Source organism: Solanum dulcamara, chromosome 7 (genome assembly GCF_947179165.1).
Source record: "Solanum dulcamara chromosome 7, daSolDulc1.2, whole genome shotgun sequence".
In the NCBI taxonomy this organism is placed as follows: domain Eukaryota; kingdom Viridiplantae; phylum Streptophyta; class Magnoliopsida; order Solanales; family Solanaceae; genus Solanum; species Solanum dulcamara.
Window position 1 is genome coordinate 78,597,311 of NC_077243.1, and position 144,179 is coordinate 78,741,489.

A 144,179-nucleotide genomic window follows, 5' to 3' on the forward strand; every position below is an offset into this window, starting at 1 on the left:
CAAACACTTTGATTTTTTTTAAAATAATTTTTTCTCAAAATAAATGTATGGCCTCCCAACAATGATGCCAAACAGGTTCATAATATGGACTAAAAGAAGTGCAATATATTCACTAGTCGTTTGGTGTAAGGTATAATAATCTCAAAATAAAATGCATAATTATTTTATCCTACATTTGATTTGAAGGTATTAGATAATCTTTAAGTTATTTATTTCACAATTTATATCATACTGATAAAATAAGTTATCACATATATATAATCAAATAATTTATCTCAAAATATTTTTTTATGAAGTAACTTATTCCCGATCAAATGACCCCTCAATATGATTTTACAAATAAAATTGAGAGAAAATAAGATATAAACAAACTTTACGGTTGCCTCTTCTTGTTAAAAAAGGCTATTTTGGATACAACAAGTCAATAACAACAAAAACATACTCAAATAAATTTTATAAATAAAATTTGAGAAAAATAAAATATACGCAAATTTTATGACTATCTCGTGAAATTAAGAAAAACTATATTCAAAAAATGCAAGGCCTATTCTCGATACATTCTCCTTAAAACAAATGTAGCTTCCCACTTTTACCCTTCTTTTTTCCGTTTCACAGTTCCTCAATCCACTTAGATCTGAAGTTGTTTTCACTGTAAGTAGTAGAACAATTCCTCCACCTCCCCAATGGCTCACAGAGTTGTATGGAGAAGAAGAGACAGAAGGGATAACTGAGTTTTAGCCGAAATTTTGGGTATACGTCGTCGTTTTACTGGAATTGATAAATGATGACGTGTCTATTGCACGTGGCGGAAGATTCTAGAACGCATCTATAGTCGGTTTGGGTATATAAAAGGTAGAATAGGTAATGCAATTTTGAATTAGGGTTTCTCTTTGTTCTTATCTTTCTTTTTTCCTTGTCAGCCACAATTGTTTTCCTTCCTTTTCATAGACCTGAAAAGAAAAAGTTCATTCCTTTGAACAGATCTAAAGGTATACAATTTGGGATTCTTCTTTCATCTTCTTGTTAATTGGTTTATTGATATTTCAAAGGTAATTTTATCCATTGAAGTTGAGTAGATAACTTTTAATATTATTTTAAAGGCGGATTTAAAATTTAAATTTTATGAATTTAATTTTAAATTTTTTAAGATTAACTTTATTATATTTTTAAAATTATGAATTTATATATACTATTTGTTGTAATTTAAGTGTTTTTTTATTCATAGATTTATGTTTATGTTGAAAATATTGAATTCAGATGAATTCGATATAATACAAAATTTCATTTAAGGATTCTTCTCCATATTCCTCTTAACTGTTTTTTTTGATTTTTCACCTGATGTTTGATATTTATATTAATATTTATTTATTTTAAATTTATGTTGGATAGGGTCTCATTTAGGATAACACTTTTTATTAAAGATATTTTTTCATATTCAGAACTCGAATTCAAAATTTTTGGTAATGTAAGAGTTACCCGATTCACTACACCACATCCTTTAGTAATGTTAATTGTTTTCTTGACCTTTGAAAGGTAAGTAAAAGCCGGCTTGGATCGACTTATTTTAAGTATTTTAAAGTCAAAACATTTTTAATTACTATTTTTAGTATTTGGGTAAATTCAAAATGTATTTTTAAGTATTTAGTTTTAAACTAAAATGATAAAATAAGTCAAAAAATAATAAGTTAAGAAAGCCAAATGTCAATCCAAACAGGCTCGAAATAACCTCACATTGAAGTTGCATCGATGATTTAAATTTTATTTTTATGAGTTCAATTTTATGATTTTTAGTATTGAACTCATTATGTTTTTTTAAAACATTATAAATTCAAATATTCTATTTTTTGAAATTTGATTTATATTTTATGTTAAAAGGATTGGGTTCAGATGAACAATACAACAAGGCTATCTCATTTAAGGATTCTTCTTTACCTTCTTAACTGTTTTGTTGATGTTTGGAAGGTAATTTTATCCATCAAAGTTAAGAAAATAGTCTTAGTTAAAGGTGGATCTGAAACGGGTGTCGACACTCCAGTTAGAAGGTGCGAGCGATTGGAGTTGGAGGTTATGCAGATGGGCAGGGATAGACCAAAAAAATATTGAAGAAAGGGGATTAGATAAAATGTGACGCTACTTCATATCACCTAGGACATGACCTATGATAGAAATGAGTGGAAGTCCCAGATTAGGGTAGAAGGCTAGTTGGAATAGAGCGGTATTTTGGCGTGTGTCGGTTTAAAATTGTGTTTGTTATTATCTTTGATTATCACATTACTTTGCTATCGTTATTGATTTTGTTTTTTAAAATTTGCATCGCTTTTTTGTCATTATACTATATATATATTTTTTTCACTTTTATTTGAGACTGTGACTTTTGAGCCGATGATATTTTGAAAATCTCTTTATCTTCATGAGTTAGTGGTAAGGTCTGCGCACATCATATCCTTTTCAGATCCCGTTTGTGGAATTTCATTGAGTATGTTGTTGTTGTTGAGTTCAATCTTAAGATTCTTATACTCATTATATTTTTCAATTTCTCAACTTTAAAAATTTCAAATAAAGTAAAATATATTTATAGTAGTAAGTATTTGTAATTGTAAGCTTATACATGGTATCTAATTTATGACATTACGTGATTGTTTATTTTGAAATATTACCCTTCTTAGAGTAAATTTAAGTACGTCCGAGGTAAATTAGATAGGTAGAGTGATTTTTTTACTAGTTTTTAGAAATTGAGGGTGTATATCATATTTAGAAAAAAATATATTCAAATTCTAAATATTCTTTATGAAAAATATGGCCAAACACAATTTCAATTCTAACTTTGAAACTTTCTAATAAAATGATTTATTTTTGTTTTTATGGCCAAACACCTACTTTGTTTTCAAGATTGGTTTCCATGATCATATATTTTTCTCTCCCTCCGAGTAGTTTTTGTTATTTTCATAAGATCCTTTCAAGTTGACTAGACTAATGAGTGAATGAAATAGATATGCAACTTTTGGGAGGTAAAATTCACATGGCACAAAGGGACTAACATGTATACTGCCTCAGGTTGTACATGAAAAATACACCTAAGAAGCAAGATAATGTATAATATAGGTTCTATCTAGTGCAGATATCATGTTGAAGGAGGTTCAATTGCCTTTCAAGGTTGGGCAATCTGCAGAAGCACAATCTTTTGAGAATGGATTTCGTGGTGCATGGTTTCGATGTAAGGTACGAAATGCAAAGTGTGATTCTAGTGTGAGCTTGGTGCTTGCAAACTCGTAGTAGTTCAATGTGTGTATGTTGGATAGGTAATCATGCATTTGTAAAATATTTTGTGTTAGTCTTTAATTTTTGTAGAATAAATTTATGGTTACCTTATAGCTTGTGTGATCTTGATAATCTTGATCCTCTTTTACTTAAATCTCATGACCCAACATAGGCTCTTGGTGATGAATTTGAAGATTAAGAAAAAGAAGAGAAAGAGGGTTTTGTATGGTCAACCTAAGATCAAGTTGAGAGCATTGCCCAAGGACAATGCCTAGGAGTTGGGAAAAGTTGTTGGACTCGCTGCTATGAAAGGCTAGAGGAGTGAATGCGAGTAGTATGTGGTCCACGACATTGCCTTGCATTAGGAAAGATACTAGAGAAGTGCTAAGGATCTCAAAGGGTTGCTCCGGTGGACATAGTGGATTGGTGGTGGAATTAAGAGGTCCAAGAAAAAGTGAAAGCCCAAAAAACAACCTATATGAAGCTAGAGGAGAGCAATGATGAGGAGGACTAAAGATGGATAAGAGGGTATAATAAGGTGAAAGAGGCAAAATTAGCAGTTACAACAGTGAAGACTGCAATGTTTGGATGTTTGTATAAAGAACTTAAGGATAAAAATAGGCATAAGAAGTTGTACATGTTAAACCAAGATGAGAGAGAGAGAGAGAGAGGAAGGTGCATGACTAGGATCACGTGAGGTGCATCAAAAACAAGGCAGGCAAGTATTGGCTGATGAGGCGTATATTAGACATCAATGGCACACTCCTATAAATTATTGAATGAAGAAGAGGAAATGAACTTTGTGTTGGATAATTTGAAGCACTCTTGAGAGTCGTTGAGATTTTGAGTATTTTAGGCAGGTTAATGTTGAGAAGTGGAATGGGCTATGCCTGAGATGAATAAGGAAAGAGAGATGAGATCCCGATGGAAATTTGGAAGAACGCGAGCAAGGTAGACTTGGGGTGATTTATCAGGATGTTTAATGTCATTTTTAGGACGTCATAAATGCCCCAAGAATAGAGGTGGAGCACGATGATTTCCCTTTATGAGAACACAATATCAAAAACTGTAGTAACTATAAGGGCATCAGATTGTTAAGCCACACTATAAAAGTTTGAAAGAGAGTGGTGTAAGTGAAGGTGTAGAAAATTGTCTATTTTTTGAGAATCACTTTAGGTTCATGCCTTGTGTATTGACTGCATAAATCATTCACCTTGCTAGGAGATTGGTGGAGTAGTACAGGGGAAGGAAAAGAGACTTGCAGATAGTGATCGTAGACCTGGAGAAAGCATTTAGCAAAATTTTAAGGGAGGTTCTTTGGAGATAATTGGAGGCCAGAGGTGAGTTCAGTTGGAATTATCACGTCATTGAGATAATTGGAGGCTAAATGTGAGTTCAATTGGAAGTTGGACAACTTGGTGATTTCTAGCTTCATCATTAAGCACATGCACTTAACAAAAAGCTTCTCTCCAATTATACCATTGAATTATTATGGGTAAGTTCAGTGACGTGACTTATGAAAAAGACGTGGTCGTGAGGCTCAAGTAATCGGGCTAGTTATCTAAGGTAATATAATGGAGAGATTGACGAGGTGTCACACATTGTTGAAATAGAGGCTTGCATCCATTGTTTTACGTGATAAGAATGTACTTCCAAGACTTGAAGGTAAGTTCTACAAAGTGACTAGACTGATTATGTTTTATGAGGCAGATTGTTGGCCAATCAAGAATTTCCATGTCTAGAAGATGGGAGTGGTAGAGACGAGGATGCTGAGATGAATGAGCGGACATGCCAGGAGAGATAAGATTAGAAATAAAGATATTTGGGACAAGGTGGAAGTGACCCTGTGGAGGTCAAGATGTGGAAAGTGAGACTCAGATGATTCGGACATGTGAAGAGTAGATGTGAGAGGTTGACTGTAGTTGACTTGAGGATGTGTAGAGGTAAGCTAGAGAAGCATTGAGGTGAGGGGATTAGGCAAGACATGACACAATTTTAGCTCACTGAGGACATAACTCTTGATCAGATGTGTGTATTTCGAGAATAAGGGTAGAAAGTTAGTGGGTAGTTGGACATGTTTCTCTTCTATTCTTGGAGTAGTAATATTATTCTTGTATCTTATTCTTGGATTTCTATTATTACATGTTTCTTTAGCCTCGATTATCTTATTAATTCATTGTTATTTCTGTCTGCTGCTACTACCTCTTTTTCATCCTCTTTGAACGAAGTGTCTACGGGAAACAACCTCTTTGCCTTTTCAAGGTAGGAGTAAGGTCTGCTTACACTCTACCCTCTCCAAACCTCACTTGTGGTATTACACTGGGTGTGTGGTTGTTGTTGCACATCGAGGTCCAATTGTAAGATGTAATGTGGCAAAATTGAAGCATAGTTTTTGAACATTCCAGACTAGAATGGGGCTATTTTTGGCAGGGTTGGCATCATGTATGGACCTTAACTATTTGAACAGAATAATATGCCTGAGATTAGGACTAAGACATCTGTATAATCAAGGAAGTAGTAATTAGACAAATATGTATTTTGCGTAAGGAAACTAGGGGCAGCCCGGTGGACTAAAGCTCCTGCTATGCGCAGAGTCCGGATGCATAAGGAAACTGCATGAACGAAATTAGGCAGTTCACTGATTAGCAATCTTATAATTACTTAGATTATTAATCATGTTAATAAGACAATTGTATAAATACGTAATGGTATGTCTTTCACACACAAGTTTTATTTTTTATTTTAACTTATTCTTTACAACTCTTTAGTTGCATTCTGGGTGGTAAAACTTTTGTTAACTGCTACGCTAAACTTTTACAGAGTGCTCTATTTATTGAAAGCCGCTATTGCTGTAATTACATTTGGAACCAAAACCTGTTATTGTTGTTTGCAATCTGTGTATTGTCAATTCTCCAGGTCTTGTTGGGGTTACTTGTATGTTTTGATGAGAGGAAAGCCATTTACTGATAAAGAAGTAGAGAACAATGCATTTACTATCTCTTTCCTACTGTGTCAGATAAAGAAGATTAACTGCAGAAGAGGACATCAGAATGCCCTGTTGGAATACTTTGATTATCCAGATGAAAGTATGTTCTCTGATGTGTTGGTTTCAGCATTTAAATCAGTATCTTGATTAGGCCTATGCATGATAATACAGAATAGAGAAATTCAGACCTACCCCCACTTCATTTCCTTTATGGTTTAGTGTGGTCAAGTTTAATATGTTTAAGGTTGTCCTAGAATAGGAATAATGGTATAGATGGATGAAAGCTAAACTGAGAATGGAATGTTTTATCTTTACACTGTTAAGAGACTTTCTCATTTAGTAAATAGGGAGTTAGGTATTTTCAGCTGAAAACTAAATGCCTTGTAAAGCGTTTTTGTCATACTAAGCTTCACGCTATGTATTATCAATGAAATTCTGACTTAAGACTGATAAAAAAAGATGTGTTTTCAGATAAGCCTGTTGCTATGTTTGTATCTACAAAGGCATGTTAATTGTTTCAATCTTTGTTATTACAGAACTGACTTGGACAAAGCTGTATCAATATCCCCCCTATAATGTTGGGAAATCGAAGGAGAAAAAGCAACTAATGCTGCGGCCGCAATATCCTTTAGTCAAGCTCGAAAATGAAGTTTCAGATGTCAGTTCAATTTCTCTAGCTACAGTAGTTACTGATGGTAATTGGCAGGCAGGTGATTTGGTTGATTGGCGGGCTAATGGCTGTTATTGGTCTGGACATCTGACAAAGTTACTTGGCAACAGTAAAGCTGAGGTAATAATTTCTTTTATATTCCGTATTAACTGGCTGGTTAGCTGTACGGCTTCTGTCTTCTGTTGGATTTTATTTTGAATATGAAGTTTAGTAAACGCTCGGCACCTAAAAAGGAAACTGGAAATGAAAAAAGGGAAGGAAATTATGCCCTTTTGGTTGTAAAAGAAGGATTATTTGCTGAGGGCCAGCTCTTCAATATCAGTTCATCTATAATCAGTATGTGTAATCATAGCTATATCTTTTGGCATAATGTCTAGACTGCATTCTTTGTTAGTTAGTCCAAAGACTTAATGATCTTGAAACATTGGCATGTGGCAATATGGCTAGGGAGAGGAAGGAAGCTGCATAAAGAGAGTGGGGTCAAGGGGTAGAAGCAGTAATAATGGAATATATTGGGTGTGGGCAGCATGTGATACTGGGAGGAGGAGTGTGGTAAATGGGAGGGACGGACATAGGGGAGCGAGTTGGGGTATTTGAGGATAGTCGGAGAAGGTTGGTGGGCGATAATCCAGCCTGAGATTTTGGGATGGGGGAACTCGTGCCGGTGGTCAGCGGAGGTACGTCATATCATAGGAGCCAAAAGTGAAAATGGTCCTGATCTTTATTTTTGTATAACATGTAAAAGTGATCACTGGGTATGATTTACTTTTACTTTACTAACATGTAGAAGTGTCAACTCTAGATGCTTTTGATTTTGCAGGGTCTTAGCATAAATCCAACTAGAGGAACTGAGATACATTGCATATACTATAGATTCCTTCCTAGTATCAAGCAGATATTTTTGATAAAGATATCTTTTAATTTCTTTTGCTTATAAAGTTTATTTTGCGGGGCTACTTCATGTTAGTAATGGTAGTTGTCTTTTAAGTATCTTCAACATGATCAAGTTGACTTACCTTAGGGGAATGTAATTTAGAAGTGATAAACTGCATCTTTATTTTTGGTAATACATAGCAATTTTCTTGAGTTATCGAGATTTAGTTCTGCGTGGGTCAAATCCAAAAACCTTCTTCTACAAACTTAAACGTTGTTCCAAAGATCTGTTTCTTCAAATTGATGTGATATATCAAAATCAGCTAGTATTTTTTTTGTTGAGCTAGAAGAGAAGTGCTTAAAATAGTGTTCTGCCAAATCTGTCACATGTGAAAAATTAATAGCTTAATATGTTCTCCACAGTTGGTTCAATAATATTCTACTCGTGTTTTTGTCTTCATAGTTGGCATTGACACCACCTCCTGTGGGTGAAGGTGCACTTTATGAAGTTTCTTTCAAGGATTTGCGCCCATCCTTAGAATGGTCTCCAGATTTTGGTTGGACTGTGCCTACATCGCAGGTTCTTCCCTTTGCTCTTTTTCATATGTTTTTCTTTAATTATGTTTCTTTTTCCCTACAAAATAATATAATATATGGTATACATAATCTTTAAAATTTGCCCCCCAGTGTTGGTCTACTGGTAAGTGTGTGGTGCGTGATGTATGGGTTAGGCACATCATGTTTCGAACTCTGCCACCGGCAAAAGCTTGGTATTAATATGTAGAAGGGTAGGGGGTGGCCCATTATCTACCGAGATTCGAATTGTGCCTGTCCCTTGGGAATTTCTCAGTTCTTTCTCATCATCTCTTTCATTCTTCTGTCTCCTCTTCTCCTTCCCTGTCGTCTCCGGCTTTTTTATGGTATTTCTGCAGATTTTTTTATGTTATCTACTAGTCAGAACCCTCTTCCCCAGGAAAACCCAAAAAGAAGCAAAATAAAGAATAAAATCAAAAAGAGAAGATGCTGGTCTTTGTATTGCGATTTTTGATAATTGCATCTCTTACCTCAAAGGAGTTTTTCTCTGAATAAGGTCAATGCACCTTAACCATCAGGTCTAGTGTTGGAAATTTGCTATTTGAATTGTATTCTGGTGTAGCTCTCCTCTTTTGATGCTTCTTTCTGCCTATAATTTGTTTCACGACAATTGCAGGATGGTGTACGTCGATGTGCTCAATTAATTCAACCTGTCGACCAAGGTAACTATGATGTCCTTCCATTGGCTGTTCACAAAACTTTATTTTCGTATCAAAAGACATGAAAATTATTTGTTAAATATACAAGTCTTGTAGAGTATGTGCATGAACGAGTTTCGAATCAAAAACCATTGGGATTTTTGGGACATAACTTTGCTATGCATTATGTGGTTGCTCTGATAGAACTTAATTCAGATGCTCTAAAAGGGATATCAATTGCTGTCCATAGTTGAAATATGGTTGCTTAAGTGCATTATTTTCCAGTGGAATCAAGGGAATGAAATGGCTAGAAGAGCTCTATGAATTTCCTTTAGCAGGCCTTAGAGGTTTAAACGTTTGTGAAGCCATTTTAGCACCTTCTTGATGTCCTGTGTTTTCAACGGAAGTTTATTTTTAGTGAAAGGCATTGATGACCATTGCACCCACTCTTGTAGTCTACTCTGAAACTCTCTGCATGGTTGCGTTAATAATATAAAAGTGCAATGCACATTTGCTTGCTTTATGTGCATTTCTAGTTGAAGGGGAGCCTTGATGTAACTGGTACAATTGCTAATAGGTGATCAGGAGGTCACAGGTTTGCGTTGTGAAAACTGCCTCTTGCAAAATTGCAGGTAGGGCTGCACACAAAAGATCTTTGTGGTCCGGCCCTTCCTGAGACCCTAAGCATAGCCGGAAGCTTAGTGCATCACAATAGCAGTGCATTTCAACTACTTCTCATGTGTCTCTTTTCTTTGTAGAACGATAATTATTTCTGTAATGAAAATCCCGCATCTTTATATTTTACATACTCATCATGTTCATTGCAGCATGTGGTCGCTTTCTGGCTTTGGAAATACATTCTATGAGTGAAGGGCGAACTGGATCTTCATCAGATCTGTCTTTCTCTACTCATTCATCTGCAAACTTGTCACCAGCAGATGAAAAGAGGGATTTTAAAACTACAGATTTAGCAGAACGACTCCCTATCATTGATCTTCCAAAGGAGGCGGCTGTGAACACATCGAAGAAAGTGAGACGGTCAGAAATTTGTTCTAGTTCCCATACAGGAGATGAATCAGCAAAGGAATCCATTTTGTCAGATAAAGATTCTAGTTCGTGTATTGAAGTTGATCCAGCAAAAACCTCTGCTGGCCCTACTGAAAACCTTAACTATTCAAGTTGTCCTTTGAAGAAGTTCAGAACCAGTAATGGTATTCAGTTACATTCAATGGGTTCTGACTCGACAGAGGCAGCAATTTTGGATTTAGAGGAACTCACAAATAAAATTAAATGGCTGAAGGGACTGCTCGAGTTTGGAAGACCCATGTCTAATGCTGCCAGACCTTCATGGAAGTTCGTGGACCATCATACATCTTGCGGAAATAAATGATTGATGGTTTCAAAATATCGAATTGTCATCCTGTGGCTCTTGAGAAATGAGGTATAAAGCTTCTACACTTGTGCCTCTTCCAGTGATAGTTTAGGAAGCTGGCTGACATGAAGTTTGAACGCATCCCATGTTTTGGTTTCAAGTCCTGTTGCGATGATGCAAATGCTAGTGCCATGCCAGCAACGCTTAAACCTGCATTCTGGCTTCACTCAGGTATGATTTAGAGATGCTCTGAAGATCAAGTAGCGTATAATTTTCTTGAGATTTGTCGATAATATGCATTTGACAAAAGTATCCAAGTTCAATTGGCTCAACTGCTTTCTGCAACATTTTTTTTTTTTAAAAAAGAAGCTTGTATAGAGAAGTCAAAAGTGGAGATTGTAATACTGGATCTCTCTTCATTTGAAAGCCTGTGATTGAAGGCTGTTTTCGATTTTTTACATTGTTAACAATATTGGTATACAAGTCCCTTTCTTTTATGTCTTCGACATAGGATTATCATCGAGGGGATTTGAAATGTAAAGAAAACACACACAAACAAGTCAAGTTATTCAATGGGTACAAAAATAATAATTTAAATTTTAACCAACAAATAACAACATATCTAATCTATTCTTACAAGTAAGTTTAAGGAGGTTAGAATGTATGCCGTTCTTAATTTAGGATTATCGTAGATTTATTGGTCCAAAGTGTGAAAATTATGGTTAATGCCGATACTTAAAATTAAGGGATAAATTTTTAAAAATATCTGGAAGATGTACAAATTCTTGATATCAATTGTTGGAGGAGCTTAGTTAAATGTAACATTATTAAGGGATAAAATTTTGGTGTCTTGTTTGGTTGGCAAGTTTGGGATAACTTATCCCACCATTTATACTATAGTGATGGGGTAAGTTATCCCATATAGATGATGAGATAAGTTATTTCATCTTATTCTAGGATAATTAATTCTGGGATAATTTGTTCCCAACCAAACGATAGGAAGCAATGAAATACAAATTCTTGATATCAATCCTTGAAGGAGCTATGTTACATGCAATATCATTAAAGATATTAGGAAGCAATGAAAAATACTTCTCAAAAAATATTTATTAAAATTTTTACACACGCTATTTAAGAAAACATAAATTTGAAAGGTGTAATCAGTCTTTGTTAAATATTTTATTCTATTGAGTTGTGTGCAATTTTCAAGAATAATTTTTACCAAGGATAAAATTAATTTTTCCAATAACTTGTACAAACTTTTACATAGAATGAATTTTGCTAAGGATAATCTGTTATTTTTATTTTTATAACATATACAAATTTTTACATTTATTAAGTTGATCCGATTTGCTCATTTGTAAAGGTATTTCTCGAGCTCAGATATCAACTTTAACAAAGGGATAATAATCAATTTTTTTGGAGAAATATCTATCTGATTCAACAAGAACGAACTTGCATTAGCATCTTTATTTCTGCACATTTTTCTAAGGACAAATTCAGAAGTTTGTGGCTAATTTGTACATGGTAGGTTCGAATACTTCTAATTTTGGAAGGCATATAACTCCAAATATTATGTTGGATATGCATTGAACGTAAATATCTGTGCACATTGCGCTGGGATACACCTAACAAATTCAAATTAGTTGTCACTTTTTCATTCAGCGCACTTAAAAGTGGACTAAATGTATGGTACTGTGTCATTGTCACTTTCTCCATTAGGTAAAGTACTTTTCCTCTCCAAACGAAAAAACAAAACAAAAAAAGAGTAGAAATAACACACGTATATAGATTTTCTTTAAAATTAAAATAAAATAGCGTGTGGTCAAGAAGAAGAAGTTGTTCTAATGATAAATATTCCTCACTTTTAACTCTTAGATTGTAAGTTCGAATCTTTCAAAAGAGGAAAGGTGAGAGCTTCTAAGGAGATTTAAAAAAAGAAAAGAAAAAATCTTTTAACATTCAATTTAATTACCCTCAGCAAAAAATGAAAAAAATAAATAGTGTGCTGTTTTTGTTTTTTATTTAATGAAGCACAAAAAATTATTGAAGGTTCGATTCTTAATTAGAAGTTTTGAATTTAAATTTGAAAAAAGAAAAAATTATGTGACATAAATATTTGAATTGTCTTTACAATATATACTAGTTATATTTTGAAAGAAATATAAAACACAGCTAATTATCTAAATAGTAACTATGGGTCTATTTGATCATGAAAGTTGTGAAATTTGAAAAAAATATTTTTTGTTTTCAAGGTGAAAATATACTTATTTGAAAATTAGAATTATATTTGGTCATGCATACAAATTAGAGTTGTTTTTGAATATTCTTAAGTGATTTGGAATGAAAAACATAAAAACAATTTTTGATATTTTTGAGATATGAGATTTTATAATCAATGCATCATTTCTTAAATCAACTTGGGGAAAAAAATAAAATATTCATGATCAAACAATCATTAAGAAAAATAAATTAAAACATGAGGAATATTATTATAATTAAATAAAATATAACATTGCCAAAATGAATTTTTAATTTTTTTTTTCGACATAAGGCATAAACAAACACTTAAATTTGTCAGTTGTCATTAACTAACAAGTAAACATTTCAACTTTGAATATGCACCTTTATACATTTCAACGTATCTTCATTGTATCATTTGAACATTTCAACTTGCAAAATAATTATGTAGACATCTTCAAAATTTATATGTCACGTCAATATTGAATATCCACAAAAGATAGTAGGAACGAGTTGAAATATTTAGTTGTCATTTATCACACTTATAAAGTTGGAGCTTACTTATAGTAGGATTCAAATTTAAGTATTTATTTAGGCATAATACATACACATGTTATTTAATTTGGTCTCAACTAATATTTATGTCATCTAATTTGAGGTGTGCACAAATAGAAATTTAAATTTATATAAAATTAAATAAATAGGCACATTTAATATTTTACATGACAATTTTGTATCTTATGATACGTCCTAATTATTTAATTTTATACAAATTTAAATATTTATTTATGTACATTCAAAATTAAAAGTATCAGTTTAAAATTAAGAAATTGATAAAGACTGTTTCACAGACTGTTTCACTCTTCTTCTTCTTCTTCATTTTGAGGAAAACAATGGAAACTCTTCCTCCTCTACAAAAGTGCAGAGTGCACAAAATTTCAGCCATAGTAACCAGAAGTCACACTTTTATTCACTCAATAGCAATACTCTTGATGCTCTACTACAGACTAATAATCAATCTCACGGAAATTCCTATCTCATTTTTACCTTATTGGTTTCTTATTTTCGCTTCCGAGCTAATTCTCTCCTTCCTATGGATCCTCAACTCAGCTCATATATTCTCTCCAGTTTCCCGCTCCGTCTACCCGGAAAACTTGCCGCCGGACGATGAACTCCCCCCGATCGACGTATTCGTTTGTACGGCGGATCCAATAAAGGAACCGGCGTTGGGAGTTATGAACACTGTTTTATCGACGATGGCGATTGATTATCCGCCGGAGAAAGTGTCAGTGTATCTTTCCGATGACGGCGGTTCGGTTTCGACGCTGTGCGCAATTCGTGAAGCGTGGAGATTTGGGGAAGTATGGATCCCGTTTTGCAGGAAATTTGGAGTGAAGAGAATTTACCCTGAGGCTTTTTTTCAAGCAGTTGATTATGATGAGATTAATGGCGGCAAAGATTATTTGCTAGAAAGAGAAAATATTCAGGTCAGATTTCACTGAAACTACTCAGGGAGGTGGTTTGGTTCACGGATAAAGTTCTTTTGAGATTATAATTTTTTATTATAATTTTAAAATTTAGGATAAAATAATATCATATTAAGGCCACTTTTCTAATTTATATTATCTTTTCAACTTTCGAAGAATAAACTATGAATTGTTATTCTTCACCGCATCTTATCCGTAGAAAATGTGTAGTGTAAGATACCTCAAACTAATTTAATAAAGTGGTTCTTTAACTTTTATTTTTTCACTCTGTGTACAATTAGTTTGTCTCATCAGTGCTAAATAATTAAACAAGTGCGGATTTAATTTGGTTTATCAAGAAACTGTAAACTTGTAGTTGTAGAGGTTACTATTTTATTTTGAAACCCTCGGAAAACTCCAATCACTATCTTTCGAGTTCGAGTGCGCATTAGGTAAATCCACTCCCGTGCAACCCCATAAAAAATGTAAATCACAAGATAAGTCCAATGCGATTAGCTCAACCGAGAAGGCATTGGCAGGGGGAATCAATCCCTAACCTCCTTTATGGGATATTAGTATTGCACCAACTCAACCACCTTTGTGGGTCTTGGAATTTTTTAATTTAAGGAAGGATTATATAAATTCCATAGTGTCAAGAGCTAATTACATTTTATTCCTGTTATTTTTCAAATTACAAAAATTTCTTAAATTTGGTGGAATTCGAATATATCCCAAAATATCTTGATATATTGCGTAAGTGATGTATCCAACTGATACATTGCGAAAAGTAATGTATCCGACGTCTTCATACATCATGTAAAGTGACGTATCTGATCGATACATCGCATAAAATAATGTACCTGAAAATAGAAAAGCGTAGGAATTTTTATAATTTTTTCAAATGATAGGGAATTTTAGAAAATATGATAAAATAAATTGTGCATTTACGTATTTTTTTCATTTTTTAATATATAGTTTGTTGAGCTATTATCTTTTAGTTGTATAAAACATAGATTTTTAGTTTCCCTGATTTTATTTATTTGAGTATTTTCACGATTTTCCCTAGATCTTTACCTGTTTAATAACATTATTTTAAGCATTAAATTCTCTTTACTCTCGATCACCAATTTTCTTTTGTTAAAAATTTGAATGTGTTAGGATTTCTTTAGATAGAAAATCTGCTATGCAGGTGGCAAGTGCAGCCTTGGAGCTGCGGGTTCAACCGAACCTAATATTTCCAATATACATAAGGGGTGCGGGGTTCATCCTGACTTCATTCTATGGAAAAATATACTTTCTATATATATAAGATCAAAACTTTGTTTATGTATTTATAATAGATATTGAATCTACTTAGCTTTTTCCTATGTTCACTTCTTTGTTTTTTGAATTGTTTGAGTAAAATTTTTTGGCTCCGACATTATTATTAGTATATAGGAGTATATTAATTGTTAATTAGAAGCTACGTACGCAGAAAGAGTACGAAGAGTTCAAGGAGCGGTTGAAGAAAGCTCAAGAAAATAGAGGGACAAAGGATACAGTAGTCCACTTTGGCCCGAACCGTGATACTGTTATTGAGGTACAGTTTTTACAAGAAATTGATATAAATAGTCGTATATTATCTAGCAGATTAAATATTTTTGAACAAGCACCTAAAATGTATAACTATCCCTTTTTTCATATCACCCACTGCAACATTTTAAATTTTTTGATTTTCTATTCGATATTTGGTACCTATATTAAGAACTCTGACTAATCCAGTTTTTACTCAATGTCAAATATTTATATTAGGGTTCGACTAATTCAAAATTTTCTTGCAGATAATAGGCCAGAGAGGTTGTGGAGCCAAAAATAATGGCAAAGCTAAATTACCATCTCTTGTTTATGTTTCAAGGGAGAAAAAATCTTCTCATCCCCACCATTTCAAAGCTGGTGCCCTCAATGTTCTAGTATAACTCTCTTTCACAACTTCTCATAAATAGCTATTTATGTGTACTTTTAGCCTATGTAAAAAACCAATCTTACTTTTCTACATTTAGTACCCTTTTCATTTCAATTTATTGAACTTATTTGATTGACACGAAGTTTAATTAAAAAAAAACTTTTGACATTTGTGATTTTAAACCTGCTTTAATGTTTGTGTGATTATAAGAACTTCCCAATAAACATAAAATGAGAAGTTTAAGTTAGGTATTTCCATATTTAGAAAGACCATAATTTTTCCTAGAACGAACTAAAATAGAAATAGGGTAACATAAAGTGGAAGAGAAGTAGAAGTTTTTAATGCCAAAATTTCATGACATGACATTTGATATTATGACACTCTCAGAATGACATGACATGTTTAGGAAGATAAGATTCAAAATCCTGTTTATATTCTTGAACTTATGATAATGGAACTTCTATTTTAATCTTAATGAGAAGTTTTTAGAGCCACACAAACATTATAGAGTGTTTAATACCATAAGTTTGAAAACTCTTCATTTGTTTCTTAATCCCTGTGTTTATTCAAACTTAAGAATGGAGGGAGTGTGTTTGAATTAGAAAAATCCATTTTTATCATATATGATGCTTGCTTGAGCGTTATGACATGTTTAAGATGATAAGTTTCGAAAGTCTTCATTATATTCTAAAATCTTATGTCCAGTCAGGTTAATATTCATAATATAAAATGATGTGAGTATGTTTTCTTAAAACAATATTAAATGTGACTAAAGGGGGCAGTGCTAGGATCAAGGAGGTTCATCTGAACCCCCTTCAGCGGAAAATTACATTGTTTATATATGACTAAATTACTTTTTATGTCTACATACTAGAAGTTGAATCTCCTTTGAATTTTATGTGTATTTACTTCATATTTTGGACCACCCCCTTTGTGAAATTCTTGGTTCCGTCACCGGTGACTAAGTAATTATATGATTATATTTTGCAGCTTAGAGTGTCTGGAATCTTAAGCAACTCACCATACATATTAATGTTGGATTGTGATATGCACTCCAATGATCCATCTTCAGCTAGACAAGCAATGTGCTTTCACCTTGATCCCAAAATCTCTCCCTCACTTGCATTTGTTCAGTTCCCTCAAAGATTTCATAACATTAGCAAGAATGATATTTATGATTCTGCCCTGAGATCTTGTTTTGTGGTAAGTTTTTCATGTCCATATATGATTTTAAATTTTATGCATCGACGTCGTAAAATAATGTTTGTACATTAAGATCATCAATACATACATACCTACTTTGAGATGGTTTACTTGAGCCGAAGGCCTATCTGAAACATCTCTATCTCTACAAGGTAAGGATAAAGTTTGCACATACACTACCCTCCTCAGGCCCCACATGTGGGATTACACTAGATATGCTATTGTTGTTGACTTTAAGTTATATATACCATCATTGTAAAAAAAAATTACACCATCAAGTCAACTTTATATGTTGTAGCATGTGTCTGACTTATTTTCAAGATTACACATCTCACATTTCAAGGAGATTTACCTCTAAATATCATTTAGATGACCTGATAGTGTAAAAGAATCTTTCACTGATGATGTATATAAATTGAACTCCTTATGTTATGTTGGTAATTAGAGAGAAATCTCTTGATAACTATTTTCGACAAAACAAGCGTATTACTCACAATTTTTGATGGAATCTTTCTGTTTCCAACAAATTTCCGTCAAAAATCTTAGATTACCGTCCCTCAGAAATCTCAAATCGCAGACATTGTTCCGACGGGGGAAAGTCCATGGAAATTCTGCAGATTTCTAGTAAATATATATCAAATACTTGATGTATAACAAAGATTTTGGTCTGTTACTATATATTTAGGTCAAGTGGCCAGGGATGGATGGGCTTATAGGACCTATGCTATCTGGTACATGCTTCTATATGAAGAGGAAAGCCCTATATGGGACTGCTATACACAAAGGTATTGCTCAATTATAAAAGATTTTAAATTTAGTACATTGTCAATATGTAAAAAAAATTGATAACCATGGTGTCCGGGCCAGCTCGTGCGCACCGCAACTTGCTCCACGAGATAACTGCCACCTCCAACGAGTAACAGGTATCAGATAACTTTGTCCGCCAAGGTTAGAACAAATAGGAAGAAACCACCTAGTGTTTTGTCTCGGCTGGAATTCGAGCTTGAGACCTCATGGTGCTCAACTCACTTTATTGACCATTAGATCACACCCTTGGGTGAAGTATATGATTTTTTTATATGATCATATAAGTTGATTTACATGAACATGTAAATCTTCATAGTGAACAAACCTGATATAGTAATATGAAAAATAGAGTAATAGCCTGCTATCTCTATTGTTCGAACTCTTCAAAAATGCCGACGGGTGCATGTTGGATTCTTGAGCAACATTTTTAGAGAATCTGATCAACATATCCTGCTATAGTTGGTTAAAATGAACTGATGGTGCATATAACTTGCTCTAAATCCATTATAAAAATGTTCTCCAATAATTCTTGACAAATTTGTCTCTTACAGTATATTTGTTTTCCATATATACTCTGTAGTAATCACAATTCTTTTTACTTTGATTCAGACATGGATCTTAGTAAGTTGAAGAAGTGTTTTGGTTCCTCAAATGAGTTCCTAAATACCGTTATTACAAGCCTTAATGATAAGCTCAATGACACTGGCATCAAGGAATTTGCTGACAATAATATCCAAGAAGCAAGATTTTTAGCCTCTTGCACCTATGAGGAGGAGTCACAATGGGGAGAAGAGGTAAGTCAACAGTCACATTAATGCTGAAAATTATATATATATAATTTAAAGGTGGCAAATAGGTGTAGTGAGTTAAATTGGGGTGAGCAAAAAGGGGTCAAATTGATAAATGGTGCATGACCCGACCCCTTCAAAGTTTCTTGGGTCAAAATGGTCATATAATGGGTCATAGCTCAACCCCCAATATGACCTTCTTTCCCTTTGTACTTTTTTATTTTGCTTTTTCAAAATAGAATGTGAATGCTAATGTAATTTTGTCAAATTATTAGCTTATGTTCTCTCAAATTTACGTAATTCCAAATCTCCAAATTTTATTTTATATACACTGGTTTGACTTGCATTTTGACTTGTTGAGTTGCACCATTTTGACACAATAATGTGATGGATCATTTCGAGTTCAATCCGTTGGGTCAAGTCAATAAACATGTTAACTATGATAATGAATGTAACCCCTTTTAACTTGGGTAGTTGGGCCAGGGCAGAGCTAGAGGCGTAAGGGTTTCATCTAAACCCCTTCGCCGTAATATTAAATTATTAATGTAAGGTCAAAAAAAGTTTTTGATGTATATATAGTAGATGGTGAGGATCCCCCTAAAATTACATTGTGTATATAAGGTCAAAATTATTTGAATTCTCTTGCCTTCTTCATATGTTTACTTCTTTATATTTTGAATCTACTCAGTGAAAATCCTAGCTCTGCCACTAAATTGAACGAGTTACCTAAAGAAATAGATTGAGTTTAATTTGCCACCTCTAGCATAAATCTATCAATTCTTCATTCTATCATATTTGTGCTAACTTTGATTGACTTCATTTATATATAGATAGGATTCATGTACCATTCAGTGGTGGAAGACTACTTCACAGGTTTCATTTTGCATTGCAAAGGCTGGAAATCTGTGTTCTATAACCCTTCAAGGCCAGCATTTTTAGGCAGTACTACAACAAATTTGAACGACACATTAGTTCAAGGCACAAGATGGAATTCTGGACTAATTGAAGTTCTTTTCTCAAGATTTTGTCCCCTAATTTATGGCTTGAAATCAAGAATGCCTCTTCTTGAATGCATGTGTTATGCTTACCTTGCTTCTCAGCCTCTCTATTGCTTCCCGGCTTGGTTTTTAGCTATCATTCCTCAGCTTTGTCTCCTAAATGGCATTCCTATTTACCCTAAGGTATGAGTATTTAACTTATATATACTACTAATGCAAAAATATTTTAAACGATCGGTGAATTTTACGTGCTGCAGCAAGTAAAAGTATATATATCATGTATCTATTGGTTTTCAGCTATCATTCCCTAACTTTGTCTCCTAAATGACATTCCCATTTACCCTAAGGTAAGAGAAAATATCAATTTTAAGGATTTAACTTATATACGCATATTGTAAAGAATTTTTAAAGGATCAATGTGTTTTAATGTGTTTTAGCAGGTAACTAGCTGTTTTATTTTCCGAGTTCATCATCCCACTTATTATGAATGGTTACCTATAGGATATACTAATCTTTGATAAAATTTACCTGCACCTGATTTTTCATCAAACCAACAGATGCATGAGAAATTAATGTTGTTTGGCTTGAAAATAGAGTAAGTAGGTACCACTGGATTTCAGTTATATGCACTGGCGATTTAAAGTTTTTTTTTATGCTTTCAGCGAATTTTAACCCGTGATAGCAGGTTAGGTACCATTTTTATTAGACTTTCAATTAGTGCTTATAATCAAGAGATTACCAACAATTATCTGTTAAGTGACCAGATTGTGTGAAAAACTCGTTATTGTTATCTTTTATATGACCTGAATAGCATAAAATTCTTATTCCACTGAGTATATAATACTTAAATTAAAACTTTGAGATTGACTTTGATAGTAACTATATTATATTTTCACAGGTCTCAAGTCCATGGTTCATTGTATATTCTTTTCTTTTCTTGTCAACACTTTCCAAATACTTATGGGATGTTGTCAACACTGAAGGGACAATGAGAACATGGTGGAATGAATGGAGGGTATGGATGATAAAGTCAATAACAGCTTATTTCTATGGAACTTTGGATGCAATCTTGAAGTTATATGGCTTTAGAAAAGCAAGTTTTTTGCCCACAAATAAAGTTGTTGATGATGAACAATTGAAGAGATACCAAATGGGAATTTATGATTTTCAAGCATCTAAAATGCTAATTGTCCCTTTGGTTACATTAGTCATATTGAATATGATTTCCTTCACTTTGGGAGTTATTGGAAAAGTGATTTTTGAAGGGAGATTGAGTGATTTGTTTGGTCAAGTGTTCCTCTCATTTTTCATCCTGATGGTGAATTATCCTATAATTGAAGGGATGATATTGAGGAAAGACAAAGGAAGCATTCCACTCTTTGTGACTCTATTGTCTATTTTGCTTTCTCTTTGTCTTGCGTTCTTTGGTTCTATTTTTGTAAGGTAAATCATATACTTAGCTTAAGATAGAAAGTAGAATTATTCATCATCATCATCATCCATCTTATTATTATTTGTTGTTTCCTTTGCTTCGACTCGTATTATTTGTTGTTGCTACAATTCTTTTCTCCATTATTTTCAACATGACTTCTGTACTATTGTATGTTATTTTCATACCTGATTTTAAATGTTTTACTTGAGTCGAATGTTAATCGGAAACAACCTCTCTGTTGGGAGGAGGAAGCACCACAACTAAAGTTTGATATGATAAATAATGAAAATAAATTAGACACGAGAATTTTACGTGGAAACCCTCAAATAGATAGAGGGGAAAAATCATGTGGTAGAAGGATTTTACTATGATAATATGAGAGTACACTACTCTCAAATACAAGGAGAAAACAACAATAAACACTTCTCTCTTATAAAAGGAATAACTACTAAAGAGGACACTCAAGACTACAATATTTATTTTGGTGTATAACTCTTTTTGTATTTTTACTCTCTTTTTCTAAATGAATTTTTGTGGGATGATCCTAAATGAGGGCAAGAGGCCTTTTATTTATAGTAGAATGAAAATGCGTAAAAGAATTTTACACGTTTTCGTGTTTTGAATGAAACACGTAAAAGGAAGGTTGCTGGCAATAATTTTTCAAAACGTGCTGCCTACCTACCTTTTACTTTTCCTTCTTTTGACTTTTCTTGCACTCTCTACCTTCACAAGGTAGGGGTAAAACTGCAGACACACCATTTACCACCCTTTTCAGACCCCACTTGTGGGATTATACTTGGTATATTGTTGTTGTTGGTTTATGTCTTTGAAGTACTACTGTTTATTTTCACTAGATGTATATACTATAAGAGCATATACGAGGAAAGAAAATAAAGGATCATGTAGCTCATGCTTGATATATCGTATTCTGAGTTGAAACAATCAACCTATTTGAAGTGACCCATTTGTATCAGAGAAGCCCATGTATGAACAATGTCATGTTCAAGATTTCTTTTCCCCTCGATACAATATATGTTTGTGCATCATTTCTAACTCTTTTAGTGATAGACATTTATAAATACAAAAGCAGAAGGGTTCTGCCTCTGGCTCACCAATAAATCAAATGGTTTCTAGTAGAAATCACATCATGATCATACATGGCGAGAAAAAGGGGCTCTTGTAGCTCATTTTAGATTAATCATATTCTAATTTCAAACAATGAACCTATTTGAAATGGCTAAGTATGAACAATGTCACATTCATGATTTCTTTTCACTTCGATACAATATTATTTGTGCAATGATGAGTTGGTATTTTACCGACCATTGGACTCAAAATCTTGAACTATTGTCATGTTTTAATGCTAATTGAAGGGGTTTTATGCCCTAGTTCTCTTATGTGCAGGCACTCTTTAGAAAAAGCAAGTTTGATGAATTTGGAGCTAAAAACCACTAAAGCACACCGACAAAAGAATTGGCGCCTCGCAAAAGCCGGCAGGCGTCTCGCCGGTTGGAGGGGAGAAAAGTTGTCTCAGTATCGATGCTACAATCAGGGCCGCGCAGAAGCTCCTGGACACACCGAAGGTCGAAGCGACTGACGATCCACAATGATGGATCGCTGTTCCGCCGGTCTAGTGCAAGTCTTGACGCGGAAGCTAATGGACCAAAAATGCAATTATGAAAATTAATGCTTCTTTTGAAAAGTTCCAAGGACCAATTTAGGAATTTGTGCAAATTATGTACTATTATTATTCATCTTTCCAATTAGGGAAAGAGAGGGAGAACTTTTTGGAGAGAGAATATTAATAGTGATAGAGAAGAACCCTTAGCTTAGAGACAAAGAAACCTCAAATTTTGTATCATCCAAAGCTTGGATTTAGATTTTGTTCACCATTTTAGCTTGGAATGAAGCGTTCCTTTATGGGTATTGTTTCTATTCCTTCTTTTATGAGCAACTAAATCCTTATCTAGGGGTGTATGTGCTAGATGGATGTAAAACCCCGAATGGGTTTTGATTAACTGCTCTAAAATTGATTGTATGACATTGATCTATTGTAGTCTTGAAGTTTTAATCCAAAAAATCAGTGGTTGCAAACATTGATTGAGCTTTCTAATCCATTTTGGCTTGGAAAAGCAAAATGGAGTTGGGTAAGACTCAATAGTCAAGACTTGTTGAAATTTACTTGATAGGTTTGAGCCAGGAATGGGATAATCCGAGTAATTACTCATTTAATGATATGAGCGAGGAATAGTCGTAAGGAATGTTGGAAATAGGAGCAAGAGAACTTTTACAAAAAAAAGAAAAAGAGAGAGACAATATTTGGCAAGACTTTAAAACTACCTTTGGGGGCTTGAATGGTGTTTCATTTGAAAAGGTCTTGGCGTTTGAAAGAAACCGGGGGACATGCCTTTGATAGTTCGGGAGAATATCAAAATGTAGCCTATACCAAATGCTATCCATGTACCAATCTCTTTTGTTGTGATTAATTTTACTATTCGAGTTGAAACTCCAATCGTTATGCGCACACCCCTAGTCATTTCTAATCTTGGTATACAAATTTGTGATAATTCTCTGCTTTAAATACTTGGTATTGACACATTGAAGTTGTTAGCTATACCCCCCACCTTTATATATACACACATGCTTGTTGAGAACCAAAATTGCTAATTCGTTTGAATTGTGAATTATCTGTCAGTCCTTGTGGTTCGACCCCGACCTCATACGTTGGATATTGTTTCGCAAACAACCGCCTACCTTCCTAAAATGAGAGTATAGTTGAGTGTTCATCATGCAATATCTTCAGTTTCTAGTTCAATATGCCTTATATTCGTTGGATGGATAACTATATTTTCTACTTATGTGAGGTGAATATATTATATATATATATATATATACACACACACGAATAGTGTTAGAACGTTTTGTGCTAACAAAAATTTAATTATGTACTATTTAATATGAGTAGCAGTTCAAATAACGTAGAAATAGCCATCGATTATCTTAATCGTTACGTAACATTAGTAAAGGTGAAAATAAATGATAAAACCTTCTCTGATAATGAAATATATATACCGACTAAACTGCCCAATTTAGTGGAGGTGCAGAAACATGTACCTTGGAAATCCCAGTTGTTCAATAACTTGCAGCAAAATCTTTGAATCAACCCCAGAGAAGTGAACATTATCAATGTCTGGATCTCTGACGTTGACATCGTGTTAAACTCTGTTCTGAACTATCATAAAAATGCAGCAAATTAGGAAATTACCATAACGAATTTACCCGATTCCAGCAATGTGATCAAGAATTGAAAGAAGCTCCAACTTGTAGTTGCCACTTCATGCAGTCTTCGAAATTGAAGCTGTTGATACAGTCCAATAACACGTTTTCCTGGTGCTCATACCTGCATATGTCGTTTAATCCAACAAGAAGCTCACAAATAGTTGCCTTCATCTTGTCACGATCAGCAAAAAACAATGTCAAGCAGGAGAATGTTCTCCCTTCTAACGATATGCTGCCGCTCAAAATTGAGCTCACTCTGCCAACTGATCATGTTATGTGCCAACGGCCCCAATCCTATCTTTCCAATTATGCGCGAGAGGTGCATCATATATAGACAAACCACTCATACAAGTTTTCAGACTAGTCTTTAACGTCCTTCTTAAGCTTGTCGGTAACATCTGCTATAAATCATCCCTAGCTTCCTCTCCAACCAGATGAGGGTAACGAAGCAGCTTCTCTATGATAATAATCACATTTGCATAATGCAAGGCTAGAGCATAGCCTCTAACTGTCGTAGGAAGTGCAACCTGCATTATCCTACTTTTCAGACCGTGTTTTGCAGCATTGGCTATACAGCTCTTCAACTGCTTTGCATCTCTATTGAAACGAAGACTACTTAGGGACCTATCGAAAGAACCTGGAACGTTACATTTCTATCTCTTCATACAACTTGAAACACTACAACATCCGGAAATCTGACTACTTCTGTCATCAGAATCAAGATCATAATCGTCGCACATTCTTGAAGTGGAACTCAAACATTCCATAAATCGCCTACCCAACCCCATTCCACAAGAAAAATTAGAATCCTCTGGACCAAATAAGCTGCCTTTGTAGCTCATATTCTGTTTTCCCAATACTCCTCTCTCAATTAGCCCCGAATGATAGTAGTCACCACTCCCGCTCAAAGCTGGCTGTATGTGCTCAGCATACACCAACCATGGTCTCCTCAACAACTAGATTACACCTTTCAATAATTTCTCGATTCTCCTGGTGTGTAATTCTAGTACAACCCCGGATACCTCAAAAGTTCCCTCTTTATCACCACATTTTCAAACACGGTACTAACCCGAGTATCAACTGTACAAACAGTTCTAACCAACAATTCGACAACTTTGTCATAGGTTTGGTTCCAAAGTGACAAATCTCTTAACTGTCTAACATCCTGTTCTTGCAAGCCAGCTTCTGCTCATACACTTCCCTACTCTCCTCGTACTGATTCTGCTGAAATTTTTTCGCATTAACCTCCAGTTCATTATACAAATTTGCCGTATCATTCACAAGTCTCTCCATTTTCTTCACCATACCTTCCATAAACCAAGAATCCCAAATCCTTCACATCAATAACCCTACAAGTGATATCCCCAAACACATGTTCAAATCCCTGCAATGCTGGAACTGTACATCTTCTTCCTAGCCTAGCAACTACACTAGCAACCCTACTCAAATCATCAATTTTTCCAACAGACTATCTCTAAAAGGCAATTTTGGTCGTTAGAGACAAGGGTTCTTATACCTACAGACTTCAAGATTCCATTTTTAAGCTTGAAAACCTCAAAATCAGCTAAAGATTTGTGTAATATTAGACATTACATTTGCAACTTCAAATGAAAGTATACCTATCACTTGTTGTTTCTTGGAAGATAAATTCTTTGGAGTTTCAACAAGTAATGGATTTTTCACATTGTTACTCACCTGATTCCCCATCATCAATAGCCAGGTCTCCACCACCATATCGACCCCTTTCTTGTCTTTTTTTTTAATCGTGATGTCTCAACCAGCTTGAATGTACCTCGACTTTATTCACGGGTACCTACTATCTCTCACAAACACATTTCACCCCTTTTCGTCAAATTTGAGATCTTGAAAAGAAGCATTTCAAGATCTGGATTCTGGAACTGTACATTGCATTAGCATCTTCAAATGAAAGTACACCTATCATTTGTTTCTTGGAAGATAAACTCTTTGAATTTTCAACAAGTAATGCATTTTTCACATTGTTACTTGTCTGATTCCCCATTCTCAATAGCCAAGTCTCCGCAACCATTTCAACCCCCATTTTGTGTTTTGATAACTGTGATGTCTAAGCCGGTTCGGGTGCAAGGTACTAGCTATCTCCCGTCAACACATTTTGACCCCATTCCTTCAAAACTAGATCTTGTTTTTTTTTATATAGTTTTGGTGTTCAGACCCGCTTGCCTGCACCTCGATTAGTTCCATGCGATACATCTTAGCCCACACCTCATTTCAATCCCTTTATCTTCAAATTTGAGATCTTGAAAAAGGGTACTTGGATTTTCAAGATCTGGATACTTTTTCTAACAAAAAAAATGGAGAAGTTTGAAATTGACACAAAATTTAAATCCATAAAGAGCATCAAAAACGTAAAGAATGGATTCTCAGAAAGTTGGTGAATGTTAACATCTACCTAAATTTTAGTTATCAATTACTTGTGCTATCGAGATTCTCACAAATTGACCTACACCTATTTTAGGGAAAAAAATTCAATCTTTTATTTTTAGGACAGAGCTATAATATTACACCAGCATCAATCCTTAGCTCATTTTTCTTTGCATTGGTGATGGATGTATTGACTCGGAAAATACAAGGTGAGGTGCCATGGTGCATGTTATTTTTGGATGACGTAGTTTTGATTGATGAGACTCGCGAATGAGTTAATGCTAAGTTGGAGGTTTGGATACAGACGCTGGAGTCTAAAGAGTTTCGGTTGCATAGGACCAAGACTGAATACTTGAAGTGCAAGTTTAGTGAGGTGACACATAAGGCTAACATGGAAGTAAGGCTTGATACACAGGCAATCCAAAAGAGAGGTAGTTTCAAGTATTTTAGATCTATTATCCAAGGAGATGGAGAGATAGATTAGGATGTCACTCACTGTATTGGTGTAACATGAATGAAATGGAGGTTTGTATCTGGAGTCTTGTATGATAAAAAGGTTCCACCTAAACTTAAAGGCAAGTTCTACAGAGTGGTGGTTAGACTAGCTATGTTGTATGAGACATAATGTTGGGCTGTTGGCCAGTTAAGAACTCCACATTCATAAGATGGTGGCGGCGAAGATGAGGATATCGCGATGGATATGTGGGTTTACTAAGAGAGGTAGAATTAAAAATGAGGATATTCGAGACAAGGTGGAAGACAAGATGTAGGAAGCGAATTTGAGATGGTTAGGGCATGTGATTAAAAGATGCACGGATGCCTCTGTGCGGAGGTGTGAGAGGTTGGTAATGGATGGATCCAGGAGAGGTAGAGGTAGACCAAAGAAGTAATGGAGAGAGGTGATTAGATAGGACATAGTACAGTTGAGGCTTAACAAGGACATGACCATAGATAGAAAGGTGTGAAGGATGTGAATTAAGGTAGAAGGTTATTAGGTAGGAGTGCATTCATGCTAGTAGGTAAAAGTGCATTGTCTTGGTGCCCTTACTAGTGGTCATAGTGCTACACTCGTAGTTTCTTACTCTTTGATTTTTGTTGATATTTGTTGTTTCATGTAGTTCTATTGTAGTATTGTTTGGTTGTAGTACTGTTCTTACACTATTTGTTGTTTTGTGTAGTTCGATTGTAGTATTATTTAGTTGTAGTATTGTTTTGCTACAATATGTTGTTTTGTTACTATTTATTGTCTCTTGTACTTTCATTACGTCTTCTTCTAGTCTGTTGTTGTACACTCTAACCTCCCCAAATACACTAGATATGTTGTTGTAGAGCTATAATATTAGGTACGTACTCTAGTTAATTCAATAATTTTTGTTTAGATTTTATGTTGGTCAAAATTACAAATACAATTGAAAATAAAACATTAATATTAAAATGCTCTAAAAGAAACATTTTATATTTGTTTTTAAATAATTATTAACTATTAATAAATATTGAATTGTGAAACCAATAATTAAAACAATACATGAATTTGATATTAAATTCAAAACTCATAAATCTTAAATTCCAGTTTTGCCTATCTTCTAAGGGTATATTAAATTTGCACGTTTCTTTTGCTTTGTTCTTCCCTATTTTGGTAAAAGATCATTTTGAGAGCATTTGGATAAGTTCACTACTTCAACATTCATCATCTACAAATAGAGATTCATGCAAACCACCAGAAAATTACAGAGCCACTAACATATGCAGAAGCGGTTGATGTGACACTCGGGAGATAGCGGAAAACACAGACAAATACATGGGTGCAAAGGTACTGGGTAATAACAATTGGGAGATCAGTTTGGTGGTGGGAGAAGATGTGTCACAATCCGATTTTTCCTCGGATCATGATGACACCTACTATAACCCATCAGTAGGTAAGCCAACCCGTAAACCCAGAACGTCAAGTAATGGGTTTGAGGGCGAAAACTAAACAAGAGTGGCAAATTATAAAAGTAAGCAGAATGAATAAGCCGAAGTAATCCAAAACATGATATAAACAACTAAAGATCCCTCCCAGAACCTGGAAGTCACAAGTAAAGAGCTGCTACAAAATAAAAGACGAGTACAAGTCCCAAAAGTGGACCGGACATATATACAACAACTGGCTAGTCTCAAAAAATAAAAAATGAGTCATCCATACTGAAGGAGATAGAAGTGATCCAGAAACGCCAAGTTTCACCCTAGTCTCCGAATCTGACTGCAACAGGCTCGATCCATTCATGACGGTAGCTGGTGCTCGGTCCTGCATCACGAAAGTAGATGCAGAGTGTAGTATAAACACCAAGACAATAGATACCCAGTAGGCATCATAGGCCGACTGAGCAGAAAAGGAAAAAAACATATGAAAAAGAGGAATAAGCCTAAATATGAGTCAACATAAGAATCACAAGGGAAAAGTATACTATCTATGAGAACTACAACTAACTATACCAAACTGGACCCCCATAAGCCCAGACGGGACACTCGTGCCCAAGTTAAATAAAAATCCGGACGAACCCCCACAACTATCAAGGCTGGGAACCAAGAATCTGCGATGCCATGAACCGAAGTACCGTATCATTTCCAAACCCAGAATCTCCAAGAGTCAACGAAATAGGGGTGCCTTAGGGGTCGAGGCCGGGATTGGGACCCAGATGCTCGCCCGAATGTCCAACGTGGCCAAGCCCGGATGCTCGCCATAATACATCAGTGCAGTTGAGGTCGGGACTGGGTACCCGGATGCTCACCTTAACATATCAATATGATCGAGGCTAGAACTGGGTACCTGAATGCTCGTCATACTAGCAAGCAGGCAGAGGCTGGGGCCGGATACTCGGATGCTCTCCGATAATTCAGAACGGAGGCCGGAACTGGATACCCGGATGCTCACAGATAATTCATTCCCTGGTATCAAATATTCTCCTTTTCAACTAGACAGCAACAGTTCTGAGAATCTTCTCCCCAATATGTCAACTCATATGCCGCCAAAACTTGAACCTGAACCGAAGCCGAACGATCACGAAATCTAGTATTGCCGACGTATCTCGAAATCTATAACTATGCCGAGTGATGGATGAGGGTGTTCTTAAGAGGAAGGGTAACGCCTAGCTAAGGCCAAACTATCGGGCACTAGCCCGCTATACCATTCTACAAGAATCTAAGTCCACCGGAGTGACGCCGGGGCATCTAAAGCAAGTTTACATTCTATACGAAGGCCAACATACTCCACAGTATCAACAACATGCTCATTCAACTCTCCTTACAATACTAACAAATAACAACAAGATACACATGCTTCCAAATACCAAAAAACCCGATAAAAAGCCTAAAGCCTGATTTCTAACACCTAAGATATACAATTAAACTACCCAACCCAAATTTTAACTATTTCAACATGCTTTCTCACATTCCATCTCAATCTACAGAAAGGTAAACCGTAGCCAACCTGATTTGGAAATGACAATTCTGACTCAACGGCGTGGTCAAAATTCTCATCAGAGATCGTTACAATAAAAAGTGGGTCCCACCTTAGAATATCAAAATCCACCGAGGGGGTCGAAATGAACCCGGAGGCCTCGAGAACTAAAAAAAGGTTGATCTAGACTAAACTCAACACTCTGGAGCTAACTGTGCTGTCATAATTCTCATCCAAGCGCGTTTTCCAAGAATGTTGACCAAAGTCAAACCTTAGCTTAAAATTTCCCAAATTCTCAACTCAAGTTCTCTTCTTGCATTTTCTAAAACTATGTAGCTCTGATTACTGTAATTTTTTTATTTTTTTTGATAACTGTAATTTGTATTACCAGATATTGCAATTTGAACAAAGTGGAACTCAAGATATGGACAACTCCCAATCTTTGAGCCTATTTTCTTTACGTATCAACTAAGACTATATTATGGATAAAAATTTAGTCTATGCATAGTATCTGCCAACTTAGGAAACAAAATAGTCCTACTATGTATATCTTGGATAATTAACTTGATGATCACCTCCATACTCCTCTCTTTTTGTTGAAATATTCTGTAGTTCCTTTCTTGCCAAATGTAGTACAGTGTTGCTGCCAATACCACTCTGTAAACTTCTGCACAAGTTGTTTTGTTTGAAGCATGCATTGAAGCCCAATCGACCTCTTCATTCCAGTCGGTGCTCCTTCTATATATAGCTAGCCACTTCAATATTCTTTTCCAAATTCCTTATGAAAAAGCGCAGGTGAAGAAAAGATGCTGATGTGTTTCAGTTTCAGCATTACACAGTATGCAAGTCACATCAGTGATTATTCCCCATTTTTCCAATTTGTCTTTAGTGTAGAGTCTTCATTGTATAGCCAAGTAGAGCACAAAGTTCCATTTAGGATTACCTAGGTTATTACATGTCAATCTTCTCCGTGGAACTTTGATGAAATCCCCTCTTAACTTCTTGTACATTTCCTTTATACTAAATTCTTCTGCTTCCATGATTTCTGTGATTGATATCTCCTTTTCCTCAAGCCAGTGTCCTGGCTGGATTATTTTTCTAACTATGCAAAAAGCTTGTTTATTAATCACCTACCATGGTTTCCTGCCTTTGAGATAGTATGTATGTATCCGGACAATCCAAAGTTTATCTTTTTTCTTGTTCAAGTTCCACAGATGTTTTAAAATGGCTGCCCTATTCCACACATGTATATCAATGATATTGAATCCACCAGCTACCTTGGGCTAACATAGTATATCCCATGCTACAAGAGCCTTTCCTTTAGCCTGAACTTCTTCATTCCATAAAAATCTCTTACACATTGTTTCCACTTGTTGCAAAATTTTCTTAGGAAGTATAAATATTTGGGCCCAAAAAGCTTGTATTGCATTTAGAACACTATTGACCAATTGTAATCTCCCTGCATAGGATAAGAATTTGGTTGTCCATGATGTGATCCTTCCCACCATTTTATCTAATAGTGATTGGCATTGCCCTGCTGATAGCTTCTTAGAACTTAGTGGGACTCCAAGACACCTGAAAGGAAGTGTTCTTTTTGTGAATCTGATTACTGTAATTTGTTAAGCCAATTAGCAATTCTTCTCATCTCCTAATTATTTGCTGAACTGATATGTTTATAATTTAACACTGTTGATTATATATGAAGAATTCTTACTAAAAGTATATACAATATTTTTTCCCTAGAATAAGGTTATACAATATTAAGCATGATTAAGATTAATGTTTAGTTAAGTAAATCTAGATCATTAATATGTAAATGGACAAGTATATAACAACAACGGCATACTGATAGCTCTTATTCATACCTTGGGAGAGGCAAAGAGGTTGTTTATGATTAACTCTCGGCTCAAGAAAAAGCATAGAATATGGGGTCCATCCCATCAAATTGCTAGATTGAGGTAAAGAGGTTGTTTATGATTAACTCTCGGCTCAACAAAGTTTGCAGAAATGAAAACTTTCGGTGGAAAAGTAGCACCATTTTGTTGACAAATGGTGAACAGTAAAATACAAATTCCACCTATAAAAGGAGCTCTTCAGCTCCTTATTTTAGACAATCAATTCACAGATAGAGAGAAAAATATTTAAGTTGTGAGGTATTCCATAGACTATAAGAAAATATTCTGTGAAGAAAAATAGAGTGTGAGCGATATTTTTAGTAAGGTGGAGATCAAAAGAGTGTTATCCCGTTTGAGTGTGTGATAGTCATTTTTGAGTATTGTACTTGGTACTATCCAGTGTAAAATTTCTTACTATAGTGATATCAGTTGCTCCTCTTGGCCCGTGGTTTTTTCCTTATTTAAAAGGGTTTCCACGTAAAATTCTTGGTATCATTATTTTTTCATTTTATTTCTAATATTTTGACCATATAGATTTTTATGTTGAAGTGACAAATTCAAAATAATCACTGTTCGATTGTTTTCATCACGGATCTATATTACCTGGACATTATACAAACGGCACTTACGAAGTGTCGCCTTGTAGATAAATGGAGTCGCAGTAAGTTGCCACTTCTTAAACACCGAAACCGCAGGCGATTTCTCCTTCTTCACCTCCTCCTTGCTATCGGAAATCGAATTTATCGCCGCCATTAAATTGCTAGATTCAAGCGATGAAATCAACGGCGATTGAAGAGGTATAGCTACATTTCAATCGTTGAACGATTTATTTGTATCGGCGCCGGAGCTCGTTGTTGCAATCGGCTCGGTGGCCGCCTCTCACTGAAAAATGTACCCTCTTGCGTAATATTCGCCATGGAATAAAGTAAAAAATTTAAAATAAATCACTGTTAGATTGTTTTCATCACCGATCTATATTTCACGAACATTATACAAACGACACTTACGGAGTCATTGCCTTGTAGCAAGACAGCGTCGCAGGATGTTGCCACTTCTTAAACACCAAAACCGCAGGAAGCAGCCTCTCTTTCTTCGCCTCCTCCTTACTATCGAAAATTGAATTTATCGTCATTAAATATCTACATTCAGCGATGAAATCAACAGCGATAAAAGAGGTGGAACCTTATTACAATCGGTTGCACAATTTATTTGTATTGACGAAATCGCCGGAGCAACTAGCTTAGTCGCCGCCGGTCATCGGGAAATGTACTCGCGCGCTCGATATTCGTCATAAATGAAGTAAAAAGTTCAAAATAAATCACTGTTAGATTGTTTCCATCACTGATCTGTATTTCCCGAACATTATACTAATGGCACTAATGGAGTCGTCACCACGTAGCAAAACAGTGTAATAGTGTCGCAGGATGTTGCCACTTCTCAAACACCAAGCCGGCGATTTCTCCTTCTCCACCTCCTCCTTGCTACCGGACATCGAATTTATCCCCGCCATTAAATTGCTAGATTCAGCGATGAAATCAACGGCGATAAAAAAGGTACAGCTACATTCCAATCGATTGAACGACTTACTTGTATCAACGCCGGAGCTCGTCCTTCTGACCAGCTTGGTGACCGCCGCTCACCGGATTAGATCGTCGATTGCTTGATATCCACCACGAGAGAAATAAAATTGAATATGGCGGAAGGAATTTGGGGGGAAGGGTATTTATAGGGGCAAATGTGCGATGGTGAAGATTTTCGATCAATATTGTTTTTTTCCTTTTTTGTAAAAAAGTAAAAATAATTACATAAATTATTACTATATTTTTGGACTCCTATAAATTTGACAAGGTTTCTGTACTTTAATTAAATTAAATAGCATCTATATGTAGCTTTAAGGGATTAGAATATCTAGATTAAGGAAAATTTTGTGAATGAATTTTGTGATTTTATTTTTAAAAATATGAGAGTTTCTTTCACCTATAAAGAGTTTTCTCAAATCAACAAATATATGAGAGGTATTCAAAACATTAGATAGTTGAAATACTACTTAATAATTTCAGGTAAAAATTCTTATGGGATATAAATTGTCAAATCACGCTAGCGTATTTTTCTGTTGAAAGTTATTGATTTTCATGTGTCGATTGATTATTTTAATCCTACAAAATATCCCTCAAAAAAGTTACCCCAACTTATTTGAGAGCAATTTATATTCATTATTCAAAATTTATTGATTTAATTAATTTAAATTATATTGAATGGACTCACTATAAAAGTTAAATAATTTTATTTCAAAAAATAATCTCAACCATTCCATGAAGTCTTAATGAATATAAAATCAATTTTATCTACCCATGGAGCATTAGTTTCTTTTTTTCCTTCATTTTTTATCATTAATTTTGCATCTAAATATATATAATTCAAATTTGCAAATAGCAAACCCTAGCATAGACAACAAGAACATATCTTAGTTTGTTGCTTCAAAAATACTTTACAAAATTCAGGTGGAACAATTGTTACTATACAAAAACAATTTTATCCACCTCTTGGACACTAATTTCTTGCTCTTTTTCTCATTTTTTCACTAATTTTACTTCCAATTAAATATATATATTTGGAATTTTGCAAATATGTTAAAATCAATTATCTAAAAAGCATCTTGAGTTCTTCAATTCTAGCAGACCTCACTTCTTCATCAGTCAAGGCTCCAGCTATCATCCTTTGCTTTCTTGCTTGAACTTGTTGCATTCTTTCTTCCACTGTGTCCTATTGTACACCATTTTACCAAAAAGACAAATCAATAATATGTATAAACCAAACAAACAAAATTAAATAAAATTAATTTTTATTCTTGTATTTAAGTGTGTCCAAATAAGCATTTAGACTATTCAATAAGGTAGCTATTTGTTAGTAACAAGCCAGAAGTTCATATAAGGGGATTTACAAAAATGTTACATCTAAAATTTAAACACATCAGGTCGCAACCTAAAGCAATTTTGAACCCTTTTATCACTGAACTAGAATCTTCCCCTATATCCCCATTCAATTGAATCCCCTTGCCACAAGTCAACTGTATCACGGCTTACTACCTTTCACCAATACATGTAGTCTTGCATACAAAGGCTTAGGGAAATGAGATTGTCTCAACCAAGGACGGAATTAGGATTTTAACTAAAAAAATTCAAAATATGAAAAAGTAAACACATGAAGAAGTCAAAAGAATTCAACATCTACGGATTCGGATGCACCCCTTACTTTTCTTAAATCTATCAAGTGTTTAATTAAGTAAATTACTGCAAGTGACAACTTTTATAAGAGTAATGTTTACCTTAACAATGAACCTTCTAACACGAACTGTTTTCTTTTGACCAATACGATGAATTCTCATTATTGCTTGCTCCTCAACTGCAGGATTCCACCATGGATCCTGTAATGATTAAAAGCAAGAACATGAGAACTGTAAAGGAACACATTTGGAGTGGGTTGGGAATGTATATAAAAACTTACCATGAGAAAGACATTAGAAGCTGCTGTTAAGTTCAAGCCAACACCTCCAGCTCTTAGTGACATTAACAATATCTGAAAAGAATGAAATTTTATAAATTAAGCTTTAAAAGAGCTAAGCAAAGGATTCAAGAATTTGAATATTGTATTGGTATCCTATGTTGCTCAGACTCTTGCGAAAATGACAGTCAAATGTCTGTCAAGTCTTCCAAAAGTAGTTCATTTTTGGAGGATCCAACAAGGGTGCGACGACATTTTGAGAGTCGAACATAGGTACTTGCTCAACTCTCCAAAAATGCACTGCTTTTTGAAGATTTGACAAGCATTTTTGGAGAGTCCGAACTATATAGATGATGGGTAGTAGTTAGTACTACTTACTGTTTTTTCATTAGTCTCACTGAACTCTTTCAAGACCCTTTCTCGTTGTTTCTGTGACAATTTCCCATCAAACCTCAAGTAACCAATTTGCTTTCTCTTGAGTGGGATTTCCAAAAGATCAAGAAATGAAGTCCATTGGCTAAAAACAATGCTTTTTTCACCAGATTTTCTTATAGGTTCTAAGCAATCCATCAGCTTTGAAACCTTAGAAGATACTTGCCAGTTCTTCTCAACATCAACTCGAAATCGATTTGCAGAAGGACATGTGAATAGCTCATGTTTCTTTAGCATTTGCCTACAAATTGGGCAAAGTCCACTTGCTGGAGTTCTCCAGCTTGAAAGGAGGCATTCTCTGCACATTCTGTGGGCACATGGTGTTAGCACAGGGTCATCTGCTGACTCGAGGCATATGGGACACTCCGTATGTTCGCCATTTCGAATTCCCTCAACAACTTCTTCTACATATGCTGGTGTAGGTGCTTTCTGTGTTGATGAATCAGGATTTGTTTCCAAGAACCTTCGTGCTAGTTTGTCTAAATCTGCAAACTCTTGATTATCACTTCGGCTGCGCATTTACAAGCAATATATATAGTGTTAGATATCAAGAAACTAACAAGCTATGTTGTTAGATTCTAGGTTGCTCGAAATCTTCAAAAATATTGTCACATATGTTGATCATCCTAAAGCTAGGCACTTTTTAAAGATCCAATAAAAGTGCATCAACATTTTTGGAGGGTGTGTGTCGGATCCTCCAAAAACTACGGATTTTTGAAGGATCACGGGTGCAACAACATTTTTGGAGGGGTGCAAGCAACATAGGTTAGATTATAGCAAGTTTATTGGATTGAGACTGATTTTACCTCATCACAAGGAAAGGATGGTTGCAACACTGTCTCAATCGAAGTAGTAATTCAAGAATATTAGCATAGTTGTGAAGAACTTTTCCTTGTGCCACAAACTGATCAAATTGAACCTGGTTTATTCACCAAAAACAAAAGTATTAAGAACATTCCATCAGCAACAATGATGATCATTTGAGTAAAAAAAAAACACAAGTTTTTTAACAAATTCTGGTTTTACATGGGAAGAACAAGATTTTCGTTCTTACCTTAGATCTCTTGAAGAGTGCATCATAGAAGTCACGTTCAGCTTCTGATTGTGTACACTGAATGACTTGAATGTCGGTTGGAGGGAGAACAAGAATCGCTCTGATTTCAGAAGAATACATGCAAGTGTTGGGAGAAAAATATGTTTGCATCAATTGACAAAAGAATAGGATAAAGAAGATTTGAAAAACAAAATAGAATAAGCACCTTCCATCTTTGTCCCTGGTATCCTTTGTTCTCCTCAACATCAGTGGCCTCAAAATGGCCTTGATCAATTTTAGAGCTCTCTGATCACCATTTTCATAAGGTCTCTGTATTAACTTGTTCCACCTAAATTAGGAGCAAACAGGAAAACAGAACTACCTTAGTCATGTTACGCAAACCTTTTAACAGATAAAGGGGCAGAGTAGTTGACATTTGAAAACTTTCTAATTCCATCAACATATATATAACAACAAAACGAATAGAATCAATTAACCTAAACTTACCATGCCCAGTTGCACCATGGCTCGACATGCAAGAAACATAAAAGGCTGTAAAGGTCTTCCAAATTATTCTGCAGCAATTAGTAATTATAATATCAATACAAATCATAAGACACCGGCAATTTATTTCATTCATAAGACAGATGAGATAACAATTAGAAGTGATCTCGATTACAAAATTTTCTGCAAAGCAAAAGACCTGAAGAATATCAAGCTTAGCAGATCACTGGACAGTTGCCAGTATAACCATGGAATTTTTGAGACATACCTGCAGAGGAGTACCAGTAAGACACCACCTACAACGTGCTGACAAAGTAAAGGCAGCCTGTGCACCGAGAGTCTTCCAGGATTTTATGGTGTGTGCCTCATCCAGAACCACCCGGTACCAATCAACATTATGAAATATGCTATTCTCATTATTCTGAGAAACAACAAAGCTGTTATCAAAACAACAGTAATAGCAACATGGACAATGTCAAACTAAATGCCAAGCATTACTACTTACAGCCTTATAAGTTGCACTCAAGACACCATAAGTTGTCAGGACTACATCTTGTTCTGCTATCACTCTAGGATCATTACTTCTGTCCCCACCATAATGAACGAAAACTGAAACGCTACCAGGTTTTGAATGTGCTTCAAGTTCATCCTAGAATTGAAAAATAAACAACAGGGATTTAGTGTAATTGGAGCTGTAGCGGTGTTTTGAGATTTAATAACAAAGCACCTATGGGTTAACAGAGATCTAATAGCAAACATGGGAAAAACAAATTCTGGACATTTCATTGCTCCTTTTATGACTTACCTTCCATTGGCCTAGTAATGCCATAGGACAGACAATGAGAGTGCCACCTTTTGCTTTTCTTGAGAATTCTGTATCAGTATAAGTGATTCTTTTTGTAACACATTCAGTTTCATCTGTGTCTTCCGAGACAATTTCCTGATCATCAAGGCTACTCCTGCCCAGATTTGCAAGTATTAGAGCAATTGTCATCACCGTTTTTCCAAGCCCCATTGCATCTGCCAAGATCTGCAGATATCAAATTGATTCAGATAAACAAAGAATACTGAAAAAAATAACTTTCAGTAAGAGAAACGCATGAAGCAACAAATTAACTAACAGAAGAACCAGATCATGTCAATGTAAGACAATTAAGAGAAGGGTTAGTGGGAAGGAAATCTCACCCCTCCACGTGCTGCATTTGATGCAGTTGGGAAGTCAGTAGTTGCTTCCCCAGAGAAAATGTTGACATATATTTTCCTCCTGTTGGAGAAGTTTGGTTAGTCATTTACGTTTAAAGAACTGACAAGAACAAAATTATATTAACCATAGTTCATCTGTGACTCTTTTTTTTCTTCTATTTGCAATGTCTAATTCAGTGAGGAAAGTGCCTACTCTTCACATATCCGATATGCTGCCCAACATGGATGAAGAGTTTTTGATGCTTCATCTACACCAGCTCCTTTCTCTGATTCTGACATCCAGTAAAGAGCCTCCTTCTGGTAAGGCCTTAGGCTGCACATAAGTGTATCAGGAGCCTCCATCTCCTATACAATGTAAAGAATATAGATCGGTCAGTAGCAAGATTAATACGCAATCAGCATCATCTCATTTCAGTTTACTAAAACGAAGCATGTTCATGCATTATACCTTCAAGTCATACATGTCTACAGAACCGACAAGTTTGTTAATAGAAGCTTCAGAGATTGCTTGCTCATCCTTGTTTGGCTCTGAATACTGTTGGCAGCCCTTTCTTCGTTTTGCAATTGATAACACTGAAGCAGCTTCATTTGAATCAGACTGTAAGCAATAAGCAGAACATCAGTGACAATCTACTGTTTTCTCTTTTACTGCTGTTTTACCAAGTATAAAAAAGGTTTTGAGCAAAGGGTAAATGGGCATACCAATTAAGGTGTAAAATTAACGGAAGCAAAATTGAAAGTAAGGTTTGTTTGTGCAGTTTTTGAAAAAACTATTGAAGTCATATAGGTGGTTGCTTCATTGTAAGAAAAGTTGAAAAAGAAATTAACGTTGAGAAGTGCTGAGGTGCTGTTTTTCATCCAAATTCTTCCATGCACAAAACACTCACAAATCTTCAAGATTAAACTATAAACATCCAAAAGACATCTTAAGGTTCCAAAAACATTTTTTAAGAAAAATAAGTGTGTTTTCAAAATATTGTCCAACCAGCTTAACTGTGAGAACCTTTTGGAACAATATAACCAACATACAGTTTGTACATCAAAATAAAAATCAACATACAGGTTATTATTCATGTTTCTAAATATTGAGAACTTGGCAACTTAAATTAAGAAACAAGTGCTAGACAATACAAATTAGAATCAACATACATCTAAATTGAGCTGGCGTTTACGAGAATCAAGCTCATCCGGGGTGAACTCAGCCTGCATAGTATTAGTAAAAGAGAACAAAGACATCAGTGAGAAACTAGAAGGAGCTTTGAATTGTTTCCAACAATTTTTTTTGAAACTGCATTGTTTCCAACAATTAAATAATTAACTATCCAACATACATTCTGAAAGGGTTTGACTTTGAGTAATTTGAACAGAGTAAGTAGTGGATATGTTGTAGTATCAATTTGTGAGGGAGAATCCAGCCTCCATGATGATTTATCACAGCTCGTAAACACCGAGTGGTGAATGTAGAAACTGTAAAAAAAAATGAGCACAATGGGAACGGGAAGGCATCGATTTTGGATAGGATTGAATTTCAAATTGATTCTGTATTTCTGTTAATGTCAAAAGCCCAAAACAGCAAAGAACAGTATGTGTTTACCTTACATACAACATAAGCTCCTGCATTAGGGACAGATTTACAGGCGCAGCAACACATCGACCAAGAACCTTTACCTTTGAAGAACTTACAAGTGGAATAAGGCATTTTGCCCATTCCATTGGAAGACGCCCAATCTATGCAATCAGAAAAATAGATAAAGAGTATGATTTGTATTTGTATGATCTCAGCATAAAAGGATCACGATTTTCACATGAATCAATACATGACAAAATGTGGATAAACCAATTCCCTACTAGATGTGGCAGATAGAGTATTTGTGGAACAAATTCAACCAAACCCAATATTATACAGGCAGAATGTACATACATAATACATATGTAAAAAAAATTAAAACTTCAATAAATGTTAAAACAACAAAAACATACCCAATGAAATCACACAAGTGAGGTTTGGGAGGGTGGCATATACACAAACTTACCCATAGCGTGTGAAGGTAAAGAGATTGTTTAAAATAGACACTTGGCTCAAATAAAGAATTTAAAAAAAACAAATTTTTAAAGCAAATAAAGTAGTGAAAGAAAACATGTTGAAAACAATGGAAAAGAGACAAATAGCAACAACAAATAATACAATAATTGAAGCAAGGATCCTAATGATTGACTTCGAGTTTACCTCCCCCGATAATTTGGTCGAGAACTTAATAATTGATTACATCAATGCAATCTCAACACCAAAAATCAAGATTTACACGAATAAATTCATAATAAAGTATACTTATGAGATTTAACCACAAAAAGAGAGAACTTTATCAAACTAAACAAGACTTAATACCAAAACAAGGATCATAATGATTAAATTCAAATTTACCTTCCCTAATTGCTTGGTCAAGAACCCAATAATTGAGTACATCAATACAATCTCAACATCAAAAATCAAGATTTCCACACAAATAAATTCACAATAAAGTATACTTACGAGATTTAACCCCATAAAGAGGGAACTTTAGCAAACTACAACAAGAATAACAAAACGTAATACTAAAACGAGAGTCATAATGATTGAATTCAGGTTTACCTCCCCCGATCGTTTAGTCGAGAACCTAACAATGGATGATGCAGCAGCAATAGCAGCTCTTGACCCACCCCACTGTGAACTGTGCTTACTACTTCCAGACTGAGGAAATGAAAAATGAACAATCTCATTATTCTCCAGTTTTCTCCCCTTGGTAGTAGAAAGACCAGTAACAACAGTTCTCCCAACTAACAACCAATCAGAATCTTCTGGGAAATCCCGATCCTCAATCATAACAGTACTGAGACTATTTTTCTCAATTCCCATTTTTTCTTTAATCCCCCCAATAACCCTATTACTACTACTACTACTATTCAGTCTGTTGTATTCTTGTTTTGACAAAGGCCTTGCTGATAATGGTTCAACAAAAAGTACAGGTTCTTCTTTGAACTTAACCATTTCAAGTTTCTTTTCTTCTTTCGGTTTCTGAATATCGATTTGCGGGTTGTTTTCAGGCAACTTAAGCCACTCATGGAATTCTTTTTCTAAATCTGGTAGATTGAAAACCTTCTTTTCTTCCTCTTTTTGCCCTTTTTCCTCATCAACCACATTTGATTCTTCTTTAACTTTTAACCCATTAACCATTTCACAGCCTGAATCCCATTTACCAACAGACCCTTTTGCTCCGCACCCATCAAAAACCTTTTTTCCCCATTTTTCATCGATACCCACATCAGGTTCTTCTTTAACTTTAAACCCACAACCCAATGATTCTTCGCCATTCTCTTGCTTTATCGGAGCCGAAATTCTTACCCCAGTGCTCGTAACAGTCTTGTGGATTGCCAATGTCGGCGAAGAATCGAGCAAATGATTAATGGATGCTTCTGGATTGTTGTTTTTCTGTGAGAGGGCTTCGAGAATTTCATTTTCTGGAATTTCAGAACCGATGATTGAACGTATCATCTTGATTTTGTTATCATTTTCTTCAACATTTGCTTCCATTTCCATTTATTTTGCTCAAATAGAGAAATATAATTGAGAGAATGAATCGGCCGATTAATGAAGATGAAATTTTTTTGACAGATTATTTAAAAGGTTTTTTTTTTCTTCTTTTTGTAGGAAATGAAATTTTTGGCGCTAATAGATTTTTACCTTCTGTTAACTTTTCGCGGGGTTTTTTGTTAAACAACTTTTGGCGCGAAAGAAGAGGGTAAAAAAGCCATTGAGCTTTTTGATTGTGCAACGATGTCGTTTTTGTATGCAATGGGTAGAGTTATCAAAATAGGCTTGGCTCGTGAGGCCGGTTCAACCCAATTGTTAAATTAAGTAGGGGTGGGTTAGATTTTTCCAGCCCATTTAGGAATGAGATTTTTTAGCTCATCCTCATTTGACCCGCCAGCTTCATAGGGTAGCACGTGGATCGTGAATTTTAAAAAGATTTATTACTTATATTTTAAGTAGATTTATTATATATATTTTAAAAAGTCAAAGATTCATGGTGAAGTTGCTGCCATATGACCAGGAGGTCACGGGTTCAAGCCTTGGAAACAGCTTCTGGCAGAAATGCAAGGTAAGGCTGCGTACAACAGACCCTTGTGGTCGGGCCCTTCCCCGGACCCTGCGCATAGCGGGAGCTTAAGTGCACCGGGCTGCCTTTTTTTTTCAATAACTAGGCAATTGAAGTTATTATAACTATGAATCTTTAACTTTTTTTACTTTTGTGTTTATGCCTAATTTTTCGTTTCTCCTTTCTTAACTAGTTTATCAAAAAAATGATATGTAATGTATGTTCTAATGAATTTTATGAATGTTGATTGTTGTATCTTGGATATTTTGTTGTTTTGCGAGTATTCTGCTAAAGTGTGTGCAACTCATTGATATGTGAATTTTTGACGTATTGGTAGTGTGTTCATCAATGTTCGATAGTCTTTCTAAGAGTCTAATGTTGTCCATCTTTTGATTAAAGGGTCACCCGTCCTAACCCGTAGCCCGCTTAGGACTGAATTGAACAACTATTTTATAAGCCCTTTAATTAAAATGATAAACGTGTCCTAACTCATTTAATATGCTAACCCTTAAGGTTGGGTCAACTCACTTTGACGACTCTAGTAGTGGGAAAAAAAGTGCTCTGTGACTCTATGGACATGACTCACCCGATTTGTTTAAGTTTGGATTGATCATTGACCTGATCATTTATTAGCTCAAAACCTTTTTTGTCTATAAAATAATTGGGTTGATGTGCATTTCAAATAAGCCCTTGAGAAAATCTTGTCAAAAAAATAATAATTAAAAAGACAGTTTTCTTCTTTGGTATGTTATATATAATCGTGATAAAGATTATATAAGTATAAATAAAGAAACTAAAATTTAATAAGAATTTGATGAATTGGATTATGACCGTATTTTTATCTATTTCAAGTAACTTTTAAGCGGTCAATAATCTGTCTGATTTATTTATCAACTCATTTTATTTTTATCCGTCTAAATTCAGTCTAACCCACTCATTTGACATTCCTAAACATATTACATATTATATGTGTGTCCTAGTTTAATTGAATATGATGTTTAAAAATTTAAATATTTTTTAAAATTTAAATGAGATTTGTACATAAAAAACTGAATTTATAGACATGTATCCATGTTTATTGATCTTAATTCTTACGTGAAAAAAAGTCATATAACTAAAATAACATTCGTACTAAATTACACAATCGAATCACCAAAACCTATCTTTCTGACTCTAAAAACAATCAGACTCTAATTTGATTACGCTGGCAACCATCTTGAAATAGTAATGGTAATTGGTGTCATGTGCTCATGCAGCCCATAGATGCTACTTCATGTATATATGTTGAACTTCGATTATAGGAAATTCAGTTAGCACTATCACAAAATTTCAAACCACTGCTAATTGAAATTGATGCACATTAGATACTTCACCTTCTACCGTCTACTAACATTGTCTATACTAATATCTTGAATGATTGTAGGTGGAAGGACTACATGATTGAACTTTATCCACGTAAGAAGGGCCAACATTTTGGGTCTTTTTCAATTCTTACGTGGATGCATATAAACTCAATTTGGACCATCTCACTTTTACCCATAAGCCTAATACTATGATGTATACATAAGACTTCTTTTAGATCTTATTTTTCAAGATTCACAAGAGAGATCAGCAGCCACAACAGAGAGAAAAGTGAGAGTATAGATTTTTGTACAAGTCTTAGTTGTCATTTTCAAATTGCGATTCCAACTTTGTTTCTTGTCCGATTGAGCTGATTTTTGGAAAGCTTGTTCTTTTCAACTTTATCTTTGATTGGGAACTGAGAGAGGTGGATTTGGAGTCCTGTAGCTTCAGATTTTAGCTCGTGAACAATAGCTGCGCTTTGGTGATTTTACTCCTTTTACTTCTCTAGTTTTTTGTGATATCTTTTAGTTGTTGTTGCTCGTTGTTTGGCACTTCTTTGGTGACCATTTTGGAGAACACATTTGTAACTCTTGTTGATTATAATGGAGCTTTGGCCTTGTGATTTTTACTCTTCACATTGAAGAGACTTTTCACGTTAATTTGGTGTCTCATATGTTGTTGATTTATTCTTGCTTTGTTTTGTTTGGTTGGTGATATGGTTGCTGCCCAAAACAGTGTTTGTACTTGAATTTGTTTGTTTCCTCTTGGTTCAAATAGAAGGAAGAGTTTAGTCATGCTTTTTCTTCCGCTATTACCCTGTCGTGCATCTTTACTTGTGCTTGCCTTTCCCAACAAACAGATCAAACCATTTTGAAGAAGTCATACTTTTTGATACGTTCAACCGTCTGCAGTAGCTGCCATGGAAGTTGATCAGTGAAAATTCTATCATAAGAGACTAATATCTTCATCCACAACATCGAATAGTTACTTTTTGTAGGTCCTCGCCTCTTCTACTACTGCTATTTAATTAATAGAATAGTTTATCTTTTCAATTAAAAAAAAACTTCCCGACTCAAGCGTATATATAAGTCTGGCTACGATTAAGCACTAACCTCAATGCTTGTCGTTGTCACGATTAAGCAACCTATTTCTTTAATTTATTCTTTTCTTAAATCAAAATTTGCACAAAATGTGAAATTAACCTACTTTTTCATTATTGCTAATAGGCATAATACATAAACATGACCCTTAACTTGATTTCAGCTGATAACTATGATCTTTAACTTTGTCAGTATATAAGTAGACACTTTAACTTGTACAAAATTGAACATATAGACATATTTGTCTTACATGGCATCCTACATGTTAATTTTGTGTCCTACATGGCGTCATACGTATATTATACCGCGTAAGATGCGTGTGTCTACTTTTTCAGTTCTATACAAATGCACCTCCAAAATTGGAGATAGTTGTCAGCATCATCTCTATTCATCCATAAAAAGGTACAAAGTTAGAAGGGGGCATGGACGAAACCTTTAACATAGAAAGGAGTTACATATTCTTATCTTGACTGCTGAAGTTCTTTCAAGATCCTTGAACAATCTTATGAATAATGACAAATTCATTCCCTTCTCCATAAACAACAGAGGGACTCGGATTAACCATTTTGTCTATGCGGATGACATTGTTATATTCAATAGTGGTAATACCATATCTGTCAAATTGATTATGAAACAAATTAATTAGCAAGTATGAAAAAGGCCTCGAAACAACTTGTGAATGGTGATAAGAGTTTTATTATTTTGATTAGTATTAAGAGAAGTCCTCACAGAATTAATAAATTAAGGCAATGTATAGGTTTCATGGACAAGTAATTTCCTTTTACTTTACCTTAATATGTCCTATTTATACAGGCATAAAAAAGATCTATTACTTTGATACCATGGTTACAAAAGTGCAAGGAGGAAAGATGTTAACCTAGGGAGGTAAAACATTGCTCATCAAAATTCAAAAGTGTACTACAATCTCTTCCTACTTATACTCTTGCTGCTCTAAATCCTTCCTAAAAATAATTTGAAACTAATCGATAATCATATTGTCAGATTTTTTGGGGGTTCTACTGCTGAAAAAATAAGAAAATTGACCAAAGGGACTTCACAACATATAAAATTTATTTAGTGAGCGAATTAAACTATAACGGAAAAGGGTCAATTATGCCTCTAAATTATGTGAAACAAACAATAATGCCCTCTTGTCCTCTATACTTTAGTTCAAAAATGTTATTTTTCGTTGGATAGTTTGATCCAAAAATGCTGTTATTATTACTAAATAAGTCAAAAATATCCTTTGAAGATAATTATTTTTTTCTTAATCTCATTTTATCAATAAAAATATAATAACTTCATCTACCCTTTTAAATGATAAGATTATAGTAAATTTATCCTTAATTTTTATTTAGATAACTATAAAAACAATTATAATAAAATAAAAAATATTTTAAATTTTTAATAAAAAGAATAATTATTTGTTCAATAATAATAATAACAACAAAAAAAAAATTAAATAAAATTTTTAACGACAAAAATACTTTTTAACTGAACTATAAATAACAAACATTTTTATTTATTTTTATATAACTTAAGAACATATTTTTACCTTATTTTCATAAAATTAATCTAGAATTGAAGGGTCAGGCAACGAGCCAACCCTATTAAGTTCCACAAATTATGTCGGCCATATGTCTTGATAGCCATACAGCACTCACCGCGCAGGCAAGAGTGGCATATTTAGCCAACCGACCCTTTTTAAGTCATTTTAATGTTTCCATCCTTCCGTTTTATATTCACCTATTTCCTCTTCACACTTGCTTAGCTTCCGATGTGGGAACATTGAATTTCTTTCTCAATTTTTTTTTTTTTTTTTTTACCTATACGTATTAGAGTCTAACTAAATTTGAATTTACATTAAAAAGTTTAATCACATGCACGCTTTATTTGTTATTGGCGTGGAGATCATGAACTTTTAATGAGATTAAACGTTAGCTTATAGTGGGATGGTTGAAAATTAAATATATATAGTATTGATTAAATAATCTAATCATTTTTAATCAGTAGTATAATTCATATATTATTTAATTTTCATATTATAATCTTGGCATAATATTAGGTTGAAAGTGGAGAGGTCATGCATGTCTGCTTCACCGTGAAGAAAGATAATTAATAACTATTAACTTCAATTTTAAAACATATTCCGTCAGATTGTGTCATATATGTCTTTAGAGATGTTCTTTATTCAATATAGTAAATTGAAGGTGGAAATTCTGCCGCGGAATACTTTGATAGTTTTTTAAATTTATCTATATATTTTATTTAATACTTGAATTATAGTATATTTTAATTGAACACCTAAAAATATGATAAGTTTTTTCTATGAAATATAATTTAAGCAGTTAATATATTTATATTAGAAATGTTTTAGAATATATTGGGATTTATTTTTAAAAAACTCTAATAAATATACCATGAAAGTCAAGCTAGGTGGCTGTTCCAAGTTTTTAGTCTCTGTTTAGTTTGAATGATTTGTTTGGTCAAAAGAACCTTAGTTCAAAAAGTCATTTCTAGAAATGAATACTATTTTTCTAAAGTTTGGAAGTCCATAGCACCCACTTAAAAAACCTTTCCTCGGAAATACTAAAAAGTTAAATTGATATAAAAAAAGTCTTTATCTTGAATGCCAATTTCTATTTTTATTTATCAAGTAATAAAGGTAATAATTAACTTATTACTTATATCACAATATATATATATAAGCTTCCAAATGCAACTTATTTCTTTTTTAATTGTCATTTCTAACATATAAAGAAAAAATTATTATTATTTTTTTATTTTACTCTCAGCGTTAATTTTTTATTTTCTATATCAATCCCCAAGACCTAACACTATAAATCATGTAATATCAATATTATAATAAAATACTTATACTAAATTTTTTTTAAAGAACATGCAAAGTCCAAAATAAATAAATCAAATTAAACAGATAGAGTATTGTATAAGGTTTAATGGATCCAATTTAAAGTAGAATATTTATTACAATAAGATATACTCAATTTGCCAAAGCTATAATTTGAGTCTTTAAAATATACATACATTAAATTCACCAATCCAATTTGCATGCACATACACGCTGACACACACATTCATTAGTTTGTGAAATTCCCTTGATAAAACGCATACGTTTTAGGCAATTTACGTATCAAGTTTGATCAACACAATTTAGAGTTTGTTTGGGTGGCCTTATAACTTATGATTTTTGATGTACTTTTATCATTTGATTTAAAAATAAATGTTTAAAAATAATTTCAAAGTTTTGCTCGAACACTACAAAACTACTTAAAACAACTAAAATAAGACAGTTTAAATAGGCTCTCACATGTAATATTTCTGAAATATAATTTACAAGTCGTGTTTCTAAAATGAGATTTAAAAATGAAAACCGACAAATCACTAAGAGATTATTTGGTAGAAGGTATTAGATAAAATAATGCATGTATTAAATTTTATATTATTATTCACTTGTTTGATACATATTTTCAATCCATATATAATTAATGCAAGTATTGGATATACACTCTTTTTGATATTGTCCTATATATAACTAATATATAGCAAAGTCATGATATTAACAATTACAAGATTATTAACAAATGCATTGACATGATTAAAAATACAATTATTTCTGAAAGTTTACATAGCTAAAGAATGTTGATGATAATTTTATAAATAAATACTTTTTTAGAATTTATGCAATGCTTATTGTTTAATACACCAAACAAAATAGTGAATAAAAAATAATGTCAACATAACCAATCCCTTCCTTCCATTATTATTCAATTCATCACTATTCTTGATTATACACCCTATCAAGCTATCTATAATAATCTGATCGTTTTTAATCTTCCCTATATTATTTAATTTTCATATTATAATCTCACATTATATTACGTTGTCCAAACAATCTAAGTGGAGAGGTTCATGCATGTCTGCTTCACCATGAAGAAAGGTAATTAACAACTATTATTCGAACGTGCCACAATTAATTAACTTCAATTTTAAAATAAATTTTATCAGATTGTGTCATAGATGTCTTTAGAGATGTTCTTAATTTGATATAGTAAATTGAAGGCGGAAAACATGGACGATATTTAAAATTTATTGATATATTTTATTGAGTACTTGAATTACGTTTTATCTTAATTAAATGTCTAAGACTCTAAGTATATCATTTGTTCTTCTATTAAATATAATTTAAGTAGTTAATTTATCTACGTATTTCAATATTCAGGGGATTTTTTTAATTAAAAAAAACTCTAATAAATATACCAAAAAGGTCAAACTAGGTGTCTGTTCCAAGTTTTTAATCTTTGTTTGAATTAAATTGATTGGTGGAAAGAATTTTAGTTCAAAAAGACACTTCTAGAAATGAAATACAACTTTTCTAACATTTGGAAGTCCATAGCACCCACTTAAAGACTTTTCCTCGGAAATAATGTTAAAATTGATATAAAAAGTCTTTATCTTGAATGCCAATTTCTTTTTTTATTTATCAAGTAATAGAGGTAATAATTAACTTATTACTTATAGCACAATATATATATATATGTAAGCTTCCAAATGCAACTTAGTTTACATTAGCAATTTGATAGCTCATTGTATGGAAATATAAAATTTATTAAAGTATTACAAATTACTCAAAAAAAGTTTTAGATCAACTACTATCTTCGTTCACTTTTACTTGTCTTAAAAAAAAAAAGACAGTCTGGTGCATTAAGCTATCGCTATGCGCAGGGTCCGACTACAAGGGTCTATTGTATGCAGTCTTATCTTGTATATCTGCCAGAGACTGTTTTCAAGGCTTGACCCCGTGACTTCCTGATCACATGGCATATTTCATAAATAAATATTCATTTTTAATTATTACTTTTAACATATTAAGATAAGACAATTATTTTTTTCTTGTTTTACTCTCAACATTAATTACTTATTTCCATATCAATCTCCGAGACCTAAGACTATATATCATGTCATATTAATACTATAGTAAGATATTTATATTAATTATTGTTTTTAAAAAAAATGCAAAGTTCAAAATAAATAAATAAAAGTAAACACATGGAGTATTATTGTATAAGGTTTAAAGTGGAATAGTTATTATAGTGAGATCTACTCAATTTGCCAAAATTATTAGTTGAGTCTTTTAAAACACACATATATTAAATTGAGAAAATACATAGAAACCTCCTTAAACTGTGGCCTTTTTTCTAAGAAGGCACTCAAATTTTGAGGGAGCCCTGCTACACCGTTAAATTAGTTTAAAGTAAAATTATTTAAATTCTTTTTATGCATCCAACGCAGAGAGTGTATATCACTCTCCTGAAGAGCATGAAAATAAAAAAAAATAAGATTAAATTTTATTTAGCTATATTTTTTATTAAATATATTTATAATTTTTTATTTTACTGTTTAAATCTTTTTTTCTTTTTTTTCTTATTCTCCTTCCTAAGTTTCATCATTGAAGGAGGATGGCAATGACTTCAATGATTTTCTTTTTTTCTTTCTCTTTCTCTTTTCGTTTTCCATTCAGATTGAATTTCGACGATGAAAAGATTCAATTGTAACTGATTTTCTCTATGATAGCGACGATTTTGTTGTTTCATATTTGATTTCTTCTTTTCCTTTTTGGCCGATAGGGGTGAGAAGCGTCGGAAAGCTGATGAAAACGACATCGAAGAAGGAATCGTCGGCTTGTTTTAGGTGACACCTCATCAATTATGGGGCTGAAATTATCCCATCTAGATACAATCCATGTTGATTTAGAGCAAAAATCAAAGACAAATTACACACAAAAAAAGGATTTTAATAGAGATTTGAATTTTCAATTTTAATTTTATTTTGATGATAGAAATAGTGTTATAGCAATGATGGTTATGGTGGCCACACCACTAGATTGTCAGCGAAGAGGAGCAAAGGGAGGGTTAAGGCGTTAAGGTATTGAAGAAGGAATGGAAAATAAAGAATTAAAGCTTAAAAAATAAGAAAAAACATAAATAAAATATAGATTAGAAAATTATGTAAATTTGACATAACAACAACAACAACCCAGTGAAATCCACAATGTAGGGTCTGGGAAAGGTAAAGTGTACCCAGACCTTACTCCTACCAAGGTAGGACGACTGTTTTCGAGAGACCCTTGTCTCAATAGAAGCATAAAAAGAGGTCAGATAAGGCTAAGAAGGTCAAAGAGATATGGAAAAACAAATAATGAAAGTGACACAAATAAAATAGAGTAATCAAAGTATGGAAAGTAATAGATAATAGCAGAAGTCATAACACAAGAAATTATAGTGCGCTAATGCGCCTACTAATACAGAAGAATAACGAGACTATGTACTGGCTTTTTACCCTAATATAGATCTTCCACACCCTCATATCTAAGGTCATGTCCTCGGTAAGCTGTAACTGCGCCGTGTCCTGTCTAATCACCTCTTCCCAATATTTCTTCGGCCTACCCCTACATCTTCTGAAACCACCATTGTCAATCTCTCACACCTCCGCACTAGGACATTTGTGTCTCTCCTCTTCACATGCCTAAAGCATCTCAGTATTTGCAAGCAGAGTGCAAGTAAGTAAAGAAAATAAAGAGAAACGAACCTTTCTGTTTGCAGGTAGAGGGTTTGGAAATAGAGTTGTGCAAGGTTGAACAGTAATGGAGGTGTGCCTGTTCTTTACATAGTAGTATTTTTTCAGTGATCAGGAAAGAGAGATGTGGGTGATTGACACATGGCAAGTAATAGTTGGTGCGTGATTGAACTTTTTTTTATAGGTGGAATTGACAGAAAAATGAGATATTTATATCACTTTAAACTAGTTTAGTGGTGTATTAGAACCTCTGCAAAGTTTGAGTGTCTTTTTAAAAAAATGGTCATAGTTTAGGAGGGTCTCTATGTATCAGCAATCGGAAATCAATTTAACTTTGAAAAATGTAAGTGAGATAATGAAGATTCTATAGAGAGAAACGGAGAATTTATCAAAAGTTGAAACAAGAAAAGAAACCTGCTTAGATGAGAAGCCATAAAGAAACCTGCTTAGATCTCTTAATTTATTCCATTCCAAAGACAGAAGTTGAGGTGAAGAGTCTTGAGCTAGGAGAGAAGAAGAAGAAGAAGATTTTGTTTTTGGGTTTTGATTTATTTTTTTGGTTAGCACAAGAAGAAAAAAATGGAGAAAAGTGCTCCAGTTCGAAAATCACACACTAATACTGTAGATCTGCTCACTTGGTCGAAAAATCTGTCGAAAAATTCCCCGACAATCGCTTTAAACAATCGCTTTAGTGATAATGAATTATATTGAAACGGCATGTCTGTGCTAATAAATGGTGAGAACACTATCACTACGTACCAATATTTGTTTATTTAACAGAAACACACCAAAAAAAACTCAAATTTCAAACCCTTAATCGGTAGAGAAACTCGAAAATGCAAAATGATCAAATCTTTCTATATTTTTATTTCACTATTTGCAAGCAGAGTGCAAGTAAGTAAAGAAAATAAAGAGAAACGAACCTTTCTGTTTGCAGGTAGAGGGTTTGGAAATAGAGCTGTGCAAGGCTGAACGATAATGGAGGTGTGCCTGTTCTTTACGTGGTACTATTTTTTCAGTGATCAGGAAAGAGAGATGTGGGTGATTGACACGTGGCAAGTAATAGTTGGTGCGTGATTGAACCTTTTTTTTATAGGTGGGATTGACAAAAAAATGAGAGATTTATATCACTTTAAACTAGTTTAGTGGTGTATTAGAACCTCCGCAAAGTTTGAGTGTCTTTTTTTAAAAAAGGATCATAGTTTAGGAGGGTCTCTATATATTTTCTCTATTAAATTCACCTATCCAACTTGCATGCACATACACACTGACGTACACATTCATTGATTTGTGAAATTCCCTTGATAAAACGCATTCGTTGATTGCGATTTACGTATAAGTTTGATTAGCACTATTTAGAGTCTGTTGGACGGGCTTATAACTTATGACTTTTGATTGACTTTTATTATTTGATTTAAAAATAAATTCTTAAAAATAATTTTCAAAATTTTGCTCAAACAGTATAAAACTATTTAAAACACATAAAATAAGTCAATTTAAATAGGCTCTTACATGTAATATTTCTGAAATATAATCTACAAATTGTGTTTCTAAAATGAGATTTAAAAGTCAAAACCAACAAATCACTAAGAGCCCGTTTGGATGGTCTTAAAAAAAGTAACTTTTATGTATGAAGTGCTTTTAGAACTTTGAAGTGTTGAAAGTTATTTTTATAAATAAGCAGTTGAGTGTTTGGATAAAAGTGCTTAAATGAGGAAAATAATGTGAATTTTAGGGTTAAAAGAATAAAAAGGATAGTTTGGAAATTTAGTTAAAATATAAGGGTTATAAAAGTAATTTTCATTGTCAAAGACAATGACTTTAAGCACTTAGAAAAAAAATAGGAATCCTAATTTTTCATTTTTGACTGACTTTAAGAACTTTATGACTTAAAGTTAGTATTAGACAAACACGTCCAAAAGCTAAAAAAAGGCTTTAAGTTGATTTTGATCAACTTAAAGCCCATCCAAACGGGCTGTAAGGGGTTATTGGTAGAAGGTATTGAATAAAATAATGCATGTTTAAATTTTATATTATTATTTCCTTGTTTGATACGCATTTTCAATCTATGTATAACTAATGTAAATATTAGATATATACTTTATTTGATGTTGTCCGATGTATAGCAAAATCATGATATTAACAATTACAAGGTTATTAACACATGCATTAACATGATTAAAGATATAATTATTCTTGAAAGTATATATAGCTAAAGAATGTGGAGGATATTTTTATAAATAAATATATTTTTTTGAATTTGTACAACCTTACATGATAACAACTTTACCAGTTACTCCAATGTTTCCCTTCACTCTATAATATAAATTAATATATATCCACCTTGAAAAAGTAACTAGTATTTCTATAATTTAAACATACTTTGGACTAAAATTCTCAGTGTTTGGCAAAATGTATTAAATTATCTCCAACACGTAATTGAATTTTCACATTTCTAATTGTTTGACCATAGATAAAGCAAACACATTTTAACAAATATGTCCAATTTCATGAATTGGCCAATAATTCTATTGCCATGTAATAACAAAATACTTCTTTTCTTCTTTTTATTTTATTTTATTATTTTTAGTTAACCACTTGAACTTTGGTACTAAAGATTTTTCTAACTACTTCGAGATTATATATAATTCATTTAAGGAAATAAATTTTAAGGATTTCTATAATTTTTCATAATTCAAACTCAAGATCTTTAATTAAGGTGAAGAAACATCTCATAAATTCAAATCACTTAAGAGCATGAAATAACACTTGATAGTTCACAATCTTTCATAATCAAATTTACTTATACAATAATCATTTTTAATCATGAAAGTTTGTTGGATAGAGTGGGAGCCTACTCAAGATCACTAATGCATATAGTTCCTTCTTCCATTGCTTGTCTGATTTAATGATACTATAAGTAAGATCATAAATTTTAAATATGTTTTATTTAAAGTTCATGAAGTTGAGATTATTTTTTATTGTACCTTTTTCAAAAAATAATTGAAATAATGTTCAGGATTAGCTTGCACTTAAATAAAACCTTACTTTGATGTTAAAGTAAGTTTGAAAGTACTTAACATAAATTGAAAAACAGGTTATACATTATTTTTAAGTTTGAAATTGGATTTAAATTTTCATGATTAAACATAATTTTGCAAATAAAATAAAAATTATTAGTATGAAAAATAAATAACTTTTATGGCCAAACAAGTCGTTAACTAAAATTCAAATTCGTTTTTGATTAAAAGAGTAATCCACTTTCCATGCATCCCAACTGTGATTGTTTTTTTTTAAAATAAAAGTATTTCCTTTTTGAAAAAAATACATAACTTCTTTTATCATATTCTCTAAAATTTCTTACCATTTAAAAAAATTACAAAAATTTATACTTTCTTCAATTCTCTGATAAATCACTATGTGTGATATATCGACCGGATACATTACTTTATGAAAAAGCTAAATCCTCATCTTCATCTGCGGATACAGGTGGACGCATATGAATCAAAAAGTCGGATATTTCACCTTACACAATATATCGATCAGATACATTACGTAAATACATCCCTTACGTGATATAAGTGCTGTATCCAAAAGTGACAGAAAAAAAGAAATTTTGGATAATTTTTTAAAAATAAAAATATAATATAATTGTAAGAATTACGATAAAATTTAAGTAAAATTTAGTTTTTTTTTTTTTTTTGCTTTTCCTTTTTCCCAATACGAGCAAAATACTTTTCCTCTGAGCAAAAAGTAAAAAAGTGCTCACCAATGGCTGCGCTTGTAGTTGTTTACTACTCGCTCAGTCTATCCGCCACGTCACTAAATAATACTTCATTTGACCAAATCCTATTGGTCCGTGAAACGTGTCCCCTTAAGCAGCACACTCATAAAGAGAGTATACGCTTGTATTCTACTCGCGAGAGTTTGCTGAAATAAAACTTCAAATACTTACAAGTGCGGCATTGGAGGGAAAATACCAAAAAATTGAAAACAATTTTTAATTTTTTTCTAAATGAACTGTACTGTTCTATCATCTATGTATAAATAATTCGAACTGCAAAGTCAGTAGAATTCCTCCTTTGTTTCTCTCTCTATCTTTGAATCTCTTGTTGTTTTCTAGAGAGAGAAAGCTTTGAGTTTACAGTAATGGCGTTGTTATCGTTCTTAGGGAGGTTTCTCTTTGTATCAGTCTTCGTTCTCTCCGCTTATCAAGAGTAAGAAATTCATCAGCAGCTTGTTCAGATCTAATTCGTTTTTGTGTTTTTTTTTCTTTAAATGCAGTTTCAATGTTTGTGTAGTATTATTTGAGCTGCATTGACTTCTTCGTCGCTATGATTTGGTTTTCTGTATGGTTAATTGTGTTATTTAAACAGAGCTAGGTTTGGATCTAGTTGGATTTGGAGCCGAAGTCTTAGAATTTGATCATTGTGGCTTTTACTAAGTTAATTGTTCAATTCTAGTATGTTTTAACACTGTTTCTGTGTTTTTATGCAGTTTTAATGATTGTACAAGTTTGTGTAGTATTATTTGACTTGCATTGAGTTGTTTATTGCTATGATTTGGTCTGCTGTATGGTTTATTGTTCTCGTTAAACAAAGCTTGGTTTGGATCTAGTTGGATTTGGAGCTGAAGTTCTAGAATTTTAATATATTGATTTTGATCAGCTAGTTGTTTAATTCTTTTAGCTATTACTTATTCTTTTCTTTGGCAGTAAAGTTAAGTACTGTTTGGTTGAATGAGTGTGTTTGTTTGTCTCTCTCTCCATGCATCGATCGACTTGAAGAGCTAGGTTTGCTTCTATATTACTTATAGCAATACTGATCTGAATGTTTATGTACCTGCTATCTATTCCAATTTAGGCACACTTACTTATTGTGTTCTCATTTTAGTTTAATATTGCTACCATTATATTGTTGGGTTTGGTGTAAATGCCGGGAGCAGCTAAGTTTTTTCATTCTAAGTGACTATAACATACTTTAGTTTCTATGTGGTGATATTACTCCTAGCCAAGAAAAAAGAAGAAAAAGAAAGTACATAACATTCGAAGTTAGTTGTTGAACCTTGCTTGTTTCTGTTTTTATGGGAGAGTGCAGTTCTTGAGCTGAACTGCTGTGAAGTCTTTCCATGCTAAACATACAAGTCAATCCCATATCTTGTTAAAACTCAATGCAAGCTTATTCGTTTAATGGAAATGGATCAGATATGGAAGTCTTTTCTGTTTATTGATGTTTCTATGTTCTTTTATTCATGAAACAGATATGGAAGTCTTTTCTGTTTATTGACTTTTCTATGTTCTTTTTTTCATGAAACTTGTCCATTTAGAAGTTATTTTGAGGGGAACAAGTTCTAAGGTACGGAACATAACGGTGCAATGCTACAATCTGTTAAAGAGGCCGTTTGGATTGGCTTATAAACTATTTTCAGCTTTTTTTGAGTGTCTGACTGGCCAATTAAAGTCATTTTGTGCTTAAAATAAGCCCCAATAAATAGTTGAGTTGATTTGGATGAACTTATTTTAAGCAGTTTATAAATTGAAAACACCTTATAAGTCAAAAAAAAAAGTTGCCCTGTACCTACTTTTTAAAAAAAACTTATAAGCAGTTTTTAACTTATAAGCTGCTTAAAAATAAGACAATCCAAACAGGCTAATAGTAGCCACTGAGTTGTATTCTCATCCTTTCTGCAGAATAGTTGTTTAAGAGGAGAAAATAGTCACACAAATGTTGTAAAGATATTTATAGTTGATGAGGATAATCAGGCTCAATCATGCTACCTCTTCACTATGAGTTCACATTTATGCTTACGAGAAATTGATAAGTCTAGTGCCTTTCCAAATAGCAAAGCTATAGGCTTATTATAAAGAAATATTGGAATTGTAGTCAATCGGTTGACATATGTACTTCAAACTTGTGTATAATCATTTGTTTCTTTTCATTTCATACTTGTGTTTCAAGACATTGGAGAATATCAATAAGAGATCTTAAGAGATCATAAAAGAACAACATCTTGAACTCTTTAAATCTTAATTTATTTTGTTGCTGTTTATAGGTTCAATGACTTTGGGGTTGATGGTGGTTCAGCAGCAAAAGCACTAAAACCTAAGTTTGATGTTTTGTCAAAGCATGTTACAACACACACTGGATTTCAAGTCCCACATGTAGAGGTAATAATTATTTGGCTTTTGCTTATTTGAATTTGGTTTTAGCAATTATCCCATTTGTTCTGTCTAATGATTGAGATATCGTTCACAGATGAAGCATCTAATTTTGGGGGCCTTAATCATGAAGAGTCTCGGAAGTCTTCTCTTTGTCTTTGGTAGCTCTCTTGGAGCTATAATCCTGGTGTGTATTTACTATTTGCTCAATTGAATTCTTGAAATATCTTAAAAATCTATGTTGCTTGGCCTCTCCAAAAGTGTTACTACACTCGTATCAAATCCTCCAAAAATACACTATTTTTGGAGGATTTGAAGCGCATCCAGTGTCCGAGCAACATTGTTTAAAACAAGTGGATTGTTTGAACTTGCTTGTTTCATCCTGTTGACCGCTTCTTCATCTTGCTTTTTCTCAATGAAGGTTCTGCATCAGGCCATTGCCACTCCCGTCTTATTTGACTTCTACAACTATGATGTCGACAAGAAAGAGTTTGCTCAACTTTTTGTTAAGTTTACTCAGGTAACTCAATATATATATTACTTTAATATATCATATCTTGCATCCATTTTACCAAATTATACATCTAGAATGGAGCTTTGCAAGTTTTATTTAGTTGTGTATTCTCCGCTTTTCTTTTTTGACAGAGCTTGGCACTCCTTGGCGCACTGTTCTTTTTTATCGGCATGAAGAACTCTTTGCCCAAGAGATCCTCCCACCTAAAGAAGAAGGCTCCCAAGACTAAAACAGTTTAAGGGATATGAGATATTGAGAGATGTGTTCAATTTGCAGTGTTCGACTTGCAGCATGCCATAGCCCTTCGTAGAGTTTCTTGTAAGCTTTGTATTTTGCAATTTTACTTTAGTTAAATTTCTCAACTTTGTAGCTTTGTTTTTGTTTTCTTGTTTTTTCTGTTTCTGATAAATTATCATTTTAAAAAAAAATAATTGATTTAAATATTAATAGTCCCAAAAAGAAGAATCTGAAGTTGACAACTCCTAATTTAATTTGATAGCTTTTGTTGGTTCTCATGTTCAATCTTTCTAATGGGGTTCTTTTAAATTTGCTGCATTTGCTTTATTTTGGAAGACACATCAATTGAACAGGATCCCCCCCCCCCTCCCCACCCCACCCCCCAAATAGCCACTTTTCAACTTGTGTAATCGAAAAAAATAGTCACTGTCCTGGAGGCTCAAGTTCTACAAGGGAAACAGTAATATTTTTATCGAGTTTCACTCCAAGTCAATATATAGTATGTTGTTTTTTAATGATCCACTGCATTGTTTGTTGTTACCTTTAAATGAATTGGGCCCAAGCTGAGCCATTAACATTGTGATGCGTTAGACATTTTTCATATAAGAAAGAATTGAGATGTCTGTATGAAGGATGATGAATAGAGTTCAATTTCAATGACAACAACATACCCATAATTCATTAAGTGGGGTTTGAGGAAGGTAATGTGTATTCAATCTTACTTCAATCTTGTGAAGATAGAGAAACTGTTGTCGATAGACCATTGGTTTAAGTAAGTTCAAATTTTAACATAGGTAACGGTGGACAATTTTAGATTTTCGTGAGGATAATAATTGAAGTGTGTGAAAATTAGTTTTTTTTTTTCTTCATCAAAATACATTTTTGTCAAGTTAACGTATTTATCTCGTCAGTAGCCAGGATAAAGTGTTTCGATGCTTAAGAAAAGAGACAAGAAATTCCAACAAAAATAATGAAAAAAAACAGAATGAGTTTCCTTTTCCTTATTTCCTAAACCAATATAAAGGGAAACAAAAATTGGTTGGCTACAATTTCCTTACTAAATTAGGAAAACGTTATACATAAAATTGATGTTTTAATTGCAGTATTTAGGAAATTCTCTCCTTTGCATCTTTCCAGTTCTCCCTTGGCCATCATTCTTTTTCAACCACAGATGTAAATTTCTTAAATTCTTGGTTTTTAGCATCAATTCTTTTTTTAAGGTATAATTATTTGGTATTTGGTATTCACTAATTCGTCTTAACTCAAATTTACATTGCGTAAGACTCATTAAAAGGAAAGTGTTTACTATTATGAATCTTTTCAAATTCAAAACCTTTGATTAAATACGTAGAGAAATTGTATCCATCTCACTACACTAATATAGCATCAATTCTTCGAAGTTAATATGATGTTATCCATTGTTACTATCTCATCATGACCTTTCATAAGTTCTTTGTGTTTCCCATTATATTTAGCTTTTGGGACATTATTTTTTTTTAAAAAAAATAAATTTAAAGAATCAGCATTTATGATGTTTTTTAAATTGCTGGCAACAGCAACTTATGCTTTTTTTAGTGCTCACATAAAGAGCCAACTAAACAATATTTCAGCTTTTATTAATCATGTTGCAGTTACTGTCGTTAACATATTCTAAAAAATGTGTAGATAATAAGTGCTTTCATAATGTCCATGGATTCAAGTGTTAAGCATATACTTCCTCAGTCTCAAAATAAGTATCGTTTTCACAAAAAATAGTAGAAGCACTCCAAATGAACATTGAATCTCTTTTAGTACTGACTAATTCTCACTTATACCGTCGAATGAAGGTATTTTCACGAGCGTTGATGAGTTTTAGAGTGTTTTTTCGAACGCATAACCTAGAGTGATCATTACCCAGGTAATGTTCAAGTTTATGCTCATGTTGCAAATATGAATGGTTTGAACATAAGTACTTTAATGAATCTTTTTGTAAGGTTAAGTAAGTTAAAATAATTCAATAATACTTTTAATATCATGTGATACTGTTTTATTGTTATTAAGCTAAAACAATGATACTTTAACATAGTGTGATATTGTTCATTTTGGGACAAACTCGTACAATTTTCTCCAAGCTAAGACCTCATATAATTTAGACTATCCCTACACCTTATATGTAATATTATTTTTTTCCAGCAATCAATATATATATGTGCATTAATTGAATGAAACTAGAAGTTGTAAGTTGTTTATTAAGCAATCTATAGTATATTGATGATCGGACCAACATAGATCGTGGTGCAGTGGTGAGACTGCTCTGTCTTTAATCAGAAGTCTTGAATATAAAATAATCTTGTTGGGAGTGTCACCCCCAAATAGGTCCTGCAGTGCGTGATCCGTATTTAATCGGAACTTTAATACATATTGCGTGGTATTTGGCAAAAGAAAGGCTAAATGGATGTTGTTTAGGTAGTTAATCATTTGCTGCTTAATTTCAATTTAATTTTCTTAGCTACTTGCCATCTTTCTTTACTTAAACTATACATAAAGTTTAAAAAAATCGTAGTGTTTTGGTGACATTGGATTACACACAGATAAATAATCATTACAATTTTACCAGTGGAGTTTACAATTTTACAAATAAAGTTTGGGAAGGATATAATGTTCATAAATCTTATTTCTATTTCATAGTTCATAGAGACAGATCAGAGTGACTATTTTCATTAGATTCTCGGCTTAAAAAAGTCATTTTCAAATAGTTTGAAAAAAGATATATATATATGGAAGCAATAATAACAACGAAATAGTACGGAATGAAGAGCATTACACAATATAGAAAAGAAAGAATATTAGTAACAAGAACGAAATAATGTGATTACCGAAGTACAATAAACACAAGTAATAATCGAAATCGAAGAATAAGAAAGTGATAATACTACATGTAAAGAAAAAGGTCAAAGTGTGTGTATATATATGTTGCAATCTTACACTCCCTTTTTATTCCATTTCATATTAAATATTCAAGAATAATTATGTCCATTCTTTAAATCTTCACTCAAATTTTATTTTATTTTTCTTTATAACAAAGAAGAAGCATATTCTATCCTCAAAAGTACAAAAAAATTTCACCACAAGAATATATTGTTTGATCAAGAACAAGATCCCATCTCTTATGTAATTAGAGGAATCGAACCCCATTCTTAATTCCACATTAATTCTCTATATTAGCTAGTAGTAAATTGTGGTCATTTTGTAAAAGAAAAGGACATTTTTGCAAAGGGTTATATGGCTATGGAGAAGTTCAAACCTCATCTTCTTATGATTTTAGCACAAATTTGCTATACTTTTCTGTATTTCATTACTGAAGCTTCATTCAACCATGGGATGAATCCTCATGTCTACGTAACTTATCGACACATTGTGGGAGGACTAATTACGTTACCGTTTGCGTATTTTCTCGAAAGGTGCGTATCGTATAATTAACACTCGATAAAAATTCAGACTATAGTTATATATATACTGATTGTGAAAAGACCTTTTTAGACTTTTAGAAATTTTTTATCTGATTCTCAGTTAGATTTTAAGTTACACCAACATTTTTGCCTATAAAGTAAAGATTTTAGTTATATACTTTGATCGGGTAAATAACTTTTTACACTACTGATGAACTTTGTTATGTCAAAATACATATTTACCTTAAGACCAGCAAGATTTTAAAAAATATTTTTTGCATTCTTAAACTTCAGTATGTTGTTAAACTAAGACTAACAAAAATGAAACGGACAATTGCACTTTTGGACCCTTTTTTGTGTTTGAAATGGTTGACTAGGTACATTTAATCTTCAATTAACTGAAATGTATATTTTTGGTCCTATAATATAGCAAATATGTGATATTTAGACTATTTTTGAACTAGACTATCCTCAAATATGAAGTAGTAATATAAATTTAACATAACACATCAGTAATTGAATGATTAGAACTTAAAAATTCATTAGATCTTATGGAAATAAATACTTAGAGGAATTAAAAATGCACACATCAATTAATTGAATATTTAATATATGTACTTGACCAAAACTCACAAAAAGACCAAGATAAGAATTTAGGGACTATGAAATGCTGTAAACTATTATTTAAAAGTTTTTTTCCTTTCTAATTTTTAAAACTCTTTTAAATGTTTTTGTTTCTTTTATGCAGAAAAAAAAGACCAAAGTTAACTATGGGTTTGCTATTGGAGTTCTTTGTACTTTCTCTATTGGGGTAATTAGGTTCAATTAGACATCATTAATTATCCTTTTGAAATATAACTATTTCATTATTTGAGGCAAAATAATACTAATTTTTTTTCCTTAATTTATTTCAGAGTGAGTTTAACATTAAACATGTACTTTGTGAGCTTGAATTTCACTTCTCCAACATTTTTAGCTTCTATGCTCAACACTATTGCTGCACTCACCTTCGTATTGGCAGTAATCCTCAGGTAATTAATTTATCAATCAAAGGATTAATAGCACTTTTGGTCCCTTAGTTAGTACTCCCTCTGTCCTATATTAGTTGTCATGTTTACTAAAAATACTTGTCCCAAAATAGTTGTCAATTTAAACAATCAAGAGAAAATTAATTATATTTTTCCAACTTTGCCCTTAGAATTAATTATTCTAGAATTAAGAGGCATGTAAATAGATAAAAGATTAAAGAATTAATAAGGGGTATATTAGTCAAATAACACTCCTAATTAATGTTTTCTTAAGAATTGTGCAAAACCTTATTATAACAACTAAAATAGGATGGAAGGAGTATTAAATAATTTTGATTGTAATCCTCTAACTAAGCATATTTAACCTTTAATTAAAATGTGAACGTTTGATCCTTTTGATTGTGGACATTTACAAATTTACTATAATTATTAATTAATCAACCACTTAATTACTCGCGTGTTATGTTAAGCTTTTATATATATATATATATATATATATATATATATATATATATATATATATATATATATATATATATATTATATATTTGACATGAATATAGTTCTAACAAAACACATTTCTTCCACTGAGAGACTAAGAGCACACATTTTAATTATTGATGGACATTAAATATATTAAGTCATATATCACAAGAACTAAATTCACAATTTTTACCAATAACTTCAGGACCAAAAGTACTATTATTCCTTAATCAAATATAAGTTTTTCGACAATGTTAATTTTTTGGGCTATTAGTGAATTTTAAGAACGTTAGCTACTATCTTTATGAGATTATTAATTAATCCTTATCAAGATGTTTACTTGTAATTACCTAAAAAGACACTACTAAAAATGTGAATTTCCCACTGAATCCGTCCAAATTTAGCTGTTTTTTTTTAATCGAAAATTGGCTAATTTTTGATGAGACGTCAATCAAAATGACACGTTCTTTTTAGTAGGTTCTAATTTAAAAGGTTTTCTAATATTGTAGGTTGGAAGTTGTTAATGTTCAAGACCCTAGAGGAATAGCAAAAATCACAGGAACACTTGTTTCTTTGGCTGGGGTTATGATTATGACATTGTACAAAGGAGCTATTTTGAAGAATTTATGGCATCCTCTCTTATATATTCATCAAGGAAACAATGTTGTGAAGGAAAATTGGGTCAAAGGCTCAATTTTGACTGTTGCTAGTTGCATTACATGGGCCATGTGGTACATCATGCAGGTCATTTTACAAAAAATCATGTCAATTTTGAAGGTTTTGAGTTCATACAACAATCTCAAATTAATATATAAATAATAACAAGATTTTAGCTAGAATTTATAAATTATTAGCAATTTTAAAAATATATATATACGGAGTCCATTACCAAAAAATAGAAAAAATTTATTTGTCTTGGCAAGCATTAGGATGTGCTGTCAGGTGTCCATCACGACTCTCCAGTTTTGAGTCGTGACAGACTTATAGGGGTGGAGCTACAAGGCAACTTAGGGGTTCGACTGAAGCCCGTAAGTTTGTCCTAAATCTTATTATATTTGTGCTATGCAATTTATGAAATATGTAGTAATTTTACGTTTAGTAGCATTAAAATCGTTATAATAGAATTCAAAATCTATAAAATTCAAATCTTGAATCTGATACAGGCTTACACACTGAAAAGATATCCAGCACAATTGTCCCTAACAACATGGATGAGTTTTGTTGGAGGAGCACAATCAGCTTTCTTCACAGTCATAGTACAACATAAAAGAGCTGCTTGGACTATTGGTTTCAACATTGATTTATGGTCTACAATATATGGGGTAAGAAGGGTCCAATTTTCTCTGGCAGTTTTATTGCTCGGATTCGTCAAAAATGTTGCTCGGATATATATTGGATCCCTTAAAGTAACCTCCTTCCATCTCAATTTGTGTAAAGTTTTCAAATTTCGAGAGTCAAATAAGTTTTTTCTTTGACTGTGATTTTTTCATGTCTTTCAAACAGTAAAATTATTGTGACTTATAATATTTTTAAAAATTTGATTCTCGAAATTTGAATTGAGCCACATAAATTAAGACAGGAGAAATAATACATTTGTAGAAGATCCAATACAAATATAACAATATTTTTGAAAAACTCGAACAACATAACTTTGTAGCGAAGTTTTATTATTTGGTTGTGACATGCTTTAACAACTTTTATTTTTATTGATTTAAAACAGGGTATAGTGATTTCTGGTTTAGTGGTCTTTATTCAATTGTGGTGCACAGAGCAAAGGGGACCTGTTTTTGTGACTATGTTCAACCCACTATCAACTATATTAGTGGCACTTCTAGCATACTTTGTTTTTGGAGAGAAGCTACATATGGGCAGGTAAAACGATTGGAAAAATTGCTTAAATACACAACTTATTTTGTTATATTTTCTAAATTTTTTGATCATTTAAAAAGATTACAAAAATTCCTACTTTTTTCAATTCTCTGATACATCACTGTATGCGAAGTAACGGTCGGATACATCACTTTACGTATGTATCAGGATGTCGGATACGTCACTTTAAGCGATGTATCGGTCGGATACATCATTTACGTGATGTATCAGGATGTTGGATACATCACTTTATGCGATGAATAGATCGGATACATCACTTTACGTGATGTATCAGGACGTACGTGATGTATTCGGATTCCACCAAAAAGAAGGAATTTTGGGTAATTTTTAAAAGAGTGAGGATAAAGTGTAATTGGGAAGAATCATTATGAGATTTAGGTAAAATTTACAAAAAAAATATTCATTTTGTACATTCTCAAATATAGAGAACTTCTAGTACTTGCTAGTTTTGTATAATACTAGTCAGAAATGAGCTTAAATAAAACGACATGATCAATGATAATTTATATTGATGACTTCGACTTGCTTGAAATTGACGTATAATTGTTTATTGTGGAAGCTTCATGTACTAAAGACCTACTCCATCCATTTCACTTTATTCGACTCTGTTTCCTTATATCCATACAAATGTTATGACATTTAAGAGACACAAATTTTGTTAGTCTTTCATTTCTTTCTTAAATTCTGTGACGAGTCAAACTATAATAACAACAATAACAATAAACTCTACCTTCCAAACGAGTTGCGGTTGGTTATATGAATCCCAGCTTCATTTCATTTCATTTCAGCCCAACTCATGTCACTATCGTGACGGATCAAACTACTTCCAAATTCTTTATGTTCTAAATAATTAACCACTTTTTTCTTTCTATTTTCAGCATAATAGGAGCAATGATTGTCATTGTTGGCCTTTACTTGCTCTTGTGGGGAAAAGAAGATCCAAAATCAGAGAGAAAAGATGAAGAAAAATGTTGCACAACAAAAAGAGAACATCATGAAGACAATATGATGCAGAAATTCACATCAGATACTAAAAAACCAACACAATAAAATAGAGACCAAAATTCTTGGCACAGAATGTGTCTCTTTAATAATGGGCTATACTTGGCTTGAATGTGAATTAGTCCAATTTCTGAACATCAACTGCTTAAACTAAAAACAATGAGATTCATATATTATCTCGACATAATCCATTCATTTCTTCTTGTTTTATAAACACAAAATAAAATCAATGACTTTGGTGGTTGAGGATTATGACAATTTATTTTTGGTTTTGCAGTCTGTTACAACTGTTATTTAATTGTATGATTGTTTTCACAAGAGATTAGTAAAAAACAAAAAAACAAAAAAAACACATGAGATATGTAAATAAAGTAAAGAAAATCCTTATAAAATCATTCTCTTCTATAATCAAAATGTACCATCCGTACTTAATAATAGAAGGATTTGACATAAATACATAACATTGTCCCCCTAGCTCATTCTTTCGAGGAAATTTTACAAATAACTACTATACATATCTTAATTATGTTTCTTAGCTATAGTTTGCCTAATTATACTCTATGATTATAGTTTAGTTTGCTATGAGTATTTCTGTTCGTTTGCCAATATATACACAAACATTGTATGTATATATAATTTTTATATTTATACATTTAAAAATTTTAAGAACTCCATTTGTATATTTCGCTTGCCAATATACAAACATGATAAGTATATACAAATTTTGTATTTATATATTTAGTTTTTTTTAGAACTTATACAAATCAAAGGATAATTACATACAAATTCTGAATTTATATTTTTCATAACTTATACAAATCAAATGTATCAACAAATCGTATACAAATAGCTAGGGTTAGCATAGACAAATTCTGAATTTATACAATTAGGAACTGAATTATACAAATTAAATAGCAAAATTAATTAAACTTTAGCCGCGTTTGATAATTAACCGAAACTATAACTTAAGTACATAATAACCATTAAATGTTTGTCATTTCACGTAATTTCTCGTTCTATATATCTACGACTACCCAAGAATATTTTTTACAAACTAAAATAAATTTTCAAAAATTAACACCCCCCACCCCGCCCCCGCCCCCCAAGAGGCTATGGCTCTAAGTCAACTGGTAAAACTGCATTTCTTGATCCTCTTCCATGCCCAAATGAAAAAAATGACCTTTTAACATTACTCACTTGCTTCTGTTGCTGCATAATCTCCTCAACTGGTACGTAAATTCGTCGATCCGACGCTGAATCCATTGAAAAAGATCTCCTAATTGGCTGAATTATCAATTGTTCATCCTTGTTCCTTATGTCAATGCATTCATGGCTCAATTTTTTGACTTTCTTTCTTGCGACTTTTGGTTCAATTTTGTCAGAAGAATGGCTAATTGATAAATACCCTTTTGATAATTCCCCTATGTTTAATCTTTCTTGAATTCCAACTATTTCTATCACAACATAATCTTCATCTATGAAATTGTTACTTGTTTGAGGATCTTGATCTTGAGGGATGATGATTTGATACAAAGGGAACTTTTTTGTAATGTGTGATGAGAGGCTATTTCTGCAAAATGGACAATTTGTATTATTTTGTTGCCAAATGTCAATACAATCAATGTGAAAAAAATGATCACAATTTGGAAGGACTTTGAGATTTTCATCTTCTTGAAATTCATTCAAACAAACAACACATTCACATGTTGTACTTGCATTGTTGATCCATTCACTTTTCTTGTACCGATAAATGGGGATTGAATGAAAAACAGATTCATTTAATCCCCGATTTTTAGGTAAGGAAACCGTTAAAGGGTTTTCAGCACGTTGCCTTCTTGAGAACGAAAATGGCTTTAAAAGATCAATACTTTGCCAATTCAAGCAGCATTTGATGACAAAAATGTAGTAACTGACTAGCAAGAAACCAATAGCTAATATGCCTATAATGTCTATAACAATGATTGGAAAACTAGAATGAGAATCATACAAATGCAAATTAGTTGATCCAAACATGTTAGAATAATAATAATAATAATAATAATTATGTGGCGGATCCATATTGGTTGAAGAACATCCGTTAGTCAATTAGAATACGTTGGTCCAATTGGCAGTTTAATACTAGGTCGGATATAATGTTTGGATTTTGAAGGACCAAAGTCCTAGGAGAAAAAAGGATAAAAATGAAAGAAGATTTGGGTGGATATTTTATGAATGAAATTATATATATCAAATGAATTAATGAACTTATATTATATATATGAGTTTTAAGGAAATTTTGTAAGATTTGAAGCAGAGGGAAGTGTGAACATAGAGCTACTTAGTTGTTGACTTCTGACTTAGTTGTTGACTTCTGTCTTGTCCTACAATGAGGAATATTTTAGTTGGGAAGGTTATATTTAAAATATTTATATTTTTTTTTTGTTTTCTCATTTGGTGTTTGATATTAGTATTAGAGTTTGACTAATTCAGATTTCACACTGTATAGGACCTATTCGGAAGAAACGCTCCCTACCAATCTATACTCAGGACTCAAAATCGAAACCGCTGATTAAGAAAGGAGTAACTCCATCGCTGTCACTTCCTTTTGGTGAATATATATATATATATATATATATATATATCATTCAAAGTAGTAGCTTTTTATTAGTATAGGATTTACGTTATGCATACGAACAATATATAAGACGTTAAAGAAGCAAAGGAGCATAACATGTATAAAATCGAAAAATATGATAGTAATAGAGGAATACCTATATAAATACATGTTGTTTTATTTATATAAATTCTTATCATTAAAGTTATACTCATTTAGAATTATCACATTCGAAAGTCAAATCTATATTTTTTTTGATCGAAAATTCTGGATTAACACATAATTATATATAGACAAACTCAAAATTTAAAGTTATGCATTCAACTAAACTTGTAACTTGTATTGTAACTCCTTGTATTGTAACTCTGCCATTGCAATTACACACAAAGTGAATAAAGAAGAAGAAGACACAAAGATTTGATGAAATTTAGCCAAGCTTACATCCTTGACAAAAATTTGTGAATTTAATTTTTAAGGTTCTTAGCGTTAAGCCTATTATATTTTAAATGTTATGTGTTCATGCCAACTAATTATTGTAGTCTAAGTAATTTTTTACGGATAAATATTTCGAGTCGAAAGTAATGAGTTTAAAATGGTCAGTGCTATCAACTTGCATATGTCTCTAAGTCAATAGGTCTGAATTAATTTGCATATATCTCAATTAACTTTACGATATATGCTATCTCCCACAAATAACCATATCGACTAGACAAAAATAATAATACCAATTAAAGATTTATATATCTTCCACCAACTAAGATAAATATTTAATAATTCTATTCATCATTACTTAACGGATGATAAAAAATCACTTAACATTTTTATTTTTTTACTGTAATCTGAATTCTAATCTCCCATTATTTTCACACACTTTATTAATAGTTACTATAATATAAAGTCAACTCTATCAGACTGTTATATAAGCTTGAGGGAACCATTACAATACACTCTACATCTACTCTTACCCTCAAGTAATTTATGACATTAATTGCTTATAAGGACATGCATACTGTACAAATTACATTTAATTATCCGTAGCAGAGCTAAAATTTTGACTGATTAACTTAATAAAAAGATAAACATACAAAAAAGCAAAATTTTTAATATGTATATAGTAGATTTGCTTTATAGCTACAAGTTATTTTTCAGGTGAAAGGGGCTCGAAAAATTGAAAATAGTAGAATCATATTTAAAATTTTAATTTTTTAAAAATTTGAAACAAATTTTGTATGAAATGTTAAATGTAAATCTCGTATTAAAACACCACCAAAGAATGTGGTGCAGCGGATGAGGTTGCTACCAGATGTCTCAATTTCGAGTTCAGAGTAAAAAAAATCTTCAATTGCGAGTATTACCTTTGACTGGAACCTAAATTAGCCTTACTCCAATGCAAGTTCTAAACACTAAATGAGAAATAAAAAGAAAAAGGTCTCATATTGAAACTAATTTTTTTCTTCAAAAAAGTATCATATAACTTTCTTCAATGTCAGAGTTTTATGCTGGGCATAATAAAACGATCTAACTGAATGTTGAATGGATCAATGTACAGCCTTTTAAACAGAAAAGCCCAAACAATATGCTAAAATTTGGACCATAAGAAAAAATAACAAACATATAGAAAAATATTTTTTTTCTTGAGTTTGGGGTTGTTTGATAATTAAAATTATAAAAGAAGAAAGAAAGAAGTGATATTTTTTTTTTAAAAGTTATATTTATACATCTTCACTTCTAAATATTTGGAATTGGATCGCTATGAAACTTCCTTTCATCTTTCATTATTCTATATTTTGACATCCTCCAGCCCTTCTTTCAAGGGTGAAGTAAGAAAGTTACCTATAAATTCTATCGAATTTTTGTAATTTTAATTTAAAATAATTGTATTAAAACAATCACTAAATATGTACAAAAATAATTTTAGAATTCAATTACTAACACATTATTTTGTTATTCTAGAATTTAGAACAAATAAAATTAAAATTCCTACTTCACCTCTTCCTTATTCTTATATTTTGGAGATTTATATAGTAGTAGGGTCCATGCCAAATTTCTTATGCACATTAGGATGAATTAACAAAAAGAATAAGGAAAAAAGTCAAATTGTTCTTACTTTTATGTTAAAAATATAAAAAAAATAAAAATGTGAACTATGTACTTGTAGTTTTTGCTAATTGCTTGATATGACGAAACAAATCATATGTCATTAAGCCCTAAGCAATAATTATAAAGGTGCACTTATTCCTCAATCTTCTCAATGAGAATATGTCTGAATCCGTAGGTCGGCAATAATCAATGTATATAACTTAAATTTTATACGAAAACTATAAGAACGATAAATTTTCTGGGAGTGCCATCAATATATGGGCGTATTCATATATTTAAAGTTTATGTGTTTTTATGGTTATCTTAAGTTAATATATATAATACAGTAGTAAAAATTAGATTCACAGTTAATTTCTTATTACATGTACAAAGTCTAAGCAAAAATTATTAAATTCATGTAAATGCGTAACTTATAATCTAGCTCTGCCCTGTACATCAATTAGCTCCTAGTTAAGCAAATTATGCTAATACACTGGAACAAGCTTAACTAGAATGTTCAATGTAAAGAGATAGAATAAAACATATTGGATTCCTTGTATAGTGAAAAACTTTTTATCAATGAATATTATAATGCATTATAGTTTTATAAATTAATTAATTAGCTACTCCACTTATATAAAAACGAATCTAATCTTAATATTTGATAATTAATTAGTGTACAATTTGTACAATTTATACTAATTAACCCAGCCTATTCCATGCACGTTCCTTTCAAAAATCCCACTAAAAAATTAAATGCTCCTAATTAATCAACCTTTTCATCTTTGAGTTCATTATTTTACTATATATACCTAGATATGAATATATACCTACGACACTTAAAATTATTTTTACTTTTTGTAGGGGGGAAAAGGCTAATGTTTTTTTTACACAATACGTAAGAGGTGAGTGCATAAGGAAATGACCTCACCATTAATATAATGTACAAATAGCCTTAATTTTGCATCAAATTCTAGTTGATTGAACAATGTCAAAACCAATTCTTTTGAGTTTTAAGTTACTCCATCCGTTTTATTTTATATGAACTTGTTTGATTAAACACGTTACGAACTATTTTTGTAATTTGTTGTATTGTGATAGAATAAAATTCTATCCATATCTAAAAGAGTTACTTAATTATATATATAATTTAATGGTGTAAATATTTTCTACAACATCATTTTTGGCGAATTTACCAAGTCCCAAGTGTGTCCTGAGACAACACTTCGTTGATTTTTTTACTAAATATCTATCTATATATAGATAATAAATAAAATATATAATATGTTGTGTATAAATATAAGAATTAACTTAAATTAGCATTATTGTGATTTATTTATTTATTTACTTTTTCAAATGTTAACACAATTTATAAGAAATTACTTCATTCGTTATTGGCCATCAACTATCCTCCAATTTATATATGATTGAAATTATTTTCATGTACTATATAACAAATATTGAACTCTCTTTGATTTTTTTTTTTATGTAATTTCATATTTTGAACTATCTTAGTAATTTTTTTTTAACTATTCTACCTCTAATATAAGATCATCTTACAATTTTTTATTGACAAAATGATTTGATAATGTAAAAAATCGTTTTACCATTGTCACATGCAGATTAGTTAAAATAGGTGGACGAAAAGTGTTTTGTCTCTATAGCCATCATTTGACCAATCAGATACACTGCATTCATAATTTAACTTTTTGGTCCTTATAGAAGGTTCTTTTTTTTTTTTTTTTTGGCTAAACTAATAAATTTGGTCCGTCAAGATAATTCCATTCAAGTCATTCTCAACCATTCTTTATTATGCCAAACAATAAAAATCCCTTTTTATGAATTCCTTTATAAATTAGCCACCTTGTATTACCATATTCTGCATGAAAAGCAAAACAACATGGATGAAGTGAAATATAGAGGTGTTAGAAAGAGGCCATGGGGGAAATATGCAGCTGAAATTCGAGATACTAATCGTCAAGGAGGGGTTCGTGTTTGGCTAGGGACATTTGGTACTGCTGAAGAAGCTGCTCGAGCTTATGATAGGGCGGCATATAACATGAGGGGAAATTTGGCAATTCTTAATTTTCCTGAGGAGTATAATTTGCCAAGGACCTCTTCTCATTTTCACAACAATTCTTCGTCCATGGCTTCTTCATCTTCGAGTAATGTACATGCAAGAAATGATCAACAAGGAACAGGGCAAGTTATTGAACTTGAATATCTTGACGATAAGGTTCTTGAAGAACTTCTTGATTGCGAGCAACATGCAAATAAGAGGAAATGAATATCGTTAACATCCTTTATATAATTATAAAGCTAAGTATATCGCGTAATATCTACTAATAAAACTTATCATGGGGTTTTTGTTTCAATAAATACCACCTTTTTGCATGAAGAGACTGACATAAAATCTTACCTCTTCGTAGCCTATATATATATATATATATATATATATATATATATAGTAAAGTTGGATGGGCCAACTCTTAACAATGGTGGTGCATTTATGAATATATATATATGCAATTAATGTGTGCGCTAATTACCTATTAAATTTTTGCCATTGATGCTAATTACTATCTATAGAGTGTATGTTCATACAAATTGTATAACATTTGTGACTTCATTTGCTATGGGAAAACAATGTTGTAGCCTTCTAATTAATAAAGTTGATTTCCTAGATGTTTCTTTGCACCATTAATTCTAGTCTTTGCTATATGTTTCAGACTTTAATTTGTGTAACTATCCTTGCCATTTGGGAGCAAGTATTATTCAAGACAAAATTAAGTAAATAAAAGTGCGATTTCATATCTTAATATAGCATCAGAGCAGGAAAAATCCTGAATAATGATAGAGCCACGTTGAATCGCATTCGTCGAAAAATGATATAGCACAAATAAATCAATTAAAAATATATTTTATATACATTTGTAAAATTTTGAATCCCTTGAATAAGAGAGCTACAAGTTCAATTTGCTTTTACAAGATTTTTATATTTTTTTGTATCTCCTTGATATAATTTTTGTCTTCACCACTAATCTTCTAGGTTCGAGTCTCACCACCATGACTTACATTTGCTTTCACATTTCAAGATGTTTCGAATTCCTACCTCATAGACGAAACTAATTTATGCCCGATGGGCAACAAAGATTTGGTTTCTTAAGATTTTGTTTAGTGAAGCTAAAAGTTCAAGACCATACATTATGTAGGTCATTTTTGCAAAGGGCCCTTTCTCTTCATATTGGGTTATGGGCTACAACATGACTCAACCTGATGGCCCATTGGGCTTTTAATAATACTGGTTTATATGCCCAACGATTCATCCTGCCCATTGGCCTATGTGTGTAATAACTAATCAATTTAGGATTCAAACTTTGGTGTTTTACACTTTGGCCCCTAATGTTTTGATTGTTTGAAAATTCAAACTTTGATATATACACTAAATTATACTAATTTCTCACGGTTAAATCATAAATTAAGGGGAGGAGGTATATTAACTAAGTTTAATGATATATTAGTGTATACAAAGGGCAAAAAAAAACTATATCGGTAGCAGATGTTTATACCAAGCCAATATATACATGATATTTGTTTGTACATATGCTTTTAGCACTTAATCATGATTAACTAACATGCATACTTACCTTATTAAATTACTTAACTAGAGTAATTTACATGATTTGCTGTAAACACCCGAGGAGAATCAATACTTATAAAGCTTAATCATTTTTATAACTATTTTTCCATCTCTAAAAGTTATCTTAAACAATCACTAAAAAAAAAGAATTAGTCACGAATTTCGTCACTAATCTATTACTAAATAACTCGTATATAGCTAACAATTTTTTTATAAGGGTAAAGGAATATTTTGAATTCTCATATACAGAGAAATTATAAGTGGTTTATTATTTTTTAATGTTGATAAATGTGCAGTAAAAATTTGATCTAATGTTCACGTATAACCTTTTTTTCCCTTCCTTTTCTAGTTTCTTCCAATTGTTCGACCTATCCAAAAAAATTATCGGCCTACGAATGTGGTTTTTCATTTGCTGTTTGATATTCGTATTGGAGCTCAATTAAATTTAGCTTGCGCGACACTCTCAACTGAACTTTTCCACTTCTAGAGACTTAAATCCAAGACGTCTAATTAAGAGTGGAGGGATCTCAACCATCTCATCACAATCCATATTGGTTCACGCTAATTTATATGATGTACTGAGATACCATAAACGTAAATTAGAATAATATATTATTATATATTATGCATCTGATCTTAAAAGAGGATTCAGAAGATCAGTACGAAAATCATATATATTCTTTTGTTTTTAGTCCAATTTTGTTTTTAGTCCAATTTTGTTTTTAGTCCAAAAAATCATTAATATTCGAATAATTTTTTAGCAAATTGCTGCATTATTGTTAAAAAGAAACAATGTCTTGATCTAGAAATTACTTTTCCTTCATATTTTACCCAAATTACCATTGAATCGAAATGACATTCTTTTTACATTTACCATAACTATATTAACACTTTATTATTGTGTTTTTTTTTCATTCATTGTCCGATATTAATATTGTGATCCGATTAAATTTAAATTTGTATCGAAGAATCCCACATTAAAAATAAAGCATTTTTCAATAAAAAGAATTTTATGCCCAACACTTAAATTCCAGACCTCTGATTACGAATAAAAAAATATGTTGTTATTTCATGTTACAAAGGGCATAAAAACAATCACACATAAGAGATTAAAAAAGGAAGAAGGTGAACACAAGATTTACTGAGGGCTGGCCAATTGCCCATGCCTTCAGATTAAAAAAAATAAAAACTAATGGAGGTCTCGTGTTCAAACTTTAAATATGAAAAAAAATCCTATTAAAGAGTGCTTTTTCTTTAAATAGATGTTACATGACGCGAATCTGAATTAGTTGAAGCTTCAATGAGTATGAAAGATTTAAGTGAATTCTAAATTTAATTTTGTATATATTTAGTAATTTTTTAAAAACATAATATATACTGGATTTGCCGAACTCGTAGGTCGGCTTCCAGCTCCGACCCTGTTGTTACTCAGTCTTATTTCAATTCTAGTCTCATGTTGTTGGTTGATGAAGGGATAATTCATCTCTTTATATGACTTAGAAAATCATTATTTTTTATCCGCACATATATGGAGTAATTTTCTCTAATGAGATGAAGACTGATAAAACAAATCACCTAATATTTGTCCATGATGAAACAAAATGTTAAGACCATGATGTCCACATCAATAATATTAATTAAGGTTTATTGATTCTGAATTTTCCATCAAATTCATAACACGTCTTAATTACTGTTCACTATTACATATATCTTATGAATTTTTTCTAATACAGATTAAATACCGAGTCTAAGTTAAAGCTACGCTACTCATGAATTCTTTCAAACGCATAACTAATCCAACACTTTCTCATCAGAAATCTCACACAAAACATAATTGGTGATTACAGATTATCCACAAAAATATATCATAGTCATTAATATTTGTTACAATTCCTCAAATGCATTACATAAATATTGTAATATTTATTGTAATTTTCCACAAACATACATTTAATCCAATCCACAATCAATTGATTATATAGTGTCACATAAAATGTATATGACCTGGATCATATTTCTAGTTTCTTGTAACTCCCTTTTCTCTTATTACCTTTCTTTTTGGTCTTGTTTTTTCAACGCGATGCATGTAACGTCAAGTTAGATTTGCCCTCGACCTAATGACTTCGAACACAACTTGAGTTACTCCCTCTGTTTTTATTAACTTATCAAATTTTGACTTCACACATCTATTGAGAAAACAATGATTGTATATTGAGTTTACTATTTTACCCCTATTAATTGATAGAATTTTAAACATATTTACTCACTACACTTTTCAAAGACAATAAATTGAGGGTATAATAGAAACAAAAAAATTGTCCTTTCTTGATTTGTCAAAATTGACAAGTAAAAAGAGAAATCAAATTAGAAAATATTTGATAAATAAATAATAACGATGCGAGAACCAAGTGTTCTTCTTTCTGGTCTAATAAGTTAAATCTTTTCATCTTCTTTTATATATCAAAACCAAATCATAAATATTCTAAGTCAAATATTTGACCATTATCCTTCCTTCTAGGTAAATATTCTAAGTCAAATGTTCTTGGAGGAATATATAGTTTAATTCCTCTAATCTTTTTCAATTTGGAAATGCAGTATTTGCATCCAATAGGTCAAACACTCCATCTATGTAGTTGACACAAAGGAAAAAGTTTTTTTTTTTCCATAACAAAAATAAAATAAAATTTTGGGATTGAAGAATCCATAAGGTACGAACAAACGAAGAAATTAAAGATGGACCATCAAGAGATATGGCAGGATATATGTAATCCCTATGAATAAGAATCGAAACTTCTTGTAGGAAGTAGTCCCTTTCTTAGTGGGTCATACGCAACGTAAATCCACATTAGTCTCCTTCAATTGAATATATATTGAATACAACAAAAAAACAAGTACTATTTATGATCAGTCTGAAACAAATTGAGGTTTGTTTATATGAACTCTTCTGGCCATGTTATTCCCTTTAAATTCTTACTCTAAGGCAAACACTATACACCGGGGTGGACCTACAGAGTATTCATATGAACCCACTTCGTTGGGAAATAACACTTATAATAAATATATATATATATTTGATCAGTTTTTGAAAATTTATAGCTATATATTAAATTTTAATTCCACTTAAACAAATATTATGTTAGCCCAGCAGTGAAGTGGGTTCAAACTTTTCCAAGAGTCCCGAGTTCAAAACTGGCAATCAACACTTAAGTTCGTTTCTTTTTTATATCTTGAACCCGGTGAAAATCCCGAGTCCGATTCTGATTACACACAATAAGTTGTGAATACCGAATATGGTTATAAAAGAAAATGAAAAACGACAATGATGATGAAGAAGAAGAAAACAAAAGCTTTTTCCTAGGTACACTATAGAAATTCATTGCTATTCCTTTCATCCACTGTTAAAGGTACTTGATAACTTAAAAATTAAAACTACAAAAGTACTTAACCTCCCTTTCTTATCATCTTTGGCTCTTCTGCTCCAAGAAGTTCGTCTAGCACACTATCATCAAGATACTCAAACTCAATGATTTCTTTGTCTTGATGACAATTTGATGAAATTCCCCTCTCTAAACCTCGCTTTGGAGTATTAACATTAAATGAAGCACGATAGTTATAATAAGGTGGATCATTGAGCTTAGAATAATACTCATTTGGGAAATTCAAAGTAGCAAGATGTCCCCTTAGGTTAAATGCTGCCTTGTCATAGGCCCTCGCCGCTTCCTCGGCCGTATCAAACGTCCCGAGCCATTGGCGAGCGCCTTGCCTCGTTGGGTCACGTATCTCTGCCGCGAATTTACCCCACGTACGTTTCCGAACGCCTCGATATTTGATCATGTCATTATTATCCTTCCCAACTTTGTTGCAATTTTCTTTCTCTTGCATGACCTTTTTTCCTTTAGAAGAAGATAAAGAGGAACTACCATCCATGTTGATTATATGTGAAGTTTTATTGTTCTTTCAAATTTGGAGGCACACACCACATTGACATATTCATTTTGGACATGTCAATGTCTATTTATATAGAGCTCATGCGAAGAGATTGTGACCCATAAGATTATTTGAAATCAATGAATCTTTATTTTATTATATTCTCTAAAATTCTCTTTCATTTGAAAAAATTACAAATAATTCATACTCTCTCTTATTTTCTGATACATCACTTTGCGTGATGTATCGGGACGTCAAATACATGACTTTACGTGATGTATTGGTCCGATACATAAGTAATATACCATGACGTCAGATATATCATTTTACGCGATGTACCGATCGGATCCATCACTTTATGTGATGTATTAGAACGTATATGATGTATCTAAATTCCACCAAATTTAAGAAATTTTTGTATTTCGGAAAAAGTGGGGATAAAATGTCTGTTTTTTTTTTGTCTTACACTATATAACTAATCACATTTTTACGCCATCAGGCCACATGTGACTAATCACGTTTTTTACACCATCAGATCATATTAACATGTTATAACAAGTAATTTTGTCTAGTCTTTAAAATTACAGACCGTACATTTTAATAAGTCTTATCTGTATAAAAAATTCTTTATATTAACAGTGTAAATATTAATTATTGTGTTGTTTTATATTGAGTATCTTGGAAAAAAACTTTCTTTGCAAGGAAGCCTCTTCAAAGATGTCGAAAAAATTCGATAATTATTCTAACAAATCTAGTATGCTTATATATATATTCAAAGAAAAAAAAAAGAGATATATATAGTTGAAGCTACTTTTCACTGCTAAAACTTTATATCTACATGTGTTTTAGGTAGAAACTTTTTCTTGGAGATAGATTTTGTTGATCAACATAATAGTGAGGTTGCAAGAATATTGTAAGGTGGTAATATAATATAATTAGCCAAAGACATATATAGGACGTAATGATTGAGTTGAATTGAATTTGGATGGATTAAAATGACTTGAGTTAATAAATTAATAGGTTACTGATCCATTCAAAAATAACTTGGGCTGAAATGAACTAAAAACGTGTCATAACAAATTTCCTCAATCCTTATTAAGCTTAATTTCCTTGATTGTTCTTTTTTTATATTTTGGAACCTAATAATAAAATTATATTGTTTGTTTATTATGGCTATATATATACATTATATTTCAAATGAAAATATATCAAAATGTTATTTTGATAAGAATATTTCTCATGGATTAATTTAAATTGTGTACCAACTTAATTTTTTATGAATTAAAATGAGTTAGGCAGAAAGAATTGACTTCATAAATGAGCAGATCATTAATTATTTAAATTTAAACGAGTTCAACAAATCATATTTTCATAGATTGATTTTGCCACCCTAGTCAAGAAGAATATGGATAAGATTCTTATGATCTCCTTGGATCTTACTTTAAGAAGATTTTTCTCCTTAGATATAACTTATTAGTATGATATAAAGGGTATATAATATATTTAAGAGATGATTATATTTTTCAAGAAAATGTACTACAGAGTGACAGTATTTATGTCTTGATTTGAGTGAATTGGAATCGATTATATGTAATTTCACTGATTATTATTTGAAGTTTATGATTTCGGACTTCTAAGAGAACAATAGTCAAATTATCTAATATTTGATGTAAATTAAGCTATAGAATCTTTAATTTTTTAGAAATAAAATTCATTATTTAGAAACTATATAAAAAGTACTATAAGTCACAATAGTTAACAATTTAAAATATTTAAAAATATTCAAAAAATTATGATAATAGAAAATATCATTTAATTGTTCAAATAATAACTAAGACAAATAATTTTCTAGATAATACATATTAAATAAATTTCTTAATGCAAACATAAATTTGAAATTTAGAACAGAGACAATGAATATCACAAGAACTATGAGCACATGTTCTATTAAAAATATTTTTTGAATTTTTACTTTAAAATATTCTGTTGAATAATCTCTTAGAAACAACTAAGACATGCATTTTTTTTTTATTAATTTCGAAACATATCACGTACTTTTCCAAAGAAAAAAAACTCTTCCCAATTGGTACCGACTTGATAATTCTCAGAATCATTTCCAGCTAATTAAAATTGAGTTATGCAATTTTTTGGTCCACACATTTTCTTTTCCATTGAAGTTGACTGAATAATGCCAAGATTAGGGCCCACTAATTTTATTAGATACTTCCTAAGCATTTTTTGAGATTGGAAGTTTCGATTCATTTATTTTAATTTATGTGATATATATTTTAATTTAATATAAAAATAATTTATATGTTTATTTAAAAATAATTTAATTTTATATTTTATATTTTATCTTAATAAAATGATTTATAATCAATATAAATACTTTTTTTTTAATTGGGGCAATAAATGTCCAGTTTGTATAAAACATGGACGTAAACAATTCGAGCTAATTGATGACTTACAATTACTAGAAATTTCTCAATGAAGATTAATAACTACAATAATTTAGCTTTATCACGATGAAATTTTAAAGAGTATCCACGCATGTTGGTCAAGGATGTAACTCATTGAATACATAATTATAGCTTGTGTGTTGCCTAGAATATCTAAGGAAATCAACAAACTTCTGTGGCATAAAAAGTCGTAATTCCTCTAAGAAGTTTATGATGATCGAACCACTCTTATATTACTCCATACGTATCTCACTAAAGAAAAAGTCAGATCGATAAGGGGGCCTATGGAAACCCTCGCCTTCTTTAAATTTGTTAATGAAATTAATTAACCAGATAAATTACCCACATATTAAGAACGAATGGATATAGTGTCAAATCATATAACATCACATAAAATGAAATGAAAAGAATATAAAAAAGAAATTGAATTTGTTTAGTTATTGTCAGCAGAATATGGATGCCACAAGTTTTTAATTAATTACTGTACTTTTTTTTTTCGTTTTAAAATAAATATATTTTGGGAATATAAGCTACTCTTATCCAAGGCATTCAAGTTTGGGTACGATGATGGTATAGACAAGAATGAGTCAAATAATTTTGAAAAGTAAATTCGAGATTTGAATTCTACTAATTTAACATTTAAGGCTTTTAATATTAAATTAATTAGAATTTTAAGATTATGGAATCAATTTAAAGAAATTTTTACATAAAAATTATACTTTACGTCAAAATTATTAAATTCAAATAAACTCATTGTTATAAGGTCTTCACATGATATTAACTGTTGACACGTGATTTTTCTCTGTTTAATTTGTCATGAAATTCCACTCATTAGGATGAAATTCCCATTCTTTCTCTTTCTTCTACAAACATGGAGAATAAAAGCACGTGGGAATATAGTGGATAAAAAGTGATAAATAGTATATTATCCGTTTCAATTTATGTAATGATATTTTATCGATTGTGACAATTCAAAATAAAAAAACTTTAAAACTTTGTTATAATCTAAAATGTGATAATTAATGGGATGGGGTTAATGGTAGATCATGAAGGCCATGACCTAGATCGGTGACGGCCTCCATTATACTTTGAAGGTTCGCCTGCTTAAGATCGATATAATTAAGTAATCGAGCTTACATCATAATTCATGATATGCGATCCTTAATAAAGGAAAACAAGAAGTAAAATCTAATATGTGTCATAATCAAATGCTTCCATATTCATTGTGACTTTAATTGCTATTAAAATACACACAAAAAAATGACCTCAAGAAGTTAAATAGAGATGCATGCATGAGAGATGAGGAGTGAATAGTAATATTGAGAAATTTTCACTTAGTTATTCTTTTATAGACATCTGCTTAGTAAATGACGTTTCTTTAATAACTTATGAATCTTTTAGATTACGATTTACGTTTTCCTTTTGATCAAACAGAAAATCATACAAGAAAATATTATATCATGATCTAAAATTTAGTAAATTATTTAAACGTTAGACACAAGTAATTTGGTATTTTCTTTATAAGATTAAGAAGCATATGACTAAACATTAGACTTGAATTTAATATTATCTGGAGCGCTAATTTTTGAAGGACTATATTTACATAAATTTTAAAAATAAGGACAAAATTTAAATAGTGACAGAAAAAAAGGAAATTTGTGTAAATTGGTCAATAGTATTGTTCCATATTAACGGCCCAAATGGAAGAGACTTGGATTCGGGGCCCAATTGTCTTTCTTTGTTGGTCATTTGCACTTTTGGCCCTATTTTATGCTGATCTTTAATTTTTGTTCGTCAAGGTAAATCATTTTTTTGGGGCATAAATTTATATTTTTGCATTATAAGATTTCACAAGCCATTCACTGTGCTCTTAAATAACTGAGGTACCAAATGTGTTATTCTCCCTAATATCTATTAGGTTAAAACTTATTCAGATCGGATATTTATATTAGATCAATTGATGTATGAATGTGTTTGCACATACACTTCTTTTAGTAAATCATGATAAATTAATACATATTTTCAAATTATTAAATCACTTAACCTTGATAAGTTGAAATAATTTGGTGTAAACACTCGATTCGATAAATTTTCTATTATCAAAATTAGAAAAATATGTAATTATAATATATTCAGATATAAGCAAATTTACTATTAAAGATTTTGATGGAATAATAAGCACTCCTTTAATAGGCCATATTTTACAGTGAAATTTCAAAATGGAAGACTGAAAAACAAGATGTAAAGAAATACTCCAAGTGTCGAATGTGCATAGAACAAATACATTTGATTTCTAATAGGATAATTACCCTATTCACTAAAACCTAATTATGAATTAATTGATTTGATTACAGTTAACCATAATTTGTGGCTTGAAAGGGAAAGTTAATAGTTTCGTAAACAAATTTGGAAAAAAACAAAAGAAGAGACAGTGTACCGTGAATGTGTTGCATCTTAATCTACCTAACTAATTAGCATTTTATTCTTCATCATAAATCATAATCATCATGCCTATTGGAAAGTTGTATTTTTATATTTATTAATTGCTGTTCTTAATGTATTATCATTAATTGACGGCGCTCAACTTTATTAATTTCAAAACTTTATATCATTTTCTATCTTTAATTATATAATTAACTCTTTAATCTTAGGTTACCAATCAATAAAAGGGTACAAAATATTTTGCGTCAGCAGGATTTGAAGAAGGATCGTATTTCAAGGGGTGTGATATAAACAGTCAATGTAAGCATTATTGACTATTTTCACGGTTCGAACTCAAATTTATCGTTGCTTCAAAACTTTCCTTCTTAAATTACCGATCAATTTTTATTTTATTTAAAAGTACATGTAAATAAGTTTTTCTATATAATCATTATTTAAATAAAGAGAGTACATGTACATTCATTTGTATTATATAATCAATTTGTTCTAGAAAACTGCCTAATTATGCTGCCCATATGTGTTTGCTTGGAATATTTTATATCGTATTTGTGTTCGTGATTACCACTAATTACTATTTGGAACTTTTGGATTTTCTCCATTTCCCCCCAATTTGAAAGCAAAGAAATAAGAACACTCGGATTCAGAATTTAAATTTTAATATTCTTTGTATTAATTTCATTGTATATAAACATATAAAAAAATCATTCTTTTTATTTAAAAGCCTTAAGTTTGAAGTCTAAAGTGAAAGAACTACGACTGATAGATCGTAAAAGCATAATAATAATAGAATCGATATATATCCGATTCTCCCCTCGTCCGGCTCTATGCACATGAATCTCCAATTAATCTCTAAGATCTAATATATATTAACGTGTTACCATATCACGGGGCTTTACAAGAAATCCTTAACACATTTTTTAAAAGGAAGTCGTCTTAGTGCGAGTCTAAATTAATGCAAACATGAATTACAAATAAGTTTATGTCAAAATAATTATACCAATTTATTATAACAAAATAACATAACAAAATGACTAGAATATATTTATTAATTAACCATACGTAAGTGAAATATAAGAAATTTATACAAATATATATATTATGTATTGATTTGATGCAAACATGAATTAATCAAGTTTTATTTGTATTTCAAACTCAAAAGGTATCTAAGTTCTTATAATACTCTTTTTTTTTTGTTGACTTTCAAAGGGGTCTGTATTTGGACATTTTTACATATAAATCATTTTCATGACAAATGACCCCTCCTTTTTTTTGGTAAGGTTAATGAATCCTTTCTAGCTCTATATATTTCTTTTTTCTTTTTTGATACTACTAATTTAGTAATATAAAAACAACCCAATGGGATATATAATTTCATCTATATGAGCTCGCTCATATAGTTAGTTTCAAGTTCGAATAAAGAAAGCCGGTTGAGTATTTGCGTATATCATATCTTTTTCAGACTCTATTCATAGAATTACATTAGATTTGACTGTGTATACATTAGAAAATTTTAATGGCTATTCCTATGGAATGCCAGAAAAATTAATGTAATGTGAACGGTGAAGTAACAATTATGAGTATCTTTAATTAGTTCACATGAATCTCCTAATTAAAGTGCTTTGTCTCCTTGGGAGTTAGGACCAGAAATTGTATCACAAAAATCAAATTGAAATAAAACACGCAACTCAAATTTGATGATTCATCGTGTCACTCGAGGTAGAGCTATAACGATCGATGGGTGGTCAGTTCAACATATTTCATCAAAAATTATTATAATTTAATTCTCTATTCAATTCCTTTTATCTATTTCATTATCGGTGGCCGCATATGACTATTAAAATGGAAAACACTTTTTATCAGATTTTTTTATATTCAGAGCTTAAAATTGAAATCTCTAATTAAGAATGATTAAATATACTTTTTATCCATATATATATTAAATATTAAATATACTTAACAAAATTCTTGATTTTGTCACTCTAAATTCTTCCTTGTATTGAAATATCACTATTCTAGTTAATTTAGTTTTTTTTTAAACTCCAAAGTTTTCAAACAATACGATCATGTGGTATTAGGGATAGAACTTAATTTTTTTTTTCTTTTTCATCCGATGGTCGATATCTACTTCATAGGTTCAATGTATTAATTTAGCTTAGACTAAAAAAATCTACTTTGGAGATAAGTACTTTCGATCAAAAATAATTTCATTCAAAAGATTTAAATTTGATACTTTTAATGAATATTTTAAAACATTGATCTAGAAGTTAGAATTTCAAAAGAATAATAAGAAAGGTCAATAAAACTTCTTGGTTGCAGTCATCATTCAAGATTTGTTTGACCTGGCCGCCTTGATATTAGCCCACGTGTCCTTTTTGCATATTGTTTTAATTATCTCTAAAATTAATGACAAGAAGCCATAAAAATAATTCCAAAACATCCTCCTTGGTCACTCTTTTTCTTTTTGTCCCTTTTCAACTCTTTTTAAATGTATTTTTTTTTTTTTTTTACTTTCTTGTGATATTAATGACACACCAGATACTTTGGAAAGAGTTTTAACTTGTATATATTTGAGTTCTTAGTCAAAATTGACGAAATAAAATAAAAATAATTTAAATTTGATGTCTTAATTTAAATAAGTTAACTAGAATCGACAGTAACAAATAGGTAAATAGTGTGATAGAGTTTTATAGTGGATTAAAAGAAAAAATATATTTATATAATTAAAAGTGTGGTTATTTTTAGTTGAGACGATCTGTATGTTATCTTCGAGATATATATGTTGAAAGTGTGAAGAAATTTTATACTATATCAATTTTTTTCATGTTGTAACAAATAATTTTCTATATTTATAGAATTTCAATCTAATATTTTTTTGAGTGTTATGTGATTTGATACTGTAAAAACTCCTTTACATGATATATATATAGCTTTTTGAAAATTTATAACCAATCTAGAATTTCTTTGTGGGCTCCTCCTACTAATATGGGTATAAAAAGAGGATCAAGCCTCAACAACTTCTCCCCATAATGGACTATTACTAAGAAAAAAAGTAGTCACCTACTTCTTTAAAATTTTTCTTGAAACAATAGAACCAAAAAGAGAAAACAATGGATTCTGCTTCCTCCTCATCTTCTTCTCATTCCCTCTATGATTTGAATTTCAATACCCCTTCCCTTCCATTCAACATAAACGATTCGGACGAGATGTTCCTTTATGGCCTTCTCGCACAAGCTGACTCAGACACCATCATCTCTGTAACGAATAATAATACTCCCATGGTCGAGCCAAAAGTACCCTCATCAAAGGAAAAGAATTATAGAGGTGTTAGGCATCGACCATGGGGAAAATTTGCGGCGGAGATAAGGGACTCAACTAGAAATGGAATTAGGGTATGGCTAGGGACATTTGATAGTGCTGAAGATGCTGCTTTAGCATATGATCAAGCTGCTTTTTCAATGAGGGGTACAAGTGCAATCTTGAATTTTTCAGTTGAAAGAGTTGTTGAATCTCTTCATGAAATGAAATTTCATGTTGAGGAAGGTTGTTCACCTATTATGTCTCTTAAGAAGAGACACTCTATGAGGAAGAGGAAATTGAACAAGAAAAATAAAATAAGTAGGAAAATTGTAAAAGATGAGAGTAATTATAATGTTAATATAGTAGTGTTTGAAGACTTGGGTGTTGATTATTTGGAACAACTTTTGAGTTCAAATGATCATAGTAGTGCTAGTAATGATCACGGAGGTTCGTGGTGGGACGAATAAGATATCACTTCATTGACCGTTAATCAAAGGATTAAAGTTCAAGCATGGGAAGGACATGATCGATGAATGGAATGAATCTTACATCAATGAAGGATGAGAATCCTGTGCTCCTATATGACTTAGACTAACCTCCTTTTGAGCTAGCTTTTGAAGTTAGATGGCTAGATCCAAATCCATTTAACACTATACAAATTTGAATTAATTAGTGACTCAAAATGAGTATTATACCTTGGATGAAAAACAAAAAAAAAATATATTACTACTAGTGTAACTTTTAGTGCTTGGTAAATCATTGGTCCATCCAATTTTTTTCTTCTATTTTTACATCGATCTCTCCCTTACTTTAATTGGAGAGAGGTTTGTAAGATTTTTCTTTTTGTAAAGACTTTTAGTGATGATGGCATGTTATTGTCAATAGCTTCACTGTGATATTGATATTACAAAAGCACACTTGTTTTTTTTAATCATTTGTTCGTGAAATAATTTATTGACTCAACTAATTCAAAAATTGGTATCGTAAAAGTCAGTTATGATGATTTTAGTGTTTCCAAGAAAGCGGACTTCATTATCAAATCTTAAACTCGATATTTCTAATTAAGAATATATAAATTAGTAATTATCATTCTATTACACTCTTTGATTGTTAAGTATATACTATTTTTTCGGTTCCATTTTATGCTAAGGAAGGTGGGCCATACCATGAACTAGGGCTGTACAGGGCAAACCGATAAACCGCACCAAACCGACAAATCGAATCAAACCCGAAAAAAAAATCCGACTAGTGGTTTGGTTTGACTTGGTTTGGTGTTTGGAAAAAAAACCCGACCATTATAGGGTTGGTTTGGTTTTAACTAAAAAAAGTCAAACCGAACCCAAACCGATCCGATTATAGATATACTACTTTTAAATTATGTTATACATAAAAATATTTATTAAAATGTAATTTATAAATATATTTTTAAATTTTTTCATAATTTTTGTTTTCTTTCTTACATTTAGATTTGGACTTGAGAAGTCCATCTAAATAATATACAAAAAAAACTCATCTTATAAAGTTATATTATAAAGTTAAAACTTCAAAATGTGTTTTGCCTTTATTTTATATGTTGATATTTTGTACTAGAACTCTTTTTAAGAAGCACTACTCCGTGCTTTTTATTAGATACTATGAAAAATCTGAGAAACCCGAAAAAATTCGAAAAACCCGAAAAACCCGAGAAAAATTGATATAAAAAACCCCGGCTTTTATTGGTTTGGTTTGGTTTATAAATTTAATAACCCGACATAAATAATTTGATTTAGTTTAGTTTATAAAAAATTCGAACCAATCCGATCCATGTACACTTCTACCATGAGCTATGCGGTGCAACCGTACAACAATGGAATGATTGAGCCCTGAAGTGAAAATAGGAAATTTCTTAATAAAGAGTGATTTACGCTTTACTCTTAGTGGAGCTATGTGACGTAAATCTAAATAAATAAGAAAAATAAATTCTAGATTTTAGATTAATGTTTTCCTTAGCAACTAGGGAAATAGTTTAATTTGGATCTTTTCCTTATAAATCTTTTAACTATTTTTGGTCCAAGTCACTAAAAACAAGGAAAACTACACAAAATAGATCCGATTATAAAACTATTTATCCAAATAGAACCCAATCTAAATTATTTATTTTTAATGGACTCATGACCCAAACTATTTATCTTATTACCCTACTTTCTCCTTTTTTATTTCGTGCATGACATCAGCATCACTGCTATGAATTAATCCTCCATGATACTCCATCGGTATTTTGATATCATATCAGTATCATATAAGACTGAACTTAATTCTCTGTGATACTCCGTTGATATATTGATATCATATCGATATCATATAAGATTGAGCTCTTTTTTTAAGAAGTAAAAATGAAACAATCAAGAGAAAATTATTAAAGTCTCAATCTTATTTATTAAACTCTAAATTAGTAGAAAAATATTTTCTTTGTGATACTTCGTTTGTATATTGATACCATATCGATCTCATATAGGACTGAACTTAATCCTTTGTGATATTCCGTCGATATATTGATACCCTATTGGTATCATATAGGATGGCGCTGATGTCAGCGCGCAGGTTTTATAATAAATCTATGTTATTTTAAAATAAAAAAGTAGATATGAAAGTAATGAGACATTTAAGGATAAATACTTTTCCTTTTTGGGGTATAAATGTTCTTTTCCCTAAAAACAAGTAAATTTTTCCTAAATTCCATAGTGATTCTTCCCAATTACATTCTATCCCTATTCATTTAAAAATTACCCAAAATTCCTTCTTTTTGGTCATTTTCGGATACATTGACGTGATGTATCTCCAGTATATAGCGTAAAGTGATGTATCCGATTTTTCGATATATCATGTAAAGTGGTGTATCCGACCGATACAGTGATGTATCAGAGAATAGGAGATAGTAGAAATTTTTGTAATTTTTTCAAATGATAGAAAATTTTAGAACATATATAAAATAAATTGTGTATTTATGTAATTTTTCCTAAAAAAATAACTTTAGGCCCATAATTTTTTTTGGAGAGATTTAACCTCAAGAAAATCACAAGAAAAAGCCCATGGGCCTGTGTTTCTTGAACTTGGACCAAGCCCAACTATTGTGAGTTAATGGATCTATTTTAGCCCATTGTATATCCCGTGGACCAAATACTTTACAAAGTAATGAATTGCGTAGAGTTACATTTAAGAAACTACTTTAGAACGTTCGCCAAAATAAATAAATAAAGAACTATTATTGTCATTTTCTCACTTGTAAATAGTTTATTACATTTATTTCTATTTCATCTACTAATATATTTTTTTCAATCTTCTATTTCTACTCTATTAATGATATGTTATCCTATAAGTCAACAAAATTTAGGAAAAAATAAAAGAAAAATTGAAAGACATATGAGATATATTATCCGATATAGCAAAAGGTCAAGTCATAATCGCTCAATTACAAACAAACTTTATATAATATAAATAAATAGCAAAACCAATTTCACCTCACAATAAAGTGAAATAATTACAATAACACACTTGACCACAAAAAAAAGAATTTAAAAATTACAACAAACAAGCTTAGACAATACCAAAAAAATAAACACAAAAAAAAGCAAATTAAAGCAACAATGATAATACATTGAAAGCAAAGGTTAAAAAAAGTGTTTTTTTCCAAACAATTAATTAATGAGCTCATGTTTCTCCACCCATAGTTTCCTGTGATGCTTCCTCTAGAGATTTTCCTTTTGGCTCTGGCACACAAAATGTACATATCATTCCTAGAGCATTGATGAACCCTAGAACAATCAGTGAGTTCTTTATTCCGATACCCGCAGGGTATCCTGCATCGGTTTTCGTTGGATCTTTGCTTTGGGCAGCATATAGAAATCCATACGCTCCTATTATAGCTCCAGCCTTACCTGCAGCCGCAGAAATTCCATGACATGTTGACCGAAGCCTAGCTGGGAAAATCTCAGCGGGAACCACAAATGTGGTTGCGTTAGGCCCAAAATTCGCGAAGAAAAATGTAAGAGAGTACATTATGATGAATCCAATACGATTGGCCTCCAATGTCCAATGATGGTAGGGAATGGCGATCGCAAACATAAACACAGTCATGAAGAAGAAGCCCATCAATTGGATCGCAAACCTTCCGATGATGTCAATAAATGCCACGGTGAACCAGTACCCTGGCACCGTACTACAGAGCGCAATTAAGGTTTGCGCTCTAGATATTTTGTAAACTTCCTGAACAGCATTCATTGTTGGGGCTTTAGGGATCCATCCAACAGCGGAGAACACATCTTTCTGGAATAGATTTTGGCTGTAGAAAGCAATATCCAACAAAAACCACGTGGAACACGTTCCAAATAAGTGCAATCCATGGCGTCGAACAAATTCCCATGAAAACAGACCGAATTGATTGGTTTCGTCCCTAGACAATTGTTCGATTTTCGCGTCCTCGGGGTCAATTTCAACTTGTAGTACCCTGCCCATGTCCTGCGCGGCTCTTTTGGCATCTTTCGCCACGAGAGCCGTGTAACGAGCTGTTTCAGGCATCTTCATGCGCCAGTAGAAAGTGAGGCCAGCTGGCAATGACCCGAACATGAGAATTATACGCCAAATGTAGTCGGCTTGTGGCACAGTGGACAGAGCTGCATTTTCCGCGAAAGTTGGGGCTTTATAGGCGTGATCAAATGCAGCTGATGTAATAAGTGCAATTATCCCACTGAACAAAATTCCGAACCCTTGCATAGCAAAAACCGCAGCTATGAAGGCGCCACGTGTCTTCTTATTAGCATATTCGGACATGATCGTGGCGGATAAAGGGTAATCGCCACCGATGCCAAATCCAAGCCAAAATCTAAAGAAACATAGTGTGGTCATAACACCCTTAGGGGTACTACCCAAGGAGAGCCCTGAAGCAACGGAACACAAAACCATGAGAACCAATGTCATACCATAGACCTTTTTCCGGCCCATTTTGTCTCCGAGCCAGCCGAAGAAAAGCTGGCCGGCCAGGGTGCCGACAAGGGCGACACCCGTGACGGACGCCGAGACGGTTGGAGGGAGTGTTCCGGGTTTCAAAAGATCCGGTTTGGTGTAGTATATACGGCCAAGTAATTTAGTGACAAGGGAAATGCTAAAGAGATCATAGGCATCAGTGAAAAATCCCATTCCAGCAATAACGATTGCTGTAAAATGGTAAAGTTGAGTTTTGGCCAAATCAAGTGCATTAAGCACTTGTAAATTATTATCCTCCACAGCCATAATGAATAAAATTGGTTCTTGATCCAAAAGTGCAAAATTATCTGCATTTCAAGACGCAAATCGATTAAAAACACTAGTAAGAAAATTAAAGGTCCAAAATTGACCAAAAACCGATCTGGTGGTCAATTTTAGCCTAAATATTTTTTTTGAAATATATATACTTTAACGATAAAAAAAGATAAATTTAAAGAGTATAAATAAAAAAAATCAAGTCTTAAACCAACAAGCACCAATAGTCTAATTGTAGAAATGTAGCTTATCACGATAAATATGGGGATTTGTTTGTTGGATGGTGTATTTTATAATTCAAAAAACCGACCTCCGAAGGTAGGTATTTTCCAAGAAAATGTTTTAAAAATAAGAATTGACCGTGTGGTCGAAAATACCAACCTCCGAAGGTCAACTTTGATACCGATCAGTACAATACCAACCTCCACTTCAAGGTGAATTTTGATTGGTATTGCTAAAATGTCGACCTACGGAGGTCGTTTTGACCCTTTTTTTTATTTAGTAAGGAGTAGATTTTTTTGTAAAATTTTGACTTATTTAGACATCAAAACTTCACACTTAATGGAATAAGGTTTAAAATTGGAAGAATAGTTTTTGAAATTTGTGATGCTGAACATGTCATGATATTTATGTGACTATAAAAGCTTCTCATTTAAATTAAAATGAGAAGTTTAAAGTTAAATTGTTTACAAATATAGAAAAAAAATTATTCTTTCTAAAACAAACTAATATGGAAAATAATGTAACATAAATTGAAATGCCATTTACTAGATGAGCTAGCTATATTGCAAAAGAAAATATAATGTCTTAACTAAAAAACTATTTAAGTTACCTCCTCCTTTTTTTTTCTTCTTCAGAAGATTGGGCACTTTGGAAAATTAATGTGTTAAGCTTTGGGAAAATTGCAACTACTTATAAGATTAATTTCACTAATACCATTTCAGACATAGACAGAATAATCTCCGGAATATTATGGGCATATACCTTTATATCTTACTATTTAAAGTTATGCATGACATTAAGAACTATCTTTGCAATTTTTTTTTTCATTTGAGTATTAGCATATAGTAGTTGGCTTTGAAGTTGTCTGTGATAAGAATTCTTAAAATGCACACCATTATCTATATTTTAGACTTTGTTATCTTATTATATATTAAGTCAACCAAACAAATCATCACTTTGTTTATTACATTCTCTATCTCTGTCTTAAAAAGAATGATATTCTTATATAATTGAAAATAATTTAACTTTAATTTTTTTTTTACACTTAATGAAATTATTTATAACCATACAAATGCACAATGAGTGTTTTAGACCACAAATATCAAAAGTCTTTATTTCTTTCTTAAACTTCGTGCCAAGTCAAATGATGCAGGAGTATGTTTTTATGGTGTAACCATTTGATATCCGAAACTCATAGTTCTGACTAATTCAAATTCACGCAGTGTAAGATTCATTTAAGGGGAAGGACTTCTTAGCATGAATTTCTCTATTTTCAACATTCTAACTTGAGACCTCTGGTTAAAAGTACATAAAATTAGATTGATTGGCCAATTTTTGGGCTGCTTGTTAATATTTGGCCATCATTTGAAGTGTTATTAAGAAGAGGGACTTTCAAAAATAACAAAAACTTGAAACATAATTAGGCTCTTTAGCTACAATTTGCCTAATTACGTTCCATAACACTAGTTTCAGTTGCTATGCCAATTTTTGTTTGTATATCTTGCAGCATTATACATATTGGGCTTTTCCGTTTGTGTATTTCACTGCATTATACATATTGAGATTTCAAAGAGATTGTATATACAAATACAAATTTCTTTTAAGATTTGTATATGAGCCCATAAATTCGCTTTGTATACAAATAACCTTTAGAGTTTTCTATATGAGCCTCTACTGATTTGTATATGAGCTTCGAAATATACAAATACAAAAGAAAATACAAATTTACTTTAGAGATTTGTATATGAGCCCTAAATTCGCTTTCAAATTTGTATATAAGCCCCTAAATTTGTATATGAGCCCCATGTTTGTATAATAGAAAATTTCATTAAACTGTAGCCGCGATTCATAATTATATGAAACTATAGCTATATTAAATAATACACTGATAATATTTGCCAATTCACATAATTTTTTCTATTGAGAAATAGTCAATTTTTAAGGCAAAAATAACACCGGGACAAAAATACCTCTTGCTAAATTTGGAACAACTCAAACATATTGCACTGGAGTTTTTTTGGAGGTTTAAACTCCACGAGCGATTCATGGAGTTGAAACCTTTAATAATTCAAACTCAAGAAATAATTCACGGAGTTTAAACTTTCACAATTAACTGTGAAAATTTTCTCAAATTTGAAACTCCATTAATGATTCATGAAGTTCAGACTTTTATCAATTCAAACTCTAGGAATGATTTATAGAGTTTAAATTTTCACAATCTAAGTGAGATTGTGGAATTCAGACCTTCACTAGTTCAAATTTCTAGAACAATTCATAGACCTCAAAGTACAAGTGTCTTGGAGTTTTTCCGTGTTTTAACTAAGATATTTTTGTCAAGATTTCATAGTTCGCATTAAAAGGTGGCAAAACAATACATAATTTTGAAATGCCCACAAAAACTTAATTAGCGGCCGAAAAAATGGTTATTGTTTGCATTTGTTGATTAGATCGTTTTATTTTCTTTTTCATTTTCCACTTCTCTATGATCCGTCATAGGTCATCAATATTTGTGTCTTAATATTCATATGAAAGGGCACCCTGGTGCACTAAAGCTCCCGCTATGCGCGGAGTCCAGAGTGTCTTAGTATTCATATAGACTTTGATATTTATTTATTTTGTATAGTTGCTTTCAAAATATAATGGATCATGGCCTTGATCAGTACCACAGAAAATAAACCCTATAGCAGGATCCTTACAATGGTAAATCTAAGTTTTAACCAGTAACACTACAAGATTTATTATTTCTAAGAGTGTCACGTTTAATATTTATATTTTTTCTATAACTATATATACAAATATATATATATATATACAGATTTTCAATCGAGACTAGAAATGGCGTGGCACCCCTTCCGGCCTCCTATAAGCCTAGATCCGCCCCTGATAGTACTAAAGTACATTAGCAATAATACATCGTTTACTTCTTTGATAAAAGATTATACCGTGAAAACAATTAATTGTGTTATCTTATTTCCAACTATCAATCACTTTCTTGAAAAAATATTTTATAACTTAATAATCAAAGTCAGAGGCTTGAAGCAATTTGGATAATTGACAATTTGTAAATATTTCCATTTGCGTGCGCGGTTAGCATTTGCATGTGGTGAGAGAGTTGCATGTGGAGAGAGAGTGATATTTGACTAAACTTATGGGACAAAAATATCTCACAATAATAGAGGCAAACTAATTACTAGTGACACCATCACGAATGGGTTGCTTTTCGCTTAATCAGAGATTTTGATTTTGAGCTTTTTTAATGAAAAAATTCATCATAAAAAATGCTATCTCCAAATAAGACCTATCCGATGCAAATTTGAATTAGTAAGACTCCAATCAAAATATAGAACATTAAATAAAAAATAAAAATAAAAATAAAAATTGCTAGTGGCCAAGAAAATATTTTTAAAACTGATCGTATTAACATATTGTTGATATTTGTGTGGTTATAAAAACATACCATTAAAAGCAAAACGTGAAAGTTATAGTTAAAATGTTTTCAAATACATAAAATTATCATTTATTTTTAAGAAAATGGACTTTAGACTTAACTTAACCTGAAAAACTAGCTCAAGGGTGAAGATTGCCCAAACCACCAACCGATATAAGAGACTCAATCCTACCCACCGTATGGATGTCTAGACAGTGGAGAATTTTTTGCCTGAGTTTGGAATGCGATGCCAAGACTAATTTTAGATTTTTTTTTTAATTGAAATTATGACCTTGGCAAGACCTAAATTGAGACATTTTTTTTATACTGAAATATGCAAATCTATAAATCATTATTATACTCATTGTTTTTCAAAACCTAGTACTTAACCCCTCAATATGCAAGGGGTAGTTTAGAAGTTGCATTAGTAATATAAAGATTAGTTATGAGAAAATTATTGTATTATTTTATGTCGGGATTAGTTATACGGGATTGAGTTATTCATACATTATTTATTTCAGCTTCAATCCGGCATTAAATAATACATACATTCCCTAATAATTTATACATTATTAGTTATGCGAGCTTCTAAATTGCAAATCAAACACCATATTAATTTTATACAAAAAAATAACTTATCTCCTAACCAACTATCAAGCATGATATGCATGATTTTATACATGCATAATTCACCTTCAAATCAACAACTACATTTGGTAGGTTTGGGCATTTTCCTCTGATGTCAAGGCATATATTAGGCAATGTTTTAGGCATTTTCGCATGAAGTTCAGGTGGATTTTTTTTCTTTCAATTTCACTAATTAAACTCATGATTTAACGCATAAATCTACCTCAAATAAACTTAAATTTAAAACATAAATTTCATATATCATAAAGAAATTGCTACAATATAGTGATTTTCCATTGTTGTCAACCCATTTAGTTTCAAACTTTTCAACCATGCAAATGCTAACTGCGCACGCCAATGCAAATATATATACAAATTGTTAATTACCCAAAATTGCTTCAAGCCTCTGACTTTGATTATTGAACTTTAAAATACTTTTCAAGAAAGAGATTGATGATTGGAGATAATATAATTAAGTCATCGTTTTCCTTTTATTTTTTCTAGATAATCAGAGAATTAAACGATGTCTTGTTGCTAATTATAATTACTCAAGGTCATGGTGCAAAAGAAGTTGCAATAGCACTTATCACTTATGGAAATAAACCTCAGCCAGAGATTAGGATTTATAAACAACAACAACAAAATATAGAAGTGGAAAAGCATGGGAAAAGGAAAATAAAACCTCCTTATCCGTTCCAGAGTCCGAATATGGAGAGATATTAACAATCTCACCACATCTTCGGACCTCTGATTAAGGGTAGAGAGATATCAACAATCTCACTATACGTTCGGACCCTTGATTAAGGGAAGAGAGATATCAACAATATAATCTCAGTATAGGTTCAGACCTCTTATTTAGGATGAAAGAGATATTAACAATCTCACCACACCTTTCTATGGTAATAATTGAGCCTCACAAATGTGGAGTCGGGATTACTTTTAGTTTATGAGTTGTGAATCACTTTTTTTTGTTTACTGGATTCTGGTTAGATTATTGGTATATATATATTAAATGAAAATATTAACACAAATACAAAGTTCGAGCCACAATGATGGTTATACCAATTACAATGTTCGAGCCAAAGTTACCGGGTTTTGCCGAACTCTTAACCATCACTGTGGCTCCGATCCTGATGGACAATCTTCACATCTTGAGCGAACTTTTTGGGTTGAGTTAAGCCCATAATCTATTTCTTTATCAGTAACTTCAATAAAATGATTTATAGCCACATAAACGTTACGGAAGGACTGTGTTTTACAAATATAATATCTAGCTATAAGAAGACTATATGTTAAAATAAAGATAATGGTGTGCATTTAGAAGATTAACAACTTGCCAGCTTATTGCAGACAACTTCAAAGACTTAACTATATATTTATGCTTATACTTAATTAAATGCTAGTAAAAAAATGCAAAGTTAGTTATGCTTCTATAAGCTTGACATGATATAAAGGTATATGCCCATAATATTCTTGAGATTATTCTTTTTGTATATGAAATGGTATTAGCGTAACAAACCTTATAAGTAGTTGCAATTTTCCCAAATGTTAACACATCAATTCTCACCAAAATCAAGAAAGCGCACAATTTTTAGGCATTATGGCTGTGGAGGATAATAATTTACAAGTGCTTAATGCACTTGATTTGGCCAAAACTCAACTTTACCATTTTACAGCAATCGTTATTGCTGGAATGGGATTTTTCACTGATGCCTATGATCTCTTTAGCATTTCCCTTGTCACTAAATTACTCGGACGTTTATACTACACAACCAGATCTTTTGAAACCCGGAACACTCCCTCCGACTGTCTTGGCGTCCGTCACGGGTGTTGCCCTTGTCGGCACCCTTGCCGGCCAGCTTTTCTTCGTTTGGCTTGGAGACAAAATGGGTCGAGAAAAGGTCTATGGTATGACATTTGTTTTTAATTAAACAGACCTTACCCAAGGATCTTGCCCCTCGTGGTGGTCAGGGGTTGAGCCGAACACCCACAAGCCTTAACATAATATAATAAAATAAAGTACATGGAGGGGGACATAAACCTTACCTCCGAAACGATGGTGGTTCATAAGTCGAGTAGCCTACTAAGGCCATTCGGCTTATCCCATTTACAGAAAAAAGGAGAAAACTTAGACTATGCACCTAAGAGAGGACTCCTCTCTATACAATAATTCTAAGAAAGCGTAAATAAGGGAGACTCTCCCCTTACATAAATATAATGAGAAGTCTATGCAAATATAGAAAAAGGCAAGCTAAGATTACATATAGAAAAAGGAACACGTACAAGATAAATATTGCAACTTTAAGGAGGCTCCATAACAAAGTCCAAAGCACAATGAGTCTTGTTTGATCCTTTTCATATTTGTTCTTCTAATGCTTGCCATCCCTAGTTTGTCCAACTCGAAGTAGCTTTGGTTGTGTATGATCAAGCATATGGTAGTACTTAGACAAGCTTACCATCCCTCCTTTGTCCACTTGAAGTAACCTTTGGATGGAAGAACTCCAGGAGTTGGATCAAGTGTTGCAGCTCTGCAATGTACCTGCACAAAAAAAGACAAAGGAAAGGAACCTACACTAATCCTTACCTCACATAGAATCTAGGAAATGTATAAATAAGGGAGACTCTCCCCTTACAATTGAGAGAAAAAAACCTCTAAACTAAGATCTATTCAAAGAAGCTATGACTAACTATATAAGAAATAGCCAAATTGAATAGGAACAAACAGTAAGAAAAAGGAAAATGATTCATCTATATCTAAATTTAGACATGTCCCTCAAGGTGGTTGTTTGATCCTTTTCATTTTCTTTCTCCTGAAGCTTTCCATTCCAGCTTTGTCCATTTTGAAATGCCCCTTGGTCTCTATTGGAAGTTGGTGATAGTTTTAGTAGTGTTGTGTATGATCAACAATGTGGCTTTTCTTTGAAAGTGTGTCTGCAGGAAAATTAGCTTCCCTAAAGACATGTCTGCAGTGAAAGACTTCCAGCAGCTTAACCAATTCCTACAACTCAATGATGTAGTTATGAATGCTCCATGGAGGCTTGATCTCATGTTTGAGCCACTTGATTAGCAACTCAGAGTCAACTTCAAGGAGTACTCTGCTGTAACCATGCTGTAGGCACCAAAGAATACCAATAGCTGCTGTTTGCACTTCAGCTTAGTTATTAGAACCAAAGCCTAAAGGAGTGGCAAATGCATAAATCAACACACCCTTATGGTCCCTAAGAATTTCTCCTGCCCCTATCTTCCCTGGATTATCAAGTGCACTACCATCTGTGTTGTGCTTGACCAAGGTGGGAGGGGGTTTGGTACAACATACTTTGATTACTCTCATCTCATGTTTGCTATTTTCAATCATGGTAACCAGTTCTTTCCAATTACCAGGCCAATCAATATATGGATACACAGTAGAGATCAACATATATAAATCTTTGATAGTGGAAAAGATTACTCTGGTAGTATTGGATTTCTGCCCCCCATATTTGCTAGCACATTTATTCTTCTACATATTCCCATATATAAAGATGAGGGTTACTTGAAGGATAAGTTGATGAGCAGAGTTGTTAGGCTTAAGTGTCCATCATTTCATCAAAATGTTCCTCAGAGGACTGTCAACATGCAGGATGCCCAACCAATTGGAGAAATATTTCCAGATGTACTTAACAAATCTTCCTAATATAAAAATGTGATCTACATTATCTAAGCCAGGTTTGAAATAGCAAGAAAAGGCTGCTGGTTCTATCCCAAAGGTAGAGATTTTGTCATTTGTAGGAAGTTTGTGCCTGATAGTTCTCCATAGCAAAAAGAATACCTTAAAGGGTATGTTGTCATGCCAAATAAGAGAATCAGTCATAGTTTGGTTCTTTTTTTTCCTTACCTGCTCCCAGGCTGATTTGTAAGTAAAGTTTCCATAAGTAGTCAGTTTCCAGAAGGACTGATCAGGGACACTTTGTTGGTAGTTGATCTCAGTGTTCAGGATTCTGTACACCAAGTGTTGAGGTGCATGATGTCTCACCTTCTCTTCATTCCATGCTCCATGAACTAGAAACTTAGAGACTGTGATGTTATTCAGCCTAGGTATATGTGCACAAGGGTTAGCTAAGGGTCCAACCCCTAACCAATCATCCCACCAAAAACTGCAGTCACCAGAGTTGATAAACCACTAAATGTGAGGTTCTATCTCAGTTTTATTCAGCATCATATGTTTCCAAATGAGAGATTGTCCAGTGTGCTATTTTTTAATAACTGGATGGGCCCTTTGACAATATTTGGCTTTGAGAAATTCACCCCATAAGTTCCTTTTAGTCCTGAAAATCCACCATTGTTTGTATTGAAGAGCAAGACAAACATCTTCCAAGTTCTTGACACCAATACCACCCTCTTCATAGGGATAACTAAGTGTTTTCCAAGAGGCCCAATGGTACTTCTTTTTCTCCTTCTACCATCCCCAGAAAAAATCAACAATTAGGCATTTGATCTGTTCAAGAGTAGTGTTGGTAGGGGTAATTGCAGATAATAAATTAATTGGGAGGGATTGTAGGACTGACTTGACCAAAGTAGCTCTTCCTCTATAGCTTAGCATCCTTATCTGCCAATCTCTGATCTTAGTAATGACTTTTGCAACCATACTTGTGAAATATATAATCCTTTGACCTCCAATATATAATGGGCATTCCAAGTATGTAATGGGTCCATTAGTAGACCTGTAATCAGTAATAGACTTGAACCTGTCAATGATTGCAGTAGGAGTGTTGACAGAGATAAGAAATTGGCTCTTATCCTTATTAATGAGTTGTCCAGAAGTATCTTCATAGATTTTCAAAATCTTCATAATGAGCTTAAGAGAGAACTTGGAAGTAGAAGTAAAGATAATTATGTCATCTACAAAGCTCAAGTGATTGATCTGAGGCCCCTTCTTTTCCATTTGAAAGCCAGTATACAGGTAATGATGATGGAAATTATTAAGCATTTTAGACAGCACTTCAGCACCCAAAATAAAGAGAGCCGGAGAGAGGGGATCTCCCTGCTTGAGCCCTCTTGTGGAATGAAAGAAACCATGTCTAGTACCATTTATGATTACTGAGTACCAGTTGTTTGACATGGTTCTCCATACCATATTAATAAATATTTCACTAAAACCCATTTTTCTCATACCTAGACAGATGAAGGACCATGAGACCCTATCATACGCTTTGGCCATATCAAGCTTGATAACCACATTATCATTAAGATTGGGTTTTTTATGTTGTGAATAATTTTCTGAGAAAGCATTATGTTTCCAGAGATGCTTTTTTTTTTACAAACCCAGACTGATTTTCAGAAATGAGATGAGGAAGAATAGGGGCAAGTCTTAGGCACAAGAGCTTGGAAATGACTTTGCTTGTGAAGTTACCAAGGGATATAGGTCTAAACTCAGTGAGTTTATTAGGATGATCCACTTTTGGGAGTAAGACCAAACATGCTTGCGTAATGTATTTGGGAAGGCTATGGCTATAAAGAAAGATTGGATGAGGTTTAGCAGATGTCCTAGCAAGAGTGAAATTTTTTTCCACATTCCATCAAGGTCAACAACTGAAGTAGTATTCATAGAAAACACAGCCATCTTCAGTTCCTCTTTTGTTGGTAAAGCACTCAACAGATGGTTTTGTTGCTCAATAATACTCTTAGGAATGCAACTGATAACCTTTTCATTGATAATTTTGTTGTCTTTAGTGAAAATCTTTTCAAAATGAGCACATGCAGCCTTGGCTATATCTTCATCCCCTTGAATAATATTCTCCTGCTCATCAGTGATTCTATGAATATATAGCCCCCTTCTTCTTCCCCTTATAATAGCATGAAAGTACTTGGAGTTAACATCCCCATCCTTAAACCACTGTAATTATGTTTTTTTAAGGATGGAATGATCAACCTTCAGGTACCTAATATAATGAGCATTGATGAGAATGAGATTGGTTCTATTTTCTTTAGAGTTTTCATTGATGATGGCATCCTCAGCATTTTTAACTTTCTCTTCAAAGTCTTTTATGGTGGCAAAAATATCCCCATACTACTGTCTAGACCAATTGCTAAGAGTGTTTGAGACTATTTTCAGTTTCTGATGAAAGATTCTCATAGGGCTCCCTTCAATAGGGCTTTCCTAACATGTCTTCACAGTGTCTAAGAAAGTATCATTGTCCACCCAGCATTGCAGGAACTTGAAATACTTGATGGCTTTGTCTTGTCTGTTAATACACTCTAAGAGAAGAGGACAATGGTCAGAGCCTGTGGAAGCTAGATGAGTAATAGTGGTCATAGGCGTACCATCCAACCACTTATCATTCACCATGGCCCTATCTAATCTCTTCCAAATCCTTGCCTCATTATCTCTATTGTTACACTAAGTGAATTAATGACCAGAAAAACCCAAATCAGTGAGACCACTGGCCTCAATAATACTTATGAACTCAAAACTTTTATTCATATTATAAGGTTGGCCCCCTAACTTTTCCTCAGTATCAGTAATCACATTGAAGTCCCTTATTATACACCAAGGATTATCAATATTAGAGAACTGAAGCATCTTCTCCCATAAATTTCTTCTCATGTAATCTTTGCATTTAGCATACACAAAGGTGGTAATATAGGTATTAGGAATGGTAGAACGTTTGATCTCACAAGTAAGGTGCTGCTCATCTTGATCAAGAATACTGCAGATTACATCTTGGTTCCAAAAAAGCCATATCTTACTATTGGGATTATAAGTAGCATGGTCCCTTCTGAGTTGGATTTTGTTAAAATTGATCTGGGATTTGTTGGAAAATGGTTCAAGGATTGCCAACATAGAAAGATTGTGGTAGTCCTTGAGTTTTCAGAGTCTGTCCAAAGCACCCTGAGTATCAATACTCCTTGCATTCCAACAAAGTGTACTAATCATCAAAGATTTTGGGATTTAGACCTTTTGTTGATGCTGCTTTTGACAGCAATATTATCAGTATTGCTCGTGGTATTTTACTTATTCCTCCTCTTATTTTCTTACTGACCTCTAGGGGATAGTCCATTCTTTTCAGTAACTTGCTGGATTTCATGATGTACTTCAATAACCATAGTGGATCCAAAGGCTTTCACTAGATGAGCACTAGTCTCCTCTTCTTTCTTTTGTGTTTCATCACATTGGTCAGGATCTTCCTCATCCTCAGAATGAGTGACCCTGTACTCATCACTTAGATCCTCTGAGATATCTCTTTTGTTAAGCACATATCTCTCAGTAGATATATCTTGTACTTGCAAAGGGGTCACATAAATGCCTGCTTGCTCTGCCACAAGAACATAATTCACCCTTGGTTGTCCTAATTCTATTTCCTTGATAAGTTTCTTCTTCAGGGCATCCTTCTTCTTCTTCTTACTAAGAGACAAGATGGACTTGTTGTTGAGGATCTGAGGACTTTCATTTTTCCTTCTCTGATTACAACCAAGGCTATCAAGAGGCTCATGCCAGGCTCCCTTGTCCTTATCAACTGCAGAGCAACCCTTTTTTTGTTGAGTGCTCATGATGTATTTCCTATATGTTTGTTGTAGTAGTCATCACCTCAGTGGTTGCAGGGGCTCTAAGGTCTTTTCTAAGGTCAACCAAAGAACCTTCTCTTCCCCTGGAAACCCCTTCCTGTAAATTAGTAGGCTTCTCCTTTATTCCCCCATCCATACCTCCAGAAACTACATCTTTCACAGCAGTCATAATATTGATATTATTGGGGGAGCCATGGGGGTGTGGGAGCATTGAGTCAATATCTGTGGCTCTATGATTGAGAGCATTATATTCCTGATCATTATTAGCAGCTGTTGAGCTCTCCCTGCTGATTGTATCAGCCTTTTGTTGAACTTTTTTTGAGAGAATATCATTTTCCTTCTTCTGTTTTTACCAGTAGCTTGTGTCACCTGGATAAAAGGGATATGGGGGAAGGGATTCCTGTTTACATGGGGATAGGGGGTTGACCTTGGACTCCAGAGCCAACATTACATTCTTGGGATTCAGTTCTTTCAGAGTTAAGGTTCATACCTGCTTGTTGATGTTGATGCATTCCCTGTTGTTGATTGTTTTGTACTGCAATTTGGTAATTATTTTTCTTTCCTTTTCTTCTTTGGACTTTCCACTCTCATTGGTCTTGGTTATTCTTCTCCTTTTCCTCATTATGTGGCACTTTTGGTTGAACATCATTACCTGCATTTTTCTGAATCTGCACATCCTTATTTCTTTCATTATTAGCTTTGTTTTTGGTCTTCTCTACTTCCTCCTGTTCCTTTCTCCTTTTGTTTTCCTCATCCCTTCTCTTTACAGTACAAATTCTATTGGTGTGTCCCTGATGTTTGCAGTAGTCACAGTACTCAGGAACCCCTTCATACTGAATTGGTTGCCATCTTTCTTGTGCATTCTCATCATCATCAAACCCTATCCACACATGATATAGTCTTTGCTTTGTGAGATCAATTTGGACCTTTATTTTAGCAACACTTTCTTTTGTTTTTTTGTAAGTTGCTAAGTCTAGAAATAAGACCTTGCCAATAGGAGATAATAAAGGGGACACAACTTCAAGACAGTAGCAGTGCCATGGTAACTCAGGTAAGATTGTCCATATAGGAACCAAATGAGTTTCTTCCTCAGGTTTGAAAGTTGGAGTCCATATTTGCAGTCTCATTAGTTGACCCTGTATGTACATTTTCCCTTTGGATCAAACATTAGAATGATCATACTCATTGTCCAAGTCTATATACAGATGCCTGGAATTAAAATAAGTGAGTTTCACTGCACCTCTAAGCTCAGTTTGTAAGATGAATTCTCTTTTGATAATTTCCATTTTGGACATGGTGTTTGTGAATTTGCCAATGAGGGTATACTTACTCCTTATGGCCAGCTTCACCATGAAGTCCTCCTTTCTGAAGACAATAGCTGGAAATCCCTACTTTGTAGTTATTTTGGAAGGGCTAATATCAATGGTGACAGTTTTCATAACCTCTTGAGCTCTCAACTTAGTAACTATAGTATGAGGAATTATAGGATTGGGAGAGGTAGACATATTAGTATTAGAAAACTTGGTTTGATTGACAGTAAGATTATTCCTATTGCCCTGAAGTCTAGTAGGATCATTTCTTGCAGTATTGAATTTAAATGGCTCAAAGTTATTAGAAACTTTTAGAGGTTGATTACTAGGGATGTAAGTTATTTGCTTGGACTGCTGATGGTCTTTATGGGGCTGTTACTGAGCACTAGTATGATCTTCTTGAATTTGGCTCTTACCCTTCTCCTTAATTTTCTCAGCTGAATCAGTTTGAACACTAGCATGCTGATCATTTATTCTAATCTTAGCAGTAGACACCTCATCACAAGTATTACTAGAATCCAGATCAATAATCTGCATCACAGTATTTATATGCATAGTATCTTGCTCAATTGCATTCGATTGCAATTGAGCTTCATTACTAGAACAACTAAATTGATCCTTCACATTATGATTAATAGAGTTAGGATACTTACCTTGGGATCCTTGGACTGAATTGCTAATGTTTTGTGGGCTATGATCAGTTCTTCTAGTCCTGTGCTTATGGTGATCATTGTCAATATGATCATCAATATTCATTTGAGGCTTTTGTCATTGAATTACATTTCTTTGTTGCTGAAACTGGTCCTGAGTCAATGTAGGAGTCACTGCATGAACACCACGACCACTGTGTTCTTCACCTTGACAGTTGCCTTGACGAGATTTTATATTTGAACTGATTGGAGAAGATTCAAGGCATCTTTTGAAACTTGGAGGCTGCACACCGCCACCTTGACGAGATTTCATATTTGAACTAATTAGAGAAGATTCAAGGCACCCTCTGAAGCTTGAAAGCTGCGCATCACTATTGTGATCATTTTGGCATTAGTTTTGCTCCAAATGGCTCATCGGAGCTCCAGCTCCGCCACCTCGAACCTCGCCGCCGGTGACTCCACCGTCAGAATTGCTTGAAATTTGACTGAGAGGTGCGCTTTGAGATGGTGAAAAAACCTCATAGGTTGTTGGACATCGAATTCCGTCAGAAGTCCCTCGAATTTGAGTGCAGCGTTCAGGCGATCCACCGGCGATTCTCTTAAAAATCGCCTGGTGAGAACTCTCGATTGGAGCGGTATTTTGGTCTGTTTTTTGACTATAGGAAGTGATTGAGAAATGAGGAAGTGATTATGGTATGACATTGGTTCTCACGGTTGCGTATTCCATTACTTAAGGACTCTCCTTCAATAATACCCCTAGGGTGTTATGACCACACTATGTTTCTTTAGATTTTGGCTTGGACTTGGCATCGATGGCGGTTACCTTTTATCCGCCACGATCATGTCCGAATATGCTAATAAGAAGACACGTGGCACCTTCATAGCCACAATTTTCTCCATGCAAGGGTTCATAATTTTTTTCAGTGGGATAATTACACTTATTAAATCAGCTGGATTTGATCACGCCTATAAAGCTCCGACTTTCGCAAAAAATATAGCTCTGTTCACTGTGCCACAAGCTGATTACATTTGACGTATAATTCTCATGTTCAGGTCGTTTCCAGCTGGCCTCACTTACTACTGGCGCATGGAGATGCTCGAAATAGCTCGTTACATGACTCTCATGGAGAAAGATGCCAAAAAGATGTGCAGGACATGGGCAAGGTTTTACAAGTTGAAATTGACCCCGAGGACGCAAAAATCGAACAATTGTCAAGGGACGAAACTAATAAATTCAGTCTATTTTTATGGGAATTCGTTCGACGCCATGGATTGCACCTATTCAGAATGTGTTCGACGTGGTTTTTGTTGGATATTGCTTTCTATAGCCAGAATCTGTTCCAGAAAGACGTGTTCTCCGCTATCGGATGGATCCCTAAATCCCTAATAATGAATGCTGTTCAGGAAGTTTACAAAATATCTAAATCGCAAACCTTAATTGCGCTCTGTAGTACGGTGCCAGGCTATTGGTTCACCGTGGCGTTTATTGACATCATCAGAAGGTTTGCGATCCAATTGATAGGATTCTTTTTCATGACCGTGTTTATGTTTGCGATTGCCATTCCCTACCATAATTGGACATTGGAGAACAACCGTATTGGATTCATCGTAATGTACTCCCTTAATTTTTCTTTGTAAATTTTTGGCCTAATGCAACTACATTTGTGGTCCCCACTGAGATTTTCTCAGCTAGGTTTTGGTCAACATATCATGGGATTTATGCGGTAGCAGGTAAGGCTGGAGCTATAGTGGGAGCGTATGGATTCCTGTACGCTGCCCAAAGTAAAGGTCCAACGAAAATCGATGCAGGATACCCCCGAGTATCAGAATAAAGAACTCACTTATTGTTCTAGGGTGCATTAATGCTCTAGGAATGATTTGTACATTTTGTGTGCCAGAGTCAAAAGGAAAATCTCTAGAGGAAGCATCACAGGAAACTATGGTTGGAGAAACATGACCTCATTAATTAATTGGTTTTGTAGAATTAAGTTGTAATTTCGTGTGATGCAAGTCTTGTAATTTTTTTCCCTATCTTTTCTTTGTATCAGTTTGCATTATTTCAAATTAAATTTGTTTTAAAATATTAAATTGAAATTCTTTTGGCAAATATTATGTTATTTATGTTTCATAGTGACATTATTCCCCCTTATCCGTAGGCGTATTAACGCACTATGATTTCTTGTACTCTGATTTATGTTATCTATGTTATGTATGTTATGTTATCTTATGTTATTTATGGTATTTATGTTATTATCTAACAATATCTACTGTTTTTTGGTGCTTTGATTATACTATTGTTTGGAACGCTTTCGTTATCTACTTTCCTACTTTTAATATTCTTGTCTGACTTTTTTTTTCTTTCTATGCTTATATTGAGCCGAGGGTCTTTCGAAAACAGCCGTCCTACATTGGTAGGAGTCAGGTCTGCGTACACTTTACCCTCCCCAGACCCCACGATGTGGGATTTCACTGGGTTGTTGTTGTTGTTTTGGCAAATATTTAAATTCCATTCATTCATCGTCGAGATTTTTAAAAATTGAAAAATGCAGAAAATAATGAGAAGTAGTACGATTGAGTGTGATAATAAATCAAACTAGGTTGAGATTTCCCACGAAGGAATGTGGTGTATGAGAGAGTTGTTCGAATCAAAATAATCGGGTGACATGCGGAAGCTAGCAAACCAAACCTTGATAGACCATCAGTAAGAAGACAAACAAGAAATATAATAATAGAAACACGAACATTTAACGTTGTTCGATCAACCAACATACATTCACAAGAGGAGATGAGCAATTCATTATATAAAAAAGAGTATAGTACAGAATATTGAGAAAAATAACCTCACCAAATACGTTCAGAATAAAAAGAGGTTCACACAAGTATTAACGTAATACTTGTGTCTCACAATTTCTTCTCCTACATAAAATTCTCAAACTCCTAGGACTATATTGTAAATGCTACCAGAAGTCTCGAATTCGATCCCTCGTAATGAAATTGTCTTTGATATTCGGAACACTTTATTCCCAAATAATTGACTTCTTAACAATACTTAAATTAATCACTTTAAATTCAAAATTAAAGATAACATAAAAAAGTAGTTTGATTAGTATATGCAATGGGTATCTCTGTTTTAGGGAAGGAATGAATAAGGTTTTTTCACCCTTAATGAGACACCACTAGTTTAAGTTTTAAGAATGAAGTAATTAGAGGCCACAGGTTTAAGTTTTAAGAATGAAGTTTTTTTTTTTTTAACAAGAAGCACTTTCACCTTTAATAGGTTCATACACGATGTGAATTTAAATTCATCCGGTCAAAAAGTTCCACAGAGAAGGTGTTGATTGCATGCTCTTTGATTGCATATATCCGTCTGCTTGATCTTTGGTCGTTTGACTGGTCCCTTATAAGCTTCTTTCTTTTTTAGCATATGTTGTTTCAGTCTTAGATTGAGTTCATTACTTATCTTTCGATAGATATATTCTTATACATTTTTCTAAAAAGAACATTCATTTTAAATGCACTCTATAAGTTACCCTCAAAATTTTAGAAGAAAATATTTTTGATGTATATAGAAGACTTGCCTCTCTCTCAACTTTTATTGTAAAACATTTTGATAACAAATATATTTTTCTTAATCTTTTGATTGATAATTTAGGCTGGGTCGGTTTCTAGTAAGGGTCCAGCCCAACCCACATAGTTTAGGCGGGGTCGGTTTGGGTTGGCTCGCCTCAGGTTTTTAGCCCATGCCTTCTTGGCCCAGCTCATCATTGGTATCTTTGCAAGGGTCTGCTATTTAATATTTATCTTGAGGTTTTTCTTTTCAAACTCTTCCTCTTCTTTCACCTCCTTCTCTTTCGGATTTGCCACGAGCTTTGATCATTGCTGGTAGTGCAACGTTCAATATCGATGCTTTTTTTTTCCTCCGCGAGTCTCGTATCTAATTAAATAACTTTGTTTGAGAAATTTTTACTTTGTGCCTTATACAATTGGATGGTCCTTCTTCTTCCTTCCCATTGACCAATTTCTGAGCTTAGTCAAACTCTTAAGGAAATGATATAATTTTCATACACTTATCACTATGAGTAAATTTAACATGTAATAGCAAGTTAGTTATCAAGTGATTTATTTATAATTACTTAATAAATACTTCCTACGTTTCATATTAGCTGTCTATTAACTATAAATAGTTGTCCTAAATTAGTTGTCAATTTACAAAATTAAGATAGAATTAATTAAAATTATCTTATTTTATTCTTACAATTTTTTTTTAAAGTGTAAACAAATTTGTTAAGTCTCAAAAAGTTTTTTAGGAGGTAGATTAGTAAAACTGTGTGTTTTATTTATTATTTGTTAAGAGATGTGAAAGCGTGAAAGTGAAAAGATGGGGCGGAGGCAGTAATTTGATTATTTTCTCTGTCTCCCTATCTCATATTTACTCACTTTTTCCTCTTTTTTCACACTAAAACATGTAATGGTAAGTTATTTTATCAAGAGATTTACTTACACTTAGTAAATAATTTGGTTATGTACTCTCACTATCTTTCTCTCCACATCTTATTTACTCATCTTTTCCTCTTTTTCCCCACTTGAGATTTTAACTCTATCTCTAATAGCTTTATATATTTGTTCAATCTATCTAAGTACATTCAACACCAACTTAGAGGAGAAAGCCCTTTAAGGTAAGTGTATAGCTTCCTCTTTTTTCTTGTTTTCATTTCTCTTCTTTCTTGTGTTTTTTGTTTGTTAGTCATCCATGGTTGTCGTTGTATAATCTGAAGGTCACAAGTTTTGAAGCCGTGAAACATCTGATAGATATGCAAGGTAAGCTTGGGTGCATAAGACCAAATATGGTTTGAGCCTTTTTTGAATCTCGCTCATAGCGAAAGCTAGAGTGATGGAGGAACAATTTTCACCAAGAAAATTTAATATTTATTATATATATGAAAAGAAATTGACCTTATATACAATGCGATTTTTTCGGTGATGAACTCTCTTTCACCCCTAGCTTGTCTTTCTAGATCTTGCGGTTAGCCAATTCGTGTGGTTCTTTTTTGTGTGTGTGGAAACAATAAGTCTAACCTTAGTTTCACAACTTTTTGGTGTATGTAAACTTGTGATCATAACTCACCATAACATTTCTGTGAGACTGTAAGAATGATTCACTCAGGATAAAATCAAAAGTAAAAAATCAAATATTTTTCAAATAAATATAAAGGTATTATTCTTTATGTAACAAACTAAAAAAAAGGGTTTGAGTATAAGTTAAAGTTATATCTCTATTTTGCTTAGTCAAAATTAGTTACAAATATGAGTTGACCTACCTTTGTCTTTGACTAAGCTTTCAATATCCATAATCCATCCCAAATTCTACACAAATGACACTCAAAATTACACAGATTAAATTCTATTAATTACTACATTCAAATTATCTTATAAAATTTGCACATTTTTTTTGTTTTGCAGAATTTTGAGTTTTGACATTAATCATGGCTAGGGAGCAATTGGAAGTGCTAAATGCACTTGATGTGGCCAAAACACAATTTTATCACTTCACTGCTATTGTTGTTGCTGGCATGGGTTTTTTCACTGATGCATATGACCTTTTCTGCATTTCTTTGGTCACGAAATTGCTCGGGCGAATTTACTATCACCGCGATGGTTCACCAAAGCCCGGGACCCTACCTCCTAACGTCTCCGCTGCTGTTAATGGTGTCGCGTTTTGTGGAACCCTCGCGGGACAATTGTTCTTCGGATGGCTTGGTGATAAGTTAGGTAGGAAAAAAATTTATGGAATGACACTTATGATTATGGTCCTTTGTTCAGTTGCCTCTGGACTCTCATTTGGCCATACGCCTAAAAGCGTTATGGCTACGCTTTGTTTCTTCCGGTTTTGGCTTGGATTTGGTATTGGTGGCGATTACCCTTTATCCGCCACCATCATGTCTGAATACGCCAATAAAAGGACGCGTGGCGCGTTTATAGCTGCCGTGTTTGCAATGCAAGGTTTCGGTATCTTGGTTGGAGGAATGGTGGCGATTGTTGTATCCGCTTTGTTTAATGCAGGGTACCCTGCCCCATCATATCAACACAATGCTGTTGCTTCTACTGTCTCCGAGACTGATGTCGTGTGGCGTGTTATCTTAATGCTTGGCGCTCTCCCGGCTTTACTAACGTATTATTGGCGTATGAAGATGCCTGAGACAGCGCGTTACACGGCCTTAGTGGCCAAAAACGCGAAAAAAGCCGCTATTGACATGTCTAGAGTGCTACAAACCGAAATAGAGGCAGAGCAAGAAAAAGTTCCGAAAGAAATTGGGAGTGATTTCGGGTTGTTTACTTTACAATTCCTCCGTCGCCACGGGCTTCACTTGCTCGGAACGACGAGTACGTGGTTTTTATTGGATATTGCTTTTTATAGTCAAAATCTTTTTCAAAAAGACATTTTCAGTGCCATCGGGTGGATACCTCCACCCGAAACAATGAACGCGCTGGAAGAAGTTTATAGAATTGCAAGAGCGCAAACTCTTATCGCTCTTTGTAGTACCATCCCGGGGTACTGGTTTACTGTAGTATTCATCGATAAATTAGGTCGATTCGCGATCCAGTTGACGGGGTTTATCTTCATGACCATGTTCATGTTCGCGTTGGCCATTCCTTATGATCATTGGACACATAAGGAAAACAGGATTGGATTTGTGATCATGTATTCCCTGACTTTTTTCTTTGCTAATTTTGGTCCTAACGTGACCACATTTGTTGTCCCCGCGGAGATTTTTCCCGCGAGGCTACGGTCAACGTGTCACGGAATTTCGGCAGCGGCTGGCAAAGCAGGGGCAATGGTTGGTGCATTTGGATTTCTTTATGCTGCACAATCAAATGATCCAAACAAGACTGACTCTGGCTACCCTCCTGGTATTGGTGTGAGGAATTCATTGATTGTCTTAGGTTGTATTAATTTCATTGGAATGTTGTTTACATTGTTGGTGCCTGAATCTAAAGGGAAATCATTGGAGGAAATGTCAAAGGAAAATGAAACATCAACATGATGTTTGTAATTTGTATATTGGAGGAGGAATAAATCTATGAGAATATAAAAACTTTAGTCTTTGATTTATTATTACCTCTTGTTTCTCTCTGGTCCTTTTTTTCGATTATCATGTTATTTGTTGTTGCTATTATTCTCTTTCTTAGAATTTTAGCATGAGTTCTTCATTATTGCATTTCTTTCCATACTCGATTTTTATATGTTTTACTTGATCCGAGGGTATATCGAAAACGACCTTCTTATCTTTACAAAGTAGGGGTAAGACTGTGTATGTCTTCTCCAAACCTCACATGTGGAATTATACTAAATATGTTGTTGTATAATAACTAGGAGTGTCACATGGGCCGGTTGAGTTGAAATTGAAGATATTAAAATGGGTTGAAATAGAGATCGGGTTGGATCATGATCTGTAAAAATTTACTTTGGACTCAAATGAGCTAAAAATAGGGTTGGTGTCATGACCCACCCAATGTGATCCGCTTATCTCAATAATTTTAACATATGTTATTTACCTTTTATAATCACAATTTGAATTTCAACTCAAAAATTTTAAAAAATAAGTTACAAATGGATAGATAAATCCTAGAAAATATAAAATAGATAGTAATTCATATCTTTAATATGGGAACGTACATTACACCAATGTAAATAAAGAGTTTTAAAACATGTTGAAATTGAAGATTAAATTGGGCTCAATTAAAGATTCTTTAAAAATGGGTTAAGACTTGAATGAGTTGAGATTCACCTAATTTAAAATATCTTAAACCCAATCCATAAAATTCTGGAAGGGTTGGACGGAATACTTATATTTGGGCTCATTTTGACACTCCTAAATTAATAACTTTAATTAGCTTTAAGGCTTTGTGTTTTTCTTCTTCTTTTATAACCATATGGTGGTATTCATTTATGTCTTGACTAATTCAGATTCACATTATGTAAGACATATAAGAGGATGCTCTGATTACTATTTATGTTATTGGAACTCGCTAAAAATATTATCTTATCCATAATGTATTTTTTAAAAATATATTAAAATTTGAAAAATACACGGGACGATATTTTTGAAGATAGCGTAAATGGCTATTAAGGAAACGCACATTTGTGTGCAATTGTAAAGCTGTCGCCCCAAATAATTGACTTTGGTCAAAGTGCTCTCTTTGCTGGCACCCTATTGTCTAAATCCATTTAGCAATAATGGTCAACGTTTTGACTTTGTGTTCTTCATACTGGTCAATGTTTTTTTATTTTTTAAAAAATATGTTATATATTTTAGATGCATTTCACATTAAAACAAAAAAAAAAGTCAATTATAGTCAACTAAGGTAAAGATTAAAAAGGAATAAGAAAAGAGTGCAGTATTAAAACTAAGGTAATTTTATCGCTGAGCTATATAAAATGACCTAATCTTACCCTACATTAAAAGTTGTATCCATCCATGTCGCTATTACAATTTTGGCTCAAATTTGCGCTTAGATATTGATGTACCAATATCAAAAGGTGTAGATTTTTTCTTATGATTTACTAAAGGTTTAACTTTGACCTTGTGATTTGTGATTTGTGAAAGGCATAATTCTATCAGACGAAATAGATTATACATTACTTATACCATTAATTATCATATAATTATTTTTTTACATATCATTACTCTACCACAAATATCACTGACTCTCATCTTCTCAACTTCGTAAAATTATAACTTTTACAATAAAATAGTTTAGAATACAATTTGTTGGTTTAATTATTACCGTATATTAATATGAGATTATTATAAAATTTATGAATTTAGAATTCTGAATTCATCTCTAATTTTAAAATAGACGTTCATGCCACACATAAAAACAAGTGGCGATTTGACTCGCCAATTTTTTATGAAATTTATGTGAGTTGAACCTTTTTTTTCTTCAAGGGAACCAACGGGCAATGGGGAACGTTGTTGAAAATATTGATAATGAAAAACACAAGGAATCTAAAGAAAAGTATTCTAGAAAAAAATCGAAAAAGAAAGCATGAGGACAAATACTACTCATCTCATTTTATGTAAAGTGTTTTACTGAATAATTTAATAGTCGTTCATTCAATGATTTAAATTAAAATAGTAGACGAATATATAATATATAGCAAAAGTAAACAATAAATTTGATCTTAGTACCAAAACTACTTAACCATAAAACCGATTAAAAAGGAAACTACACCCCACCAAATTTTTCTCTATTCTTAATATTTGAACCCAAAACCTTATTAAGGACGAAGATATCATTTGCATCCCATCACAGGATTTTGATGATAGTAATACTTTTTAAATCTTCCATTATTGGACCGACCATTTGGTTAAATTTCTCACCCATTTTTTCTTAAATCCCATAAAACTGTAATCGCTATTGTTTGGATGTATTGAGCACACTTTCCCCCCCCCCCCCCACCCATTTTGATGGTCCACACACTTGCATTATACAATATCTAAATATGTTAATTTATTTTAATGGGAAAAAAATAATCCAACTTTGCAAGAAAGGACCTTTTGACCTCTGACTATTATTTTTATTGCTTTTAAAATATGTTAATATAAATACCCCACTCTTAGCCTTCACAAAACACTTAAGTACCCCTTTCCCATGTTCTTTCTTTCTTTCCACTGAAACTGAAGAGTGTGACTTCTAATAATTTCTCTCACACACAAAAAACTGGAATAAAAATAAAGAAAAAGAAGAGAGAAAGAAATTAAATTTATTTCTTTTTTTAGTCTGTTTAAAAAAAAGGAGTGAGAAAAAGAAAAAATGGCTAGAGCGCCTTGTTGTGACAAGAAGAGCTTGAAAAAAAGGCCATGGGCTCATGAAGAAGACCAAATTCTCATCTCTTACATTCAAAAACATGGTCATGGCAATTGGCACGCGCTCCCTAAACAAGCTGGTAATTGCTCAAAAAAATTGTGATTTATTCTGTTTGTTTCAATTTATGTGAGCTTATTTCCGTTTTAATATGCTTATTATAACCTCCCGTTTCTAAATTTTCAAATATTTTGACTATGAAACTTGTTTGGTCAAGCATTTGGAGTTTGAGGAGTTTGATCAATTTTTTAAGGAAAAAACTAAATACTTTTGAGTAGTAGTAGGAGTTGTTTTTTTTAGAAGCTGAAAAAAAAATAGTTTTTCGCTAGAGCAATTTGAGAATCTCACAAATTGATGTTTTAGTATTGGCAAAAACGCTATTTAAATTGATTCGTCAATCATAAGCTGATACTCTCAAAAAATATATTTCACACAAATGTTATGTTAGATTTAGGACTGCAAATTCTAAAAAACTTTTTTTATTTCTTAAATTTTGTGCCTCATCAAAAAGAGTGACATATATTGACTGAATGGGAGAGAGTAACTACAATTTTATTGGGCTATTAAGTTTACTAGAATTTTATGAAGAAATTAATAGAAAATATGTTTTTAAAGGATTTTGTGTTAAATGATCAAAACCCAACTTTGATTTATATTTTTGTGATATTTATTTTCCTTTTTTGGGTTATTCTAGCGAAACGTTAATCATGACGTCAAGTTTATCATCAATCGTCACTTCTAATACGACGATCGACCATCAGATAGTGATTAAATTGAAAGAAATGGACTCGTTAAAATATTTTACAAAGATCGACGAGAGTTTCTGGACAGACGAATTAGCAATAGAGAACAACTTCGATTTTGTTACTACTATGGATGGTGAAGAATTTCAAAGTTTGGACATGTTTAATAGTAGTACAACAATAATAGAAGATGACATGGACTTAGAGCCCGTTTGGAACCAACTTAAAGCCCCTTTTTAGCTTTTGAATATGTTTGTCTAATGCTAATATTAAGTCATAAAGTTCTTAAAGTCAGTCAAAAATGAAAAGTTAGGATTTCTAACTTTTTTTCCTAGTGCTTAAAGCCATTTTGTTTGACCATGAAAATTATTTTTATATCCCTTATATTACTAAATTTCCAAACTATCCTTTTTATTCTTTTAACCCTAAAATTCAAACACTTATTTTCAATATAAACACTTTTATCCAAACACTCAACTGCTTATTTATAAAAATAACTTTCAGCAATTCAAAGTTCTAAAAACACTTCATACCTAAAAGTTATTTTTTTTAAGTTCATCCAAACAGACTCTTAATAATGGAACAATTCCTTTAGATTTATAGAAATAAGGGACATAATTAATATGGATATAGTAAGTCTTGCTTGGGCTGCTGATTCTTGAACCCCTTTCACGCTCATGTCACGTCGAGGTATCTATGGCATATATTTTGATCAAGATTTGAAAATTCCAAAAAAAAATAATACTACTACTAGATTTATTATTTTGTTCATTGTATTCTTTTTATTCATATAAGATGACATGGACTTTTTGATCAACTTTTTCATTAAGGCTGAGGATTTTTCAGAATTACCAGAAATTTGAGGGGTCAATTTTGGGTTACATCATAAATTGGGAGTCTGACAAGTTTGAAAATTTCATGTGTATTTTCTTGACCATTAAATATGGGAAGGACCACCAAATTCTTTTACTATTTTGATTTTTGAACTTTTTTGTTTTTTAGTTTTAACATGTAGTATAAAGTTGACAGTGATGATTAAAGATAGCGGGAAATACAATATTGGCATGTGAAAACAATGTTAGTTATACAGAGAAAGATTTAAATCTATTAATTGATTATGTTATATAGACTTGGATATTCAATTACTTCGATTTAAATTATCCAGAAAATGCAATGCTTGATACATATATCAAAAAGATGGACAATGAAACATATTTCTTGATTCACTCAAAAGATTAAACGTCAGAATTGCGTTTTACGAGAGACATATTTTTTTTATTCCCTCACCATACAAATCCTAACATAAAAGATAGGATTTATGACACTACATTATTTGATTTTTTTACATAATGTCACACTTTACATTTTAGGCATATTGCTTGCTAGACCTAGCTCCTGGTCCAAAAATACTAAGCTCATCCCTATTATACTTCAAGCTCTTGGCCTCCTGCCTTGAAATTTGGTACGAGTTCATGAGGACTTCCTCTGGCATGGCTCGGATAGCCGATAACCGCCCGGCTAACGGACTAATCATCGCGTTGTCGTTGGTTTTGAAAGCGATGTAATCGAGTCCTTGTTCCCCTGCCTTCTTCACTATGGCAAAGTTTTGAGGCACGACAATTAGTTGCCCCTGCCTCACATCGTCATCGAACACGGATTTCCCCGCGTTCCCGACCACTTGGAACCGGCCGCTTCCACGGATGATGTAGATGATTGAGTGAGCATTCATGTTCCAATGTGGTGCTACTATGGCATTCTGTAATTACACGCAAAAAATGTCATACGCTACTTCAAGGATGGAAATTTAACTTATATACATTGATCATATACTATATTTCTAAGTGTTTTTTTTCAAGTGACTTATTCGTATTGACAAATTAGTATGAACAGTTACGTGTAGTTATCTCAAGCTACTAATTCGTAGCTTGTGACCTCTACGTATATAGTTATCTCAAGTTAATAATTCATAGTGAAATTAAAGTAACGTGTAGTTAGCTTAAGCTATTGATTCATAGTGATGAATAAATGCATTTATATCGAGTTACTATAGTTCAAAGTAATGGTATATAAAAGTGAAACTTTTATTATGAAACCTAAATTGTTAGCATTAAAGTCAGTGTATAAAAGTTAAAACTCGAATAACCACTTACGCTATAAACGGTTCCTCTCTCAGCGCTGAGCTGGAGCCAGTTAAGGACGGGGAGGGTATTACTATTGACCGTGCTTATGCGTCCACCACGTGGATTGTACACGTCAGATCTTGTAGGACGGCCAATGTTCTCCCTCAACTTCATTGTGCAAAAAGTTTCTTCCAATCCATTAAGAGGGATTCCTCTTTTACTATACCATTCTCGTTCTTCTTCTTCTTGTTCTTCTTTCTCCTCCGGGAGGAGGAAACGAAGGTTCTCAGCCTGGACGATAATGCCTCTCTCAGGCGCCTGTTCCTGGAGCTTTCTTATAATCTCAACGTCCACATTGAAAGCCTCGGAGAGAATTTCAGCTTCGAATCCGCTTAACATGTTGCCTCCTTTCTCTTGTTCAGAGCCTCTTCTTCCATATTGGCTGGCTTCCTGTTGTTGTCTTCCTAATATTTGTTGTTGTACTCCTTGTTGAGGATTTCCAGCAAGGAAGAATTTCTGCCAAATTGAAAATCAATAAATTAAAAAAAAAGAAGAAGAATTAAGCCGAGCCTCGTCTTATTGGAAACAACTTCTCTATCTCTGAGGTAGGGAGTATGTTGCTGTTGTTGTTGATTTGTTACATATTTTGTGTCTAAAAATTAAAATATATCATAAATGAATCATGATTTACTATTTATATAACTACATAAGAGAGTGATTCAAAGATTTTACTAGCTAGTATACTCTATTCATCATAAATAATGGTCACATATTTGCTTCTTGAAACAACTGTATGTAGTTCCAATTTTTTGTGTATATCTTGTGGAAACAATTATTTCCTCCTTCCCAATTTATGCAAACAATTTTGACTAAACATAAAAATTAAGACCTAAAACTTTGTCTTTTGAAATTTGTGGTTTAAAATATGTATCATATCATTCTTCTTTAGACAAATGAACTTAATCTCAAAAAAATATATTAATTGAGTCGTGTTTATAAAATTACCCTGAAGGTGAGATCAAGTTGATTGGCATCATTAGAAGTGTCAATAAGTGAGACACTTATAATAGGTTCTTCACCATCATTATATGTCCAATGAGTAACTCCGGCAGGCAATGCAAGAATATCTCCCGCCTGAAAACGCCTAACTTTCTGGTGACGATCGAGTGATCTCCGCGAAACAAATTTAGATTGTGACGACTCGGTTTCAAATGTCTCGGCGCAGCCCGGGAATACAGCTGAATGAACTCCACTTCCTACATTCATCAAAACTAATGTCAACTAAAACCATAACACAAGCTACTATGTAGTAGAGTAGCGTTAGCGACAGATTCAGAATTTATAATACTGAATTTAAATGCTATGTTCTTATTCAGAGTAGGAGGGTCAGACTACAAAAGTTATAATACTCAATTTTTAGAAGTGAATTCAAGAATAGATATTTCGAGTTTTTGAAATAAATTTTTTATATTTGGACGTGTCAAAAAACTTATTAATTTCTTATGGTGATTCAAAAATAAATTTATATATTTAAAAACTAAATAAAAAGTAAAGAAACACTCAAAAATTGATATTTTCAGATTTTCTGAAATAAATTTTATATATTTAAAAGCAGAACAAAATTACAATAATTAATAAGTAAGGAATATCTAAAAAATATTTAAGAGAATCCTAGTGATCAAATAAAAAACTCTTTAACGATCGGAAAGGTACTTGGGTCATATAAATAGAAAAATAAATTATTATTTTAAAGTTTTGAATTAATACAGTGATTAACCGGACCACTCAAATACATCATACACCGTTCAAATCTGAATTAGTTGAATTCTTATAAATAAAAAAATAAAAAAAGAGTAGAAAACTTACCTTGAACGATATAGATGAGCTGGGGAGTGTTGCTATAGTAAGGCAACAAAAGCCCTTTGCGCCGGATCTCATGCCTAACGGCCTGGATTCCGGCGCACTCGAACTGTTCTTGGGTAGCATCCCAGAACTCAACTACACCCGCCTCGGATTCGAACCTACGGTTTGGTTCTTGAGCGTTCAAACGCTCTATCTGACACTCAGTCTTGGATCTGAGTGCCCGGTGCTGCTGCTGATGCTTCAGCCTTTGCCAGAACTGCTGTCGCTCAAAGATCTGAGCAAAGCTGACCTGGCAAAGAAAGAGAAAACAAAAGAAAAAACAGAGTAAAGAGGAATTAGAAGCCATTTTTTTATATAACTTAAATTACTCTTCTTCTTTTTTTTGTTGATGAAAAATTTGGGAAAAGGGGTGGAAATTTATAGGGGAAATTGAAGAAAAAAGATTGACACGTATTTCTTTGCATGGAATCAAAGTGTTTGATTGAGTTTAACACATCTGAAGAGGTTTTGTGTGAAGTGTTGCAAAGGGGTTCTGCATAATGAGTTTTTTTTTTGTGTGTTTTTATTTGCATGGAAGTTTGTTTTTATTCATAATGGTTGTTGGGTGGGATTGTTGGTTTGGTGTTGCAAGTGTTGTGCTGCATGGCTTGGTTTAAGGCTAAATTTTGAGTATTTTCTGAATAAAATAGATAACTGTTTTTTAGCGCCAAAAATCAGGAAAGTGCCAATCGACCTTTGAAAGTGGCAATTTCTGAAAAATAATAATATCTTTTTATATATATAAAAGAAACCGTTGATATCGACCAGTACAATATTGATCTCCAGTTTGAGGTCCGTATTGCCTGGAAACCAACCTCCAGAGGTCGATTTTGGAGGTCAGTTTAGATTTTTTAAAAAGTAATGTTAATTGCAAGAATTTTTGCATTTTAATTAAACGTGTATCATATGTGTATTTTAATTGTAACTTTTTTACTCTTGTATTTTTTAAACATATTTTTGAAAAACGCTTTTCTTGAGTTGAGTGTCTATTGAAAATATCTTGTATTCCTCACAAAAGTAGGGGCAAAGTTTTTACACACTCCACCTTCTCCGAACCCCACTTGCGAGATCATATTGGGTATGTTGTCGTTGTTGTTGTTGCTTACCATATATGTATTTCCCCATTTTATTGTTAGGTCCTTTTATAACACAATCAAACTTCCTAAACTTATACCTTATTGTAAAATACAGAGACAATGGACTAATTTCCTTATGATATTATTCCAATAACAATAGCTATTTGTAGGTATACAAGTAAATCTATCTTAGGAAACAAAATCAAGTAAATCTATCTAAGTAAACAAAATTAGAAAAATCCATAAATATTTCTACCGTATGATTGTGCTATGTATATTATAGGTATACATGTCTATGTAGATTCTGCAACACTCTCCCTCAAGTTGGAGCATATATATTAATCACGTCCAACTTGTTACAAAGATATTCCACCTGATTTTTATTGAAAGCCTTTGTAAATATGTCACCCAATTGCTCCCCCATCTTCACATAGCTAGTAGAAATCATATTTTCTTGAATCTTCTCACAGATAAAGTAACAGTCAACCTCACTATACTTCGTCCGTTCATGGTACACTAGATTTGAGGCAATGTGCAAAGTAGTCCGATTATCACACCAAAGTCTTGCTGGAGAAGAAGGCTTCAAACCAAACTCATTAAAAGGGGGATGTATCCATAGTATTTCACATGTGGATTGAGCCATAGCTTTATACTCGGATTCTGCATTATATCGTGATACAATATTTTATTTCTCATTCCTCCAAGATATCAGATTTTCACCAACAAATACATAATAGCCAGTAGTAGATCTTCTATCAATTCTTGATCCATCCCAATCAACATCTGCAAAACACTCAACACGAGTATGTCCGTAATCACTATACAATATGCCAAGGCCAGGAGCTCCTTTCAAATAGCATAAGATTTGTTTCAAGGATGCCCAGTGTTTAACTGTTGGTATAGACATAGATTGACTGACAATATTGATTGCATAGGCAGTATCTGGAAAGGTCATAGTGAGGTAGTTCAATTTCCCAACTAATCTCATGTATCTTTCTGGATCATCAAATGGATCACCATCATCCTTAGTAAGATGACATTAGGAACCATTGGTGTACCACATGACTTAGCTCCCAACTTTCAAGTTTCTGCAAGCAAGTCAAGTACATACTTTCTTTGGGAAAAGAAAATCCCTTTCTGGCTTCTTGCTACTTCTATACCCAAGAAGTATTTCAGCTTCCCCAATTATTTGGTGTGAAATTTGGCGTGTAAAAACTTCTTCAGAGAAGAAATTCCTGCACAATTATCTCTTGTAATAATAATATCATCAACATAGACAACTAAAAGAATAATACCAGTAGTTGATTATTGGTAGAAGACTGAATGATCACACTTGCTCTTTTTCAAATCAAATTCTTGAATTACACGCTAAATTTTCCAAACCAGGTACGAGACTCTGCTTTAAATCATATAATGATTTCTTCAGATGACAACCTTTTTCATACCCCCCCCCCAAACAATAAATCCAAGTGGTTTCTCCATATATACATCTTCATGGAGATCACCATTACAAAACACATTTTTGATATCCAATCGATTTAAAGGATAATGCTGAGAAGCAGCCAATGAAATAAACAAGCTGATAGAGGTGAGCTTGGCTATAGAGGAGAATAATCCACCCCGTATGTATGTGCATAGCCTTTACCATAATTCTGGCGTTAAGTCTCGGGACAAAACCATCAAATTTAATTTTTACCAGAAAAACCACTTGCATCCAACTGCTTTCTTTCCTTTGGTTAAATAACTCTTTAAGTATTGCATCATGCCATCCAGAATGATTCAAGGCTTCTTTTACTACTTTAGGGATAGTGACAGAGTCTAGAGAGCCAATCAAACAATTAGATGCAGGAGATAAGTGATCATAAGAAACAACGTTAGCTATGGAATATGCGATTTTGCACTGACGTGTACCTTTCCGAAGAAAAATAGAAAGGTCCAGATATTTTGAAGAATCAAGTGGAGAAGGAGTTGATCTAGGGTATGTATCATTAATCTCTCGCCTCCTTGACTAAACTTGAACAATTGGTGGTCTTACTGGTGTAGATTGAGCAGGTCTGAAGGCACAATGGTCGATTGATGCTCAATAAAAGAACTAGGAGATAGAGGAACAATGCCAGTTGATTGTTCTGTTACAATATGAGTAACAGATAGGCTAACCACTCATCTTCCTCTCCATGACTTATAAAAATAGGAGGTGCATAAAAGAATGATGTAATTGTCACGCCCCGGGAGGGTACCCTAGACGTAACCGGCACCCGAAGACCATTTCTGACCTCCGAGCGAACCACCTGGTCCAGTCACACATTCGTTCTATCACATTCTCTTAGCGAAACTCAATTAATAAAATACTATTTACAATATGGGGGCCGAAGGCCATACATGTTTAACTCGACAAAATAAATATAATAAAACTCCTCACAATAACCATTCAACCTCCCCACACTCCAGTCTATGAAGCCTCTATTAAAGTCTAAAAGGTGCCAATGACAAGCCCATGGCTACCAAGAAATCAAAGTAAAGGAAGCTACAATGAAACTATACAATAAGGTTCAGCATCCTCTAGAAACTAGGAGGACTCACCAACTAGCTCAGAGTATATGTTGATCTTCAACGGAGCGCCGGTCGATGATCTCTTGTACCTGTCTCTGCATCATGAAACGATGAAGCCTAAATGGCGTCAGTACATGGAATGTACGAGTATGTAAAATGGCTGAATGCAATGAACATCAAGAAAGAATCAGTCAACTCAGAATCAACTCATATATATATATATATATATATATATATATACAGGACAACTCACTCAAATGTCCTAAGTCTAAACAAGAATATGATTTAGACGGGACCAATCACATATCATTCAACTCAGTCTAACTCAGAGTACTATCAAGACCTATCTGGGAGTTTCTCTTAACCGACAACCATCACTTATGAGCCAGTGACAGTACAACAAGCCGACGTTGTTGCCGCGTCCGTTCATACTTTGCCAGGGCATGAACGAGTCAATCAATCATGGATCCAATCCAACCAAGTCCTATAATGTCAGGAAAAAACTCTCGGGGAAGCATCCGACTTTAACGGTTCAATCCCCCCTACGTTTGGCAACACAGGTATTGGGTTCGAGTATGGACTATACTCTTGCCCAATTCGGTGCTCGATACTCCTCCCAACACTCAATGCTCATAAAACTCCATCCAATCAACTCAATCAACTCATATCGACAAGTCTAATTACAACCTTGTCAACTCATAAACTCTATCACAATCGAATCTCTTCCAATCGTACTATCCGATCAATCTCAATCATCTCTTCAAAAGAAATTTAAATGCACAATTATAGCAACATATAGACATAACCAATCATTTACTCTATCAATTTGAGAAATCCTTGAGACTCATCACAACTCAAGACTTTAAATCACACTCTAAAATAGGCAACACTTCTTAGGAAAATAACCTCTTTTATCATAATCCACATAGTTAAGAAGATCAATAAAACATATTTAACAACTCATCTTCATCAACTCATATTCACATATAGGCTCATTTTGGGAACTCTTTGGCTCAACAACATCAACACATATAGGGTCAAATAAATAGGGGACAAAGTTCATACAAATATAAACTATACCAAGAAACTCTATTTTTCATAAATATCTAACCTCAAAGCAAGAGTAGGGCACATGGGTGGACTCAACCCATGTTTTAGATAGCCTTACATACCTTAGTGAAGACTTGAAAAAAAACTTGTGGTTGGAAATGGAGAAGAAGAAGAAGAGAGAGAGAGAGAGAGACTCCTAGGGCTTTTCTAGAGAGAGTGTGGGGGCTGAAAATATGTCCCCAAATTGACCAAGGATGATACATATATAGTTTGGGACAGTTCCCAAATTGCCCCTTCTCAAAAGTTCTGAAAATAGGCTAAAAATGCACCTGGCACGATAGTGGCGCGTCGCGCCATTGCAGCGCCAGACCGATTACGCCTAAAACCTGCACACCTCGTAGTGGTGCGCCGCGCCAGAGACCAAACTACTAAGGCATATTTCTGGTGCGATAGTGGCACGTCACGCCCTTATAGCGCAAAGGCCAAAGGTTCTGGGTTCTGGAAATTTGGCTTGAAAAACCCTGCACACCTTTTAGTGGCGCACTGCGCCAGAGACTAAACTACTGAGGCATGTTTCTGGCGCGATAGTGGCGCGGCGCGCCACTGCGGCGCCAAACCCAGATTCCCAGTAGTTGAACCCTAGGCCTGAAATTCTTGCTGCGCTAGTTCATCTTCGGATCGTCATATCTTTCGAATCCGAACCCCAAAAATTACATTCTTGGTGGCGTTGGAAAGAAGACTCGACGACCTTTAATTTGATAGGTCATGGGCCACCCAAATTGCCGTCTTTCAAAAGATAGGGTCGTTAGAAGTCGATCCCTTTTTCAAACTCGTCCTAAAGCTTAGCCACGACGGATCCTTTGGACTCAGCTTGGTCCTAGGGGTCCTTCGTGACCCCACATCACCTCTAACGCTGTCAATTTATCAAAGACTCACCTTACTCATGAAATTATTTCACAATAATCGAGTTCGACCTTGCACGTGTACAAGAAAGGTCCGAATCTTAGGAAAAATTTTTGAGGGGTGTTACAATAATATCTGAATACCACGTCAATTGAAACTAAATATTTACCAAGTTCAGTAGAATAACATTGATACCCCTTCTGAAGGAGAAAATAGCCCAAGAAAACACACTTTAAGCTTTAGGATCGAACATAACATGTGCTTCCAAACAACTTAGCTTCCACCGAAAATAGTGATTTACTTGAAAAAAGAGTATGATAAGTCATAGACCAGCCAATACAATTGAGGGCATTCGATTGATCAGAAAACAAGTAGTATAGACAACATCGGTCCAAAATTGCTCAGGAACTTTCATTTGGAATACCAGTGTCCGAGCTGTATCAAGTAGATGCCTATTCTTTCTTTTAGCAACTCCATTTTGAGAGGGTGTATCAACACATGAAGACTGATGGAGAATACCATATTGTCTCATGTAAGACCAAAATAATGCCGACACATATTCTTTAGCATTATCAGTTCTTAGAATATGCACTGGGGCATCAAATTGAGTTTTGACTTCAACACAAAATGTAGAAAAATGAGTAAGCACTTCAAATCTTTTCTTCATAAAGTATACCCAAATCATTCAAGAAAAATATCAATAAAGCGACATGGTCCCCAAATATCAGAATGAACTAACTCAAAAGCTGACTGTCACGCCCCGAGAGGGTACCCTAGACGTAACCGGCACTCAGAAACCATTTCTGGCTCCCAAGCGAACCACATAGCCTGATCACACATCCGTTCATTCATTCGATCAGCGGAAGACAAAAGAATAAAGAGAATATTCAGTGGGCAACTCAAACCTCAGTCTAACTCAAAGAATAAAGGCCATGGGCCAACAAATTCGACTCTAATATTTGTCATTATAAATAGTTTGACAAGAATAACTCGATCGACTCATCACTATCTAGTCTATGAAGCCTCTATCACTACTATCTAATTGGTGCCAATGACATGTTCATGGCTACCTCAAATCAAAATAAAAAGGGCTAACTCGATGCAAGAATACCCAGACGGTGTCCTCCGAATGTAGGGGAGGACTCACCAACACGCTGAGTGCCAATAGATCCCCAATGATGCTCCTATTGACGATCTCTCAAACCTGTCTCTGCATCATGAAACGATGCAGGCCAAATGGCGTCAGTACGTGGAATGTACTGGTATGTAAAATGGCATAATGAAACATACCTCAAGGAAGAATAGCCGCGGTCCAAGTATCTCAAATTGGAAAGATAAGAGAGACTCAACAAGGCGTCATAAGTCTAAAGTAATAATACATTTTTAGACAAAGATCAATCATATACCATACAGTCCAATCCAATCATACACAGTACAGTACAATCAAATCATTTACAATTCGACCCCTTTCAATCATGTACAATCCGATTATATACACTCAACTCAACAATTAACTCAATAATCAAATCCAATCTAGTCACATACCATTCCATTCATTCCAATCACAATTCATCTACTCCAATCCGACCGTATACAATCTACTCAACCTTCAACTCAACAATCAGCTCAAAGGACTCAACTCAGTAAATATGCAAATTAAATTATGCAACGTTTTTCAATTCAACTCAAAGGACTCAACTCAATAAATATGTAACAACTCACTCAAGTGTCCTAAGTCTAACAAGAAATAGTGTAGACCGGACTAACTCATAAGCATATAGCAACTCACTCAACTCAACTGACTCAGAGTACTATCAAGACCTAAATGGGAGTTTCTCTTAACCGACAACCAACACTTATGAGCCAGTGAAGGTACAACGAAACGACGTCGTTGCCACGCCCGTTCATACCTTGCCAGGGCATGAACGACGAACCTCATGGATCCAATCCAACCAAGTCCTATAATGTCAGGACAAATCTCTTGGGGAAGCATCCGACTTAACGGTTCAATCCCCCCTACGTTTGGCAACACAGGTATTGGGTTCGAGTATGGACTGTACTCTTGCTCAATTCGTTGCTCGATACTCCTCCCATGACTCCATGCTCATAAAACTCCTTCAATCATCTCAAACAAGCCCTCACGGCTAGTTTCATGTGGAACATTGCCACCTCATCAACTCTGTTCTCATTTCAACTCAATTAACTCATAATGACAAGTCTCATTGGACCTTCTTTCAAATCGACTCATCTCAAATCATCAAACTCTTCTCTTTAAAAATTTATACAATCTCGACTCAATGAATGTAGAAAATATTATGTACATCAAAATATAATTTCAACTCCTCAACTCAAACTCAAAATAAATACTTTAATGTAACGATACTCAACTCATTTAAAGGCTCTTCATACTCAACTCATACTTAAACTCCTTTCTAAATCAAAGATGAAACTAATAATTCTTTAGACTCAAAATAGTGTATAAATAGGTTATGCAAAAAGGTTCACAAATACTTTATTTAAAGCTCCTCCTCAAGAGATAATTTATTTTTAAAATATTCCTAAGACTCCAATCAACTCAAATTATGCACATCATATACCACAAAATCACATTAGACTCCAATCCACTTCATCACATAACATCCTCATCAATACACCTCTTCATCAATCATTCTACACATATTAAATAAGCACCATTCACGTCATCCCTCACATCGTCATCAAAACATCATCATCACATCATCATCATATATTATCATTTACATCATCATCAAACATTTACTCTAAAATCCTTATTTTTTTTGTCCTATGTTCATTTTATAGAAGCAAATGGACATTCTTAACTAACCAATTCATTCTTTTCATTCCAATCAATACATATATACACACAACTATCCATCTCAACCTCAAGATATTTATAACAAGAAATTTCATCTTGGGTTCATGTGAATGAAACATGAACCCATACTCTCAACAAAACTCAACTCAAGAGAATCGTCAATACCTATAAATCTATTACAAAGATACATTTGTAGTCAATAATATGAAAATTAACTATTTAGTAACTCAAGTCATTAAAAACATCAATCAACTAATAGTACTTAAAAACATTCCATAGTTTAGGAAAACTTTCAAGAAAACCTTCTTAGAAGGTTCAACTCTTTCACAACTTCTATCCAACACATATATGGGCATATGGAAGAACTAAATCCATATTTTAGGTTAGCCTTACATACCTTATTTGAAGACTTTGAAGGAACTTGATGTTAGGTCTTCAATGGAAGACTTGAATCCTTGAAACTCTTGAAGGCACCCTTTGTTGGAGATGGATTTGGGGAAGAAGAAGAAGAGAGAGAGAGAGAAGCTCCTAGGGATTTTAGAGAGAGAGTGGGGGCTGAAAAATGGTCCCAAAACGTTCAAGGATAGGGTATATGTAATTAGGGAAAAAGTCCAATTTGTCCCTCTTCAAAAATCTGAAAAATGGGCAAAAATCTTGTTGGCGCTATAGTGGCGCGTCGCGCCACTGCAGCGCCAAGCCAAAATAGGCCTAAAACCCTGCACACCTAATAGTGGCGCGTCGCGCCAAGGATCAAACTACTGAGGCTATTTTCTGGCGCTATAGTGGCGCGTCGCGCCACTGGGGTGCCAAGCCTATATTTCGCCCAGGCCTGAATATTCCTGCAGTGCTAGTTCGTAGTAAAATGGCCATAACTTTTGACTCCGAACTCTAAAAATTGCAATCTTGGTGGCGTTGGAAAGAAGACTCAAAGACCTTTAATTTGGTAGGTTGTGGTCCACCCAGTTATTTATATCCTAGGAGATATGGTCGTTTGAAGTTGACCCTTATACTAACTCATCCGAAAACTTAATCGATTGGAGCTCTTTGGACTCGACTTGGTGTTAGAGATCCCTCATGACCCCTAAACACATCTAACACACTTCAAATACTTAGGAATTAATCCTAACTCACATGTAGATTTACAAGTCCTCCAGTTCGAGTCTACCTACACGTGAAGAAATATTCAAATCTTAGCGAAAAATTTTGAGGGGTGTTACACTGACTCAGTTCTCTTATTAATCCTTGGACCTAATGAGATGCGATGGTATTTTGTAAATTGACATGACTCACATTCCAATGAGGAAATATTCTAAAACTGAGGGAAAAACTTTTTCAACAGAGGTAGCAAAGGATGTTCCAGTTGACAATGTGCCTTAAATGGAGATAGGATACTAGAGCAGGCAATAGACCGAGACTCCCTCTCATCAAGGATATAAAGATCATAAGAAACATGTCCTTTACCAATAACTTGATTTGTTATAAGATCACGAAACAAACAATAATCGAGAAAGAACGAGATATAACAATTAAGTTCTCTCGTAACTTTACTAACAAAAAATCAGATTAAAGGCTAATTTTGATAGACTTAGTACAGATGACAGAGTAATAGACGAGGTTGGTTGAACAATATCGAATCCAATACTGTTACAAGTTGATCAATCAGCTACAGTAACATGAGAGGCTGCTTTGAGTGATCTAAAGCTAGAAAAAATATTAGGATTCCCTGACATATGATTTGTGGCACCTGAATCAATCACCTGTTTATTAAAAGAGTTGATAAGACATGTTTTATCTGCGTAGCAAAGGAATTAACAAAAGTGGATTCCTTCAATGATTTCTAATATTGAGAGAATTTTTGGCAAACCCCTCAACCGAAACCAAAATCATTTTGTCGGATAATAAACTAGAAGCAACAACGTTGAACTGATCGATCATTTTCTCTACTATATTCAAAAGTGCTTCAAAAACCCCAAACAAACAAACAACAGCCTAATAACACAATTAAAAAATCTGACAATAGCCAAACTGGAAATAATTTTCCAAACAAGCTTCAAATAGCCTCCAACAAACAATATCAAGTCACAAGTTGGTCAAGCAACAATTCCACTCACTGCTGCATTCATACACAATTTCCAGAATCAAGTATAATTAGCAATAAATAGAGAAGTCTCAAACCTGACCAAAGAGGGTCCACAGATTCTGTTTGGAGGGTTTTCTTCTCGGGGAAAAAATGGTCCAATAACTAGGGGATCACCACAAGTCGGGCAGAAATGGTAAGCCGCTGCTGGAAAAGAATTCCGGACCAAGATTGGTCCACTCATGCGCTTCTCTTTTGGACACCGACTTCTATGATTTTGTAGATTGGGGAAGATAGTCATCTTTAGGTTGGCAGAAACTAAATTTCAGGTTCAATAATTTCATTCACGTACACTGACTAGATTTCGGCAAGCTCCGGTGAGCTTTCTGACCTAACACAGACATAGAATAATGCTCTGATACCATGTAAAATACAGAGACAATGGACCAATTTCTTTATGATATTATTCCAAGAACAATAGTTATTTGTAGGTGTACAAGTAAATCTATCTTAGGAAACAAAATCAAGTAAATCTATCTAAGGAAACAAAATCAGAAAAATCTCTAAATATCTCTACTTATGATTGTGCTATGTATATTATAGGTAGACATGTCTATGTACATTCTGCAACACTTGTAAAATAGATATATTGTAGTTATAAAAAAGATGATATTGATCTTAGTTCAATTATTTATCTTTGGCATGTTTTAGACGGCATTCAATCACCACTAAAGGGATGTAGTAGAATATATTGGATCCCTTCACCTTAATCAGAGGTCTCAATTTGAGCCCCGAAACAAATAGATTCCTAGTAGTCTGGGCCACTTCTTCCTTATTTCGTGGCACAGATCTGGTTTAGTCGTACCAGTAAGTTTCAGATACCAGATGGTAAAAAAAGACGATATTCAATCTCTTCAAATTCAAGTACTAGGTTACTAACTAAGAAATCATCTATATTTTGTATACATGTCAGTTCTCAGAGGATAAATTATTTTCGTGTAGGGGGTTAAATTTATCCTCCAAGTCCAAAATACATGTCAGGTGATCTAAGAAAAATCTATAAGGCATAAAATGTACCAACTTCAAATTCATTGAATCTAAATCTTGAATGCGCCTCTATGCTAACAACTAAGCTGACAAAATTAGCAATCACCACGTCTACAAAGACTATGATGTTTCGCTATTTTCTTGTGCTGGTGGTGCTGGAGATGCTGGTGATGAATCAGTAGTAGTAGACGTGACGTTTGTCTTCGGAGGGCTGTACTTTTTCAGTAGCCTGTCTTTGTTTTCCTTCCACCATTCTTCTGCTTGTTGCTCAGCAAACCTTCGTTTACTGCAAGACATTATTTAATCGACAAACAGTAAAATTGGTGTTTTGACGAGGCACATAGTTTAAGAAAGAAAGACAGTCTTTTGAAACTTGAGATCTGAAACAAGTCAGAGATATTTGTGTGGGCTATAAATCATGTCATTAAGAGTAAAGTGAGAAGTTTAAAAAGGGCAGCCCGGTGCACTAAAGCTCCCGCTATGCGCGGGGTCCGGGGAAGGGCCTGACCACAAGGGTCTATTGTACGCAGCCTTGCCTTGCATTTCTGCCAGAGGCTGTTTCCAAGGCTTGAACCCGTGACCTCCTGGTCACATGGCAACAACTTTACCAGAAGTTTAAAGTTCTTAATATAGGAAAATGTCGTTCTTCTTTGGACAGACTTAAAAAAAGTGTGCTAGATAAAACGAGACAAAGGGATTGAGGGAGTACAAGTTATCAAAATTGCAGTTTAGCAACAGAGAAAATTTAGTGAAATACCTGAACCTAACTCGTTTGAAGATCTTTGTGCCATTTGTAAGTTGAAGGAGAGTGACATAGACTCCCGGTTCAAATTGTTCGATAACTTCCTTTTGACCCTCTCTGGGAGCTTTAGGTGACCCTGAAAAACTTCTAGGAGTTGATTGTCCATGGTTTTCGCGTACTGTTCCATCGCCACTGTGTGACGTTTCATGGATTCCAGCAGCATCCCAGTGATCATTTCTAATGACAGACTCAGATATTTTATTTCTATGTGTTGGCTTCTGATGACTATACGACGATGTGTCTGGTTGCAAAGAAGAGTTGTCTTCAGATGCTTGATTCCCAAATGTATTAAGAAATGATTCAACTTGAGCATGTATAGATTTAATGGCTGGACTCTCAGAGATATCAGGAGGCAGTTCTTGTGACAAATCTTTCAGCTGAAATATCAAAAGACACGATTACACGCTCCATTATACACAAACTAAACTTTTATACACGAACAACCCCCAAAAAAGAAGACAAGATCAAACAAATTATAGGAATTTGGATGATTTCGTTCAACTAAAGTTATATGATGTTGAATATATATGTTGCTCGGACTTTTGTGAAATACCATTTGTCCAAAAGTAGTGCATTTTAAAATCAGACACGGATACGATAATAGTTTTAGAGAGTCAGAGCAATAACTAAAGATTGTACCCTACCAACGATTTTCTTTGTGGTAAAACATAAAAGAGGCAAACTTATTGATAGATATATCTAAAAATTGCTGAGACATGTAGTCATTAACTAAATGCAATTCCAAAGATGAGGCATTTTGTTTTACTGATTCAATAAAATTAGATCTTCAAAATGTAATTCTGAAGATGAGGAAAATATAACACAAATCATAACTTAAGCATGAACGTAAGAGAAGCAAGTTGAACATTACTTGAATAGTAATAGACTTCATGGTTTCCACTGCGACATTACATTTTGATGCTCTCTCTGCAACCAACCTAGATAATTCTTGAGAACTTTCCTTCAATTTTCGAAGTTCAGCATCTTGTCCGTCGCTTTTCTGCTTTAAACTTTTGATCTACAAATATATATAAAAGACAACTAATAATGATACCTCTAAGGGCGACTCAATAAAATTCTTTTTTAAAAAATAAATAAATTACATATTGTACTTTTTACTGCAAACTTCAATATTTTCTTAGCAAAAATTAAATTATAAATTCACTATTAAACAAAGGCTTTACAAGCCTCCCCTGGATAGGTCTAGACAAGTTAATCAATTGAATGATAGATCTTCTTGTTTTGTATGTGAAGAGTTTCATACCTGGTTTTGCAATTTGGCAACTTCTTGGTGCAATACATCATTTGTCTTTCTAAGACTATCAATGACACCCCTTGAGAAAACAGGCGCAGGGGAGCGTGGAGGACTTGGTCTTCTCGAGTACGGTGAAGCAGGTCTAGAGTTGGACGAAGGAGGTGGAGGCTGAGGCTGAGACTGAGCCTGAGGCTGAAACTGAGGTTGAGGTGGTGCTGTCACGACAGGCTTCAAGGCATATTGAAGTGCACTAAGTGAACTCGGAAAAGCAATATCTTTTAATTGCAAAAGTGATGGAACTTGTGAAGCTCTCACTATACTGAAATTATCTGATTTGATGCCAGGCCTCGTAGACTTGACTTCGAGGTACTTAATTGGTTCTATTGTGGGAGAGAGCAAAACTCTTGATATTTTCGCCTCGCCCCTGTCTAACTTACTATTCTCTACTGGTCGATGAGAGGAGTTGAATTTTTTAACAAAAAGTGAGGAATTTCCTTCGGAAGCCTTTTTCAATTTCATGTAGCAAGAGTCACAAACTCGGTGAGGTTTACCTGGAGTTGGAGCCAGTGCAGCTTTCAGTGCTTTTTTCGAACTACAAGCATGACAATGCACTAGTCCACAATTATAACAGTTGTGCCTCTTTCGCGTAAATCCAAATGCTTGTCGACAACCTGAGCAAACAGATTGATCTGCTCCAGACACCCACTTATGAATGCAAATGCTGGCAGTGTAATTAGAGCCACATGCTATGTTCTTCACATGCCTGTCTTTTAAGGCCTCGATTAATGTTGGACTGTTGCGATCTTCAGTGTCACCGTGACCTAACCTTCCGTTAGCACCTTTTCCCCATGTAAAGACTTCACTTCTTGATGTAAGAACAGCAACATGGAATGAGCCACATGCTATTTCTTCAACAAATTCACCTACCAATCTATCTTGTACAAGAGAAGGAGCCTTCCCATCAGCCTGTGGATTTCCGAGCTGATCATATGCATTGCTTCCCATGATGAAGACATGACCCGATGTGGTAAGACCAACGGTCATATTATGTCCACATGCTAACTGATGGAAGTTGTAATCGATAAGTGCAGAGACACAGGTCGGAAGCATATAAGCTTCTTTATTTCCGTGGCCTAATCTATACTTATCGCCATCTCCCCAAGTGAATAACTTTCTCGTGGGAAGATTTCCACAGTTATGGTTCGTGACTTCCACGATAGCAGCAGTGTGCCACACACCGCAAGCGACTTTAATAGTCTTAAGTCCATTCAGTGATTGAACTTCCCTGGGATACGGTACAGTTACATGATCGCCATGACCTAAGGCGCCATATGTTCCATCCCCGAATGTGAATAGTTTTCCATTTGCAGTTGCCAATGCTGAATGCCAGGTGCCACATGCAACCGATAAAACTTGAAGCCCTTCCAGCGGACCGGAAACTCTCTTGGGTATCCAATGGCTGACATCATTGCCATGCCCAAGAAGTCCAGCATTGTGTGTTCCATCACCCCAAGTATATAAATCGCCCATCGTAGACACAGCACAGGTATGAAACTCTCCACACGAAACAAAATCGACATTTGTAACTGCCAAATATTCAACAAGTTTAGGACGGCTAAAGTCCTTTTCAACTCCATGACCCAGTCTTCCCCCGGATTCTTCTCCCCAAGTGAAAACCTCTCCTTGCCTTGTAACAAGAGCAACATGTCGTACACCACAAGCAATCTGATGAACATCAAGAACCACATTTGACTCCAAAGGTTTGGGAGTAAGTACATCATGTTTAACGGGAATTGGATTCCCTGCCCCGTCTTTTAATGCTCCATCACACCAAATCTCCCCCCACACATAAACATCACCTAATGATTCTATGTCATCTGGCCCCGAACCCCCACTCGAACAACTTGGAGTGCTAGAGACACTAATACGGAAACCATCTGAACTTGTTCTTACTTGCATATTTCCACGTTCAGACCCCACATCTGAGCTTCGGACATTCAAGGAAGTTTCACCACCATATGGATCAGCAGAAGTCCAATCCCGAGAAATAGTTTGGCTGAAATCTAGTGATGCACCACATGGATTGGAATTTTGTAACTGCATAAAAAATCATAGAAAAAAGATGTAAAAATCTGTTACAATAAACCGCTAAATGGTAGTTAAAGACTGTAGAACCTTAACACAACACAGAGAAGCTGATCAACGGCATGTCTAGTAACTACCATATGTAAATACAATACTTATAACCAAAAACAAGTTAACCATCCCCCATGTATTACGTTTATAACATCTTTGAAACAAAAAAAATAATTATGAGACGAGGTTGTATATAGTCTCGAGCATCTTTTTCCACAGTTCAACTTTTAAAATCGAACTATGATGTTGCCTTCACATCTTCTTTCATTAGACATGCAACAGTTGACTGGTAATGCTATTGTTTAGAGTTCCTAGAAAGAAACTTCAAGAAGTGTGATGAAGTGAAGGCTACAGATCTCTCATCATTGAATATAAACAACACGTTGGGTATTTAGAGCCGGGTATCTTTTCAAAAGTAGTCAATTTGTGAATGGTAAAAAAAATAACAACAATATATCCAGTGCAGTCCCACAAGTGGGGTCCGAAGAGGGTGGGGTGTACACAGTCCTTACGCCTACTTTTGTAGGGTAGAGAAGTTGTCTCTGATAGAGCCTCAACTCATTGTAAATTTGAGCATGGTAAAAAATGAAAAAAGAGAGTGAGTTTCCGCGTGGTACAATATGCAAAATAGATGTAAGAGATGGTAGTCGGTTTCTTTGACCTTAAAATTCAAGGTTAAGAACTTACATCAGTAATATCACTCCGAGTACGTCTACTACGAGCTTGGCCAGCCGAAATTATATTCTTTAGTCCAGCAATCCAAATCTCCGCTTCGACCTTATCCTTGCAGATCTTCAAAATGAAAATGATAATTAACTGTCACCTTAGTAGAACTTTTTCCAAACAATATTCATGACAGCAAAAACCAAATTATCTATTCACCAACCAGATCTAGAGATCTTTCGCCATTGTTGTATATAAGGGAAAATGACAAGTACTCCTTCTCTGGGCGCAAAAATCTTTTAAAAACAGGCTGCATAGACATATTCCCAGGCAAAAGTTCATATTAATAGGTTCATATTAATAGGTAAACAAACTCTTTGCCAAATGTAGACACATAATAATAAACTCACAGTTCTCTGGCCTGGAATAATTTTTGAAACTGTTGATAGCTTTAGATTCCTTTCTGCTCCACGAGAGTACCAAATTAACGTTGTTTCATCCTGGAAGTACCAAAAGTAAAGCTGTAATCTTCCATCAGATATCATTTAATTTAAGAAATCAACTTCACGTTCTGGCTTTTTGAGTGAGCTAGAAGCCAGATTCATCTTTGAACTGATTAGGCGCTTTCATCAGTTCAGACACCGGAAGAACTCAGGAGCAGCTGAAGTAGTTGGTTACAGTGTTATCAAAAGCGAAAAGAACAAAATGCTTTAATGCCCATTGGAGATTTAAGCGCAAATAAAGCGTGACCCTTAATGAAAAAGGCACAAATGGAGAAAAATACAAATATATATGTTTAGTCCAAGACTAATAATTACAAAGGAAAAAAATGTCTTAAGCAAGGCAATGCGCTCAATACGTTTTGAACCTCGCTACAAGGCTTAAGCAAGCCTTTGACAACATTGGTAAGTTATACAAAGAAAACGGGAAGAATATGGCACGGGATTCTTGGATGGAACAGAAACTTTAAGGAACTTGAAATGAACTATGACAACTGGTGTTACCAATCAAAGCAGCTACTTGCAAAATAACCAATAGAGATCCATGTAGCAAGAATTACTTTTACATATGAACAAAACAATGACAAACATTTGCTAATAAACACAAGGAAAAATGTTATGTATACTAACCACTCAAAATAGCTTTCTTGGTATTACTAACTATTTGAATCAAGCCGATCAAATGGTCTTTGAAGAGACAAGCTAAAGTAGCAATCAGCTTCACTTTCAAATATTTTACAACAACACATTCAATGTAATCCCACAAGTGGGGTCTGGGGAAGATAAAGTGTACGCAAATCATATCCCTACATTGTGGAGGTAGAAAGACTGATTCCGAAAATCCTTTACCTCAAGTACAGCAAATCAAAGTAATTATGAAAAAAGGAAATACGGTAGTGAAGCAAACATGTAATTATGCTAGTCAAATGAGATGGATAGAGTATCCCCCCCCCCCCCATTTTAGAGCTGAAACCCCATATTCCGCGATGAGAATAGCCTTTAAGACCTAATTATATGTTGTAGTACACTGCAATAAAACCGTTTTTTATTCCTTGGTGTTTGACAGCAAGTTTACAAAACTAATGGGATTCCTTAAATGGCTTTTGTTTCAAATACTTGTTCTGAGAGAGAGTGTGCAGTTAATTTGTGAATTTCCGTACAAGAATAATAAGTTCACATAGAAGCTCTCAGATTGCAAACAGTGTAAAAATCAGAAGAAAGCACATTACTAGTTGATATGAAGCTCAGAAGCAAGACAATCAATTACCGGAGAAACTCTGAAAGGGCAGAACTTTGGCTTCCCCTTCCGGCTATACTTAATTAGCTGTGTACCTTTCTTCAACGCAATTAGTCCCTTCAAAATAAGTTTTAAGTGAGAAATAAGATAACTAGACAATCATGAACTTTACGGTAATTATGTCGTAATGCCTATGAAAAACAACATGAAAATTCTATATATACAAAGTCATGAGAAGACTGTTTTAGCCCCTGAAATTCAAACGTTATGACTTTTGACATCACACCATTTTATAGAAGCATACTACACCCATACTTTATTTAATCTTAGTGAAGCACGACTGTTCGAGATATTAAATTGCAATTGCATTTATGCATTTTCAATTATGGAACACTAGGAAGACAAGAATGCATTTGCAAAAAGATTCTTTGCCTTCTGTTGCTAACTCTCTAGTTGAGTTAGTAAAATTATCGTTTTAGTATTGTCCATAACGATGGAGCCATGGCGGTTGAAGCACCTTTTGAGCTAAAGTCCACGCGAACAAAACCTTGAGGCCTGGAAAGTTGGACTAGAGTGGACAATACCTTGGCGGTTGTGCCTGAGGCATTACACATGGAAGCTCATTTCACTTAAATCGTCTACTCACAAAATACTACATAACTAGCTACATATGATACTTTTATCTGTTTAATAACAAGTTTATTTCGCTCAATTCATCTACTCATGCTAAGAAAATAATAGGGTATAAGTCATGTATCCAATTTGCATAATAAGAGCAAATGAACTCCATTTCCAATAAGAGTACTACAATCACAATGCCAAAGGGTGGTCAGAAAATTATACTAGGTATATAGGTCAAACATTACTTCCTTTTCTTTTTTAGAGTAAACACACCTAAACTATTACTCCCCTTTTAGCGAGTTTCATACCTCAAATATCACTCTGTTTGTATTAAAACACACCTCAATGTTGACTTGACATGCCTGTTGTCGATTGGGAACAAATATTTGGCCAACTCAGCATCGAGGAGTGTATTTAATATATAGGTAGAAATAGTTTATATAAGCAATGATAACAATGGATACTCTAGGTATGAAAGTCGCAAAAAATAATAGTTTAGGTGTGTGTATATGACCATTAAATCTCTTTTTTATGACATATATCTAGATATTTAATCTTGAACAACCTTAGCAACTTTTTTTTTTATGACATATATATTGATAAAAAATTTGACTTCGCCACTGGTACTAAGAAAATATACCTGGTCAATGTCGCGGTCAGGATTGCCATAACTAGCAGGATCTGCCATTCCATCTGAAACAAATCTTGGCTATCCACCAAAGAAGCCTATTTATTGTCCTCCCAACCATCAACATATTCATCATAGATGCCAATGCAATCTTCCTTGGCCTATCATCAATCTCTTCCAAACCTAATTTTTTAAGCTGATCCCTTTTTCCCAAAATAGAACCTTTTCGATTTTTCGTCACTATGATCCATCTACATTCATCAAATTAAAACCAAAAATCCATAGAAAAAAAATCAAGATTTTGGTGAATTCATGTTAGATTGATGTGGATTGCTAGTGGGTAAACTTTGAAATTTAGAAGTTTTTTGAGAATAGATCAGAGGAAGCAAAAAAAAAAGAAAACGAAAGAAGCAGAAAAAAAAAGAAAGAGAAAATAAAGTGACAGCAAGTTTAGGGGAACCTTACATTTTCGATTTTGGCGCGCTTATTTGGATCATTTTTTAACCACCTTATGTATACATAGTATATTATACTATCTCATCACTCGATAAAAACTTATAAACACTCAATATTTATACGAAACAAATGAAAATAAGACATGTCAAAGGTTAACTTATATATATCTATATACACACAAGTATCGTACAGACTTAAACTTATATAAAATTAAATAAATAAACACATTCATCCTTCGTGGAATCTTACGTGATAATTTACTACCTATATTATACCACGTAAAACTTTTACGTTCGTCCCTATTAATTAAAAAATGACAATTTGAAAAAAGAGTCCCAATAGCTTACACTTTTCACGTTACAAAAAAAAATATTCTTAGATCTAATCCACCGTCACTCTCTCTCTCTCCCTCCATTTATTCCTCTGAAGAGAAAAACACACAGTGTCTCTCACTCTCTCTCATCCCTTTTTATAGCATTTTTTTTTTTCACATTTACGTCTCCAGGAACCCATTTACATTTTCTTTTGGTCCCATTATTGGGTTCCCTCTCATTATTCCAAATTCAGATCTGTAAGTTTCTTACTTTTTCTTGGATCTGATTGATTTTTTGCTTGCTCATTAATGTATTTTATTGTATTGTATACCCAATTAAGATAAAAGAGTAATGAGTAATGCAACTCAAGTATACTTCCAAAGGGGATCTTTTTTTTTTGGGTTAATTTCTTGTTGATCTCTGTTTTTGTGAATTATGGGGATTTTAATATATGATTCCAGATCTGTGGTGTTTTTGTTTCATGTTTAGTGATTTCTATATGTGCCCTTTTCATGTTTTTACAAAAAAAGACTGTTTTTAGGCCTTGACATTGTGTTTTTAATCTCTAAATACAAACTTGAATAGTGACATATCATCTAAGTCATAGATGGAGCTAAGATTTGAACTTTACGAGTTCTTAATTCTAGGATAGTGACATATGTTGCTCGGACACTTCAAAAATGTTGCTGGAGCTAACGTTAGGATTCTCCAAAAAATGATGCACTACACATTTTTGAAGAGTATGAGCAACATAGGTCACTGTTGATTAGGTGTTAATGATTGGGTTATGAATTTAATTTTTGTATATATTTAGTGAATTTCTTGATTTAAATTCAAGGTTTGAACTAAAGGTAACGGATCTGGTTCCTCTTCGCAAGAAGAGACTCAACCGGGGTTCGGGCCAAACCCATACATCGGCTTCTAGTTATGCTCCTGCATCACGCTATACATGGCTTGATGGACTTTTGCTTTTATCTTTTTGTGCACTTTTCTTTTCATCCATCATTCGGTATGGAGAATGTCATTAGTTGTTAACATTAGGTTTGAGTAGTGTTTGTTAACATTTCCTTTCACTAATGATCTGCTCTTGGTTCACAAAATAGCTTATGGTTATAGACAGTGGCGGAGCTAGGAGTTTATATAAGGGGATTCAAAAACAAATACTAGAATGTTACATTTGGGATTTTACGTGTGACCTAAATCAAGTTTTGAACCCATTGCGAATGCACTGCAATCTTCTCTTATGCAAGGGTATTCAGTAGTTTATATACAACCAGAAAATCTCGTTTTCTATTTGCATATTATAATTTTCTGATGAAGGGTATTCAATGGAACCCCCTTGGCTATACATAGCTCCGCCCCAGGTTATAGACACGTGTATTCAAAAACTAAGTGATTCACACTCATAAAAACAAAATTGTGGTTTAGCTATGCGGTGACAGACTTTTTTTTTTCTTTTTTTTTCCGGACTACACTACTGGATTAGTTTCTGATGGATCATGTATTTGATTTCACACGTTGCTTCCTCAATATTGTAGATCAACTTTTCTCAAGAGTCTAAATTGTTCAATTTCCTTAGTCAGGATAGTTGCTTCTAATTGGTGCCATGTCTAGACAATTATGATTTCAAAGAGCTGAAGTAGAAAAGAGAAAGTTAAGTTTTTCCACGGACACAAAAAAAAAAAATGATGCGAGGGAGATCAGATGGAGCGCAAAAGAAGCGCTTGTGGACTTTTGTAGGTATTGGGGCTGTCTTGGTTGTTTTCCTTTACATGTATTTTGGATCCAAGAGTGGTGGTGAGTCTGCTCTTGAGTATGGCAGCCGTTCTTTGAGGAAATTGGGATCATCTTATTTGGGTGGGGATGACAACTCTGATCTCAGCAGCAGGCAAGACGAGAAGTTTGGACTGGAAGATGGTGACGGTGGAATCATTCCTAAAAGTTTTCCAGTAAGTCATCTTTTTTCATTTCACGGCCCAATGTTACACCACAAAACTCTCCTTCAACCACCAAGAGTGGCTAATTGGAGGAATGGATGACTTGCTGCATTTGATTGCTTCCTTTGTTTGCCTTCTTAATTTTGTACTGGTCTTTCATTTGAAGGTTTGTGATGATCGACATTCAGAATTAATTCCGTGTCTGGACAGACATCTCATTTATCAAATGAGATTAAAGTTGGATTTGTCACTGATGGAGCACTATGAAAGACATTGCCCCTTGCCAGAAAGACGCTTTAATTGTCTGATTCCTCCTCCTCCTGGATACAAGGTGAATATGCTGAAGCTGTAGTGAAGTTAACCGAGACATAGTTCCAAATTTACAAGTAGTATTTTTCCGTCTATTAGACACTTATTTTGTGTGCTCATTTGTATGCTTTTATAGGTGCCAATTAAGTGGCCAAGAAGTAGAGATGAGGTTTGGAAATTGAACATTCCTCATACGCACCTTGCAAATGAGAAATCTGACCAGAACTGGATGGTTGTTAAGGGTGAAAAGATAATATTTCCTGGTGGAGGCACTCATTTTCACTATGGAGCAGATAAGTACATTGCATCAATTGCAAATGTAAGGACTTTTTCTCTTTCTCAGATATTGCAGAAATGTCAAAAAAGGGAACCTAGAAATATATGAAATGTTAAACTTTATCATACCTGTAATCATGATTGCAGATGTTGAACTTTTCAAACGATAACTTGAACAATGAGGGAAGGATACGCACAGTTTTCGATGTTGGTTGTGGTGTGGCCAGCTTTGGTGGTTATCTTCTCTCCTCTGATATTATAGCAATGTCATTGGCACCAAATGATGTGCATCAGAATCAAATACAGTTTGCTTTAGAGAGAGGGATTCCCGCATACCTTGGTGTCCTAGGAACGAAACGGCTTCCTTATCCAAGCAGGTCATTTGAATTTTCTCACTGTTCTCGTTGTAGGATTGATTGGCTTCAAAGGGATGGAATCCTCCTCCTTGAGCTAGATAGGGTACTTAGACCTGGAGGCTATTTTGCATACTCATCCCCTGAAGCATATGCACAGGATGAAGAGGA

At 33.4% G+C, this 144,179-nt stretch overlaps 13 protein-coding genes, 1 long non-coding RNA gene, 1 other non-coding gene and 2 pseudogenes across 21 annotated transcripts in view; 10 read left to right on the forward strand and 7 right to left on the reverse strand.

Annotated features, from left to right (window-relative positions):
* The first annotated feature begins 559 nt into the window (after positions 1-559).
* Positions 560-10,849, forward strand: LOC129894305 (uncharacterized). Of its 4 annotated transcripts, none has more exons than XM_055969928.1 (7): positions 560-861; positions 3,119-3,219; positions 6,275-6,344; positions 6,781-7,034; positions 8,251-8,367; positions 8,998-9,043; positions 9,847-10,849. In XM_055969928.1, the coding sequence occupies exons 2-7, from the start codon at positions 3,124-3,126 to the stop codon at positions 10,407-10,409; spliced, it is 1,146 nt and encodes a 381-aa protein (XP_055825903.1). In that variant the 5' UTR covers positions 560-861; positions 3,119-3,123; the 3' UTR covers positions 10,410-10,849. The 4 variants fall into 4 exon arrangements, with proteins under 4 accessions (XP_055825903.1, XP_055825904.1, XP_055825905.1 ...); XM_055969929.1 differs by having other exon boundaries at positions 560-852; XM_055969930.1 differs by lacking the exon at positions 560-861 and adding an exon at positions 872-1,049.
* Positions 10,850-13,439: 2,590 nt separating this feature from the next.
* Positions 13,440-23,315, forward strand: LOC129895625 (cellulose synthase-like protein G2). 2 transcript variants are annotated; one of them, XM_055971354.1, is made up of 9 exons: positions 13,440-14,119; positions 15,573-15,677; positions 15,919-16,047; positions 17,031-17,243; positions 17,929-18,028; positions 18,660-18,844; positions 19,669-20,019; positions 20,735-21,279; positions 22,658-23,315. In XM_055971354.1, exons 1-9 carry the CDS (start codon positions 13,526-13,528, stop codon positions 22,863-22,865), a joined length of 2,430 nt encoding a protein of 809 aa, XP_055827329.1. In that variant the 5' UTR covers positions 13,440-13,525; the 3' UTR covers positions 22,866-23,315. The 2 variants fall into 2 exon arrangements, with proteins under 2 accessions (XP_055827329.1, XP_055827330.1); XM_055971355.1 differs by having other exon boundaries at positions 22,673-23,315.
* A 916-nt stretch (positions 23,316-24,231) lies between these two features.
* On the reverse strand, positions 24,232-27,332 carry LOC129895851 (uncharacterized; annotated as a pseudogene).
* A 7,393-nt stretch (positions 27,333-34,725) lies between these two features.
* LOC129896756 (DNA repair protein RAD5B-like) lies at positions 34,726-42,588 on the reverse strand. Its single transcript, XM_055972718.1, has 18 exons — positions 41,581-42,588; positions 40,546-40,679; positions 40,283-40,418; positions 40,101-40,154; positions 39,400-39,549; positions 39,145-39,296; positions 38,934-39,012; positions 38,554-38,778; positions 38,254-38,397; positions 38,017-38,169; positions 37,752-37,819; positions 37,471-37,593; positions 37,266-37,365; positions 37,018-37,130; positions 36,158-36,722; positions 35,783-35,854; positions 35,604-35,702; positions 34,726-35,041 (listed from the first exon to the last, which is right to left on the reverse strand). Exons 1-18 carry the CDS (start codon positions 42,523-42,525, stop codon positions 34,919-34,921), a joined length of 3,435 nt encoding a protein of 1,144 aa, XP_055828693.1. The 5' UTR covers positions 42,526-42,588; the 3' UTR covers positions 34,726-34,918.
* Positions 42,589-47,110: 4,522 nt separating this feature from the next.
* Positions 47,111-47,234, reverse strand: LOC129898092 (U11 spliceosomal RNA). Its single transcript, XR_008769009.1, has one exon. It is a non-coding gene; the product is annotated as a U11 spliceosomal RNA (small nuclear RNA).
* Positions 47,235-56,183: 8,949 nt separating this feature from the next.
* On the forward strand, positions 56,184-59,315 carry LOC129895683 (uncharacterized). The gene is made up of 5 exons (XM_055971425.1): positions 56,184-56,339; positions 58,174-58,288; positions 58,377-58,466; positions 58,701-58,799; positions 58,925-59,315. Exons 1-5 carry the CDS (start codon positions 56,272-56,274, stop codon positions 59,030-59,032), a joined length of 480 nt encoding a protein of 159 aa, XP_055827400.1. The 5' UTR covers positions 56,184-56,271; the 3' UTR covers positions 59,033-59,315.
* Positions 59,316-61,912: 2,597 nt separating this feature from the next.
* LOC129895684 (WAT1-related protein At4g08300-like) lies at positions 61,913-67,104 on the forward strand. The gene is made up of 7 exons (XM_055971426.1): positions 61,913-62,470; positions 63,207-63,269; positions 63,373-63,489; positions 64,479-64,713; positions 65,133-65,291; positions 65,690-65,841; positions 66,738-67,104. Exons 1-7 carry the CDS (start codon positions 62,292-62,294, stop codon positions 66,907-66,909), a joined length of 1,077 nt encoding a protein of 358 aa, XP_055827401.1. The 5' UTR covers positions 61,913-62,291; the 3' UTR covers positions 66,910-67,104.
* Positions 67,105-73,430: 6,326 nt separating this feature from the next.
* On the forward strand, positions 73,431-73,940 carry LOC129896186 (ethylene-responsive transcription factor ERF096-like). Its single transcript, XM_055972027.1, has one exon. The coding sequence runs from the start codon at positions 73,434-73,436 to the stop codon at positions 73,818-73,820; it is 387 nt and encodes a 128-aa protein (XP_055828002.1). The 5' UTR covers positions 73,431-73,433; the 3' UTR covers positions 73,821-73,940.
* A 4,674-nt stretch (positions 73,941-78,614) lies between these two features.
* Positions 78,615-79,100, reverse strand: LOC129894912 (ethylene-responsive transcription factor ERF098-like). Its single transcript, XM_055970510.1, has one exon. The coding sequence runs from the start codon at positions 79,098-79,100 to the stop codon at positions 78,615-78,617; it is 486 nt and encodes a 161-aa protein (XP_055826485.1).
* Positions 79,101-87,038: 7,938 nt separating this feature from the next.
* Positions 87,039-88,130, forward strand: LOC129895878 (ethylene-responsive transcription factor 1B-like). The gene has a single exon (XM_055971657.1). The coding sequence runs from the start codon at positions 87,109-87,111 to the stop codon at positions 87,763-87,765; it is 657 nt and encodes a 218-aa protein (XP_055827632.1). The 5' UTR covers positions 87,039-87,108; the 3' UTR covers positions 87,766-88,130.
* Positions 88,131-90,840: 2,710 nt separating this feature from the next.
* LOC129895372 (low affinity inorganic phosphate transporter 1-like) lies at positions 90,841-93,523 on the reverse strand. Its single transcript, XM_055971081.1, has 2 exons — positions 93,405-93,523; positions 90,841-92,604 (listed from the first exon to the last, which is right to left on the reverse strand). Exon 2 carries the CDS (start codon positions 92,561-92,563, stop codon positions 90,986-90,988), a length of 1,578 nt encoding a protein of 525 aa, XP_055827056.1. The 5' UTR covers positions 92,564-92,604; positions 93,405-93,523; the 3' UTR covers positions 90,841-90,985.
* Positions 93,524-98,448: 4,925 nt separating this feature from the next.
* LOC129896142 (low affinity inorganic phosphate transporter 1-like) lies at positions 98,449-108,307 on the forward strand (annotated as a pseudogene).
* Positions 108,308-110,938: 2,631 nt separating this feature from the next.
* Positions 110,939-113,464, forward strand: LOC129895347 (low affinity inorganic phosphate transporter 1-like). The gene is made up of 2 exons (XM_055971061.1): positions 110,939-111,026; positions 111,811-113,464. Exon 2 carries the CDS (start codon positions 111,834-111,836, stop codon positions 113,391-113,393), a length of 1,560 nt encoding a protein of 519 aa, XP_055827036.1. The 5' UTR covers positions 110,939-111,026; positions 111,811-111,833; the 3' UTR covers positions 113,394-113,464.
* Positions 113,465-116,002: 2,538 nt separating this feature from the next.
* LOC129895819 (uncharacterized) lies at positions 116,003-118,794 on the forward strand. The gene is made up of 2 exons (XR_008767859.1): positions 116,003-116,299; positions 118,331-118,794. It is a non-coding gene; the product is annotated as an uncharacterized LOC129895819 (long non-coding RNA).
* On the reverse strand, positions 118,191-121,670 carry LOC129895818 (11S globulin seed storage protein 1-like). Its single transcript, XM_055971593.1, has 4 exons — positions 120,947-121,670; positions 120,086-120,336; positions 119,111-119,596; positions 118,191-118,716 (listed from the first exon to the last, which is right to left on the reverse strand). The coding sequence occupies exons 1-4, from the start codon at positions 121,287-121,289 to the stop codon at positions 118,327-118,329; spliced, it is 1,470 nt and encodes a 489-aa protein (XP_055827568.1). The 5' UTR covers positions 121,290-121,670; the 3' UTR covers positions 118,191-118,326.
* Positions 121,671-132,516: 10,846 nt separating this feature from the next.
* Positions 132,517-140,711, reverse strand: LOC129895658 (PH, RCC1 and FYVE domains-containing protein 1-like). 2 transcript variants are annotated; one of them, XM_055971390.1, is made up of 10 exons: positions 140,376-140,711; positions 139,145-139,231; positions 137,788-137,877; positions 137,601-137,687; positions 137,402-137,506; positions 134,801-136,675; positions 134,588-134,764; positions 134,195-134,341; positions 133,279-133,700; positions 132,517-132,807 (listed from the first exon to the last, which is right to left on the reverse strand). In XM_055971390.1, the coding sequence occupies exons 1-10, from the start codon at positions 140,421-140,423 to the stop codon at positions 132,642-132,644; spliced, it is 3,204 nt and encodes a 1,067-aa protein (XP_055827365.1). In that variant the 5' UTR covers positions 140,424-140,711; the 3' UTR covers positions 132,517-132,641. The 2 variants fall into 2 exon arrangements, with proteins under 2 accessions (XP_055827365.1, XP_055827364.1); XM_055971389.1 differs by having other exon boundaries at positions 134,588-136,641; positions 137,398-137,506.
* Positions 140,712-141,214: 503 nt separating this feature from the next.
* The window catches only part of LOC129896124 (probable methyltransferase PMT3), a 4,409-nt gene continuing 1,444 nt past the window's right edge, over positions 141,215-144,179 (forward strand). Inside the window, exons 1-5 of one of the 2 annotated variants that reach the window (XM_055971954.1) lie at positions 141,215-141,390; positions 142,713-143,082; positions 143,237-143,401; positions 143,516-143,698; positions 143,803-144,179. The exon at positions 143,803-144,179 is cut by the window's right edge and continues 218 nt beyond it. In XM_055971954.1, coding sequence (XP_055827929.1) covers positions 142,819-143,082; positions 143,237-143,401; positions 143,516-143,698; positions 143,803-144,179 — 989 coding nt within the window. In that variant the 5' untranslated portion in view covers positions 141,215-141,390; positions 142,713-142,818. The remainder of the gene's footprint in view (positions 141,391-142,712; positions 143,083-143,236; positions 143,402-143,515; positions 143,699-143,802) is intronic. The other variant, XM_055971955.1, reaches the window with a different exon arrangement.

Coding starts and splice junctions, on each gene's coding strand:
- LOC129894305 (XM_055969928.1), top strand. CDS start 3,124: ATGTTGAAGGAGGTTCAATTGCCTTTCAAGGTTGGGCAATCTGCAGAA. Junction 3,220..6,274: donor GTGCATGGTTTCGATGTAAG/GTACGAAATGCA, acceptor CTACTGTGTCAG/ATAAAGAAGATTAACTGCAG. Junction 9,044..9,846: donor AATTCAACCTGTCGACCAAG/GTAACTATGATG, acceptor TGTTCATTGCAG/CATGTGGTCGCTTTCTGGCT.
- LOC129895625 (XM_055971354.1), top strand. CDS start 13,526: ATGGAAACTCTTCCTCCTCTACAAAAGTGCAGAGTGCACAAAATTTCA. Junction 15,678..15,918: donor ACCGTGATACTGTTATTGAG/GTACAGTTTTTA, acceptor ATTTTCTTGCAG/ATAATAGGCCAGAGAGGTTG. Junction 21,280..22,657: donor TTTGGTTCTATTTTTGTAAG/GTAAATCATATA, acceptor TTTATGCCCTAG/TTCTCTTATGTGCAGGCACT.
- LOC129896756 (XM_055972718.1), bottom strand. CDS start 42,525: ATGGAAATGGAAGCAAATGTTGAAGAAAATGATAACAAAATCAAGATG. Junction 36,723..37,017: donor CATCCTTTCCTTGTGATGAG/GTAAAATCAGTC, acceptor GTAAATGCGCAG/CCGAAGTGATAATCAAGAGT. Junction 35,855..36,157: donor GTGAGACTAATGAAAAAACA/GTAAGTAGTACT, acceptor CATTCTTTTCAG/ATATTGTTAATGTCACTAAG.
- LOC129895683 (XM_055971425.1), top strand. CDS start 56,272: ATGGCGTTGTTATCGTTCTTAGGGAGGTTTCTCTTTGTATCAGTCTTC. Junction 58,289..58,376: donor TTCAAGTCCCACATGTAGAG/GTAATAATTATT, acceptor TATCGTTCACAG/ATGAAGCATCTAATTTTGGG. Junction 58,800..58,924: donor TTTTTGTTAAGTTTACTCAG/GTAACTCAATAT, acceptor CTTTTTTGACAG/AGCTTGGCACTCCTTGGCGC.
- LOC129895684 (XM_055971426.1), top strand. CDS start 62,292: ATGGCTATGGAGAAGTTCAAACCTCATCTTCTTATGATTTTAGCACAA. Junction 64,714..65,132: donor CCATGTGGTACATCATGCAG/GTCATTTTACAA, acceptor AATCTGATACAG/GCTTACACACTGAAAAGATA. Junction 65,842..66,737: donor GAGAAGCTACATATGGGCAG/GTAAAACGATTG, acceptor TTCTATTTTCAG/CATAATAGGAGCAATGATTG.
- LOC129896186 (XM_055972027.1), top strand. CDS start 73,434: ATGGATGAAGTGAAATATAGAGGTGTTAGAAAGAGGCCATGGGGGAAA.
- LOC129894912 (XM_055970510.1), bottom strand. CDS start 79,100: ATGGATGGTAGTTCCTCTTTATCTTCTTCTAAAGGAAAAAAGGTCATG.
- LOC129895878 (XM_055971657.1), top strand. CDS start 87,109: ATGGATTCTGCTTCCTCCTCATCTTCTTCTCATTCCCTCTATGATTTG.
- LOC129895372 (XM_055971081.1), bottom strand. CDS start 92,563: ATGGCTGTGGAGGATAATAATTTACAAGTGCTTAATGCACTTGATTTG.
- LOC129895347 (XM_055971061.1), top strand. CDS start 111,834: ATGGCTAGGGAGCAATTGGAAGTGCTAAATGCACTTGATGTGGCCAAA.
- LOC129895818 (XM_055971593.1), bottom strand. CDS start 121,289: ATGGCTTCTAATTCCTCTTTACTCTGTTTTTTCTTTTGTTTTCTCTTT. Junction 120,337..120,946: donor GCTCATCTATATCGTTCAAG/GTAAGTTTTCTA, acceptor TGATGAATGTAG/GAAGTGGAGTTCATTCAGCT. Junction 119,597..120,085: donor AACTTGATCTCACCTTCAGG/GTAATTTTATAA, acceptor TCAATTTGGCAG/AAATTCTTCCTTGCTGGAAA.
- LOC129895658 (XM_055971389.1), bottom strand. CDS start 140,423: ATGGCAGATCCTGCTAGTTATGGCAATCCTGACCGCGACATTGACCAG. Junction 137,878..139,144: donor GCCCTTTCAGAGTTTCTCCG/GTAATTGATTGT, acceptor TGGTACTTCCAG/GATGAAACAACGTTAATTTG. Junction 134,342..134,587: donor TTGCCAAATTGCAAAACCAG/GTATGAAACTCT, acceptor ATATATTTGTAG/ATCAAAAGTTTAAAGCAGAA.